At 44.3% G+C, this 137,119-nt stretch overlaps 4 protein-coding genes and 1 long non-coding RNA gene across 7 annotated transcripts; 2 read left to right on the top strand and 3 right to left on the bottom strand.

Moving 5' to 3' along the window:
- Nucleotides 1-2,355: 2,355 nt before the first annotated feature.
- LOC148821341 (uncharacterized) lies at nt 2,356-16,886 on the bottom strand. Its single transcript, XR_016094146.1, has 4 exons — nt 16,683-16,886; nt 14,587-14,683; nt 7,548-7,636; nt 2,356-3,808 (listed from the first exon to the last, which is right to left on the bottom strand). It is a non-coding gene; the product is annotated as an uncharacterized LOC148821341 (long non-coding RNA).
- A 2,439-nt stretch (nt 16,887-19,325) lies between these two features.
- myot (myotilin) lies at nt 19,326-48,196 on the top strand. The gene is made up of 17 exons (XM_088931893.1): nt 19,326-19,470; nt 26,455-26,507; nt 27,082-27,208; nt 28,640-28,705; nt 30,909-31,050; nt 31,295-31,318; nt 31,524-31,643; nt 32,610-32,775; nt 38,210-38,923; nt 39,135-39,282; nt 39,878-39,976; nt 40,392-40,435; nt 42,322-42,454; nt 43,215-43,422; nt 44,682-44,847; nt 45,954-46,087; nt 47,516-48,196. The coding sequence occupies exons 2-17, from the start codon at nt 26,500-26,502 to the stop codon at nt 47,650-47,652; spliced, it is 2,436 nt and encodes an 811-aa protein (XP_088788019.1). The 5' UTR covers nt 19,326-19,470; nt 26,455-26,499; the 3' UTR covers nt 47,653-48,196.
- A 420-nt stretch (nt 48,197-48,616) lies between these two features.
- On the bottom strand, nt 48,617-58,899 carry hdac3 (histone deacetylase 3). The gene is made up of 15 exons (XM_088931894.1): nt 58,671-58,899; nt 57,606-57,688; nt 56,989-57,131; nt 56,042-56,123; nt 55,468-55,524; nt 54,960-55,015; nt 53,389-53,522; nt 53,104-53,184; nt 52,736-52,809; nt 52,084-52,148; nt 51,390-51,479; nt 50,865-50,923; nt 50,474-50,553; nt 50,045-50,202; nt 48,617-49,329 (listed from the first exon to the last, which is right to left on the bottom strand). Exons 1-15 carry the CDS (start codon nt 58,723-58,725, stop codon nt 49,260-49,262), a joined length of 1,287 nt encoding a protein of 428 aa, XP_088788020.1. The 5' UTR covers nt 58,726-58,899; the 3' UTR covers nt 48,617-49,259.
- Nucleotides 58,900-60,038: 1,139 nt separating this feature from the next.
- rell2 (RELT like 2) lies at nt 60,039-77,414 on the top strand. 2 transcript variants are annotated; one of them, XM_088932416.1, is made up of 7 exons: nt 60,039-60,147; nt 60,899-61,013; nt 67,172-67,411; nt 69,100-69,168; nt 69,712-69,775; nt 71,615-71,794; nt 72,455-77,414. In XM_088932416.1, exons 3-7 carry the CDS (start codon nt 67,219-67,221, stop codon nt 73,143-73,145), a joined length of 1,197 nt encoding a protein of 398 aa, XP_088788542.1. In that variant the 5' UTR covers nt 60,039-60,147; nt 60,899-61,013; nt 67,172-67,218; the 3' UTR covers nt 73,146-77,414. The 2 variants fall into 2 exon arrangements, with proteins under 2 accessions (XP_088788542.1, XP_088788543.1); XM_088932417.1 differs by lacking the exon at nt 60,039-60,147 and having other exon boundaries at nt 60,844-61,013.
- A 798-nt stretch (nt 77,415-78,212) lies between these two features.
- On the bottom strand, nt 78,213-113,642 carry LOC148821345 (F-BAR and double SH3 domains protein 1-like). 2 transcript variants are annotated; one of them, XM_088932418.1, is made up of 20 exons: nt 113,506-113,640; nt 111,463-111,560; nt 104,452-104,497; nt 99,856-99,929; nt 98,645-98,789; nt 96,438-96,574; nt 95,228-95,291; nt 94,583-94,711; nt 92,020-92,142; nt 91,503-91,598; nt 90,804-90,923; nt 89,985-90,089; nt 88,086-88,247; nt 86,791-86,916; nt 85,962-86,045; nt 85,151-85,331; nt 83,670-83,878; nt 81,722-81,908; nt 81,146-81,201; nt 78,213-79,848 (listed from the first exon to the last, which is right to left on the bottom strand). In XM_088932418.1, the coding sequence occupies exons 1-20, from the start codon at nt 113,524-113,526 to the stop codon at nt 79,798-79,800; spliced, it is 2,214 nt and encodes a 737-aa protein (XP_088788544.1). In that variant the 5' UTR covers nt 113,527-113,640; the 3' UTR covers nt 78,213-79,797. The 2 variants fall into 2 exon arrangements, with proteins under 2 accessions (XP_088788544.1, XP_088788546.1); XM_088932420.1 differs by lacking the exon at nt 111,463-111,560 and having other exon boundaries at nt 78,222-79,848; nt 113,506-113,642.
- Between the last annotated feature and the right edge of the window lie 23,477 nt (nt 113,643-137,119).

Consider the following 137,119-nt stretch of genomic DNA (forward strand, 5'->3'; position numbering starts at 1 on the left):
CTTGGTATAATCCTCTGTCTCTGGAGCTCCTACCTCGCCGTTGTTATAGAGACGTTCTCTTTCGGATTGTTACTCGGGTCTTTAAATAATCTTCCTTCGTCCCTCGACTCCGACTACAGTCCCGCGATTTGGATATCTAGCCTTCGACCCCCTCTGACAGAAACCCTGGTCTTCGACATCCTACCTTCGTCCCTTGACTCCGACTTCAGCCCAGCGATTTGGAAAAGTAGCCAACGATCTCCTGAAACCCTCAGAACAGCGCACAGCGTCCTTCCTCTACCTCGTGGACACAGCATCCATGACAATGACCTTCCCCAGCTGTTGGGTACGACAGGCCAGTCAATGAGGAGTGGGGGTTGCTGGAGGACTCCTCTTGTGGTGATTGACAGCACCCTGAGTGCACTGCACTGCGCTTCGCTGATCAAGTCCTGGAACCTCACCTGCCACCCTTCCTGCTGGATGAGGGAAGTGGACCGGAAGTCGTTCCAGCAGAACTGCACGGGTCTTCATGCAGCTCCTGTGACAGTGACTCTCCTGCGAGATGATGATGTGAAAGCTGTGCCATCGTTGCTCACCAGATGCGAGCCCCAGTGATCATTCGTGGGGGTAGAGAACAGGCACAGGCTTTTACAGGCTTTACGAGAGTAAAGGGGGCAGAATCCCACAAAACGGCATCTGTAATCTGGTGCAACAAATGTGTCACAGATGTTCAGCAGGTATTGCTTCCCCATGGTGGCCACACACAGTACTAACCTGTGGCTTTCACAGTAAATGCCTTGTGGATCAAACCTGTTTGATAGCAAATTTTAATCCGCTTAATGGATTTTCTTACTGTATGTAATGTCTGTTCAATAAAACGACAGAGCACCTGCTCCAACCTTTTTTTTTTAGAATTTATGCATGATAAGTTCGTGAATTTGTTGCAGTTATAAGCATCACAGTATGTTTGTTTTGATGCCCAGTCATATCAATGTTCCAATTTAAGGTTAATTCTTCAAGATCCTAGCTTAATCATTTTGCATGTGAGTTAACATTATCCTCTAACTTTGTTGTTTTTTAACAAGGGTTGTGAAATTTCACAAATATTGTTTTCCTTTGGGTTTCTTGGAGTTCAGTTTATTAGAATGAAAAGTATTGAAATTGTAATTTAATCAACAGCAGCATATTTTCAAGATGTCTGAGTTGGCGTGCTGAATCCAGGAGGTTAAATACACGTTAAATACGTAACAAGTGCGGTGTGAATTGGATCAGGCAGTGTGGTGATGGTCACTCTCTAAAGTGGCTCTTTAGAGGTAGGAAATGTGAGAGGATTCAACCGTTACATTAAGCATTTAATCGTAAAAAAAATCCCTTGGGTTCTCGGACCAAATCTATTACACCCTCTGTATCGGAATGCCAGCCTTTTGGCCCAGTTGGTTGTGGAGTTTGGGGTTTTTACAGACGCCTGTCTGAGGTGGCAGTTCAATCACTAACACAAGCACAGCACACATCTCTATTGCAATGGCATGCACAACTTTCTCCAACGTGCTCAACACCTGCCTTCGGCTTTTAATCGCTTTTAAAATCTTACTTCCACAGGCAAGAGGTCAGATGTGTTATGCTGATCATCGTTGACGTACATCTAAGTGCTACCATGCAATATACTGGGATGTTAAAAGCAAAAGGTCACTGCGTTCAAAACTTCAAGTGTCAGATTAAGACATTCATTTCACCTCAAGCAGGTCCCAGATTCAAACAGCGATCACTCCCAAATGCAAACAATCCTTTATTGTCACCTGTAAGGTGTTTTTATGGTCTCAATAGATGAACCATTAAAACAAGAAATCAAATGTCAGCTTAAAGAATACTATTAAAAAATCCAAAGCAAATCATTATTAACCATTTGTATGCAGTCTTAGGCAATGATACAGGGCTCCTCTTGTGTTCTTTGAGCAGAAAAAGAAAAAAAGAAAAAGAAAACATGACCATTGTGACTTTTATAGCTATAGTACCTTCAAGCACTGAAGATCTTCTTCTAGTTTCTTCTGTTAAGTAAATCCAATTCAAAGAAAAAGAATGGAAATGGATCACTGGGGATGTGGGAGCACATGTAGATCTGAATCTTTTTTCTTTTATCTAATCTCAATATCATGTTGTCTTTATTAACAATAAGTGGCAATTTTATTTTGCTTTTACCTCCTTCTCAGTGTACCCCTGATCTATCAAAGCCAGACTCCAGGACATTACCTCAGATTTATGTTATGCATGGGGTATTGAAATCAGAACAGAATTACAACTGTCCATGATCATCTACAATAATAGAATTGCATTGTACGCAAGTGACAATCTGTGTTCAGTTCGGTGTATTGTAACATATTTTATTTCTTTGACACCAAACAAATTTTCATACAGTCAGACCTAGAGTCATGACAATTCCATTACCCCATTCCCTCCAGCTGTACAGATGAAACATTACCTGACAGAGCTGTGCAAATCCAGTTACCCTGACTCTTATACTGAGCCCCTGCAGAGAGAGCCATCGTGCAAGACCAAGAACATCATAACGTGCAAGTGATATAACATTTATTAACTCGGTCTTCTTTTCCGAGTGTGAGAAAAGTCAGCAGTCAACATTTATTTGTGGTTCAGTGCATTCTAGCTCCTCCAAGATGCAGCATGTTTTACTTCATGGCTCTAAAGTGGAAAATTATTTGTGTGTGTTTTAATGCTATCGGATGACATCACGATATTCGCTGCGAGAAGCGAAAGATGAATCAATGGCAGGCACTAACACCGTTGTAACTTTTATGCATGCAACAGATATTAGCTTGCTTTTGCATCATTTCTTTTAATACTTATCGTATCTCTCCTTAAATATTTCTATAAAAGTCATTCAGCCATGCAATAATAAAAACAATAAAACCCCGCTGATTTGAATTAGGGTCTCTCAGGTCCAGTTCTGTGGTTCTAACAACCTGGGTTTTTTGATCCAGTCACTGGGTTTTCAAACCCAAGGATGCTACAGTGCCTAGCACAGTGGCCCAAGTAAATAAACTATAGGAGGTTAACTGGAGGTTGCCTGTTCAGCACCTCTCTCTGACCCTAGCTCTCCTTGTTTTTACAATTATTATATAACCTCTTTGTGTTTGAGATTAAATAAAGGATGAGAAAATGAACAAGAGCATGTTAATAGTCTGTGTACATATAATATTGTTAATTAAGCTTTAAAAATGTATGATCTAGTTGGAGAACATTAGAGCACCTAAATAATCTTAATATACACCATCAGACATAAATTGAAAAATCTCAAATGATTTTTGTCCTTGAAGTACCAGTATGGAACTACACTATATACTGTAATTATAGACAGTAACTGCTAGTTTGTTTTAAGGTGCATTTTACTTGTAACACGTAAAAAGCAATAGATCCGGCCCCTTTAACCTGAAATGGCAAAAATATCGATGGTCATAGATAACATAACAACACCCATTTTTCCCATTTCCCCTCTTTTCTTTAAATGAACAGAACACTCAAACAGGTCAAAGGTGACTGAACTGCAAGCCCAAGGGCACATTCTTATTCACTCATGGTCTATTTGTGATACCGTTACAGAATGAGACATATGCTCACAATAGCCCAACCAAGAACAGATGAATTATCACAGGTCAATGCGGCTGGCTACTTATTGGCGACAGTCCCGATGGAACATAAGATGGCCTTGTTTCCTGCTGCATCACATGGTACAAATGGACCAGCTGTCCTCTTCAATCTCACTTCCATCAGTTGTCATTTATTTTCCGATTTGAAAGACACGAGTGATAGAGCACGACTAGGGAAGAGACAGGAAGGAAATGGGGAAAAGATGTCATTAAGTGTTTGTCCATTAAACACTTCCACAGCATTTGGCTTGGATGTGACTTTTTTTTAATGAAGCAGCTCTGATGAACTTCCGTATGATTGATCGTTACCCCACAACCCCAAAGTAGAGCTGGAGACTGGCGGGTTGAGCGCTTGTAACAACACTTTCAGCTCACAGTACATTTTGCATCTGACATGGGTTTGTCCTTTAAAAAAATATACTCTGGCCCCTTTTCAGCACACAGCGATTGCTCCATACTGTAGGTACTAGAGCCTAGGACAATGCTGTCTTTGGTGTGGTGTGCATTTGATGACTGCTAGTGGTCTACCTGCCTTTTCTGTGCAATATACTGGGATTTTTATGGGCGACCTCTGTCTGCCATTGCAGGAGAATGCTCATGGCAGATTGCATTTTGCCCTTGCAATGTGTGAGCCCATTCAATGATTGTGAACTTCTTGAGCACTACAGAGTTATCGTGGACTGAACCCTGCAAAAAAGACAGCTTTCCGAGGGCCGCTGTCATGCAGAGCCTGTGGCAGGAGCGGAAATGGCAAATCCCAGAAATTCAGATTGCTGTAAAGGAGAACAGCAGCACAGCAAGTTATCAAACCCGGTTCTTTGAATTAATACAACATGGATACGTTTTGAGTTCTGTCTACCTTGAATATACATTCTGTTTCAAAGCATGAAAATGTTAGCAGAGCAAAAAAATAGTTTTGAGGCATCCCTTGTAACTTGGCAGAAGCTGACTTTGAAGAAGGTTCTGTAAGACAAGTTGCTAAGCAACAGGGGGAGGGATGAGTAATAAGTCAGACCTTTTGTGTTTTAATGCAGCTCTTCTTGTCATTATGGAGTGTGAAATATGAAGGCTTTCTTTCAGATGGAGACCCAAAATTGCCATTGACATGACAATAAGTCTGCAGAAGATGTGCCAGCGAGGTTAAGTGCCCATGCCAACATGATCGACAGGTATAATTTTAAAATGCTGAGGCTTCTCTCTCTGCTGTGTAAAAGGAATGATCCTCTCACATCTCCAATGTACTGTAGTTAAATAGCAATAAAAAGTAAAGACTCCTGACATATTTAGTGAGCAACCCAGCATAAATAAATTGGATTTCTCCCCTCTATCCCTTAACATCCCCGAAATCCGTCCCTGTCGCTCCTGAGATCTGAGCATGCTCTCTATACAGTGGACGCCACACCAAAGACAGGGAGCAATGACATGGTGAGTTTTACACGGTCTAGTTTTCAGAGGGGGGTGACATATCTTCTGTAACTCGCTCAGAGCGCTGAGGCCTGCTACACGGCTCAGAGAAGCATACTTGTGACATTAATCACCCTCCCCACACATAAAATAGTGCAAATAACCAAACCTGACCACGTAAGGTAAACATTCTTAAATCCTAATTTGTTCCTGTATTTCAAATTCCCACAGTACCATTTTGTTTTCCATTTTGGATGAACTGGGTTTTATTTGTTGAGTTTTTTCACACACTGCACACAATTTTACAGCTTTCTTGTTTTTTGTCTCTATAAAACTAACCCGCTGGCCACCCCGTTTTATCGCACTAAAGAAAATTCTTGTAAAGAATATTTAATACTGATTTTAAAGCCACACTTGGTGAAACTGGACCTTCTCTCAGATGAGGGGCTGGTCTTTATGGAAAGAGTCTGTAATATCCCCTGCACAAGACGTAAGCACTTGTTACAAAACGTATTTTTCTATTTATTGAAGTAATACTCAGTCCAGAGGTTTATTGTTCCATTTATTCTATCGTAACAGTGGTCAAGTCTGCAGCGGAGAAGATACATGATCTACAAAATAGGACAGCACACTGGAGACAACTGACAGTGTGAAAAGAGCTCTGATACAATTATATTGTCCATAATAGGCGGTAGATAAGTGTGGCCTTGTCGAGTACAAATAAATTCAATAGCCAGTAGAGGCAAATAAGACCATTTCAATTTCATTAGCTCCGCAAACTTCACATCTTGTGTGCGTTTGTGCTGCCCCCTTTCATTAAGAAAATGAAGAATTAATACAAGTGATAACAATACTGATACTTGGTATTTAATAAGGAAATTAAATTTGAACCACATCTGAAAGGGGAATCCTATTGTGGACTGATCCAGACATCAGTTTTATTTTACTGCTGATTAACAACTAATTTGCTGTAGTTTTCTTTGTTGTAGTGATGGACGTCGTTAGAAATCTGTGTTCACAACAGGGTGAAAACTGCAGCCGAGAGGCACGTCCGATCGTCTGCCTGAAGAGATAAGGGGGTATAAAACACGCTCGGTGTCCGTTTCTCACAGAGCTCATTCTCCCCATAAATAAACCCCCCCAGGATTTATCTGGCCTGCTGCTCCCATAGCTCTCGTCGGGAATCTTGATTCTTAAAGCCAGCGACGAGGCAAGCTGCTCTGTAATCGCACAGCGCCAGGGGCGCGATATATAGACAAGCCGAAAGTGGCTGAGTATGCGAGGCATCCGCGCCAAATGACGGAGGAATGTCCTTCCTGTCCCGAATCGATAACAGACATTAGCAGAGGATTTAAGAAAATATATTTCACCTACTTAAGCTGAATAAGCACAGTTTGTTATGAGGAGGTTGAGTGGGGAAGGAGTCCCCCGCCTGGAGAAATCTTGACAGCCGAAACGTTTTTTTCTCTCTAAACTTTACTTGTCTCTATTATTTAATTATTTGATTTTAATGCTTGTTATTGCCCTTATGTTGCTTCCAAAATTATCTGTTGATGCTACAGCTCCCATCAGTACTGCAGTGTTCTCCCTGAGGCAAGTACAGTTTGTAGGCAGGAGTCGATAGACAGTAGGTTTATTACCGCTGACTTTGAACGATGCCTTTTGTTTGCACGTTTCTTTGTATGATTTTAGTAAATATTGCCCTTATGAATACAAAATCATATCTCAAAGCTAGCAGAGCAATGTGCACAGTGAGCCCTCCACACTTCCACACCTGTGTGACCTCTTCATCAATATGTCAGGTCCTGCACCAGACCAAACCATCAGATAGACACAGTTTCACTTTGTGCTCAGTGCACAGAAATACTAATTACTTCTCTCTCAGGGTCTCATGGGATAGAAGGATAAGGTAAACATTTCACTGAATCTGGTTTTTCTACCTTTTTTTTGTTCCTATTCCCTGCTATTCCTGCTTCAAAACCTCAGATTCAGGTCCTAAAACCATGTCGCATGTAAAATAAGTGTGCCCCACTTTCTAATCGAAGAAACAAGAAAAGCACTAACAGAAAAAAGTGTTATTTTTAGCCCATCCGCCTTCAGACGCCCTTGGTACGGTACTTCATCAATAATGTAGCCTTCAGAGCTTCAAAGGCGATGAACCACACAGACAGCTACTGTATTAACTTTCACAAGAACTCACAGGCAGCTGGAAGCTTCCCCAGCACTTGGTTTGGATTCTTGAAATCCTCAAAACTCATCCACATGTGAGCCAGCTATTACAATTGATCTGCACTCAGGTAGAAGCTCAGTCAACAGCAAAGTGTATGTGTGAGCCATTGTCCTCAAAGCTCCTCAGTCGCTATGGGAACAGACAGCTAAAGATGACATGAGAACAAAGTAATTGCAGGAAATGAAGTATCATTTACCATAGGCTCCACAGCATATGTTCAGATGGGCCACCTTAAACTCCTTCAACTCCTATTGAATAGATCCTACTGATCCTACCTTCAGAGGATCCGTGTCCTTATGGTACCAGTCATAAGCTTGTTCCTGCTCCAGTGAGAAGCCTCACTGTTGTCTGAAGTGACAGCAAACTGTTTAAAATGAAAGCTGTGGTCAGTGGCAGGCATTGAGTAGGCACAACAGAAATCCACAGTTCCAGTGACAATAAATATCGCATGACTTTTTAATCAGCTGTAAATCAGGGATAATTTTCATTATTAGTTGCAGGCATCAAATGAAGGACAGAGAATGAAAATAAATCATATCGAATAAAGTGCTGGATCTAATTCTCGACCATGTTTTGAAGGTTAGCTTGATGTGCAAGGCTATTAGTATTACATTTAGACCAGGTGTCGATTTATGTCTTCAGGAAGATTATGCATTGACTTTAAGGCAAATCCTTACCATTATTCAGTAATGATTTAGGACTGTATTGAATTCCCCTGGCTCATCATATTATAAGGAAGATCAATGATTGTGATCAATTTTTTTTTTAGTTTTTAAAATATCAGTCGCAATTTCCCACAATGCTGAAAAACAATCTTCTGGATTTGCTGTGTCCAGTTTCAAGATAAAGTAAAGAAAAAACATAATAAAAAAATTCAAACATTTAAAATATGTAAAATAAATATATATTAATAATACAATTAGTTATAAATGCACTATTTAAGAACACTATTTCATTGAATGGTATAAAAATACTAGGATGCATGAATGAAATGGATACACGGCACAGTCTTGATTTATTATAAATGATCTATTAATATATTCTTCTGTGACTCATGTGAACTGTAAAATCATGTTCCTGTGTCCTGCAGCCCACTAGTTTCTTTAAGCAATTGCCACCGCTGTCCTGTCGTGGACACTGCTCTTTCTCAGGCATAAAACAGCCAGAGTTGGCTGTCTGTTCATTAACAAAACATTGGACATCTGGGCGTCTGTGAATTGCATTTTTGCCCTTTTATTATGACAAGTATACAATGTTATTTATAGTCCCTTCTATGACATGAAAAGACACGAGAGCAGGGGAGAGAGGCAATGAGGGGGAGCACAGAATGCACACCCACTTAATGGTTAAGGTGTTGCCTTGGAAACATAAGCTATAGTCTCCCTTGCAAAACAGACTCAGGGTCAGGGTGGTAATATCAAAAGAAATAAAGCATTACAGCTACATACTTGAGTTGAAAGGCATAACTCACAGGATGGACTCGAAATTCATTATATTTATAATTAAAATGGTGCTCTTGACCATTCTGCCTACTGTTCAATAAACTTTGTTACTTCAATGGCAGCCGATTTTGTTTCAGATCTCCTGAATCGCTGTGAGATCTTTAAGTTCTAAATGAAATGAGATCAGAACTGACGAAAATCGCCTGCTCCCCTCATCTTTTCGGCTTTTTTCCTCAGATAGCTGAAGTAAACACTGCCGGAGTTTACTGCAAATCACACTGAGCACAATGGGTAATTGAGGCATGAAGCACACCTAGTTAAAATCCCCGAATACTGCTTTTCAAAAGTCACCAGTTAAAAAAGACACATCAGGTGTATCAGGAAATTGGATCATTTAGTGGAATACAGAGCTCATTTCTTTTGTGCATTCTTTTTAATAAGTGTATTGGAGGAATAGAAAGAAAAAGACGTGAATGAGATGGAAGTTTAGCTGTGGAAACTGCCAAGGCAAACTGCTGCTTATCAGTTATCCCATGTGGAAGAGTAATATGAATGAATATGTCCCGAGAGCACTTTATAGATCTATGCTCAAATATATAAAAATGGCCCAAAACACTAAAAAAAGCATTGAAAATATGTGCATGGATAAAATTTGCTCATCTATAAGTATATTTTTATTTATACAAATTTCACCGCATCATTGCGATCACTGCACTCCAACCAGCACAGTAAGCCTTTTAAAGATAACATTGTTCTGGGTTTTTCTGCACCAGGGAAATCGTCTTATTGCACTTAAAATGTATCTCTTGACTGAACTGGGAGTACCTCGAAGAAAGGATAATGGATGCAATCCAAGCTTATCCCAACACTTTTGTTTTAGAACTTATTTAAATTATTTCTTATTGTCTACCCACCCAATGTGGAGGTTTGGCGCTGACTGGAGGAGAGATGCACCCCTAACTGACACTACTGCATGCTCTCTGAGAGGACATGGAGGTGGCTACTTCATCGATCCGGGAGCGGATGGATCCCAGTCTTACCCCTGCCTACGCCTGGCCAATTGTGAACTGCCCCGTGGCACACTCCTGTTACAGTCAGCTAGTGACATGACCCAGGCTGGCATTCAAGACACCTGCAGTAGTTCATACTGTGCTCTCGTCTGTTGGTGATGGTTTGTGTTGTAACAGAAAAAATAAGTTCTGGATCCCGAGATGAAGTTAAACAGATGAGTTTTATTGCATGCAAGGAACAACAAAACCGAAGTATTGTTCAAAGTGCCGGTACAAAACTTCCAGTTTATATAGCCCTTTTCTGCCGCTTCTGACGTAGCTCATTACTATGGTAATATCCCTTTGCTGCCGCTTCTGACGTAGCTCATTACTATGGTAATGGGGGAGGTCACGGTGTTCGGACAGTGCAGACTTTGGCCAAATGGTCAGGGTTATGTTTCCGTCCCTGGGGGGTTTCCTATCTGACATCTGGAATCCTTATCAGTTATCCCCCTTTCTTGCCATAACTCTAGCCTGTTACTTAGAAGTCCAGTCCTCATGCAGAAAGGAATCAGTTAACCCCTTCTTCACATCTTGTGTCTTTCTTCATTTGCATAACCCAACACCATGAGAAAATCAATAGGCAACTGACTGCGGGTGGGAGCATCAGGTAGGCATTACAGCTTTCTGCACATCAGTGAAGAAACAATTGGTGAACATGGAAGCTAAGTATGCAGGTACAACTAAATGCATGTTAGATATTTCTAAATAATAAATATTTCTATCAGTGCATACTGTACCATGTACCAGCTGGTAAACCAAAACTGACTAGGCTGGAAACAATCTGATACTATCTTTTATTTTTCCCAGCGGCAGTAGAACAGTCAAGTGGAGAGTGTCTTGTAATTGCTTCATATTATTCTCAGTAGATCTTGAACAAAGCAATAAAATGGGCAGCTGATTTTAATTGAATTAGATTTAATGGAACAATTAGAGGTACTGTAGGAGATGCTTCAGAGGAGCAGTCCTCCTAACAGCACCAAAAAGGTCAGGCTGTACTGGCAGACGGCTTGTCTCGCCCCTCGTGGATTCAGGGCTTTTCAACAGCATCAGCACTTGTACAGTACCACCACAACATCCTTCCTCTTTCTTTCCAGCACTGCAGTGTAATCTTCCTCTGACAGCTCTAATAAAAAAGGGCAATTATCGCCGAGCACGAAAAAAAACCAACAAATCCCGTTGAGAATGGGCGAAGCTTATCTAGTGAAAGCTGGTGGTTTAGCGCTGCTGTAAAACAGGACTGTGGGTTTCCAGCAGGGATTTTATTTGTGTATGTTATCCTTGTATCAGACATCTCGGCTAAAGTAAAGGGGCCATGGAAAAAAAAGAAAGAAAACGAGTTGTTTTTTTTCCAGAACCTCAAAGGAGTAGAATGGGGGGAGTGACAGTAATTGTCAAAACATGCCTTAAGCTGACTCGGTAACCCCCCCTGCTGCTGGGGCTTCAAATAAGCAGGACTCTATTATCCATACATACAGTCTATCCAAGGCAAATGGTGGTCTAAATTGTATTAGGGTTTAATGTAATGCAGGAGCTCAGGAACAGTATCAAATTCTAGGATTTACTGATGCATTTGACTGATTTTAATCTAGGCTTTTTCTCATTATATGTGTGGGGTTTTTTTTTAAAAAAACCTTGAGTGCAAGGTGTAATATGAAGCTCATCACTTCGGCAAGCCAGACAGAGAAAGTGAGATAGAAGTGCAGCTGAAAGCAGTTTGTACGGCTGACATCACATTTTAAAAGAAGATAAATACGTTTACATAAAAACTCGATTATCTGTTGTAAGAGCTGTCTGGCTATACAGCATCAGAGTTCTTTTTATAGTGCTTCTTCATTTTTAAAATCTCGCTCATGTCAAGTGGGCTAAAAGGCCTCCTAGTCTTTTGAAGGAAGACAGGTAATAAAGAGACTTCAGGGCTGCAGGAAGAGAAGGCTGGCATTCACTGTCCATGTCGGAGGTGCTGTTGGAGCAAGGCAGAAGCAGCAAGGAGTGAAGTGCAAGATCAAAAAGAAATTTGTGGCCATTCAAACCTAAAGCAATCTATCTGAAAGCTCAAACCCCAGGGTGCGTCTTCAATTAGAGCCTCCAGAATTCAAACATCCATTTGCTTTATCCAATTTAAAGTCACGAGGGACCCAGAGGCTTATCCCCACAAGCAACAGGCACAAGGCAAGATATTCCAGGATGGGATGCCAGTCTCAGGGGACACAGGGCAGACACACACACACACACACACACACACACACACACACACACACACACACACACACACTTACACCAGGGCCTGTTTTCCAAGAAGTCAATTCACCTGCCAGCATGTCTTTGGACTGTGAGAGGAAACTGGAGCACCCAGAGGAAACTCACAAGAACTTGGGGAGAATATACAAACACCACACAGACAGCACCCCAGGTCTGAAATTGAACTTCATTAAATATCTGGGACAGTGATATTTAAGTTATATTTTTTCTGTGCCTTCTATAAACCATGATAAGCCGTACTCCTAGACTTGTTGATCTGAAGTATCACTAGTTACAGCTGAAAATAACATCCATTCTAACAATATCCAAGATTGATAATCTTCGTAGTCTACGATTAGTATGGATTGGGATCTGTGAATCTGCAGACAAGGTTTTTTCTCCTTTTGTAAAATAAATGCATTAAGCTTTGAAAATGGGCCCGAGGACTATTACGTTAGGGTTTCTGGGAATAGTGAAGTACAGAAATCACAGTTTAAAACTGGCTTTGTGTACACAGCGGTTAGCATTTTACACAATCTCACGATCGTCATCCCTCCTCTTAAGGGTGCTCCGACCCTTTCGTATTTTAGTTGATTACATGCACCTGCCCCTGTTTAGCCTGTTATTCCTCGCTCAGCATCGGAAGCCCGGAAGCCCGCGGGTCCAGGAGAGACCCGACGGCATCGGCTTCATCGCGGCGTCCTGACCGTCTGAGTCCGGGGCCGGGAGTGCCTGGTCTTGTTACCCTGGTTTTATCTTTTGGTTCCCTGTTCCTGATCCTGTTCCGGATTTTAACCTTGTCTGTCTTGGATGGTTCTCCCGGCACCTGGCCCCTGGACTGCGCCCCGGATTCCCCCTTTTGGACTGTTGGGACTTGTTCGCCTGTGCCACACCACCGGATCACCGCGGTCACACACCCCCCCTCCCCTCTCCCCCCGTCTGTCCTCCCGTCCTGATCTTCATTGTGTTTTCCCAGTTGTCCTTCTCCACTTATATTCCGGATTATACTGTCTGGATAGGGTCCTGAACTACACTTCACGTTACACTCTGATAATGGAGTATTGTACCTAATTATTAAAAAAATTGAAGAAACATACAGGAAGTACTCAGAACAGCCACCCCTGTTTAATCCCAATTCATTATTTAGCAAAGATTTTATTGGCAGCACAAAAAAGTACTTATTCACCTAAAATGACATCTCTACCCGGATTTTCCTTTAATGGAACTTGAAGTAAAACCACAAGCCTTGCTTTAAAAGTTTCCTTTTGTCTCCTCCATCAGTTATTTAGAAGTTGGATGTGTCAACTGAGTTAAACAGCACTGTTCTCTGTTCTGCCAGTCACTGAAAACTTAAGTTTCTAATCACTTTTATGGCAACAAAAAAAACCCATCAGCAGGCTCATTATATTGATTGCTTTCTTTGCTCTGTGCAGACAAGTTACTTAATATTGCTTAATTTGCAGGCATTTGCAAGAAGGGTTGATATGAATTGATTTCAAACTGCTTTCCTTTGCCCCTTGGGTAGAATTTAGAGCTTGTCTCTGAGTGTTTCCATCTGTTTTCTCCGTTGAAGGAGAATACATTAGAATTCTGTATGAACATCCAGCCGAAACTCTCAGAGCGTCTTGAGCCTGTCATCTGCTTAGAACCAATGTGATCATTATCTCAAAGTACAGTATAGTGTCTGTCTTTTAAATGCTGCTCAGCAAAATGAAAACTAAATAGGGTGCAAGTTAATCTATAAGACAATACCTGAAGTGTTGTGTTGAAAAGCAAGCATTCCTTTTTTGTCTAATTAAATCTTGTTGATTAAGGACCATTGTTGAACAGACTATGTGGCATGAATCACACATAGTTCATTAAAACTGTTTTCTGAATCAAAGACAAGCAATAACAGCATTAGTGGAATGAAAAAGTGTATTTTCAGTTTCCTATGTAATGTTTAGCTGGGAAAATAACCCATCTATCAATGCAGGCACATTCTGTTGCTGTGCACCATGACTCTGGCACTCTCATATTTCATATTACCTTGCTCAGTTTGTCTGTGTTTGTACCTGCATAAGTCTGTTGTACAGCACATTGGGATACACTTATGAAAGGCTCTGTATGATATCATAATAATTAATAATAATTCCTTACACTTATAGAGCGCTTTTCTGGACACTCCACTCAAAGCGCTTTACAGGTAATGGGGATCCCCTCCACCACCACCTGTGTGCAGCCCCACCTGGATGATGCCACGACAGCCATAGTGCACCAGAACGCTCCCCACACATCAGCTATCAGTGGGGAGGAGAGCAGAGTAATGAAGCCAATTCATAAATGGGGATTAATAGGAGGTCCTGACTGGTAAAGGCAAGAGGGAAATTTGGCCAGGACGCCAGGGCTACACCCCTACTCTTTTCAAGAAATGCCCTGGGATCTTTAATAACCATGGAGAGTTCAGTTTTATGTCTCATCTGAAGGACGGTGGTTTTGTTGCAGAATAGTGTTCCCATCACTACACTGGTGCATTATGACCCACATGGACCACAGGGTGAGCGCCCGCTACTGGCCCTACTAACACCTCTTCCAGCATCAACCTTGTTTTTCCCAGGAGGTCTCCCATCCAGGTACCAATCAGGTTCACAGCTGCTGTGCTTCAGTGGGCTGCCAGTTGTGAGTTGCAGGGTGATATAGCTGCTGGCAAATATAAACATTATTAACAGTATGAAAAGGATATTATGCATTCCAGCCACACTATCACCAGTTTCACATACTCTCATACATGGGCCAGCTGATCACTGGGCTGTCCAGTACACGCATCACACGCACAGCCCCTGTGTCAGGATGTGTTAGCAGTCTGCTTTGACAGATCGCACAGATGTGTCTGAATTTTCTCAGGAGGCAGTCAGGCAGAGAGCCAGAGCTGCTGTCTGAATGCTCGGAAAATCTGCTCGACAGGACAGAAGTCCACATGGTATAGGAATTGGCTGTCAGTTTCTTGAACTTTTTTCGAATTAGTTTGCAAAGCCCACCCTCCTGAGTTTCCAGAGACACCTGTGACTGATGAGGACCCTCTAATTTCATTCCACGTCTGGGGCATGTCCTGTTGGCCTTTTCGTCTATGTAGGTTTAAACGGGAGGTTCGCTCTGGAGGAATGACATTCAGCAAGTCTCTGTTGGCAAGATGCTGGTTGAGATGTATCACACGTTTTTTTTAAATGAGGGGAAATGAAAGGTCACAACCTATTGATGAAAAGCTATGCAGTGATCTTTCAGGAGGAGATTATGTTTTATTTCATCAGATAAATCTCCTAATATTACTGAGAGGACGATATGGTGCTGTGCCATGTGGCTGTACTGCAGTTTCTCTGGTAATGTTTTGCTAAAAGGCCACACAATATAACCTCAGGCCTCAAAAGCAGAAAATTAGTTGGATGTCTCTCTATCTAGAGAATTCTTTAGGAATTCAAGCTTGCTCCAAATTAGATGACATGACTCACTTGAATAATCTAGTTCACATAATTACTCTTCATTAAATATTTGTTTTTCCATGGGTGATGTTGGTTAGGGATAGACTGAACTAAAATGTCTTCTTCTTTTTCTTTGAAAGGCTCCAAAATACAGTCCTTTCATCCTTTTACTTAGTTGCTGTAAGTTCATTTTCAGACATTGTGCTCTTTTATCAAACACACAGTTTAGAGTGCATGGCTCTGTGCAGTCTTGGAGTTCTGCAGTGTAGACATCAGGAGGAAGGGATGAAACTAGTAGTTTCAGAGCCATTACCAGAAGTTTATGGGGAACTAAGGTTAGCATCGCTCCTTAACTCCACACACGATGATTAACTGGAGAGAAAACAGAGAATTTTTTCTACGTTGTGGTGTAAATTGGGAAAAAAAATACAACCTGTTGAGACACCTTCAGAGAGTCTTTCAAAGTGCTCAAAAAGTACACATTATCAACACCTTGATGCCAATAGAATTTCACTCTTACTATTTTTGTTCTAGAAATATGTGCGTACAAAATTCCCTATTTACAACCTATCTGTGTAATAACATTCCTGCATCATAAACTGATGCAGGCAGTGATTTGAACTTTTTCTGACTCTTTATTAAGGCAGCCCTCATCTTAGAAAGACATAAAACAGCAAAACTCACAGTCAGAAGGCTAAAAACGTACCTCACAGACAGCAGAGAAGAAGTCTATTAACCTCTTGCTGAACAACAATTTTCCAGTTATTTAGTTTGTTGTTAGGAAAATGATGTTATAATTGCTCTGCTCCTTTGGTATTTCATCTGTTTTAATTTCAAGCTGTGACAGAAACCTTTCATTCTGCTATGTGAAACAAGAGTGGAACAGATTTTCCTGTCCTTTTTTAATTAATTTGATGTGTATTCATGATTTTAGTCCTACAGTTTTTCTTGAAGCAGAAAGAAAATAATTCACACAGAAAAAAAAAAACAGACACAAATGAAAGCCATTGTTTTGAATCAGACTGCCAGGCCAAGGCTAGACTGCACAGTGTTTTCAATTCCAGTGGCAATACTATTAGCACACCTACAGGCATTAAGGTTTGTCTTGAATACTGTCTGCTGAAATAACATAATGTGGCAGTTAATATTAACTCCCTGGAGCAGAGACTGGAAATTCAAGAACTCTGCGCATTTACTTTCTTTTACAATTTGCTGACACTTGCCTCCTCGATTTCCCGAATTTTGTTCCTAGAACAGTATGGTGTTCTCTGTTTTGTAGACCTCTTTCTTCTTTCTGCACCTCATCTTTAGGCCAAGGCATGTCTTTCTCCATGTTCACAGCCTGGTCCTGTCTCCTCTCCTCGAAGTGATATTCTCTGCTGCTCCACACAAGCGTAAACGCACCGTTCTGGAACAGAGTGCAGGCGAACTGTACCAGAACGGCTTTGGAATGAGCCGGATGAGCATATGTAGCGTCCTGCCACAGAAGGAAAGCACTGAGTCACTGATACTGGACATGATTTATTATACCTCTCACCGTCAGCTACTGAGGAAGACAGGAGGAGCACAGAAGGTCACTGCATTGTAATCGTGATGCTTCAGAGAACCCCAGTGTGTCAGTGTGATGTTTTTTTTTTTGTTGTTGAAACACAGTTACAGAACCCTGCGGCTGGATTTTTTCTTGTTGGCTTTGTTTGCGTATTATCGAGGAAGGCAGATGGTGAAACGTTTGAGAGCCTCTAGCCGGTGTTTGATGAATGGAAAGGCGGAGGGGCAAGTTGCTGCCCCTGTCGCTGAGGCCGGGGGCAAACAGGTGAAATCGCTGGCTGGGCTCTCTGACGCTAGATCCCAGGACAGCTGCTCCTGCCCGGGCGGGGGGGGGGGGGGGGGGGTGCCAGGAATTCAGAGAAGCTGCATGCCAGCCAGCGAAACTTATACTCAGAGGCCTGCCACATTAGAGGGCTGTGACCTCTCGGAGCAACAGGGGCTGTTCAGAATCCCCATAGCATTTGTGCTATTTGGACAAGCAGCAATTAAGAAAACTGGGGAACACTAGTGAATCAGGTGGAGATGAGTGTTATATGTGATATATGCAGCTCTAAATTTATAAAGTCAGGTGGTGTCAGTGCAGTTCCTAGGAGTTCTTTGGGACTTTTGGATTTTAAATTTGCTACTGCTGACAAACTTTTAGCCCTTGTTTTAAAATAATTTCCTATGTGCTTTTTGGAAGATTCCAACCCACTATAAATCCAGCAGTGAAACAGCACACAGACTAGATTACCAACCTCACACAAAGACTAAGACAAGACTGACTACTACATCACGAGGGCCAGGTTAAATACCCCAAGCTCCACCCCCCAGCTCCACTTGATTGACAGGTCAGCCTCCATTTAAACCAGACAGGAGTTAGGATCTGTAACCTGATCCAGAAGGCGGGAGGGGGGACACATTCTGAGGATAAGGACAACACTGTGGATCTACAAAAGGCAGCACAGATACAGAAAACAATAGTTAATTTACCATAAGCAAAATATAAATAAAAAGATTATATATAAGAAATTTTGCCTTTCTTTCTTTCCCTAAATTAAAACAAAGAAGAAACAGGAAAGTGAATTATGGACATGGGAGTTAACGAAAGACCACGTCAGGGATCATGTGATGAGGGTGTGTCACAACCTTCATCATACATCCATTATCAGAACACTGCCCCCTGCAGGTGAGGGGGTACTGCAACCTGGAGCCCATCCTGGAAGATTACGACAGAAAGCAGAACTACACCCCGGACAAGTCACCGGTCCAGCAAGTTGTTAATATTTTAATTAAAACATCAACAGGAAGAAGACCCTTTCATTTATGTTGCTGCTTCAACTTCATTCTTCTCATGTAAAGAAAAAGATGAGACAGTGAAAAGGGTATCATGATGAAAGAGCTCCGATCCGAAGAGTTACAGTGAAAAGAAAACCAGTAGGTGGAGTCATGCCCCCCCCCAAAATAATTTTTACTAATCCATGCTTTTCCAAAATCCCACTTCCACTCAGTTAGAAAAACACTAAAAAACCAGTGCTAGAGTCCCAAGTGATGCCCATTAAGTAATTTGTTGCTGCCAGAATGATAGCTTTCATGTCCAGTCATGGCACGTAATTGCTAAACGCCATAATTATGTGTTCTTTCACTTCACTGTGTCATCAGGAGTGCCTATCTTTCGACTGGAGCCTCACAATCAGACCGGTGATGGTGGTGTGATGAAAGCTTGTACCTTGTCATAGCCGGAACATCCCAGGAAACAGGTTTCCAGTTCCGAGGCTGGAATGTCGTGACTCTGTTCGTGGAGAAAAAAAATGCTCAAATAAAAAACCAATAAGCTTGCATCGATTATGTCGAAGTGAAGTAAGACGCACCGGGCTGGGTCTCCACATAGGTTGATCGCTTTGTCAGAGCTGTGTGTGTGAGGTCTGGAACAGTAAGACAAATGTGCAGATGTACTGTACATGTGTTGCTCAGTAATGTCCAGTAGCTGGTTCTGGGTAAGAGGGTGGGTTTAAAATAGGGGAGGCTGTATGTGCATGCGTGAACAGCCCTATACACGTGTTTTTCTCATTTCACTGCTGAAGGATGAGTGAGGGATACTGGGTGGCTCGTTTGCATTTGAAGCCGGAGTGTTTGGTTTTCTGTTAAGTGTGGAGTCAGCTGTCCTGCAGGGAAGAGAGCGAGCGAGAGGCAGAAACCTGAGCCGGGCCTGAGCTCACTTCCTTGATTTACTTCACTTCAGATGCAAAATGTGACATCTGCAGCCCTGAGCCAGGGTTGTATGCAGCTATACCCCCCCCCCCTCAACAACCCCCCTCCTGCCCCCCACAGCAGATGACACCCAGACCTCGCAAGGAAAGACCCTTGCTGTTTGTCTGTACGGACACCCTGCACAATCCCCCAGCCGGCAGAACTTGAGGAAGGGTCGGCTCTTTCCCGTTTGCTGGAATGGTATCTGTTCATTAACTGTGGAGTGCCACACTGGTAAGGCTGAAGAATTTGCATGAAGTCGTTTTTCTATTTTCCCCATGGAACAGTTACTGGCATTGGGGGGGGGGGATTTGGGGAATCGAAATAAGATGATTTTCAAAGCTTCTGGCTGCGGTGTGAGATTTTCTAAATCCAGAAAGGTCTCAAGTAAGCACTCTCAAAACAATACTTGACAAAAATAAAACGTTCATGTCTGTATGTCAGCATTGTCCCTTAATCGTCTGTACATAGTCTTAGAAAAATTAGCTCCAAACCAAAAGGCTTTGAAAATCAGCCCTTGGTGATGTGTTTTTAAAGGGTGCTATAGTCATCCATGAGGAAATGCCATTGGTCTGATAATGGTTTAAGTGCGAGAAAGAACTTAACATGACAGGAAGCTGCTGTAACTTTGCTGACTTGTTTCTCTTTTTTTTTTAAGTAGGAAACAAAAAACTTTATTCTGGTGTTTTCAGCATGTAGAGATGAAACATTCTGTTTTTTCTTCCTTCTATCCACTTTTCTGCATGAAAAAACTGCTCCTGTAAACCGATGGTCACTTGCATGAAGAGCAATTTAGCAGAAATGCCAAACTGGCAGAAATCATATACTGAAAACAAAAAACATCATGAAAATCATATGATATCTGTGCGAACGTGTTCTAGAATTGCAGAAAAGAAATACTTTCACATTGTGGAAGTTCTGCAACAGTATTACAGGACTATTTCAGTAGCAGCGAGAGGTCCAGCCTGGGGAATTGATTAGTGAGGTGATGGAATACACAGCACAGTGCATGAGGCAATTCAGCATTCCAGGAGGTGGGTCTGGATAAGTTATTCTGCAGTTCTGACATACCAAGAGCTCAGGATGGCTGTGAGGGCTAGAGAGCTAACAATATTGTGAAAAACATCTTCAGCCCAGAGCAGCTACAACGCCTCAGGTATGCTTACAGTCACATGAGCCATTTGCTTTTCTTTGATCATGGGGAACGTCTGTAGGTACTATGGATCTCATCTCCTCCACTTCACTAAAGCCAGGCAGCTGTAAGACCTCAATGACCTTTCCTCTTGGCATTTGAGATGAGAATTCAAGTGTCTTCCTCTGCAAACCATGAACACATCACACTATGGCAGCGAGCCCCGGTGCTCCATTAGCTCGGAGGTGTGGATGATGCTTCTGTGCACTGAAAGGTGAAGGGCTTTCTATCTCAAGGTGCCTTGGAAAGGGTCTCGAGTAAGAAGAGCTGTGTGCATATTGAAGTGTACTTCACTGGCAAGCTTGAAAATAATTGAATATCGACTTTGACTAGTGATTGCAAAGGTTAGCTACAGTATTTGCAGAAGACATGGCCCTGTGTCATTTTCTTTATGTTTTCCTATATTTTTCTTAATTGATTTATAAACCATTTTGGGGGCACTGCTTTCTATCCTTGGATTTGCTTACTCTTAGGTTGAATTTGTCCTGTGTTTCAAGAAAATCTTTGAACTGTTACCATATATTATCTACTGAATCCATGTTTATCTTAGCCTTCTCTCTCTTAAACCCTTAGCCCTCTCTTGTGCTCTCTTTCCTAGGAAAGTTTACTTTGCCTACAATTTTAAAACTTTGCTTGTGATTCTAACCTTATAGATTCAAAACCATACTATAATATAATCACAGTTCCCTAATTGCTTTCTCTATTGCTTTCCTCGCTCTGCCTTGATAGTTTGAAAAGGCTGGTTCAATGTAAGCATTCCTTCTGCAAGAAACCGATGACATGTCTATCATTTCAACGGCTGGTAGAAGAAAATTCAAATTAAAAACTCCAATGATTGCCATCTTTCTTCCCTTGAACATATGGTAACTTCCCAGTTTCATGCTAAAAGAATGTATTGTAACTATATCCGAATTTGTATTGGTCTATAGCATACTCCTAACACTATTCCTTCTGGTCTATAACACATTATTAGGAAGGAAAGAATGGAGAATGTTTGTTGCAGGGCACATGCAGATATTTTAAATTCTTATTTTAGTTGCTATTCTGAGCAATGAAATTAGCCAATGTTGGGGACAATGAGAGTGTACTTTCACACTGTTGAGGATGTACTTTCAGTTCCATTTAGGAGGAATATGAAAAAGTGTATAAAACAGAGTTAGAAACAATAGGACTTCCAAACAAAAACAGGAATAAAAACGTGAATAAACAGGAATAAAACTTTTCCTGAGTGCATTAGTTGGTGTAAAGTTGATGTGAGAAATCAGGAATGTGCCTGTAAAAGAGGGAAGATTTGGAAAATGTCTAAACAGTATGGGATATTTTCACGAAGGGAGCTTGTTTCGTTTTCTTCATTTTTTTGGTTGCTTTCCTGCATCAGCTAGCTTAATTCCCATTTTAAAGGAGGCTGTATTGGTCTCCTGAAACGAGCCTGAGAGCCCAGTGCCGGATGATTGATACTGAGTAACCGTGTGTGTGCTCGTTCCAGCGAGGTGTGTAAAAAGCCTTTACACAAGCAGGGGCCTGGGCTGATGACGAGCTCGTCAATAAGCTATTTGCACTCCAGTCACACAGTACTAAAAACAGAAACTTCCCCAGCAGGAGAAAGATGGCAATCGGACACAGTTCCCTGCACTGGCAATCATCCCCTAGGGGGGATAGGAAACATCGGGATTCGTTTGTGTTTACAGCCGTCGCCTGTCCTCCGCGTGTTGGTCACTGGGACCACTGAGGCGCCCGACGTTCAGCGTGTAAGGTGTTGAGTGATGGGACGTGCAAAATGGGCTCTCTGGCCCATTTCCTCTGCTCCTCCCCCCAGGACTTACTTCGGACAGAGAGAGTTGATTTCCTGCAACATTTTAGAAGTGGCAGGAGCCGTACGTGTTTTCTGAAGAAGAAAAAAAGTGCGAAATGAAAAAAGCCTGATGTGGCCCAAACCCTAATGGATTTTTCAAAGCACTTTGCTGCAACCAGTGACAAACCGGGCAAGGGGAAAATTTATCTTCCACCATGTGATTCTAAATCCAGCGCAGAAAGAGCAGATATAATTAGAGTGAGCACAGCTCATGTTTCTCGGAGTCCAGATATTCCTTTCTATCCCACTTGGCGCTTAAAGCTGTTAACTGCTGAAGAACTGAAGACACAACATTGTATAAACATACCAGAACCTCAAGACCTGTGGTTTAATGTACTTTGCACACAAAAACAGAAATTAGTCATTTCAGGTTAGCGAGCAGATTGTACAGGAGATAAAATTCAGAGCTATCGTCCAGGGGCAAAATTCAACAACAATATTCAGCATTCCCACCAATAACCAATAATTGTTGACATCAAAACCTGGCAGTAGCGTTTCTGTATGAAGTCTTTGCACTTTTTTAAAAAAACCTGCTGCATTTCTGTATTTTCTTGCCAGTTTCTAAAACAAAACCCAAAAATATCCCCATGCGGATGGTAGCTGTATATCCTGTTTTGAATACAGTCAATACAATTAATTAATTTGGCTACTGCGTTAACCCCATTAATACAGCTCAGCATTTTACTGGAGCATTTGAGTGAAGTAGAGCCTTAACCACTGCTCCACACTGCTGCTGTCACACCCTCTACAGCTAGAGGGCGCTCCTACTCGTCCCTGTCCCTAGTTTCCTGTGCTTTGCTTGTCCTTCCGGTGTGTCTCTCTCTGGGGCTATATATTTCCGGGTCACCCTTTCCTCCTCGCTCAGCACTGAGGTTTGGATGTCCTGAGACCCGCCTAGCACCAGGTCGCCCCACGTCAATGGCCTGAGTGCATAGGTTTCTATACGACTCCTGAACAGCTGAGCCCGGGCTAACCCCCGTCCTGCCACTATGGATAGGGTCTTTTTTTGCTCTCCTGCCAGTCCACATTTCATCCCTTCCAACATCTGTGACAGCTGCTTGAGCCAAAAAGCAATTACTTTGCTAATTTTGGGCATTTTTCATTTAGGAGACATTGCTTTGCATCAATATTATGTTCTTGGGATTTTCTACACGCACCAAAATAACAAATGCAGAAGCAGATGGTGCTTGTAATGCTTGCACTTGGGCAATAAGGTCAATTGTGGTATGTCACCCTTCTGACTGACTGAAGCATCTTTCTCAGCTTCAGGCCAGCTAGCAAGTTGCAACTAGTTGAGGTGTTTACAACTGATGGTGGTTTCCTGTTTTGCTTCGAAAGACATTTTAATACAAAATTTTAATATTTCTGGTGTTACATGTATTGTCTATAGCCAGCCAGAGCGTATTCGATAATTGCTAAGCTATCCATGGAGAAAAGACAATTACAAATTGAATTGTGACTCCATGCAGCCTCAGACAGCCACAGAACCAGACAGGCCAGTTTGCTTGGAACCTGCCAAGAGACATACTATTTGATCTAAAACAATTAACACCGATTTCTTGAAAAGCAGAGCATTTGCAAATATAAAAATAAATATAAGGAACATTATACTTCTGTGAATTTATCCTGTGATTATCCTGGAGCTGTGATTAAGAGAAAACTGCATTCCGCATGGAAGCATGGACAGTTCCACTAAAATCACCAATGTTGCAGTATTTACCTGCCACACTTCATAGAGAATGTGCCTTCACCACATGGTCGATACACACAGGAAATACCATGCTCTGTACCATTGTATGTATAAACAAATATTAATAGAAACATAAATATAAATAGTGTGGAAGGACAGATCTTGGGATGTTCCTCTTCAGATTGCCCACCCTCTTTCCAGAGAGTTCCCCCTCGCTTTGTTCTGGTGTCATTTTGCCTTATAATTCGGACGTGTCTTAGACCCTCTGGAATCTCTGTCTGCTGTCTGGCTCTTTAAGGACAGCCCCCCTAGCAAAGTGTTGTCATTTCCAGCATTTCAAGGTGTTGGGTTGCTGTGGAGTTTGGAAAGCCCAGTCTAAATCTGTCTCAAGGCAGAGCGTTTGGGTGTTTGGCAGGGAGGGATCAGAAGTTGAGTCCAAGCACTTCAAGTGTTTGTTTTTTTTTTACTGATCAATTCCAGGGACTCGCCACCGAATGGGTTGTTTGAAAGAGAAGTTTGGGGGGAAGCCAGACTAATCTCGCTCTCTTCTGCTGTCCCATACAATGAGCAGAATCAGTTTGGAACTTGTAAGGCCTGAGTGAATTTGAAGAGTTACAGTGTTTTAGGAGTGTCTTGTGCAGAGCTGTGAATGCAGAATTGGTTTTTCAATTGTGAGAATTGGAACAGCGGGGTCTAGTGATGTGGGTTGTAGTTTAGGTGTTTATTTTTCCTTTTTTGGAGGGATGACTTTGTTAATAGTGGTGGGAGGATGTTATGTATTATTTGCCATGATTCTTTATCATTTGTCAATGAAGTCTCATTAAGACTCAAAGCTCCCTTACACACAACTATCTCACCTCCTGAGCACCACTTTGCTCTTCTCTCTCACACTCCTCCCTCCACCCCACCTTCACTCCTGTCGCAGCTCCCTGGCTCATTCCTCCTGAAGAGGGGGTGTGTCCTGTCAGCCTTGTCCTCAAGGGTAGGTTGCCAATCTCTCAGCCTGGAGAGTTAGACCGCATAAACCCTTGACACGTTTCAATCTTTCTGTACTCTTTATCTCTCCATCACATTAATTAGGCAAGGGGCAAATTACTGAAATGGCAAACATCTGCTGAGGCCTTTCTCTCTTTGCTATGTCTGAATCGTAAGAGGGATATATTTTCTAATGATCAGATTAGATATATATAAAATAAAATATAATTATTATATTTTAAGATTGCCAGCCTTATCAGGAATGTCCAGAAAGTTGAGATCTGTTTAGGAACAAGTGAAGCAAAGCAATACCAATGACCAAGGCCCTCATAATTAATAATGAGGCAGTGGATTCAGGGTCCAGTCTGTGCCGTAGTTAGTGCTCTCCATTTCCTCTTTGCTGTTTGTCGCAAGTTGGAGAGTATTTGAAAGACACTTTTATTGGCTCCTATCTATGCTACCACACAAGGAAATTCTCACACACACAGAGACAGACGAGGGTGAGCAGTTCTGACGAAGACTTACCATTCGTATGAAGTAACAGCAAGTACAGTAAAACCAGCCCACCCCTCCAATAGTTCAAAGTTTATCAATCAAATGCACATCAATACAAAGTACAGCAGTAATTGCTGGCCACGCACCTTGGAGAATCTAGATCAGACAGAATGCTGATGTACAACAAAGCGCAGGAGTGTGGTGGGAAAACTAAACTAGCTGTATTCAGCTGTGTTCTGGGTTCATTGTGAAAATGGAAGGACTGGTCTCTCAGAGCCTCAGTCCCTCTTGTTCACAGTAAACAGCCGCCATTCCCTGCCTTCCAGCGGGTCTCCCTGAGGACTGGCATTAAAGTCAGTCTATTTATACAAGCAGGGGGATCCTACTGGCACCTGGGAGATTGCTGGAACAAACTGACCCGCCTCTACTGTCAACGTGCTGGCCAGTCTCATGTCCGCACAAACACAAACACAAACAAACAACCTCGATTCCAAAGTACATCTTTAAATATACTGTATGCTGTCTCCTCAGGTTTCAGGGGGCTGGACCTTAGTTCCCCAAAACTTTGTCAAAAGGTGAATTCCTTGTTTAGTTCTGAGGGAGTGCAATTCATATTTATTTGTTTTTACTGTTGTAGATTTAGAAGATGAAAAATGGTTCCTCTTAAAAAGTACAAAACAGTAAAGACACATTTTACAGCCGAGCTCTGAGGCCTTACTGTATTTACTGTAAGAAAAAAAGAGAGAAAGATTTCCCAGACCATAGTGTTACGAAAGGATGAAATCCAAAGGATAACATGTTCTGTTATCTGGGTTTCCTTATCTAGCACTGATGCATGATTCAGTGATCTTGAAAATAAAAATAAAGAGCCAACACTTCATCTTCCAAACCGCAGGAGGCCCTGTCATTATGAATGAACAGCGACTGAATAAGAAAAGCTTTGCAATCTGAAGGTGCCTGTATCTCTGCGAGGCTTCACCTCCTGGCTTCATTTTTGTTCTTTCCCATGTTTAGAACTGAACCTCCTGGACGCTGACACACCTGGGCGCCTCCTGTAACATGACACAGTGAGTGTGAGAATGCTCTGTGGTCAGTATGCATTATACCAATTGCTGTGGTCACACTTCTCGATGAGGACCACAGGTACTCTTTCAATTGCTGCTGTTTAGCTTAACAGTTTCTCTTGAGTAATCATCATTCCCACTGTGCAGCTGGAAACCGCTGCTGCTCTTAATCCTAAGCAAGGTGTACCATCAGCTGTCTTGCTCAAGCACAGTAATGTAGACTAGTCTATGCAGTGTATTGCAGAACAATACTGAGAGCCTATGTTTTGTTTTCTTAAGGATCTTTAACAACAGTGCTGCCCAAAGGACTTTTAGAATTCTTAATTTTCAGACTTGGTCTGATCTTACCACCTGCAAAGTCAACAACAGATTCCAAAGGGTTTAAGAATTGGGCAAAGCAAAAGGGTGGCTGATATACGTACATAAGATGGGGCCCATCTGTCATGCATAGTGGTCCCTAGGGTCACTATAATTGGCAATACAATTATATTTCATAGTTTTGGGTACATATATTGTAGACTGTAGACTAAGAAGACTCCCTCCTCAAGACTCTTCCACACTGTGTTTTCCCCTCCAGTTTCCAGAAGAAGACAACCACAATGTCCCTCACCATCTCCTCCTGCTCCCGGGAGTCTTCCTCGGGCACAGGGCTCCAGCAGAGACACTCCAGCCTGGTCCAGCCGCTCCGTATCAGCTCCCCGAGGGTACGAGCTCCCCAGATTCCTGTTCCCCTGCCTGGCTCTAGCTGCTTCTAGATGCAGGGTGTCCCCATCCAGATCTTACTGGCCATGGTGCTGCTCACTCCATCTTGAACAGCTCTACAGACTACTCTGGCTGCAAATAGCAGGGTCTGCTATTGTCTTTTATTCTCCCTCAGTACTTACTAGAACTAAAAACCTAATTAGCTAATTAAACTATCTATTTATATGCAGGACCTGGGCAGCTGTTAAGTGAATGATGTGCATAAAAGCCCAATTGATCTAGACCCTCAAGAATTGGAGTTGTCTGTCCTTGGACTATTGAATCTCTTGTATCTCCCTCTGTGTGCAGTCATACACATTGAAAATAAATGAGAAGACGCACTTGGCTCAAGTTACAAAATGCTCTGAGAGCTGGCACGCAATATTAAGAAGGTATGAAATAAATACAACAATGAAGGATATAAGTGGTCCGTTATAAAGTAAGTTAGGAGATGTTGAGATGTTCTGTGCACTGAGCCTGACAGCTCTGCTTTAGAGTCATTCTCTGTTTTGGTCTGTTACCGCAGAAAGGTGGGTAACGGCTTCAAGCCCATGGCTTTTTTTTCTTCTTTTTTTTTAACAGATAAACACTATTTTAGTGCACTTCAGGCCTCATCATGAATTATATTTAAAAGTGCCTCATTTCTCTGGAGAACAAAACGTTCTCTGTGCTCTCCTAACTCTGCCTTTTCTCCGTTGATCTTTCTTAAGTTTTTGTTTCTATTATAAGTACTGAGGCAGAACAAAAGTAATAAGAGCTTGTTTTGTAGGATGTGGTGATTCCTTTTGTCGTTCAGGTATAATATACAAGATTAACAAAGCCAGTCACTCTTGTTTCTTTGACAGCTGAGTAAACATCAGAATTTTATTACAGTTTTCATTTCAATCAAATTATACTTGTAGTAGGTCTAACTAATGATTTCCTTTTCCTTGGTTTATGCTGCTTTCCAGTGGCAGAATGTAAACAAATAAAAAACCTGTAGGTTTATGGTCTCTGCTTGATCACCCCTATTATAATCCAGCAACGGGCACAAGGCAGGGTACACCCTGGATGGGACGCTACTCCCAGATACACAACAGGGCCAGTTTCCTAGAAGCTAATTAACCTGCAAGTATGTTTTTGCTCTGTGGGAGGAAACTGGAGCACCCAGAGGAAACCCATGCGAACACAAGGAGAACATACAGTACAAACTCCAGACAGCACTCTGGGTGGAATCAAACCCAGAGCCCCATCACTGCAAGGCAGCAATATTAACCACTGCTCCACCGAGACTCATTTTATCTTAAGCTAATCCTTTCAAGAGTGTGGTAAGACTGTATTGTTGTAAACATTATAGCACAAATCTTTATGTTTTGTTTTATTTTGTTTTCATTTTATTTCTGCTTGATTTTCAGATGCAGAGTCCATCCTACAGCCAGCACTCTTCAGGAAATGGGGGAGTCGCCCCATCGTTCGTAAAGGTGAGAGTTTCCCTTTGCCATTGACTTTGTGAGGTAAGATACCATGACTGTGGCAAAGAAGTTTACTGTATTTTCAAGGGCAGTACAGCAGCTGTGAATCCAGGTTAATCTGGAATAGGGGGTGTTCAGAAATCACGCCGTCCTGATATCATACTCTTGTGTGTTTCTCCATAGGGGATATAAATAATAAAATGAAGAAAATCAGACTCATAATAGTAAAAGTACTCTGTCACCTGCTAATATGACAAAGGAGTGTGGCATATGGGCAACAGACTCTTCATAGAAAATAATTACTTTTTACCATCTAAAAATACTACAGAAAAATCCACTAGAAATTACTGTTCTTGGTTTTGTCTTTAAAGAGTTCCGTATATTATCCTGAATGTCATCTGATAAAGCTTTTTTATTTTTACTGCTGCGATTTTTACATTACAAACTGTATTTAAAAAATGACTAGCGCAGGTTTACCAATCACATTTTCTTCTAATGAGAATTTTTTAAAAAGCGGCACTTCTAGTTTGTCCAGATGCTAACCCAAGAGACTTTCTTTTTCTTAATGACTTTGTGATTTTGCAACCTTAGGGAGCTTTTCTCCTGTGTTCAAGGAACAGTAAATTGCCCTGTCACTGCTATTTTTGGCCTCATTTGTTCTAAATCAAAAACACAATCACTCTCTGGGGAAAATGGACCAAGGAAAATTGACACAGTGGGAGAAAACACAAATTGCTTAGGGCAGGGGTGTCCCATCCTGATCCTGGAGTGTCTGTGAAAATCGAGGTTTTGCAATGAAGATGCGGGTTCTCATTCTACCTCAGCTGCTAATAGTCTAAATCAGATAGCCAGTGGCTAAATGGGACCAATTCAACAGCTTGCCTTAGCTCTTCATGTGTTTCATGTGTTTTGGAGTGACCTGGAAACCCTGCAGATACCTGCCCACTATGAGATCGGACTCCCCTGGCATAGGGGTACCATTAGCGAGTCCACCCTTCTGTGCTAGATCATGGCATGAGGAGACTCACGTTTACATCCTAGTACCACTTAATCTGGAACACGTTTTCAGAGGACACAACTGATCGATCACCAATTAAAACCACAGCGTCTTTTACAATGCACAATGGTGAAAAGAAAGCAGTAAATTTCCAGTACACTTTGAAATCCTGATTAATCCGGGGGGCTGTTTGTGACGGTGCCACGATGCAACATGGTGTTTTTTTTAAACCAAATGAAACACATAAGGATATTTTCTTTTGATTTGGATGTCAGGGAGAGACATTTCACTCTTTGTTGTCTGATGCCCTGGTTCTCAGCCGAAATCTGGATTCACACAAAGACCAGCTTGGGCTTACCTGAAAAACATGTCACTCTCTTATTCCTGCTTCGTTGCTGTTGAGGTATTTAAAGTGAAAGCCCAGGAGACTGCAATGTGATTCCTGCGCAGAGCTGAAGGAGCAACTTCAAACCTTTACCACCATCTGCTGTTGCACGTTCTCACTGCAGCTCATCTCCTGCAGCTCAGTGTGCATTTTCTTCAGGTCCGAGAGACCTCTTTATGATTTAGGCTACATAAAGTCCTTTATTGAATAATTTAACTAGACTTTATTTCAGAACTGCTTTCAGCATCAAAACAACGAGACGGAGTTGGGAATTGTCCACCGGCCTACTCAATCCTAGGTTTCTAACCTCATTTAAGTGTCCAGCATCTAAACAGTTTCTGCACATTCTTAATACAGTGTCATTCCCACCTGTAATTTGTTCACTATTATTTTTTAGTCTGATTATTTTTTTTCCCATTGGGAAAAACAAGTAATGGTCTTGATTTCAGACTGAAGAGAGCTCTGTTTTTTTTTTTTAATTTCTTGGCCCCAATGCAACATGGTGTTTTTTTAAACCAAAAACCAAGTGCACATCAAAACAGCTGTGTAAAGAGTCCTGTCTTGGTGTGCTGGGAATAATGGGGGGCTGTTTGTGTCAGTGAAAGATTGGGGTGTTGAGAGTAATGGGGAATGTTTGTGACAGTGAGAGATTGGGGTGTTGAGAGTAATGGGGAATGTTTGTGACAGTGAGAGATTGGGGTGTTGAGAGTAATGGGGACTGTTTGGACAGTGAGAGATTGGGGTGTTGAGAGTAATGGGGACTGTTTGTGACAGTAAGAGATCGTTCCTCACTTTTGAGATGTGGGTGTCTCCCTGTTTCTCGGTCTCAGTGTCTCCATGATGTCAGCACAGTGAAAGGCCAGCTGGTGGTCCTGGAGTGTCGAGTCCGAGGGACACCGCCGCTGCAGGTGCTGTGGTACCGGGAAGATGAGCAGATAGTGGACTCGGCTGACTTTCGGATCCTCAAGAAGAGTAAGTGGGATCACTGAACCTGATTGTGCCCTCCGAAACAGAGGCTGGCTGACTAGTTGGTTGGTTGGCTGGCTGGCTGGCTGGTTGGTTAGCTAGTTGTGAGGTTGAACAAGCAATTACTATTTCCAATGTGTTAAAATATCCAAATGAAATTATTCTTATCAGTTGTGAAAGCCCCTCAATCAGAGCTTTGTGCCAAAGATGGTTTGGTATTAAACACAGTGACCTCTCTCCTCTTTTTCAGAAGCCAGTTCTGTATCGGTACCTGGTGAGTGAGCATCACAATTTTTTCTTAATCAAAAATATTGAGGGAAACAAAATGGGGAATATGATCCAATCAGCTGGTGATTTGACACCTTGAGGTGTTTATGATGAGGTCTTGGATAAAATCAACATTTTTTTTAAGTTGTACATTAGCATTGTGCTAAAAGCATTATGCATCCAGCTCATAGCGTCTCTGTTTCTGTCCCCAGAGGAGGTCTGCACTCTGGTTATTACAGAGGCTTTCCCAGAGGACTCTGGGATGTTTAAGTGTGTGGCAGGCAATCAGTATGGCACAGTGTCCTGCAGTGCGCTGCTGGATGTCTATTCAGGTAAATACAGGCCCTCTCTGCTCATTGGTATTGAACTGCTAACTCCTCTGTGTGAAGTCATGTCAGCAGCTCTTTCCAGCTTTTTCCAGTATAAGAAAAATATGTTAAACTTCCAAATATTATAACCTATCTTTTTCTAAGGGATCAAAAACATCCAAGACTTGCTGCCTTAGATATTAACAAATCCATCCTTCTCGTGCAATTAGAGTCTACTATATACATCTGTTGTGTGTGTTTAGAGTGTACTGTACATATCGTTACTGAAATCACATTTGCTTACAACATAAGAGCAGGAAATATTATACTGGAAATATCTACTGTTTATGCTCATTTAAATAATTATCCGAACACATGCTTACATAGTTATCTGGCTGTTGTCCCTGATTGGTGTGGAAAAGTTTCCAGCTCGTCCAAGATGTTTGGCATGGGGTTTTGTTTTATTTGGAATGCAGTTACAAGTTCTTTCATCATATACACTAATTTTTGCTCATTAAATACATTTCTCTAGCATATCGCAGCACATAAATCACACTAGTGAATCAAAACTAGAACTGTAATATATATATATACTGTATGTATGTCTTACTTCATACTTTACAAAATGCTGGCAAAAGGTTTTGATGAGTGGATGATGTTGATATTTATAGTTTAAGCTTTGTGTTAGTGTTGTAGGATAGGGGTTATAGGTTAGCATTGGAGCCTCTGTTCCATGTACTATTAATTGGATCAGCCTAACTTGCTTTGTACTGACTGACACCCTCTCTCTCAGGACAGCAGTGCTATTGACCAAGAATCTCTGCTTTCCAGGGCTATTTGAGTCTCTTTTACATGAAAAGCCCACATTAAATTACTATCAGTGTCTGAAAAACGATTATGAAGGGCTTTGAGTGCGTGTGAGTTTAACTCGTGTCGCGGTGAGGAAAGAGCCCTGCTGCGCTCCAGACCTGTCTGTGTGATCGCCCACAGGCCTGGAGGAGGTGCTGGCCCACGAGGAGACCACGAGCCCCCCTGCGGGGCCTCTCCCCGACGACCCCCCCTCCTTCCTGCACGGCGCAGTGGAGATCCCACCCCCAGAGTGGCCAGACAGCCCCGAGGAGGACAGCGAGCCCTGTCCGGACCCCTGCTCGGAAGGGTGAGACCACCGGCCTGATTCCCCGCGGCGCGCGCTGGTACCACTGCAGGGGAGCTGGGTGTCTCCTCCGTACAGTACAGAATTCCAGATGTAACCCTGGCCCTCGTCCTGTCCTCAGCAGCGACCACAGAGTCAGCTGCTCCGGGAGCATTGTTCTGTTGCAATCAGAAGACCCGAGCTGTGAATTTGGGATTACTCAGGAGCACCAAGCCAGCTCTCCCCAACAACCACAGCGGCTGAGCCAACACAGAGCACAGAGCCACATGAGATAGTAAATTTAAAGGCTGCTTCTATAAATGGCCCATAAAAGTCTTAACGGACAGCAAGGTGAAAGACATGTTGTGTATGATGATGAGCCACCGGCTGGCAAATTGTCCTTCGCTCAACATAGCAGCAACCCGGACAGTGTTTCATGCCTCGCTGAGAGAGTGCTAGTAGTGCTCGTGACACACACAGAAGACAAAGTGCAGAAGCAGCTAGCCGTGTGAATGCCATGTTCGCGCTGTGGGCTACTGTGATGTAATCCTTTTGTTCATTTGTCAGGAAGTGTTTTCGGTGTTTTCATTTCGACAAGCTCTGCAGCAGGCTGTGTGTCTGGCTGTCTTTGGGTGCTGCAGAGAAGCAGAAATACTTACCTTACAGGAGAGACACTGCACCCTCACTGTACCCTTCTGGCCAGGTCTCAGGAGCTAAGCAAAACCAGACCTGGCAGATATATATTATAAATATTATTTTATTTTGTTATTGTTATATTATTATTGTTAGGGGTGTCCTGGCTAAATTTCCCCCTGGCCTTTGCCAGTCATGGCCTCCTAACAATCCCCATCTATGCTCTGCTCTCCTCCCTGGTGTTACCCTGGTGTGTGGGGAGCGTTCTGTGCACTATAGCTGCTGTCGCATCATCCAGGTGGAGCTGCACACGGGTGGTGGTGGTGGAGGGCGGTCCCCATTACCTGTTAAGCGCTTTGAATGGAATGCTCAAAAAATATTATTATTATTATTATTATTATTGTTATACATTAGAAGGAGAACCAAGTTTCTACAGTAAGTGATGTTGATGGACCAATAGATGGCGCTCTTTCCTTTGGAACAGGATGTCCCGACCAGTGCGCCAGTGTATTGCCAGGGGACATGGTGCTGCAGGCGGTGCCTCCTTTGTAAAGAGAATTTAAATGGAGGTCCTGACTATTTGGTGATGAATGCACAGTTTGTTAGAGTAGGGTTATTAACTCCAGTGTCCTGGTTCAATTGAATGCTGGGATCAGGTGCCTCCTCAATCCAGTTGGTAACGCAAATTCTCGTTTCTTCACGGGGTTCTGGTCTGCACTGGGGCTGCTGGTGCGGAGAGGTTCCGGCCCGCGGTTCTGTAGTGGATGAAATTGTCTCTTTGGAATGAAGGACGCTGTTTACCTGCGAGGAATTACGTGTTTACCGGATCGGCCCGTAGTTTTGTAGTGTTGCCTGAAGAGGGCGCCACTAAAACACATCTGAAGAGTGAAATTACTTTCTGCGAGAGATTTAGCAATCGGTTTCCCTGGTACAGCTCATGTCAGGAATAGAACACCCACCTATTTTCAGTCCACTTTTCCTGGTGAGGTTTTCGTACAAATTAAAAATGCAAAACTCTATAACCGTTTATTGTTGTTGAATTCAATTCAATTCAATATAAAGTAACGAACTTCCACTGATGTGAACATAGAAAGAGGCAAGACTTTGCCTCTTGACCTCGTTTTAAAAATACATTAAGTAAATTTTAAAATAGGTCATTCTAATTTTAATACTTGTCTAAGGTTTTCTTGTATTCTGTCTGTATTGAAAATGAGCTACAGTCACAACTAATGTGTTAAATACAAAGGAAAGAAAATGGTTAAAGCAAATTATTAAGGGTGTCTTATCAGCAAAAATCTTTATGCCTCGTGTACTTCATACCACAGTGTACACATAATGATGTAAAAATTGTAGTGGAGTTTTATTTGAAAATTTCCCTATTTTTCCCACAATCACTTTCTGTTTGAAGAACTGAAAGCGTAGTTAGGAATTAACCTGGAACTGATCCCAGAGAAACCACCTTTATGGTTTCAGCAGAAAGGCGAAATATCTGTCTTGTCTTGGTATCGGTTTGTCTGAGAGAGAGTGCTCACTGTTTGGATTTGAAATGACGGCCAGAGGAATAACTAACACATTGAACAGGCATGTGCGCAACAATGTTGGGAAAATGAAAAGCTGTTTTTGATTTAAATTACGAAACTTAACAAGCAGGTCAGGACCTAATATTATTAATAAGAGTACTAGTATTTTATTACTGTTAAGTACTAGTACTATTCGTAATGAAGGTAACGGCGCAGCTAGGCTAGCCTAGGTTTTAGACTAACCTAAAATGCAGCGAAACAACTTGGTTGTTTTTTTTATCTGACTGATTATTTCTAAAAGCAATTAAGAGGGGGTGCGGGTAGCGACCTGTTGGGTGATGTTGCAAAGTAAACGATATACGTATAAATAGATCATCCACATTGAGCTGACGGCGTGCGAAGACGCCTCCTGAGCTCAGAAAACTGAAGAACGACGTGGGTATCAGCGGGTGTCCCCCCCTCCTACGTCACCACCCGAGCTGCAGCGAATAAGAGGAGCAGAGTCGGGGCTGTCCGACCGCCTACCCACCCAGCCGCTGTGAGCTCGTCCGAGCCGCAGCGCCGCATGCTTTGTCCGTCCGGACGCGATAGCTGATAGAGTATCCGCGGAGGTGAGCTCAGGTAAGCCGGTGTGTTGGTTCTTCAACCATTGCGCTCACAGAGGGAGGGATAAGCGGATCGCTGGAGAGCAGGCTGTAGTGTTTTCTGCGTGAACAGGTGGTCTTGGATTGCTCTCTGTTCTCTTCGGATACTTGCGGGGGAAAAGTGAACAAGTTCACCGACTGAATGGTGGGTCCATTGTTTGCAATGTTTATGCGCGAATTACGCACGAGTGGGGTTTTGAGGCTTGAAGGTGTTCAGTGTCGGCTTTCTGAGTATTTTCGGAACTGTTTTGAAACTTGTTTTGAAACAAGTGTTGAGCACCTCAAGGACCTTCTTGGGGAAAGTAATGCTGCCTTTTTTGAAAAATCGAATCCATTATCGGCTTTCACTGTGATAATGGGATGGTGGATACACTTTCGCGAGTCGCGCCAAGTTACGAGAGATGTTCAGGCTTCACAGTTAAGTGGACCGGGCGATGTTTTTTTTTTGGTCTTCTGAAAATTCATACCGTGAGGTTTAAACAATTCTCGAGTATTTTTTTTAAGCAATTGGATTCGAAATCGTTCAAAATGATAAATAAGGATTAATAAAAAAGGCACCGGTCTATTCCGGGAGCGTCTTCTATTTAACACTGTCAAGTTTGCACAGCGGTCAGTGAGTGTGATTGGCCTCGCAGCTAATAGGTGCTAGCAGCGCTCTGGAATGCATGATGTCATGGAACTGTGTGTCTTCCAGTCTTTTCATTCCCCTAGCGCAGTTCCCAGAACAGAACTGGACCTTTTATTTCCTAGGTATTTGATACAGTCATTGTTATAAGCTCCCGCTAGACAGGGGTTCTCGGATTTCCTCGTGTGTTGATTTTTTGTACTTGTACTGTAGCTAGTAAATCCCGAAACCCTGGTTCAAACTGAAGGGCAACACACTCTTATTGTCATTCCTGCACATCGGGTAGGCCTGGGAGAGTCCGAGTCAGGTCTGTGCTAAGGGCAGTGGACTCTACTCTTTGAAATAAAGGCACATGCAGAGGCTACTACTAGTTACTACCGAGAATTAAACTTTGGTGTGGCGTTTCTCTGGATGCTGCAGTCTTCTGAGAGCTCCGAGTCTGTGCCATCTCTCCAGTCGTGCTGCTGTATATAGAACCTGTCTTGGCTAGACTCCTGTCGCTGTGGTCACTGGTCAGAGAACAGAAGCTACAGGTCCTTTCCCTGGCTAGGGGATTTCATCTTGGGGCTCCGACGCTGCGTGATTATGGTCGGTTTGTTTTTGTCACAAGAGAAAGGTGAAGGGAGTGTGTGTGTCTGGAGAGGGGGCTGGGTGGGTTTCCTGGGAGAGAACGGGGTAGATCCTAGGGAGTAGCTGCAAGGAATACCAGCAGTAGCTCAGTCTCTTTCAATAGAGCCAGTGTCTGTGTTCTGTGCTCTCTATTTCCCAGGCATTCTCTGCTCCAGTTGCGTAAATGGGTACACGGGGTTTGTGTGAGACAGCAGGAGCTCCTGCTATTCTGTTGGGACCTTTTGTGTCGGCTGGGATAAAGACCTTGTGTTTTTTTCCCTGGCCTGTTTCAGAGTCTTTGTTCAGTTTTAATTGATAAGACGAGAGGCCTGCTGCCTTTTTGGTTGTGTGTAAACTCTGGTTGGACCAACTAAAGATCCATAGCATTTAACCCTTAAATGCATAAAGATGTTTTTGTTTTCTTGATTCTATCCTGTGTCATGTTAAACGCTTCAGAATTCAGCGTTAAGGGCACATGACAAACACTGTGCACTGTAACTTACAAGCTCCCATCTCATCGTGTCTTTCAGCACGCAGGCGTATTAAGTTTAGTGATGTAACTGAAATGCACAGGGATTTAAGAAACATTTGTCCCCCCGGGTTGGCTTAGGCTACAATTACAGGTTAGATGCAAGGGGATCAAAGTGTGTAGTTTGCTTTTACCCACAATCCCCCGGTGTCAGAGCAGTGTGCGTCATACAGGACCACTGAGATGGTCTGCACCTGCTGGGCACTGTCAGATGCCTTTCCTGGCTCCATTAAAGTGCCACAGGCTCTAAAAAGGGATATGAACATTTCTTTCCGTTCCTGTTGCTTTTTTTTCCCCCTCCCATTACACACTCATTGTTTCGTGCCCATGAGATAAAGGGGATATTTATGAGCTGCAGCCAACATAACCCGCTGATAGATTAGAGTCTTAATTACTTGAGATTTTTCTGTTTTCAAATCCCAGATATCCTATACATGTCCTGCACCCCCGGTGCAGAAATTCTAATACGAGACTTTTTTTTCTAAATCTATGTTGTAGAGAATGGCCGTGTCTGACACAAGATTAAGCTCTGTAGATTCCAAAGGTTCCCAAAGTACTCCTTTTGTAACAGGAGACCAATGCCATCTTCCAGTGGAGTGCAGCACCCACCTGGATAATAGATTAGCTATTTTGCACCAGCATCCCCACTGCACAGTAGATCAGGGGGAAGCCAATTGAATTAAGGGGAAACTCTAGGGAGTACAGGTCAGGTTAAGGTGTATCTAGGATACCAGAGTTAACAGCCCTTGTGAACATACTGTAAATGATGGGGTGCTGGTTGAAGCACAATCTAGACTGGTTTGGGGAATAGAAGTCCCACATACTGTCTTCCAGTTTTCAGTCACAGATGTGTGCTGTAATTGCCTGTGAAAGAATTGTGGGATTGCTGTCTCCACAGGTGTACAGAGCAGTGGCAGTGCACTGGTACCCTAGCAGAAGAGCAGCACCGCCCTGCCCTCGGTGAAAGTAGGGTACCTCTGCCAGCCTGCAGGCTATCCTCACAGCGGGCCGAGGAGCCAGCCAGCCCCCGCCACCCCAGCAGCCAGCGAGACCCTCCGGGCGACATGAGCATGGCCGACTTCCCCTCGTTCTCCCCCACATCCTACCCGCCCAGCGCCTTCAACTACGAACGGCCGCGCCACTTCATCCAGGCCCAGCCGCGGTTCCAGGCCCCGTCCTACGAGAGCCTGCAGCCCCGCCCCCACCAAGCCTCCGCCGCCTTCCCCAATGGGCACAGGGCCTCCCCCTCGTCCTCCACTCTCAGCTCTCCCGTCTCCACGCCGTCCTCCTCCCTCGGCTCTCCCCGAGAGCCCCCCGCGCCCCGGCCGGCATCCCCGTCTCGTGGCCCCATGAAGTCCAGCATCACCCTGGTGCCCAGAGTCTGCGCTGGTGCCCCCTCTCAGTCTCCAGCTGCCTTCATCAGCTCTGTCCTGCCTTGTCCGGCAGCTTCCCAGTCCATGCCAGCCTCCGTCCCCCCACCGAGACCCCCTTCCCCTGTGTACTCTCCGCGCTCTCCCACTCCCCCAAGACTCTCCCCTCCTGTACCCAAGAGTGCCTCTGCCCAGCCTGTGTCCTTGCCCGCTAATCACAGACCAGCTCCAGCAGCGGAAACGTAAGTAGTGCCTCTCCTCTCCTTCTGTCCCTGTTCTGTGATTTTTAAACTGTCTGCCACTCCCGATCCGGAAGTCCGACGGGGTTTGCTGCGGGGGTGTGCTTATCTGGGTTTCAGAACTTCTCTGTGGACTTGACCTAGAGGTGATATGGTTGTCCCTTCGCTCACTGGTAACCTCTGGCCTGTCCCTCCCCCCCATCCCTCCATATAGCTTCCCAAGACAGATCCTGAAGAAGAAGAGCCCCCGGCCTGCCTCCCACACTACGGACGAGGAGATCCAGGGTTCCAAGGATGCCCTGATCCAGGACCTGGAGAAGAAACTGCGCTGCAAGGAGGCGCGGAGAAGGAACGGCAGCCAGGTGGGTCCTCTCCCTGCCCACCAAACGCCCCTCCTCGCTCTTCCCCGTCTTCCCACGCAAGTGGGTCATTTTCCGGTGCTTTTCCCGAGTGCCCACTATCCCACACCCTACGCAAAGCGTTGATGTTCTCAAGCTGGTCAAATTAATCGTTTCTGTACAAAAAAACAATGTGGTTTTGCTAGTATTCAATTTAGCAGTTTTCCTCATTGAAATTCATCTTTAAACATTTTGGGGGAGTATATTTTTGGTGGACTGACTCTTACTTTGCTTTCGGTACTGATATTTAGTGAAAGCGTACAACCCACAATCATCAGTACCAGCTCGGCAAAGAGCGAACTACAAGATGTCTCTGAAATCTGATCTCCCAAACCCTGTCCTTGTTGTGCTAAGTGGCCTCCAGCTGACTTGGCAGTGCTCTTGAGTGCTTTCACGTTTTCCTGGTTTCTCTGTTGTGGAGTTGAATGGCAGTGAGAGTAACCTAGGCTGTAGAGCAGCCGAATGACCTTTTCGGCAGCTGTCCTTGCCTCCCACCGGTCAGCGGGTCAAGGGGGATATCCGTGCAGGCCCTGACCCGGTCTTCGCTGTCCCCTGACAGAAGCTGACCTATGAGGAACGGATGGCGCGCAGGCTGCTGGGTCCGGACAACGCTGCCTCCGTGTTTGACATCGAGGGCTCCCAGGACTCGCAGTCGGAGGTAGGGAGATGTCCCTCCTGCCGGCAGTGGTCTGGTCAGAAGGAATCGCAGAAGAATTTGACGACAGTCTTGACAGGTTTTACAGGATTGTTGAGAGACTGGACTGCAATACTTCAAATACTGTGTGTTTTCAGGCTCAGTGTGGGTAGAGGCCCCTTCTGGTTAAATATATGCCATAAAGAATAGTAAGATAAGATCATTTTTTATTGTCCCTCAGCATGAAGATTTTTATGGACACTCTTTGCTTCTGTACTTCTGAATGCATCAATAAGGTTATTGGGCTGTCTTTATCTCTTAGAATCCGGTCAGGTAAAATTGCTACTTTTGCTCAGTAGCTGGGTAGGGAGTTCACATACGATGGTGCTTTGCATGCATCCAGCTGACTTTTATACCTTTTCTCACTCTGTTTTTACAGCAAAATTCACCAGACAGAAAACACACCAGCCAAGGACAACAGCGGTAAATGTTTACCTGTTTATTACTTGCCTCATAATTGCAAAAGGGGCGATTTTTTTTTTATCTGTATCCAATTCAGGGTAATTTGTTCTTGACAATGATGCCAACAGTTTTTTATTAAAAATAATTGTAAGTCGAGGCACATTTTTGCAGGACAACTTTTTTTTTTTGTATCAAGCCAAGTGGAGCAAGAAATACAATTCCCATTGCACAGCGGTTTGGCTCAGAGTACGGGCTATGCAGTGATCTTCACTTCACGTCCAGAGGGCCACAGTCTACCAGATTTTATAAGAAACCTGTAGAAAAGTAAAGAGCTGGATGCGTTGGCAATACAGGCAAAGTTTAGTGAACAGTGAGGTTTTTAAAAACCCTTCTGGTCCGGGACTGTTGCCACCTTCTGCTTGTCTTGTGCATGTTGTACCTAATCGAGTGGGGGGGGGGGAATGACAAAAAATTCAAGTTAAAACTATATAACTATCGAGGAGTAACTACTCCAACTACTCCACATGTGACCATAAGCCTGAAATACCCAGAGCTTGCTGCTGGCATTGACATATACAGTAGGCCTCCGAACACTCCGCAGCTCTCCGCAAGCACTAGAGGTGGATCCGATACACTGCAGGACTGTAATCCTCTCCTGCTTCTGGAGCGCCGAAGCCCTAAAGGCTTTATGGGGAACTCGGGCTCCTCAAAGGTTAAAAACTTGGGATGCCAAGCCAGAACACCCTGCAGCTCTCCAGGACTGGGGGTGAGAGTCACGGCTATAGGGCCTTTTCCCCCCTCCCCACACATCTAAAGGTGTAATGCGCTGATCCTCTTCTCCAGTTGCAAGCTGGGCACCTCTCCACAGCTGGCGGTACTGCAGCCCTATTGCGCTGCTGCCATTGGACGTCACTGGCTCCATTCCCTGAGCAGAGATGTAACCTCGACGATTATAGAACAGTAAAATGACCCACTGTCACCTCTCTAGTCTCACTGTAAGACACTTGAGAAGTTGTCAATAACACTTGATAAACAGTGTCCCTCCCGTTTGCTGCGTGCAGGAGGGTTTTCTTGAACTGTGCCTGCCATGCTGTCAGTATCCAAAAACCTTTTCTTTTATTAGTGCTAAAATAGTTTGCACTTATTCTGCCCAGTTTATTTGTACGACTGCAAACCGTGTTATACAACATGTCGTGAGGTTTTCGGGCTTTCACAGTGTGCCCAACTAAGGTTTACAAGGAAACAAGTAAAGTAGAGGCTAATTGCACTCTGAAAAGCCGATGCAGACTGCTGAGCCCTCACCTTTAGGTGTGCAAAAGAGAAAAGCAGATTAATGTACATTCATGCTCATCATCCATTTACCCTTCAACAGCAGCAGTCAGACGGTCTTAAAACCTGATTTAGAAGAGGGACTAATGTCAGCTAGTTTAGTAATACAGGAGTTGGGGTGAAACCTGGGTGACCCCTGTTAAAACTCCCGGTGTGGGCCAGATGGGTTCTTCCAGAGGCCTGTCGTGATCCTGCTGCACAATCAACACATTCACCTGTGTTACTCAGTACCTGTTTTCACTAGTGCAGCAGGACAGGGGAACCATTTGTGAAGAGAAGGGTCTCAAACTCTGTTTCTCAAGAATCTAGTCTTTTTTTTTTCTTTTTTTTTTCCCTGAGCAGTCAATTAACCCGATTATACATCTATAGAAAATATAGGATTTTTTGGCAAGTTCTTTTACGGGTGTTTACTTGAAACATTCATATCCATTACATGTACAGCTACCTGTAAAATGCCTCTTGGTGTTGGAAGTAAAGAGTTGGACTATCTACTGTATGGAAGGAAGGCTTGAATTGAAGGTTAGGCCCCGTGGCCATGGTTGGACGCCCCTGCTCTAAGCTCCTTCTTCCTGGCACAGGAACATGCCCGAGTCGGGGTCGGAGGACCCCGAGACTGCCTCCATCCAGGAGAAGTGCTATGCGCCCCGCTTCCTGCAGGTGCCCCAGGACCTCACTGTGGAGGAGGGTCGCTTCTGCAGAATCGATTTCAAGGTAGGCCCGGCCCGCTGCCTTCATGTGAAATTTCTCTGTGTTTTGCCGTGAAGTGTTGAAGGGTGTGAGGCACCAAGCGGCGCCAAGCATGTTGAAATGGGTGCCCTGCGTGAGGAAGCGTTTTCATCTTCAATGTTTGAAGATGCTCTTCATGCATTTCTTCTATTCAATACCTGATCTGCAACCAGTCCTTCCTCCATCTGCCGTTATCTCTGTCCGTCCGCTGACGGCCAATCGCCCCAAATCTGCAGCCGACTTCTGTGGTGTGTGGAAAGAGCAGTAAAGAATCAACTTTGGAAGGGCTTCCTAGAACAAAAGATCAGGAGAGAGGAGAAATGCTTACAGAACAGAATGAAGTGAGTGCATGCTTTGTGAGAAGCAGAATTTTCTAATGTATTAGATTTGCCAAAAGAAATCTGCAGGGGACGTTGGCTGTGTCATTGTAAGGGAACAACTAGGGCAGTGGTTCCCGATCCTGGCCTGGCCTGACCCACACTCCTGCTGGTTTTCATTCCAGCCCACCTTCATCAGAGCATTGAAGCCTTAATTCAGCCAGCGGGTTGTCTGAATATTTGTAAGTTTGGCATTTCATGTTTCTTGTGAAATCTAATTGTTAAAGACCACCCCCAACATGTTGAACAGAAACCAGCAGGAGTGTGGACCTCCAGGAAATTCATCAGGAAGCCCCGCAGTAGAGACGGCACCCCCTCCTGGACCAGCACTGGGAAGCGCTGGTCTCACAGTGGTGGTTTGTTTGCAGGTGGGGGGGTTGCCCACCCCAGACGTGTCCTGGTATTTAAACGGGAAGCTCATTGGTCCTGACGACTACCACAAGATGCTGGTGTGCGAGAAGGGCGTGCACTCCTTCATCATCGAGATCGTGACCGTGCACCACGCCGGCGAGTACGAGTGTGTGGCCCGAAACCGCGCTGGGGAGAGCCACTTCACTCTGCACCTCAGCGTCATCGGTGAGCCGCTCGCTGGGGTCCGTCGTCCACATCCTCGACCCGTACAGCACCGCCTTTGTACTCTCATTCTAGTGATGGGGGTATGCTCTAGTAGACCCTGCAATATGAAATATCATACCACCTTACACCTTTCACTTCTGTGTGTTTTAAGCTTGTTTGTATTTGTAGTATAGTTAGGGTCTTTATTTTTTCCTCCCATGACATTCCTTTGGCCATTTCAGATTCCTGTTAAAGTGCTCTTAATTACAAAGAGTTGAGGCCTGAGCTGCTTCTTTCTTTACATCACAGCTACTGACCGTTTTGCTTCATCAGTTAAACATCCAGGAGATGTTGGTCACAGAGCCTGTTCACGTTGCATTTCAGTCCTGCTGTATACCGATGTACTGTACGTGGGGCATTGCTTGTCCTGTGCTGTATTCTGACAATATTGTTTTCACCAGAACACAGCTGGTATACGCCTGTGTTTCTACATAGGGAGCTAGTGAGGACGCGGCGTGTGTTGATTGTATTTTAATGGGATAATGTAAATACAGAAGATTCTGTAATCAAGAGAAATCACGTGAAAGCAGCGTGCAAAAGATTCAGCCTATTTAGCATGAAATGTATTTCCAGGCAGAATTAATCATAGATTTTTCGACGTGTGCTTTTTTGGGGGGATGGGGGGGGGAGGAGGATTAGATTGTGTGCTATTCGCCTTAATCTCATTTCAGTAGGTTGACCAACCGTAGTGAATCATGTAGCCACTCGCAGAGTAATCCCCGTGTTTTAAAAACCTCGGCCACAGTTTGTCCTGCTAAATCGGCGGTGTTTGTCCGGGGTTAGTGGAGCGTGGCACTGCCACTCTGAAAGACAAAGCAAACCAGTTGAACAGTTCACGGAGATCTGCTCTCCGAGAGGCTTGTCGAAGGCTGTTGCCATTCCACCGGCTGACGGGGATGCTGGGAAATGAGGTTGGCCCGATCCTTAAAGGAAACCGTGACGTGAGAGAGCTGTCCCGGCCCTGTGCTAGCCATCGGCTATAGCAGTAACAATTTACTGCTGCTGCGTGAACAGAAACGTTAAAAAGGTCTTTAGCAATTGGTTGACGTCTGATCTGGTTCCAGAACCATCCCCTGTGAATTGGGAGCTCTCGTTTCCGTCATCTTCCAGCCTGCGGCCGTTAACTTCCCCGTCACAGGGGCAGTCTTTTCTGGAGTAGAGCTTCGCCCGGGCCCCGCGACGCCCCTCTGACGTTGCCGCGGGTCTGTCTTTGCCCCCAGCCCAGGAGCTGCAGCGCCCCCCGGTGTTCGTCCGGAGGATGCCGAACTCGCGGGCTCTGGAGGGGGACTCCGTGAGGCTGGAGTGCCAGGTCTCGGCTTCCCCGCCACCCCAGCTCTACTGGAAGAAGGACAAGGAGATGCTGCGCGTGGACCCTGGCAGAATGAGGTCGGTGAGGACACCCCAGTCCCGATGAGCCGCCACACTTTCATACACCAGCCCTGCTTAGAGGACGCAGCTGCATTCGCTGCAGGCTCTCGCTTTGTAGAGGCACAGCCTTCCCACTCCATACTGTGGAAGTGCTCTGCCTCATCAGGAGTCTTTAACTACAAGTGTCCAAAGCATGTTCTCAGTCTTAAGCCTCTTTTAACACTTTGAGCACACGGAGCCCCCCAGTCAGATTGTTTTAACACTTTCAATAACAAAGGATTGCACTGACGCAATCCTAGATATCGTTTTGTCATCAACTACAGCGTTCAGGACAAGACAAATTCCGATTCCGTTGATCTAATGAAATTTTAATTGTCGCGTGACTGACATTTTACCTGGAAGGGTGTCTGCACAGGACGACTGCAGGCAGCGAACAGGCTCAATTTGGAAACATTTGTAAAAGCAGTCCAAGAAATGCATCCCCATCATCAGCATTGAATTTGACTTCTGGATTTGAAAGCACCAGTCTGACAGTGGCCCAGAAGCTTCTAGTGGCCGAAGTAACAGAATTGCTCTTTGGAGCCCCGTCTTCATGCGGATTCTAATTTACAGCGTGAATGTAACGTCTTGCTTCTCTTTATTAGCAGGAGCCCAACACAAAGAGACATGTTAACGATATGAAGCCTTTATTAATGGTGTAAAGCACCATTCGCATAATGGGAGGGCAGGGCAGGGGAACGCTTTCTTAGTGCAAAAACATTAAGACAAGCGCCTGCAGTAGTCTGCAAGGCTGCCACCAATGGTACAGTACACCATGAAAGCAGCTTCTTTCCTTTCGCAGTCTTGGTAGAGCGATGAACCTATTACTGCAGATGGGGCACGAGTTGGCCACACTGCAGTTGATGGAGCACACGAGATCTCTCTTTTGCTTAACGGGGGATTTGAGGGATGGAAGACTAGTGGTGGTTGTGACCCTCCTTTCAAAGATCAAGCGGTAAAGTTAAAAAAAAAAGAGGAAAGGAAGAGTTTTTGCTTGTGCAGGGTGGCTTGGGAAAGGTGCGTGCCTGGCTGAAAAGGGTGGAGAAATGAACATTTCTGGATCTGTGCCCGGCTGTGTGTTGCAGCTTGTATCAGGATGACGCCGGGCGCCTCTGCTTGCTGATCGACCGCGTGGAGAAGGCCGACGCAGGCTGGTACACCGTGTCGGCCATCAACGAGGCCGGCATGTCTACCTGCAATGCCAGACTGGATGTGGGGAGTAAGTATAGCACAGCTGCTCCTTTACGTGCCCGGAGTGACCTAAGACCTGGAAGGGCGGTTGGGCTTCAGCTGTTTTATGTGCAGCTCAGTCTTGCTGACATCTGAGGGGGGTCACCCGAAAAAAGGGTGGGAGAAATGTTTTGATCCAGTGTCTCCAGTCAGTCAAGACGGATCTTTTCTGTAACGCTTTTCCCCCTCCCCACCGATGCATGCGAAAAGCATCCTCAGACCTGCCTGTCTTGCCTGTAAATGCCTACCTTTGTAAATCGCAGCATCAGCGACTGTGAAGAATTATACAGCACCTGATCGGAGATGAGGGGTATCGTACAACAGAGTGCTGATGGCTCTGCTGGTTTTAACAATTAAAAACACTGACGAGGCAGACTCTCCTCCTAATTTGTAGAGTATGTAAATAAAAGGGTCGTTTAGCCTTCCATTTGCTCCTGGCTCGGGCTGGTGTTATTGCTAGATTAAATTGGTATAGTGAGCCAAAGCAGACGCCAGAGAGCATGACTACTGCTGGGAAAAATGTGCTGTATAGTGCTGGGCAAGAGATTGACAACGATTCAGTTCCTTCTGTGATCAGGTGTCAACCTTCCAGACGTACTTGCAGTAGTTACTTTTAACGTGGTCTCTGCTGACTTAATCAGAATGATAATTTCAATGCCTGAAGTAGACAAAAAAATTGGGCGTTTCAAGGAATGTTTTTCTTTGGAAATCTATAACCCCTTCTTATTCCTGCCAAGGATCCTTTTGGCTTTGTAACTGAGGGTGTTGTTTCAAACAGGACTCTGGTAAAAATCTGGACTTGCACTCTGAGCACAAGGAAGGATTGCCTTCCCAACCAGCAGGGTTTAAGGTGTAACTGGAGCCGTGCTCAATGTAGCAGCCTCTTTGGCTTGGGAATAGAGGAGTGACCACACATGCCTGTCTAGCAGCACATGAAACCTTATGCGATCGGCTCCGTTGTGGCGTCAGACTGGTTATAAATCTGCTCTGGATCAGGGCATCCCACCTTAAAGGACGGATTGTGAACGGCCAAGTAGTGAAGAGACTCCAATGTTTGTCTACTGGACTGCTTAGTCCAGCCATGGGGACGAGCCAGTAGCGTTATTACAAAGCACTGGATCTTTCTCACTGAAGCACGTAGACGTGTGTGAATGGATCCAGCCCTGACCAATCTTGCTGTGGTTCCTGACCCAGTTAAAGTCAGCATTTTTAGGGAGGATTGTTGTGCTTCTGTTGATTTAAAGCACTTGCCCCTGAAACGCTTTCTATGCCCCCCCCCCCCCATCTGTCTACCGGGGCAGCTCTGTACGTGGAGGCGTCGGGAGTCCTCCATTTCTGCCTTGTCGACTGTGCCCTCCCGTCGTACCCCTGTGGTTACTGGCGGTTCTGACGTGCTGTGTTCTGTTTCGTTCTCCAGCTCGCTTGACCAAGGCCGCCCCCGTCGCCAAGTCCCTGAAAGTGCGCCCCACGTTCAGCCAGTGCCCAGCGCTGGCCGGGCAGGGGGCTGGCGGACCGCAGCAGCAGGCTCCCCTGTGCGAGAGCGAGGAGCTGTAAAGACGACACTAGATGCTAGAGTCACGCCAGTGTCGCGGGGCTTGGATTTGTAGGTTCGTGGGTGTGCTGGGGAGGGATCCTGGGAGTGGCTCCCTCCAGGAGGTGTACACCGATGGCCCGTCTCTCTGCCCTATTGCCACTGATCGACCCGCTATCAAAACACAAATGAGTTCTCCACCCCCCCTCCCCTCCACCACTGGGAACTGAGAAATGTTTTAAATTTCTCCCTTTACAAAGTGTTTCGCAAGACAGAACTTAATAATGGCTAGAAATTAGAGAGCTGTCTTGTATGTATGTTTTGAGTCATGTTTTTATTATACAGAGCCAGATTTATTTCTATCAAAATAATTTTAAAAATTCTAATATAAGCTATTTAATAGGAAACTGGTACTGGAATATTTAGTAACATCTCTCAGAAAGCCTTCTTTACTTAAAAGGGTTGTCTTTCTTTCTGCCACTAAAAATGTGAAGCCACAGACTTGGAAACACGCACTTGAATTGTATCTGTAAGAGTTTAAAACCTAAGCAATAAAGTTTTCTTGAATACTTGCGTTTCCTACTCGCAATTGTACAAGGTGGGGTAGACAATATGGATCATAAAGGATTTTGACTTAAGAAATAATGAATTTGTTGAAATTTTACTGTCCAGAAATCAGCCAGGTGTGTTTCACATCTAACAAGTGTCAAAACCTCTTCACAAGTACCTGAAAACAGAAGAGCTATTAGCTGCATGTTTAGTGCTATTGCTGTCCACTTGAAAGTGGTTTTTGAGTGGTTTGCACGTTAGAAAAATCATTTTACGAATGGTTAGAAAGAACTGAATCTGACTTCTGCCAGTCGACATTTCATTAAAAGGTAAAATTGCTTTTCTATTGTGTGGATTTAGCAAAATAAACATCATTACCTCGTGGTTTCAAACAGCCTAAGCTTTGTGCGGCAGTAAAATATCAATCACAGAAGAGACTAATGTATTTAAAAGAGCCTATAAGGGTTGATTTATTCGATTTTCATTTGCACTTGCTTACAAAACTCGTCCTGTTCCTAAAAAAAAAAAAAGCACAAGGTTTTCAGAACATTGAATACGTATACTTTGTCCAAAACCCAATGTAAACTGTTCTCACTCTCATCTTAGGGGATCACATTTTGGGGTCAACCCCAGCATCACCTGGGAGACAGCTGCTCCCCTCTTAAAACACGCAATGGCTATTTCACCTTTCCTTTTTAAACACTCTGTGCTGGGCAACGCAAAGCTTCCAACACAATAATCGACACAGAATGCTCTGCAATGGCTCCTGCTTTTTTAAAAGCCCTAGCTTCTTGATGCTGCTGTTGCACGGCTGAGAACGTAGCTAGGCAAAGGGCAGCATCCAAGGAAAAAAAAACAGGTTCTTTGCTGTGCCATGGGAGTTATTTTTAAGGTGAGTGAATCTGGAATAGGGTTACAAAAATGCATGTTCTGGTCAGCATAAATCCTAATTCATGTCACAGGATGGAGGATGGTGGCAGCTCTGTCATCGCAGCCTGTGTCCTGTATGTGCAGTGATGGCTGCTGCATGACAGCTTCCCAGGCTGCCCAGTTACTCCGCCTCTTCCGCACAGCTGACCAATCAGATTTCAACGTCGCTTTCTTTGTCGTTGTCATGGTCACCATCATAGAATTCATTGGATGCTTCTGGCCTGTTAATAAAAGAAAACATGCACTTTTAAAAGGTTTGTCTTAATATGCTATTTATAGAAATCTCATCTGGAACACCTAAGGTTTTGATCAATTATAAAAAATGAATTTGTGGTGATGTGATGGAAAAAAAATGCCATTTTTAATGGCCATACACCAGTTAAAAATGGTGGCAATTACCATATTGTCCTGGTGACTGACAAGGCAAACTGATTATTTCTATTAACAATGTGATTCCTTCATTAAAACAGTTATAAGAGAGATCTGACAGCAATCATTAATTGCATCATCAGACAAAAAGTCAATTTCAATTTCATCTGCCCAGATGCATAAAGCACATTTTGGTGTACACTGGATACTAATTAAACAAGTTTTAATGATTTTAGTTTGATCTACAATCAATACATCAGCATTATTACCACGCCAAACAAAATAAAATTAACAGCCTTGAAAATATTTAAGAAATAATGCCTACAAAGAGGAGTATGTCGTGACTCATGCAGGGCCTGCCACAGAAACGTAGGCAGATGTTTATACCACACGGGGAGGCACTGGGGAAAAAAACAATGATCTGTGTTTTAATGGCGAGCTTCGTGCTACGCCCTGCCCAAGGAGAATTTAGAGGTTCTCCAGTTGCTCGTCTGGGACTCTGCTGAAGGCTGTGGAGGTCCAGGAAAAGTTACTAAAAGGCTGAGTATTATGAGGAAGAAGCAGCACCGTGAATAGTTCTCCTCAGAGCCTCTCTCGTCGGGGTCTCCCTCGTCGGTCCGCTCGTAGCTCAGCAGGTCCGAGGGCACGTCGTGGATCTGCACGCTGGGCGCGTGGTTCAGCATCTTCAGGTTCTCGAACACCGTCTGCCGGATCTGCTCCAGGTACTGCAGCGCAGGAAGAGACACACGAGTTCAGCTCCTTCAACAGGTCCCTGCGCCCACGGGCTGGAGGGCCCGAACACGCTGGGTCTTGAAGTCAGACGACGGTTGTGTTGGCGTATGGGGATGCAGTGTTGCTGATGGAGTCATCACTCAATCATCCTCAAGAGCATTGCCACTAAAACTTTAAAAAGGCATTTCAGAAGGATCTGAAGGCAGGGAGAGCCAGGCTCTCGCCGTGCGACAATCTCAGGTTCTGGTGTCCACAAGCACGCACCTGTCTGGAGTTCTGGTTTTCTATCCTGGTGCTGACATCTGGGTGCAACGTGAAATCGGGAGCAAAATATTCAAAGTACTCTGAGGGAGGGAAGCGGAGGGATTTAGGGGAGATTCAACTAGAAACAAAGCAGAGAAAATGCAGGCACTTCATCCACTGAAAAGGGCCATTGCATGAAAGTTCAACACAAAGACGAGCACTTTTGTCTTAAAGCCTGGTTTCATTAATGTGCATAAGGTGGTGCAAACCAAGCCCTGCAGTGAGCACAATACAATACTGTAAAAGAACACAGTGAACTGCTTATTCAATTAAATAGCACCTGGTACTACAAAAGAACATAAACACACTGAATAGTTGAAAGAAAAGTCACTTTTGTAAGATGCTTATTTACCGCTGTAAGGCAGTTCATCACTGATCGACTCTTCGACTAACAGGGAAGTCTCATAGGTCCTGAAAGGCAAAGAGATTTGAAAATGTTTAGACGCAACAGTGACAGGACGTAGTACCGGTCAAGTACGGCCCGATTCTAAATGACGAGAGCGCGCACTGCGGCCTGATCCTGGCCCGGTGGGACTGGCCCTCCTGCAGCGTTTCCAGGCCTCTCTAGGCCTTTTCAAAGGTGGCGGGGCTCTGGAACAACTACGCCGACACCCGATAGCGGCCTCGTCTCGCTTGTAGCCTTGCCGGCGCTCTTTAAGGCAGCAGCAGCTGAAGAGATCGGACAGGCTGTGAAAACCGGCCCCGTCAGGCCAACAGTGAGCCGATCCAGGCTGCCACGAGCCCAGCTGCACTGAATACCAGCAGACCGGGGAGCCCCAATACAGACGTGTCAGCGATTCTCCAGACGCACGGTTATTTCCTGCGTGAATGTGTGCGACGAACAGCTCTGGGACACGGCGGATCCACAAACACCCACCAGCAGCGCGCCACGTTGCGGACCGTGTATCCTCCACCGCCCAGGACCAGCAGCGGGATTTTGAAGCTCTTCACGAACTCCACACACTCCCTACGGACGGAGAAAACCGTCAGCTCGGGGCCGGGTTCGGAAGAGGTTTTACAAGCAATGAGGGTCCAAGACACCCGACCCGCACAGCTGAAGCTGGGGCTGCTCACCCTTCATCACCCACAGTTATCATCCCCACAACCTGCCAGCTGCGTCACAGGGGCTGCGCTCCTCATTCAACCCCAAGATTAAGGACGTTAGTGCAGCCGCTGGACGTGATGGGGAACTACATACCAGGAGCTCAGTACAGGACTGCCCAGGGGGTTGCAGACACAAAGGGAAATATGGCCAGCAGTGGGCAAAATCAGCCTCGCTCTCTGTGGTGCGATCAGTTTACCTGCTGCTCTACTTCTCAAGTTTTAAAAACCAGAAGGACCATTATTTGTAATTCAAATAATTTCATTTTGATGGCACGCCTTCATGAGGGCCGGTCTTTATCGAGGGGGCTCTCATGAGAACGAGGCTGAAAGCCCATCATATCGTGATGTCACCTCTGCTCCAGCTCAACACCAGGAGATGGCAGTGTTAGCTAGGAAAGAGGGAATCTTGCCCTGCAGTTCTTCCCATGACTTCATGCTCTCTTCGTGATTGATGTGATCGCACTTACCCGTGACCTCTTATGCTGAGGTTAAAACAGCCCAGTCTATCACAGCCCAGAGAGTCAGCCCCACACTGCAACCAAACCACACTCAATGTCAATTATCCGAACAAAACTGTGACTCAGCTATAAAGACTTTGTTCACCTTGCTTTCATTTACTTGATGTTTGCTCATCATCAACTGATCACCCAGTATGAGAAACTTTCCCAAGAGCCTTGTAAATACAAAGAAAATACCCCCATCGTTACCGAACAATGTCATGAATTAAAACTCGTAAAAACTCAATCTTTGTGAATTCTACTTTCGTGATTTTACCGATTTCCTCATTTGCGGACCAAAGTCACCTGTTCGTGGGCGGCACGGTAGGAGTACGAATGCTGGCTCTAACTAGCGCGTTTTCATCTCACAGACGTACTCATCTCAGTGGTAAAGGCATAGCTTGGTTAACAAAGAGATAACATGTCTATGCAGCAGTGAATCATGGGTTATTCAGTTCCCTTCAGGAAAGCATTAGATGCACAGTGTGGAGACCTATTATCACTGCCTGCCTGTGAGTATTGTGCTGTGAAATAAAAAACATTAAATAAAAAAACTTCCTGGTTATAGGTTAACATTCTCCACAGAGCTCTGAGGTTCTGCCCTGGTCCACAGACCCCTTACCTGAAGAACAATACAGGTTGGCTGATAAAAGTCCACCACCTGCTTGATGACCGGCTGGAACAACTGCCTGTAGCCTGAAAAATACATCATTCATTGGCCGGATTAAAAACAAATTAAAAGCACGCCGCTGGCTCGACATGGACAAGTCTCTGTTATTGTCTGTTCACAAACGTCAATGAAACACAGGCAGATATAGTTTACTATCCTCGGAATAGTAAACTAGAAATGTGCATTAGATAGTTCCTGTCCCATTTAAAAGTGACAATGCCCTGATCGATGTTCCATTAGCTAAGGACGGCAACCATAAAGACGCACTCCAGCTCTGGCTTCCAGTCAGGTTAATGAAGCACTGGGAATAGCGGACTCACTCTGGTCATCAATCCCGTCTCGGAGGGGGACGTTCAAGCAGTAATATCGCCCACTTTCGGCTCCCACTTCATACATGTCTCCTGGGAAAGAGTAACACAGCATGTGTCCGGTATGCAGTGTGTACGATCAAGCATGCTCACTCAAGTGTTCATTACACTCTGCCACCAAACGCGCTTCTTTGCCATGTTTTTTTTTTTTTTTTTACACCAGAAGGGAGTAACCAAGCTCCTAGTCACGCACATTCAGAAAAGGGAAAAAAAAAAAGTTTTCTCGGTTGGCCATACCTGTCCCGGGAAAAAAGTAGTTCCCGTACTTGTGGAAGGATACGGTCATGACCCGGTCGGTGAGGTAAAAGGCCTCCTGCACGCCGTCGCCATGGTGAATGTCGATGTCAATGTAGAGCACACGGGGATGGTACCTGCAGGGGGCACACATCTCCCGTTTAGGGAATGCACTGTCCCCCACACAATTTGTAAATCTCCCTTCTGTATACCACTCTCTCTCTCGTGATCCCAGGCTCATGGGTAATAGTCATGGTATAAACCTGCCCACGTGTTATAGTCATGGTGTAAACTTTGAAAAAGGTACAACTGCACGTGTTCCATTGCAAGATTTCAACCTCGTGCTCAGTATGAGTTTTTGCCAGTAGGTGGCAGGATAAGCTCAATTAGTACAGAACCTCTTTGCTGGTGTAAATTCTACCACATGATGAATTAATTAATTAATTGCTTACACTTATATAGCGCTTTTCTGGACACTCCACTCAAAGCGCTTTAAAGGTAATGGGGATCCCCTCCACCACCACCAGTGTGCAGCCCCACCTGGATGATGCGACGGCAGCCATAGTGCGCCAGAACACTCACCACACATCAGCTATTAGTGGGGAGGAGAGCAGAGTGATGAAGCCAGTTCAGAGATTAGGGGATTATTAGGAGGCCATGATTGGTAAGGCCCAATGGGAAATTTGGCCAGGACGCCGGGGTTACACCCCTACTCTTTTCAAGAAACGCCCTGGGATTTTTTTAATCAGCACAGAGACTCAGGACCTCGGTTTTACGCTTCTTCCGAAGGACGGCGCCCAGTGTAGTGTCCCCGTCACTATATGGAGATTCAGTAACAACAGAAATATCCCGTGTAGGACTAACACTGAACGTTAACTTCAGAAGGGGAAATATTGCAGTTCTGGCACTCACACAATCATTTAAATCACCTAGAGGCGAGCCCAAACAGCAGAGGCTAGCGGAGAAAATCCTTCCGTCTCTTACAGATTAAACATCAGTCTCCAGGCTCCGTTTTCCAAGAATCTCAGTGCAGTATTACCATTAATAAACTTTCTGTGTCCAAGGTTAAAATATGACACATCACATTTGTCACCATTCAGAGAACCAATCCTTTAAGAACAAAAAGCTACGGTACGAACATCAAATACTAAGGACCACAAAAATGACTTACAACAACCAGCTTCTAATCCAAATGGCAGTTTCAAATATCTTGGCATAAAACAATCAGTAAGGCTGCTACATTAACATAATAGACGTTACAAGTCCATGAATACTGAAGACGAACAAATCAGGCACTAATACTTCCTTGCCAGTTAAACACATCCGCTGTTTCAGCATAATATTCACAGTGTAAAAAAAGAGGTTATATTATCGCAATTTCCAAATAGATTCTCACAATTTATTTTTGAAACATGTATTTTTTGACTAAAACAAGACATTTTCATCACCACATTAATACGCTGACATTATTCCTTCAAACAGCTCGCAGCACCAAGTTCACTCTGACCAAAACATAACTTGCTGTGTTTCATGTGAGGTTTGTCGAATGCTCACCACAGTGAAAGTCAACATACTTTAGCAGCTCCAGAATGCTGATGACAATGTCATTCACGTAGCAAAATCCAGACGCCTGCATAAAATTGAGAAACAAAGATGGGGATGAGAGAAACGCAGACATCAGTTACAATATCGAATAAACACAGCATGTTCAACTGGCACTTATTACAGTTAAATAAATAACACTCTCTGAACACTGCATCATTTAAATCTGCAGCACCATATAAAGCTTATTAATCAAATAAGCTCAGAAACTGATGGTTCTGTGCACTGGAAGCAAACTGTCCAGGTAATTAATTTACTGTGGAGTGTTTAATTTGTTCACAGACAAAACTCAGAACAACAGGCAGAAAATTAGAAAAAGAAAATACTTTAAAGGAAAAAACATACCATGCACCTAAACAGAAAGTTATCAGCAATGTCAACACAGCATAAACTCTATTCATTGTTCCAGCCAACACATAAGTGTTAAGTTTTCTTACCGCTATGGCTACAAAGATCCTTTTCAAATTACAAAAAGGTTACCTCAAATTTTTTGGCATGGTGCAGGCCTCCAGCCCAGTTGATGGCAATATCACAGATCTGATAGGAAATAAAAGCACTATCAGATCATTTTCTTGGTCGGCCTGATACCATTTGATGTTGACACACACACGTTCTTTCATGGACTACAGTACCAAACTACTAGTATAATGCAAAGAACATGCAAAGCAGACAGGAAAAGAGCCAGAGATGTCAGGAATGACTCTACACAAGCCATATAAATCTAAAATCAGGGGTCACAATGTTGTCAAATTCACTTCAACGTCGCCCAGTGCCCTAGGAGGAGGATACTCCTGAAATCAACAGAAAGAGACCTCTATCTCTGAAATGCGAACAATCCAGCCTATTTAACAAGGGAAATGAAGTGAACGACAGCCTGACTTGCACAATGGCCATGGAAAGAGCTCGCGCCTTGAAACAAGTACTCAGTTGTGAGCAAATCCAGATGAGATGCACGTTCCCTCGTTGAAACCACCACAGCACCGAGCGGACCTTCCTGCTCCTCTCCTGGCTGGGTGCACAGCTAACAAGAGCATTTTGTGTGGGCAGACAGTACCTTGTGGTTTAACTGCGTTGCTCCCTGCAGAGAGGCTCCTGTGTAGCGTGAGCAGAACTCAAACAGGCCAGGAAACACAGGACTGGGCAATGACAGGAGACAAGAGCATTAACTCACACATACTGGAGTACTGGGAATGACTCCACCACTCATAATCATGATTATAATCATCGCAAGGGATCCTAAAGCACTTTGGACAGACGAGTGCTGCCCTAATTTGAGTGACACACAGCAACTATTCTGCACCAGCAGCCCCAGGACAAAGCAGGCCTCTTCCTTCCACAACGATGTCTTCTTTTTAAAATTTCTATAGGCTTGCTTCCATGTGAAAAGGCAAAACCAGATTCAGCGAACCTACTGTAAGCCATGCGTGTTCAACTGAAAGAAACGTTCTGGACCAGAAGGCAGTTTTCTGTAGCTCAAGAACAAGGTTGTGAAACATGAGACATCAACCCATAACCTACAGCCAAGTGCAGACAAAAGCCTAATCAAGCAAGCAGATCCATTCAGGACAGCCTCTTCTTTCCACAAAGATGTCTTCTTTTTAAATGTCATCATATTTCTATAGGCTTGATTCCATCTGTCTATTTTCTAACTGCTTCTTCCACTTGCAAGGCAGGACACACCCTGGTCGGGACACTAGTCCACCGCTGGGGCAGACAGACTCAGAGGCCCACTCACACAGGGGGTCAACTTTCCCAGAAGCCAATGTACTTCCCACTATGCTTTTGGACTGCGGGAGGAAACTGTACACATGTGCACACGGGGAGAACATGCAAACTCCACACAGACAGCACGCCAGATTCAGAATTGAACCCAGAACCCCAGCTCTGCGAGTCAGCAACTCTATCCACTGCGCCCACCGTGCTGCCTGCAGGCTTGCTATCATATTTTCTTATTTGAAAAGAAAAATATGTCCAAAGACAGAATAACACTCCTGTACTTACCAGTCATCCCCAACGTTGAAGGTGTTGAGACTTTTGGTGAAGCCCTGCATGTTGTTGGGACTGACCTTTTGCAGGAAGTCGATGTAATCTTCCGAGTGAAAGCGGCACATGTCATGTTGGGAGGCTTTGTATGGCTTGAACACCTGAGACAGACAAAGACTTCAAGGGCACTGTATACTGTACAAAGAGTACAAACACAGCCGGTGTGCAATGGTACCAAGGGGTCTGGATGCACATATATACAACCAAGGGTTGTATATACAGATCATTACCTGTAAATCCTCTGGATTTAAAAAAAGGCCCAACAATGCAAATACATATACATATTTATATAGATTCTTCTTTGAACATTAGCGGTTGCAGGCCCCTGACCTACACTGCCCTCCACATCTGCGCAGGCAACAGCCTACATTTCTACTCCAACTCCGTGTCAAACTCTGCCTCATGTGCAAACACTTCTGTAATTCCACACATTTTTTAGATCGTGTGGGCCAAAAACGCCTAAGGCATAAATTCATAACACACAAAATGTACACATCATTAAAACCCCTTTCTTCAAATGAGATGGAACTCCTCACTGCCAAAATTAATCTTCTCTTTGGGGAAAAAAAACATACCATCATCTTTTTGTAGAGCCCATAGTGCAGAACAAGACTGTGGGTGAGAGAGAGTCGATGGGGTTTCATTGGGTGTCCAGCACCTTAAAAAGGGCACAATCAAAATGAAAGAATTATTCATTGGTATTGTAGGGGAAGTCAAACCAGAAGCGTAAACGTACAGAGAGTGGGAGAATGTGATGCGTTTGTCAATGAGAGAAAACTGCACATCGCCTGTCCTGGGAGACAACAATGTCCTTGGGTTTTCCTGTCCTGGATTCAATGTTATTCCCAAGGCAAGATGTTGGTTCCAGGTGCCCTTGTTTTCTCCTACAGCTCAATCTCAGGCTTACACATTAACTGGCATTTCTACGATTCCCCCTGAGATGGACTGGAAATCCCTCATCAGTTCACCATGAAGCAATACTGCACTGAGCAGCTACTGTACATGAATGAACAAATGAGCTGTTTAAGGGGGATAAAAATGAAAGGGTTTGTCATCTTGTCAAAACTGATTATTAAAACCTTTCTTATTCAGCCTGTCGGGCCCAATACATACCTTAATAAGGATGTCAAAAGTAAAAGCAACACAACAATATATCCCTCGGTAATTTCTACCACAAGCTCTGCAGCCTCGTGACGGCACGAAAAGCTGTCTTTCTTTAATTTGCCGTGTTTTATTTTTTTTGTTTGTTTGCTATGCGGAGGTACCGAAATACAAATCGACGATCCGGCCGTCCGGATGTTAAAATGAAAACGAGGCGCCTGTGCACTTCAGAACTGCACATGTCAATATGAAAGGAGCAGACATATTCTAAAATGAAAATGGTCACTGGAAATAATATTTATTGAAGGAGAGGAGCTGTCTGAATGGATTTGAACTTCATAAAGGCTTCTGCAACTACAGCTGTAAATTAGTATAATCACCTGCAAAGTTCAGAAGGGAGATATCGATCATCACTCGTATAAAAGTTCAGGACCGCTGATAAATTATTTCACGTAGTAAGTAAGACGGTGGAAAGCTGGGGCTAAGATCGGAAATTTAATGCAAACGATAAAATAACAGTAGCCACAAGCCCATCTTACCGTAATGAAAGTTCCCCACGTCTGGGTCGTAAAAATACGCCGTCCTGTTCGTCATCACAGCGGAAAACGAACAGAGAGTGTCGTCCAGACAGCAGTGTAGGCAGTTCTTCTTTTTTGTACTTGAATTTTCAAGCAGGATTTCTAATTCACTCAGACTTCTTTTTAATTTACCAAATCGCCGCCATAGTAAAACACGGGAGACCTGTGCGGGACGTCATCAGAAACAGCAGATGGTGTACTACGTCACGAACATGCGTACGTATGTTTATGTGACGTAGACGTCGAAAGAGGCGGGGTCTCGTATTAAGGAACTTTCATTTCTGTTCATGTTTAAAATTGCGATTAAGCGTTTAAACATCTTTGCCTCGATTACCGAATATAGAATAAAAATAATTTCTGATATCGGAAATATTTCAAATCGTATTCTTATCAGTATTTTATTTTTTTAATGAGAAATTCAGTTTTTATCGTTGCGCGTCAATATGTCAATATTTGATATCAAATATTGATATCCGCGTATTAAAACATATTGAAATCAAAATCTGGATATCAAAAGGCACTGGTGATGATGAGTTCATATAGAAACACCAAACCCAAATATGTTCACACGGCAGATCTGAAGAAAGTTTTAATCGCACCAACAAATCTACTAATATAAGAAATCGAATTTTTGACATCGATAAGCGAGTATTACATTTTATAATGACGTGCAATGTGAAATGAGTATAAAGGGAATTCATATGAATCTTCAATCATATCAGACCATACTATCTTCTACATTTGTTCCCCACCCCCACGACCCTTGGTGCAAAGGCATGCCTGCCGTGTCACGGTTTTAGCTGCTTTGCCACGTCGTTTTCACTCGTATCCCCCGATTCGTGTTTCACTGTTCATTGTGAAGAAATGTTTAGGTTGACTTTTTCCAGCTCCTTTCACGATTTCGAGTACTACTAGTGTCGGGTCCTCCTGTATTCCTGTATGTTTCAGAACGTGTTGTTCAAGTCTCTCTAGAATATTATACTATACAGTATATGCTAACAAATTCTGAAACAGGACTTCGCTTACTGGTTGTATTTACAGAACTTTTAAAGAACCAGGCAGCCCATCACTTCCCTGAATCTGACAAAGTTTAAATTCCGAGTTTAAAAACGCACAGCTTAAAAAAGACACAGGTCCTGCGTCCCCCCCTGTTCGAAGTCATTCTGAGGATAATAACTGTTAGGGGAGTCTCGTGAAGAATTTTGTTTTGCTCCTTATAATCTAGAACCTGTTATCTTGGTGTAGTAGGGTTTAAAATAAGCGAAACCACCCAGATTTCACATAGCTGCAGCTACAGTACCATTACCAATTCAGTCTTGCACAGCAACTACAGTGCTGATAATAAACCACACAGCTGCTGCCCTGAGAATGACAGCTGGAGAGACTATCCTGTCGGAGGCATAATTACTGTACTGTTCCAGTGAAATACGCCTTTATGGTAAGGGGTTTTAAACTTCCAGGTGTGAATGAAACTGCCTTCTCTATCGATATATTTCTATGCTGTTATAATGTTTTCAAGTCGTCTTAAAGCTCTCCCTTATAGAGCTGGTCTGTGTATCGTCTACTCAGGGCGAAAGTGCCTCTACGTTTCCCATCGGGCGTATGACATTTAACGAGTATTGTTTTGTGTATGTGTGTGTATTTATGAGCAAGCAAAATATTTATGGAAAAATGAAAATGAAATGGTGAAAGGGAAAGAAACAGCTGTGGAGCCTTCTGTCTTCAGGTGTCAAAATATTTATGGTTCATTCCTTAACCCTAAAAAAAACTACTTTTTAGACCACGCTGGATGTACACTTTCAGTGTCAGAGTGAGTCCGTCCCCCTTTTTCATATAACGCAGTAAAAAAAAAAACATTAACTTGAAATGCTATCTTTTTCTTTACATGAATAAACTCTTTTAAACACGGAGTAATACCGATGTAGTCAATACATTCCAAAAAGGGCAGTTTTTCGTTTCAGAAGGAGACTGATCTCAGTGCACGCTGAGGTTCATTTTACAGCGAAACGGTAAAGCGAGACCAAAGCACAATATATGATGACGGATACGATCGGGGATGAAATCCTTTCTGAAGTGAGGGGGTTTGCATATCACAGAAATTGAAAGAGGAGCAGCTGGCCGTGTGTCTCCTTCCACGCGCAGCACTCCCATCCAAAGCTTTGAGGTTTTTCCCTTTAAATAACTTGCAGGAGATTCTCTCCCTCCCTCGGTGCGCCTTCAGAGCAGCGCTCGTCCGGATCTCAGGAGCACCGCGCCGCTCGATGGTCCTGCACAGGAGCAGCGCCGTCCAGTTGTAAGCACCCGGTAAGCGCAAGTTCCTCCTCTCTTAATCTGCCATTAAGACGGAAGGGGCGACTAGAGGGCTTCAATGAACAGGAGCCGCTTGATCAGCGAGGCTAGCGGGCGTGCGGGGAAGGTGGGCGGGCGAGAGAGCTGGGTGCATTGGCTAGTGTTTGTGATGCGGGGCTGCAGGAGCAGGGAGAGACGGCTGTGTTCGTGAAGCAGAGGGCTCGTCTTGCAGTTCCGTCTCATCTCATCTTCGGTGCAGCTAACGACCATTAAGCATACTGTACTGCCTTTCCCATGCCGTTCTTACGCCCCTCAGACTGAGATTTTTTTAAAAATATATATTTATAGGATTGTTTATTTTGAGTGGGAATGGAGGATGCTAGTAATATTGAATTATACCCCCCCGCCCCACACACACACACAAACAAACCATCCCACACTTCGCAGAGATAAAAAGAAACATGTTGAAACGGGCTTATTGGTGAGACATTGTGCCCGTATTTGTGTGTCTTGCGACGGTGTTAGACGGCGTCCAGCAGCGCGCTACTGATGCAGCCCATCAGTGTCCCCGGAGTCTGACTCTAAGCCCAAGGGCAGGTGTGTCACCGGCCGCGCTGGGCCCACCAGATCATTATCAGGGATCAGAAACTTGGAAAAGATGCAGGCAGCAGTCTGCATCTCTCTAGACCCGCGCACGGTGTTGTTTTTCCTTCTCTTCCCACCCCTGGAGTCTCTCTCTCTCTTTCTTTTTTTGTCATGGCGACGCGAGGTATTGGAAAGCAGTTAAGTGACAGGAAAGAATTCAGCAATCTTTTTCTTTTTAAATAAATAGACATTAAACCCCATTTTCGTGTGAAATCAGGGCGCGGAAATTAGGAGCGTGTCAGTGTGTGTGTGGGGGGGCGGTGTATGTGAAACATTTAACAAACAAGGGTGGTTTTAGTGCGGAAGGGAGAAAGTTAACCCTTTAGATTTAATCTTCATTGCAAAGCAACGAAGCTAGATTCTCCGTATCTCGTGACTCCTGTAGCAAACAAAACATGCATTTGTACATAAAGATTTACGGTAATATTGTTTAAAATTAAACTGCCTGTTAATTTTATTATTAATAATAATAATAATGAATGACACCTTGTAGTATTTATTATTTTCCAGTTGCATAACTCACAACTCAACTCTAGAATGAAGTTATTTCTCGCATTAGGGATTGATGGAATTTTTCCACAGCTGGCCACTGTGGTTGTCATGTGAATACCGTATTAAATCAAGGAACCAGACAAATTCTCATTTCCCAGGAATCCCTGACCGCTACAGTCCTCACATGAGAAAAAGTACAGAGTCAACGGGCTGCTGACCCCAGTCCATTCAAGGATTTTGAATTGCTGCCTGCGTGTCGTTTTTTATATACTGATTTCAACTTTGCGTCTTAATGTTCACAAGGGGTGGAGGGTGTGGTTACAGCTGACTCTAATTTGTACCTGCTTAGCCGCCTCCGTCTAAACCATCCAGGACGTGATTTGAGGATATAATCTTCCTTATCCGTTTTGTTTGTGATTTGGTATACGACCAGCATCAGTACGCCAAACACGTCGTTTTTTACCCTAGGGTGGTTGTTTAGCTAAAAAAAACAAACAAATAATGTCGAAAATATGTTTTACAAGGGCGGTGGGTTCATTTGGAAAAAAAATGCTGTTGCGCTCCAGGTACAGTACAGACGGTTAGCCCCGCCAGGCAATATAACACTTAAAACCCAAGGTCACCATTACTGGCACAACAACACGTGCAAGTGTGCTTGATCGAAGGCCTGCGAAGATGTTTACTGGAGAAGCACTCTAATGCATCTGTAGCTTTTGCATGGGCAGGGAGCTACTGTAACTTTGCTTGGTTACAGTGCTTACTGTCACAGAGTTCTAGTGCTCCAGCTGTGTAGAATCTTACATGAGGACGAGGCACAGTCACAGGGAGCTCAAATGCTTACCATTTACCCTACAGTTGCTTAGACACCTCTGCACATTATGAAGCATTAATTAGCAGACTTCAGTGTTTCACTGCAACAGTGATTATTGTCGAGCCAGGACAGACAAGGGCAAACAGTGCTACCCCGAGGCCAGGCTGTGAAAGCTGAGCCCTGAAGGACAGACGCAGCTAAATCAGTTCATTAGAGATAAGAAGAACTGCTGTACATGCTGGGCAGTACTTAGCAAGACTTCATAATTAGCTCACTTACTGCTGGATATTTTATATTTTCGAATATAGGTGTAAAAAACAGTTTTCTGTTTTTAACCTTGGCTATAGAGGATGATGTTGCAATCTAACCTCTTGCTATGGCAGTAATAATATCACCGTGATCACCCTCATCATCGGCATCATGAGCGTGTTTATTCTAGGCAACGTTAGGGACACACTGTTTCTGTGTCGGACAAAATGTGTTGAACATGCAATCATTTCAGAACGGTAAGGGTTTTCTGTGTCTTTTTACAAGCAACTCTTTCCAAAAACGTTTTGTTCCCTGAAAGGTGCAGAACCCCACAGGGTGGCACAGTGTGGTGACAGGTCACGTGCTCTGTGCTGTCTTACTCACAGCTGGGAGCTGTTTCAGCGAGGAGCAAGCTGGCGCGGTGCGTGCCGCAGATGTTTGTGTGCGTGAGTGTTTTGAAGGCCCGGGCTGCTCCCTCTCGCTGTTTCAGGGAAACAAGGCTGTTTTTCTTCCTACAGGTCAGACAGGGATCAAAGGGTGGAGAGGGGAGGGGGGAGAAGGCAGTGGCGTTGGGGGGGGGCCTTTCTCTTCTCCGCGGTGTCGCAATCAGCGTATCACTCATATCACTCGCTCCTAGCGCGTGCGATTGCAGAGCGGCTGGGTGCACTTACAGCCAGTGGAGCCAGCTGCATCATCTATCTGCTCACACAGCCCTGAATAACTCCCCAGCGGTGCAGGATTCATGCCCGACGCGAGTCTGCTGTTTGAGCCCGCTTGCGCCTTGGCTGCGATGCTCGTTTCGTGACACTACCTGCTCACCAGCCAATGGATTGCCAGCCTCCGAGTCAGACGAACAGAGTCTCTCAGCAGTGGGCACAGCGCACAAGACAACACTTCCACCACCTGTCCTGTCCACCACATGCAGAGCAGCCCAGCATCCCAGCGTGCTCAACAGAGCCTCGAGTCGACGCAGTCCTGCTGGAAGAAGGGGTGGGATTGGGCTGCAGATAGTTCAAAACCTTCTGAATTCAACCTTCAAACCATCACATGTTCCAGAAGATTGGAATAATGTAAACGAATACTGGATCATAGTTTCAGACCTCTGGGACTCCTTCAAAACTGTCATATACTTAAAAGGAATTTTTATCCATCCATTTTCTAACTACTTAATCCAATTTAGGGTTGGGGGAGGGGGCAGAGCCTGTCCTGGCAAGCAACGGGCACAAGGCGGGGTACATCCTGGACAGGATCCCAGTCCATCACAGGACACACGACACGCACACACCCCCACCAGAGCCGATTTTCCCAGAAGCCATTTAACCTCCCAGTATGTCTCTGGCCCCTGGGAGGAAATCAGAGCACGCAGAGGAAACCCACGCCAACCCAGTGAGAACATACAAGTTCCACACAGACAACACCCCAGGTCCGGAATTGAACCCAGGGCCCCATTGCTGCAAGGCAATCACTGTGTCACCAAGCCACCCAGCAAGTTTTATAATTACACTGGATAGAAGTTACGTACGATATAGTATCTAACAGACTGAAGATGCCCTTTGTAAGGGGAGTACTCTCCAGGTGCTGCAGTTGTTGGCTGTAAAATGATTCCCATCTTAGTTCACTTGACAAAAGAGTAACTGGTAAGATCTGGCGTCGGGCGGGTGCTGGTGTGTTTTTCGCCGTGTGCGGTACTGTATATCCGTGTGCGTCAGTCGAGTCCCACGAGCCCTCGATTTCCTCCCACCTCAGCTGAGTTGACTCCCAGGAATGCAGTTTCTTCAGATTCGAGAGAAGTGTGTTTGTTCCACCTCTGTTGAGTTTGTTCTGGTCACTGAAGAGCCTGCAGAGTTCAAGAAAGACAATGCTAATGCTTTGTGTAAATAAACGGGGGGGAAATGAGCTCATTTGTTTGTTGACCGTCAACACAAACGTGCTCCCTGTCCACAATTCTGTGTGAGAACTGAAGTTATCGTCATGCTCTGTTGGTCCTACAGCAGGCTGAGGCTGCCTTTGTCCGAACACCAGGTTTGTGCGGGAAAACAACAGATTTTTGTTCTTGCCATGAGCATGCCACAGTGCCCACCAAGGAGACAGAGGTGTCTGTGTGAGAGCAAGAGAAAATGTAGAATTTGCAGCGGAGTGGGATAAACAAGATAAAAGGGGCAAGGGGAGTGAGAGGTCTAAGTTTTTCTTTTTCTGGCTTTTTCGGTCTGAAAACTAAAAACGGTCCCTAGTGTCTCAGTAAAATATCTCCATTATTTATGTAAGATCAGTACAGGATGAAGGGTCACTGGATCTTCACTCTAGACTCAGGAAATGTCATGTCGTTGGTTGCCAGAAAAACATCCTAGGTCTTTGAAAGTGTTTCAAGAAATAAAACATTTCCAGCTCTGAAAAAGATGGGATGTTACACAGCTTGATATCCATGTTAAGAGTAGCTTTCTATCGGTGAAAGTTCCAGAGCCAGGCTGTTATATGGAATATTAGTTAAAGGAAATGCTGGTTTAATAGAGTTAAATGTAGGTGTTCAAATTGTGGTCTTCTTTTAGGTCCGTACGTGAGTAACAGAAGTGTAGAACAACAATCACATCACTTTTCCCCCCGTTTGTCCTTTTTGTGTTTTATTGAGGTGGCAGGAGAGTAAACTGTTATGAACCATTCACTGTAAATGATATATTGGGAATGTGCTTTTACCATTTTACTGCATAAACACTGAAATACTGTTAGAATTTAGAGTTTGTAACAATGTCTTTTTTCAGTGCTTGGGGAAAAAAAATAAGCTTTAAGCTGCTTTACTTTGTCTCCCATATTGATAGTGTCTTATATTTAGATTTTCTTGTGATTTCTTGTACCGTGTTTGTAAGATACCCCTTGCAAAGGTAGTGAATCCAGAGTAAAGTGTACTGAGGCACAGTGAAATCGTGATAAAAGCATGGCTCAGATGGAAAGTGAAACAAAATGAAATCCATTGGAGACCCAAGAAAAGCAAAGCTTTTCAGGAAGGAAACATCATGCTTAGCTCTAGGGAGGCTTCATTGTCTTCTGATTGTGACACCATCTGGATTCCTCGTTAGCTGCTGCTGTAGGTGGCGTTGGTGGACCAATAGGTGGTGCTCTCCCCTCTGAACCACAGTTCATCCGTTTCATTTCATTGTGATCCCCAGTTCGGTGTCCAGGGACACTGTGCAAAAGGAGGTGCGGTCCTTTCAATGAGATGTCATTAAAGGACCCACAACACTGTTTGTAAGAGTGCTAACCCCAGTGCTCTGTCTTAATTCCATGTGGATTTGCCAGTCTGGTCAATCGGTATTTTCCCTTAGTTCAAATGATGAAGTGATTTTTGTTGCTCAGCCTTGTCTGCTGGGTAGTGGGGCTGCAGGCTTTGTTGTGGCTGCTGCCGGCTGTCTCCTCCACAGGGGCTGCGCTTCACTGCAGGATGCAGTGCATGATATGTAGAGCACATCGAGATCCACTTCTTGCTTATTATGTTGTACTTTAACAGCATCAATGGTAAACAAAAAAAAATCTGAAAATGTGAGTTTGTGCAGCTCGCCGAATGAACAGGTTTAACGCAGTTACTGAGAGCTAAGCGGAGTCAAATCAGTGAGTTGACTTTCACTGATGGGGTGGCATTCGAACGACCCCTTGAGCAGTAGAATCTGCTGTTCTGTTCTCATGGTGAAAAACAACTGTGGGTGTGGGTGAACCCCTGGCACAGGAGCTCGGAGACGCTCCCCCAGAAGCCCAGCTGGAGGGGGAGATAAAACCGTCTGCTTAATCTCCTGCTGTACAGGATCATGGGTTGGGTGGGTTATCTGCCCAACGCAAGAAGCTTCAGTCCAGGACACGCCAGCGGGACAGAGGGAACTCCTGGCGTTCTGTCGTGGATGTGACGTCAAGGGCTGACGTCACTCGCGAACGGGCCTGGATAAATGACAGACACGCTCACACGCGCTGACACGCGCCTCTGCTGTTTCAGGACCTCGCTCCGGCTCCGGCTCCGGCTCCGACTCTGGGGAGACAGGGATGGCGGACCAGGAGACCCCGCCTGGGGGGGAAGCCCCTCCCAACTACATGATCTTCATCCTGGTCCTCTTCTTCTTCCTCACGGGCCTGTTGGGCTTCCTGATCTGCCACGTGCTGAAGAAGAAGGGATACCGCTGCCGCACAGGAGAGCCAGAGGAGGAGTGCGAGGACAAGCTGGCCGTGGGCACAGGAGGTGGGCAAGGGAGCTCGGAGACGACGGGCCAGCATTTTACTACTGCTAAAAATACTACTATTGCTGCTAACACAGTAATAATACTACTACTACTGCTGCTACCACAACTAATAATAATACTACTACTGCTACCACAGTAATAATACTACTACTGCTGCTACCACAACTAATACTACTACTACTGCTGCTACCACACTAATAATACTACTACTACTGCTACCACAACTAATAGTACTACTACTACTGCTGCTACCACACTAATAGTACTACTACTATTGCTGCTAACACAACTAATAATAATACTACTACTGCTGCTAACACAACTTATAATAATACTACTACTGCTGCTACCACACTACTACTACTACTACTACTACTACTACTACTGATAATAATACTTGCAAGTTACATTTCTATATGTTACACAGTGCTATTGCTAGAAAAAGACTGCAGATTATTGGTTTGTTTAGATATACATGGGAATATTAGCATTTCTGTCTTATTCTAACCCCCTGCTGTAACCATCTGCGTCCGTTGCATTGAAAGACACGAAAAGGTCAGATTTAAATATGGGATTGTGATTCAGCCAGTGATGGCGAGAAAACAAGGGCCCACAAGCAACAGGCAAAGCCACCATGTCTAGGCAGGGAGGTACTTTATTAATCTCATGCGGGAAATTCTAGTGCTACAGCAGCCAGGCACAATCAGCACAGAACAGTACAAATATAGTCATATGATAAATAAAAATTGAATACTAACAAACGAAACAGAAAAAGCACACACACACACAAAAGTATGAATGTACAGAACACAAGGAAGATGTAACACACAGTATAGATATTGCACACTCCCAAGCATATTGCACAGAGTAGGTAACTAGTGCAACTATCGCACAGTTGTGAATAATCAATAAATTGCCCATGTCAGTTCCACGTATTGCACATATACACCAGATGTAGACAGAACACCAGTAAAACAGAGCACCAGTTGTTACAGAGGTATATATTTATTTGGTCAGTAAAGTTATATGCTTTTTTGACTGTGTTTCTCAAAAGATGAGACAGAAATACAGTATGCCTGAACAGGATTGCGTGAGGTTTGTGACTGTTAAAGATCTGGATAAAGTGCCACATTCTGGCTTACATGACAGTCAGTAAACCAATTACAATCAATATGGTAAAACTGGCAATACAGTAAATTACCCATTTATTATATTGATTGCATGTAAGTGTCAGCCTCTCTGAACAGTAATAAAAATCAGTGAAGCCACTAATAAGCTATAAAGCTCCTTGTTTCATGAAGGCTGGAATCGGATTTTTGGAAAGGCATGGTTACATTTTGCACTGGCAGTTTGTTCCTTTGTGGGTATTTCAGCAGTGCAATGATGTATTTAGAACACTCTTCTTACTTAGCCAGATGTGTCTTTAGCAATTTAACCTATATTTATTCTTCCTTAATTGTTCCCAGCAGGATGGCGTTAAGAGAGCTTGTTTTCAAGAGTGTCCTTGTCATGACCTGTCAAGCGCAGTTCTCAGCTGAAACACCTGTTCAAAGCCTTTAATTGTCAAAGTAACCACATGGCCTTTAAAACACCCTCTCAGTTTCCATGACTGAAGAGAATATGAATAGACTTGTTACTGACTGATTCACTTTTTCTGAGGCCCTTCGTTCTCCCCCTTGTCTTTCAGAGGAGGAAGCGGAAGATCCTAACCAGGACACAGTGGAGCAGATCTTGAAGTGCATCATTGAAAACGAAGGCAAGTGAACAGGCAATATTCCGGCTGTGCAGCGCACTTCTGTGGAAAACCACTGCGTTGTTATCTGCTACCAGACATTAGACACATATCACTAATGTTGCCTAATTGTTATGTTGTTTTTAAAAGCTATTTTTCGCTCTGGCTATTTACATGTTTATTCAATTAATCACAGAATCTTTGCATCTGAATTATTTTCTTCGAGCGTGGGTGTTTTCTTAGCCCTTAGAGTTGACTTTTACGGGAGGGGTGTTGTTAAATAAATGTAGCTGTTGTTTTTTCAGTTTTGATGAGTTTGTGAGACTTTCCCCTACTTCCTGCAGGTGCAGGAGACAAAACAAACTCCTCTGCCTTAGGCACATCACCCCTTAGGGACCTCATGTTTTTGAAGGAGTTTTGAAACGTTAGGGTATCATGGTTGTGGTGATGATAGAGCTCCAGGGTTCAAGGTCCCATTCCAGGCTGGGTTGCCTGTCTGTGTGGAGTTTGCATGTCTCCATGATTTGTGTGTGAGATTGTTAACATCATTATTGTCTCTCCTTGTAGCAAATGTAGAAGCCCTGAAGGAGATGTTGGTAAACCAGAATGTACCAGATCCCGTGGACCAAAGGTACAAATTAAAGTTGTTTGCGTGCGTATGAACATAAGCATGTGTGTTTTAAAGGTCCATCTAATAACTGACCCCCTTGAACATTTTTTACTCAGTATGTTTCTTGTGCCAGTAATGTTGCAGAAGTTTCAAACAGTGCCACAATAGTTCTGAGGGTGCAGAGTTGCTGCTCAAAAGTATAGCAGATAAACGTTATAAGCTTCTAATTTAAGTTAGAACAGACAAATTCTCTCTGAGCTCCTAGAACTGATTATTTATGTAATCATTGTCAGGGATGACATTTTATATAAATGTAACCACTCACAGATTTGATACATTTATGTTTGTGAGCCCAGGTAATATATTGTCTGGGAATTCTAGCCTGTTCCACTTCTGTTTTCCATCATCTGGCACAGACCTGGCCAACAAACCTCTGCACGTGCTTCATGTCGATTGCACTGTGAGATCAGACACTATTTAAGGCAGCGGAACCAAATCCAGTTAGTCTTATAGGACTGCTGTTTCTGTAGATTGGCAACACCTATTAAGATATTGATGAACCAAGACAGTCACCTGATCAGTTAAGAGAGGGCTAAAGAGCAATTGGATCCGAGGTGTCCAGCCCTGGTCACGGAGAGCCCCAGTCCAGTTGGCCTTGTGGGTCGCCTGCTTCCAAGGACTGTCAGTCCCTGGTGGGCTCCCTACAAAGCTCAGCAAGGGTGTCCTTGCAGAGGCAGGTAACTGGACCCCCAGTGAGATGCTAAGATGTCCTTCTGAAGGTTTCTCAGCAGAAGATATTAACTGTGTGAAACCTCTGTAGTTCCAGAAACAAAACAACAGATACGTAGGTGTCCTGCGACCAGACTGTTTCATCTGGACATTATTGTTGTGACGGTCATTTTCAGTATTTGCAATTTATCTTGGGAGAGTACCACTCATGTCCTCTGTCACTGCTGACACGCAGCTGTTAAAGCACTCTGGGAGTTTTCTTGGTTCCTCACACCAGGGCAGCTCTGGGCATGGGTTGTTTTTTTTTAAGCCAAACGTGCGATTGAATTGATTGAGTACAACAGAGCTCAGCCTGCCCATTGACATTCTGCCTGCATATGCCCTGGCTCATATCTGCGGCGTCTTCAGCGGCCTGCTCCGGGAGACAGAGCCCTGACACAAAGCTAGAGAGAAGGAGAGGGAGGGTGTAGAGGAAAATGTACAGCCGGGATCATCCATCGCCGATTCTGTTTCTCACTTTCATGGTTCTCAGTCAGGTCCTGTCTTACTGCCAGAGTCCGACGCAGTATCATTGATTCATTTTTTTTTTCTGTAATGTCAGGGGCTGCCATTGAAATTTATGCAGTACGGAGCTGGAGGCAAGGAATTGAGCAGATTACAAAAAGGCACCAGTCTCAGCCAAGAGCAGGCTTTAGTTTACCAGCTGCTGTGGAACAGAAGGGTATGTCTCTCAGGCCTAGTGTACAGCTTTCTAGGACTTCAACATGGGACATAATCTTAAGACATTGATAACGATAGTCTGCTGTTTTCTCCTGACATGTAAAAATGACAGAGAATTGATGGTGAGCCTCATGGTGCTAAGTCAACAGCAATGATGAGCCGCCTGCACTGCTCATACACGGTGGGACTCTCTGAGGCACTGTGGGATACGGCAACCATAACCGGCATCAGATTTGTTAAAAAACACATACAGCGTTTTCTTGTGGTACCAGCTTTCAGTCGCCATTAAAGGGGAATTTATTTCGTGACGGGGAATGAATAACCTGCCTGAGAAACTGGGACTGCAGGTCCCCCCCCGAAACAGGGCGCGCGTTTGACCCATGTGCTCCTGTGTGTCCTGCTCCCGAACAGACTGCCGCGCAAGGAGAGCGCCGGAACCCTGCCGCCCCACCACCACACCGTGCACTCGGGCAGCGACCGCAATGCCTGCCTCCACTGCGTCCAGGGCCGCACCAGGAAGGCCCGCGGCCGGAGCCGGGTGGCCAGGAGCAAGGCCCGGCCCGGAGAGCACACGGTCTTCTCAGTGGGGAGGTGAGGTCTGCTGCACTGGCCGCTGGCCAACCGGGGCCTGCAGTTCTGCGCAGGGGCGTAGCCACCCTGATTGATCCTAGGCCTACCCAATCGGTCCAAAGTTTCGTTAAATGATTTACTTTTTAATTTTACGTGTTTGATTTTTTCTTCGTATGTGATTTGCTATTGGCTCGCTGTATATTTTGTGACCAATAAGAAGACTCCTTTGCAGATGGAGTCACACTTCGCTAATTTGTTAAGCTACCCAAACAGCTTTGAAAATGTCTGAAAATGTCATGACCCAAATCTAAACTCAAAGAACAGTAAAAAACCATGGAACACCATCACATCTGTTTCCAGTGCCATCCTGTTCGACTTCCAGCTAGAAGTTTGCATTTTAACAATTTGACTTTGGGTCATAGATGGGAAGAAAGGGTTTGCCTTGGTGTTTTAAAAAGTGCTCCAAGGTGGCGTCTGTCCTCCAGATGAGTGAGCCCCATCATGTTCTGCAGTGCTGAGTGGAGCCCTTTGTTATCATCTGAAACTGAGGAAATGCATAGCCTGGCTGTTTTTCAGTGGGTTGACACAACTAGCCTTCTCCTGGACACCACGGTTTCATCAACGTGCATAGGCTATTGCCTGGAGTCCAGTTTTCCTAACAATCCTGTCTCTTTTCTTCAGGTTCAGAGTCACCTACATTGGTAAGAAGAACAGCATTACAGAAACCACCAACCCACCCACCACAGAGCAACAGCCCGCTGACCAGTCAGAGAGCACCGACCATCACAGCCCCCAGGCAGAGGGGGAGCCCGACCCGTCACAGCGCAAGGGGCAAGAGGCATACAATCTGAGGAGCATGTTCAAAGACGTCAGCCCAGAGGTGAACGACGGCGTGGCTCAGACCGGAGCCCAGCAGGTGGAAGACGTGGCCAAGAAGACTCAAGCTCAGTCAGAGACGGGGGGCACTGACAGCTGCGCACCTGCCTCACCTCCAGAGAAGAGCCCCGCCGCTCGAGAAGACGGCGTTGTCGAGGTGACCACCATCAGAGAAGGTACTCTCAACGGCACCTGCCCAGTCCCGGGCATTCACTCCAGCCCAGGGCCGATGGAGGACATCGTTCTCCTGAGTGCAGCGCCGGGCCGGCGGAGGGAATACGCCGTCCTCCAGATGGAGGACTTCGGGGACGACACGGCGCAAATGGAGGACGGGAAGGACGACATGGTGGAAATGGAGGACATCAAGGACTGCAGGGTGAGCCGGGAGCTGGAAGGGGAGGAGGTCTTGCGCGGCCTGAGAGCCGCGGGGCACGGGGCTCAGTCTGGGGAGGGCAAGAGGAGGTCGATCGTGGTGCACACGCAGCACAAGTGGTAAAGAAGAACGTGATGCCAGGAGGGGCGTGAGAGCAGCCAAGAAAGGCAGTGGATCAGCGACACCCGGGTCACCCGGACTGCACTGGGTCATTGGCAGCCTCACTGGGGCTGAAGCCGTGATCCAGTGTCAGATTTTACTGTCAGGAATACATCGGCCAAGAAATACTGATCCAGCATTATCTCTCCTGTGGTTCAGCGAGGCGTTCGGTTGAACCAGCACTTGCATAAAGCTTAGTGACCACTGGTTAAAATGTTACCTTGATGATCGCAGATAAAGAGCTGTTTGCCTTGGGCCACCACTCCTTGGGCTACCAGCTAGAGGGTAATAGGAGATCTCACAACTAGACCAGTGTTTAATCCTCATGGCTCTTTCTGACAAGATGGTACAAGAGCCTCCTTTTCCTCATTAAATAGTTGCCCTGCCCTGTAAGGGATTGTTAGCTCAGATATTTCAGTCTGTCTCTAGCCTCTTACACTTTCATTGCCACACAGCGTGTTATCCTAACAATGCCTTCTGAGGACTACAAACAAAATCAAGGAGAAGGAACTTGATTATTTTAAACTGCTTCTGAAAATAACTTTTGAAATCTGAGGCCAATAATTATGCGACACTCTGGATACCTTATGCATTACTTACTGCACTTCTGTCTGAGATAGGCTGTAAAAAAAGACAAGAAAGTTACAGATATTATTTTTCATTTTACAGATGAAGCCAAACTTAAATACGTAACCACACAACTGGCAGCACTGTTTTAGGGGCCCAGTTCTAAGCACATTGGAGAGAATTGGCTCCTCTCTGTAGCGCAATATTATATGTAGCATGCAAGACAGCACTGCTGCAACTAGAATTTCATTAGCAGAATAATCTTGTTTGCACTGCAGCTAACATCTCTACTGCAGCCCAACAGAAAGACCACTTTCTCCTCCCCAGCTGGTCCTGATGTGCTGTTTCTCCCACACACACAAAAATCCCTTGACTCAGTAGGAATTGATTTTGTTTCTCTGTTGCCACTGTCCATATACTACAAATTAGTTTGTGGAGGTGGAGGCAGTGGGGGGGGGGGGTTGAGAAAAAAAAAGCTGTCCGTTGGGTTCAAGACCCACTGCAGACAATCCTCTGCACACAATGAGCGCACGTTCAGGAGCAGCCGAACGGGAGATTAGGATTTCATTACAGTTACAGTTCGTAATCCCCTCCTGCCCCTTCACCGCCTTAATCAGAGGGGTGGGCTCTGTACATCAGTACATTGATGCCGCCTTCCTTTTCAGTGCCAAGTGTCATATAACTAATGAAGACAATCCCTTAAACAGCGTGACCAAAAGATGCAGCCAGTGTACGCCAGAGCAAGGACATGAGGAGCACACCATGCAGGACCACAGAAAACATGTTCTCAAAGTCGCCAGCAGGAGCTCTCCTGTATACATTACATTATTCAAAGATAACCCATGTGTTTATGTGTAATAGAATATCATTGTAAATCTACATTTTTAAGCAAGTCTTTTCTGGAAACAAAATAGCTCAATTTCCAATGCCTCTTCACAGGTCATTTCTTACACCTGGGAGATGCAAATTAACACTATGTGGAGGGGGAAGGGGCAGTAGGTTAAACAGTCTGACTTTTCCAATGTCCTGCTCGGAGCATCTTAGTTCCAGAACAGACGGATGTCTCTTTTAAATTCTTTAAAATGATTTGACAGCTGTCCCGGCTCTTCTGTATCTCTAGACTTTTACGTCGGGCATTAAATCTCAGTGTTGAACTTGGCTCATTTCCATTCTGAGCACACAGTAATGGCCACCCATACAGATTTTGCGGCAGCTACACCTGCAGCCTCACAGAACGTTGGCCCTGGATTATCATCTTCTGGGTGCCAGATGAAACTGAGAGACCAATAAGTTAATTTACTTGTGGTTCAACAAGTTGGTCTCAGCACCTTCTAGACGAACCCTTACAACCTTCTGCTACAACAATTCTGCTGGTAATCTCTAGGATCTTCCTACATTGCAGAAGTAGCATAATGCAACCCTACGTCCGATTTCTTCAACCAAATAAGAATGTTTGATACCCTGAAAATTGATCTGCGACAAAGACATCACTCAGCTTTGAGTCAGTGAGCACATGAGATTTAAGTTTTATTCTATTTTATCACTTTGTAAGAAAGTATTAATATATAATATTTTCTATTTTTAATAATGGTTGTAGGCTGTTTTGTTGTCAGCAATTTGTGTAAAGGGAAAGGTTTGCATAGCTGAACATTTTCCGTACAAAAACACACTTTGATGCAACGCACTTAGCTCTGATGAGCGACAAAATCACGATAATAAAAAATAAATGGTGAAAAGATAAGGTCAGATTTCTTCTTGTTGGAAATGTGCTGACTGCTTTGAGCATTAAAGCCCCCTGGTGGACAAAATCATGAATACACCTATAGGTAGTCAGGGGAAGTTACTGGCTAAGGGGGTCAGAAATTTTAGAGCCGCTCCTGACAGAATTTCTGCTGATCTCGGCTGAAAGAAATATCCCAGGACATCTCTGCTCACTATACACGATACAGTCACAGGCGTCACGAACCATTGCAGTGGGAATTGAGCAGTAAGTGAAGTAGTTTTAGCACAAAAGGAATAATGGGTAAGACTCCCTCACCCAGAAAAATATTGTAACGCAACGGGGTCTCAGGCGGGCGCCCTTGCCGCATTAGGTCGGCCCCCCACCGTCCGGGGCTCGAACCCGGGACTCCCGCGTCACTCAGCAGGGACCCAGCCCAGTGAGCTAAAGAGAGATCTCTCCACAGCCCAGGGGCTGTGGTCCTGCTATCACTGGGAAGGGCGGTGACGTCACCTGCTCTGGTACGCCGGCTCTTACACAGTACCTGTCGGCCGTAAGCGTTACAATATTTTGCACAAATCCTTACCATCAGCAGTGCTCACTATTAATATCCTACATAGAAATATCTGAGACTGATTTCAACAATAAATAGGTAAGGGTTAGCTTTAGGGGCCAAGGTCTCAAGAGCTATTAACTTATTCCAGAAAAAAGACTTCTCAGGATGCCCTTTCATAATCTGCATTGCCTTTCAGTAATCCTGGCATTAACATTGGAAATCCTCAATAAGACAAAAATTGTGTCTGGCGCATTTAAGAGTTTAGATTTATCCATTTCGTTCAGTAACATATCAAAGCTTTTTAGAGAAATAGTTTTAAAACTAATGAGCCTTTTTAACTTATAAGGAAGCAAATCTGAATGTTAAAATTGTAAAATTCGCTCTCGGCTTTCTGAAATAAGCTGTACAATTTTCAAGGTTCAGATTTATCAGGAGGCAGCATAGATATATAAAGTAGAGAATTTTATTTTTTCATACACTTTTAGAGTTTAAAGATTGACTATAGGTGAAAAGTTAAACAGCCACAGAGAATTTTGTGTAGGAGTAAACAGCTTGAAAGTTGCTCCAGGTATGTACAGTAGATTACAGTACGAGAGGCCACTAACTGGCCATAATTGTAAAATACAATTAAAAGGTATTCCTTCAAACAATTAATGAACCCGTTAATAATATTACTTATATCCGATTACGGGGTTCGATTTTGAGGGAGTGTACTTTAAAGGTCAGTATTTTTTGGAGTTTACTAAATTAAATTTAAAAAAAAACAAACAAACCTTTTGTACAATGATCGCACATCCACAAGCGTGTCACCAGCAGACTGAGTATATGCACGTGTGAAACAAGCCCACTGTGGAGTACGGTTCCGCCATGAACCACGCCTGTTGTTGTAGAAAACGGTAGTTCTGGGGATCAAGAGTCTGTCTTAAAGAGAGGTGACAGGCTCCACCAATCGGAAGGCGTCCTTCACTGGGTCAAAGGTGCTACTAAATTCGAGTATCCATCACCTAGACTGAATACCCAGTGCCGACCATGACAGCTTCATCACAGGAGCGACACCAGAGTCCGTCTCTCACAAGCAACCTGTCACTTTCGTCAAGTGTAACAACAGCAACAAAACATATATGTATGTGTGTGTGTGTATAGTGGCCTTAACAAGTAACAATGGTATATACTGCATGCATCTACATTGGAAAAATCAATCTAGAAATACCTGTAGCAAAAAAAAACAACGTATTTGTACAGTATATATTATATATGCTGGGTTAATGAAAGTAGAAATAATATTCAAGCCTTGAACTTGGAAATGCAATCAATACAAATTCTGTACTGTAAATGAAATTGTACTCTGCAGTTTTAAATTAAATAAAAAATCAAAACTATGCATTTTTAACAATGGGTGAGCCGGTGCATCTTCTTTTAGAATTGTAGCTGAAGTGTAAATATGGCTGATTTCAAATCCTTTCCCTTTGCCATTTTAAAATACACATTCCTATTATTGTCTTTTCACTATTAACTGACTGCTTCACCTCAGGTAGCTGGCCAGGACGATGTTCATTCTGCCGACTCCTACAAAGCCTCCAGCAACACTCCAAAGCCTGATTAAATAGCAGTTGAACAGCCACAGGAATCATATATCCACACTGACCAGTTTTGCCGTGATTCGCTTTTCGTGTGACCTATCACTTGTACACCTCTGTCACGTTTTGCTCCTCATAAAAAGAAGAAAGATGTTTCTAAGTTTTGCAGTAGTTCACACTAAGGAGGAGACGTCCTGTTAGAGCTGATTGCAGTTGCATGCTAACTACTGTACTCACACAGCTCTTTGCCAGAGGACACAAGAGGAAACTACATGGAAGTGGGTTTTCAAACAAGAACAGGAGACGCTTCTTTACCCAGAGGGTTGTGGGTGTATGGAACAAGCTAACCAGCCATGCTGTTGAAGCCTATGCCCCAGCTTCTTTCAATGGCTGGATGACATTCTTGGATCAATTAACTACTAATTAAGAAAAATGAAAAGAAAAACCTTCTGATGTTCTATTGCGTCTTCAAGCTATATAGTTTTTCCCCTCCTCAGAAACCATGTATTAATGGCCTCTAGGTGATGTCCATGATCCCCGCCAACAGCAACTGCAGGTGTAGCCCGCTGTCGACAGGCTGGAGAGAGGAACTGGCACACAGACCACGGTACCACGCTCAAACTAGTGTTATTTTTTATTTGTGCAGCAATACATATACAAATGACAGCCTTGCATAGTTGAAACAAACTGCTATTTTTCACATTACTAAGGGCATTAAAAGAAACCTTGCTGCATCACTCTGGTCACAGAGTAGACTGCATCTGCCCCTCACAACAGATGCAAACTAACAAAAACCGAAAACAATCCACTTGCCCATTCCAATTCTAAGACGGTAAAATAACAAAACGTACACTGAGCAGGACTCCAATACAGCTGGGAAATTCTTCTACTTAAGAGCACCAAAGTCAGGTCGCTCTAAGTAGGTTTTTCTCTTATCAAGAGATGTAATTAAATATTGTTAAATGAATTTGATCTAATATCTTTCTCTTCCAGCAATGTACAAGACTGTAATACTGTAACATTTGCGTTATGCTCCCATGAATAAAGATATTCCAGTTTTAGCCTTTTACTTACTTTCTGTCCTTTGAAGGCCAAAGAAGCCTTAATACAGTATCTATGGAAAATCTCCCAGATCTGTCGCTGAGCAGAATATTTCAGCCGTCTCACATGAATTAAGAAAGAGCCAAGCTGTGCAAACAATTGTTCTCAAACACCACTGTATAATTTACATTCTAAGTAGCAGCGAGAGTTTGAAATGAAAGGAAAATATTTGAAATGAATAACAAAATATATTACATATAAAAGTAATTAAAATTAAATAGTTTTGCTATAAAGAATTTAATAAATAAAAATAACAACACAGAGACCGAGTTAAGCTGGAGCATCTCTAAACCTTTAGGATTGCGAGCGATGCTTCACCGAGGCATAAGTTGGGACCAAGAGTATTGAAGCGCAGACAGCTCTCGGATTTAGGTTGAAAATTTAGAAACGGCAATAAAATACACACATAATGCTGATGAAACGTGCTCACATAACATCGGAAAGGGACTAGCTTTCTTCAGTGGAAATCTGGCTCAAGGTGCCCAATTAAATTCTCAGATCTCACAGCATCATGAACAAAACAATGGGAAGAAAGCACGCTTCAGCAAATATTTTAGAAATGGGCTTTGTTTGACAAATGATAGTTTGCCACCTGACACGGACAGAGAACAGCTGATCAAAACTGTTTGCTGTCCTTCAAATCCCTGATTTGACTGACTGGAGTACAAGTGTCTCACCCTCCTGTTATAAAAAACGTTACTGTGACACACTACAATTGCCCATAGATACACATGGAAGAAGTGAGTTTAACTAAAGACTAAAGACCTTTAGACCCAAGATGCTGATGCAGAACACGGATTCTTTATAGAAAACGGTGAGGATACAATGGAGTGGGAACGGCCACCCCACCATGTTTCTGAACAGCACTTCTGTTGGGCTGTGGTAGTTCCCCCGTGCCACAGACAGCCACCAGGGGGCAGCACTGTTGCTGAAGAGTGCAGTCAAGTGTCCGGGGCGTGTCGGCTGGAGGTGGTGCCTGGTCCCGTTATGCTGTCAGGCTGACAGGTCGCGGATCAAACAGCAGAAGGAGAGACCGAGGCCTCCCAGCCCTCCGCCTGGTCTCTGCTCGTCTCCCTCTTCATCCCCTCGTCTCCTTTAGGGCGCCGGGGAGCGTCTGTGTGCTGGGGGCAGGGGGGGGGCGCGCATCTGTAGCAACCAGACAGCAGCTCGTAAAACCCCCCGTACCCCTGGAGGGACACACGGCTGAGCCCGGCGGCCGCTGTCACGCAGTCGCGGCTGAGCGTTCAAGCCGATGGGACTAGAAATCCATTAAGGTCTCCTTGCGCGGGTTCGAATCCTGCACACTACTACTGCAGCAGCACCTTCTACTGCTGGTGCGAGACCCCAAGAGGAAACGACATGGAATCTTTTATCTCTACAGACACTGCGCGTCGCAAGTCTTCCCTGGATCTTCAGCAGTCACATTATTAAAAATGAACTGCATGAAGCCCAAGTGTAATAATCTGAAAAGCTCAGACTGCAGGATTTGGCTCCCCTACCCAACATACATGAACTCTTTTTCCGAAAGCAACACTTTCCTTGAACCTAGTTGGTTTTGAGAAAGAATTCGCTTAAATAAAAATAATTTCCCATTAATTAAAGGAAACTAAGATATTTTATGTTAACTATAAAGTACTGTATAATACTATATGTAATAATAAGGAACAGTTAACGGGTTTATTCCCTGCTGAAAGAAAAGGAAGGAAACACAATGTTTCGGCTGTGGAGTCTTCTTCCTCACAGCTAAACATTGCGTTTCCTTCCTTCTCTTTTCAGCAGGGAATAAACCTTTACCTGTTCCTTCGCAGCCTACGCCTGCTGACGCCGCTCCCTACTCGAACCATATGTAATAATGTTTATTACACATGCGAGTATTTATTACAACCAAACACAACGAGTTGAAATAATGTAAAAAAGGGGGACAAAAAGATAAAATGATTAGGTGCTATTCACTTGCTGGTCTATTTTACATCTTGATATGAGACCACTATTGACTTGAGATACAACACATAACAGTACGTTAAACGCTGTATGTTTTAGAAAGGCAGATACACGGACACTAACCCTAACCCACCCTGTCTGTGTGTCTGTGTGTCTCATGGAGAGCAGGTTGGGGTATGCGAAAAGACAAATTCCTAATGCAAGAAACTGTATCTGGCCAATAAAGTGATCTTATCTATCTTATCTTATCTGATGACAGATCAGTGATTACACTGGTTTAGGCCACAATTAGAGATCGTGACAGAACTTGTTTTGGGGGAGCAGAACCTAAATCAGTGAAAATAAAACATCATATTAGCATTTCCGATCCCTCCTGCAGGGCTGGTGAGTGTAAACCTACAATAAAGCTTGAGAGGTCTATTGAGCCAGCGAACGTGAAAATAAACTACAAGCTCTGGGACATGCAGAAGAAACTCCATTCCAGGTATGGCACAACACCTACCGGGCGAATCCTGCGCGCTGAGACGTCCGGGGAGCTGTGAGCACTGCTTCCGCTCTCTGGAGAAGGACAGAACAGGAGAGAGCTCAGGCCCCATGGGCGCAAATAAATCGTATTTTTCAGAATTTACCCCCTTCCCCCCATCCCGCATTTCACTTTACAACTCGCACAATTCATGTAGAAATCTCAAGTCTTTCTGGATTCACACAGTTATCCTTGAGGAATTCCTTATCTCTGTCCTGCAGGATCTTCACAGGAACACCTTGATCCAGAAATCCTGCAGCGTATTTAGCTTTGGAGGGGGGAAGAAACACCCCCAGTCATGTGCAATTCAAATGTATCCAACTGAATACCAAAGAAGTACTTTGAACAGCTAGATGAAAATCAACTGCTAGAATTTGGCCTTTGTGAGTCACTATGATAAGTGACTCTCATATCAAAGGTGTGACAGCTTCTTCCACAATTAGCAAGGGCAGGTCAGTTGAACTATAACAGGGATTCTTTGGAAGTACAGTACTGCAGGTTCTGAAGGTCACAGCTCAAGAGGATACTGTCTATCAGAGTGCTCTTCATCCTTGCCTGCTCCCCTGTCCGGCGGTCTCAGAACATCTTGAGGCACTGCCTGCAGTCGCTCTTCTGGGCCTCTAGGTGGCTCGCTGTGTGCTGACCAGGTCCCTGGACTTGGGGAGGAGCACTGTGGTACAGGAGAGGCTCCAAGGACGGGGACCAGTGGGGAGAAAGGAGGAGGAGTAGGGGAGGAAAGACCCTGTAAGTCAAAACAGAGATCCAGAATTGGAGCTAATTTGTTTTTAGAAGAGTCATTACCAGCCGTGACTGTTTGTAAGACGAGTGTTTGCATCAGCAAAAAGTCACTGCCTTGAATATACTCATCCACCTAGACTTAAGGCTCACGTTTTTCACTCCATATTGGTAGTCAGTCTCTTTGTTTGCATTTAACATGGTATCTAAAGCTAGGAGCTAGATACGTTGGGCCTTTCAGAACAATGGCTCCCCCTTCCTCCTCAGAACGGGAGTCAGAACCTGTTCCCTGTTCCTAGCAAAACAGCTTTCTAATGAGCGTACTCTGGGATTTCAGTACAGCTTCCAGGACCCTGGTCAGTTACTGTTGCCCTTATGGATTAACTATGCAACCAAAGGTCAGGAAACCTGTCCTGCCATGAGAAACAGTCAACATGGTCAAAGTTCACACTCAGCACAATGTAACACTGAGAGAGGAGCTGTCAAACCGTTCCACAGTATAGACATGTCAAGCAATAACACTACTCTCTCTTCTTTTCCATTACTGACAATAAAGCTGGAGCTGTTCTGCTTGACGGTGGTGGTAATGGAGTGGCTAGGGTTGATGGGGGAAATTGGGGTTATACATTATCTTAGGCTATTAGGGTCTGGTGAACAATGCATGATCACATTTATGCTAGTTTACAAAAGACATATTTAATAGGCTTATTAAAATAATAAATAAAATTTTTGCACATAGTCAATGCTATGTACTTGAATCACGTACACAGAAAATAAATCATCATGTTTACAAAAAAGCAAAGCCACATAGAGTATTTCTTATTTCCTTAATCTTGCACCTGCCTGGCAAAGAACAGCTGCAGCATTATTCTGAACATGGCTCCGACAGAAGATCTGAGGACATGGAAGTTCATTAAGACTAGGAATGGGTGCTGTTTTTAAGTACAGGGGTATCAACCCCGACGTTTTGGGTAAATTCCACTCTGCGCTTGAACAGTCTGGCCTCCTCAAACTTCCCTTATTTCAACCCCTGAAATAATTTTCCAGTTCTCGGTCTGATTTGCTGCATTGTGGTGCTGCTGGCCCATAAACATGACAAAGTTTCAACCAGTAGGGCCATTATTATTGTTGCTGTTACTGACAGTAATAATAACAGCAGTTAACCATAAGGTGGCACTAAAACAAAAGAAAAAAAACCCTATTTCACTTTAGAGCAGTTTGTTCTCCCTTCGGTTCTGTTCATTTGTTTATGGAGGAGTTCCCTTGTATTGTTCTGTGAATCATAAAGACACTGTGTACTTGCAAACATCATCAAAGCAGTTTAAGGGTTAATTCAACTCAGTTCAAGCTTTAGAATCCTCTGGGAGACAGCCGAATACAACAATGCAATAAAGAAGACAAACCTGACCAGCAGAGAAGGCAGTACAACAGTGTGACAGGGGACAGGAGAGTTAATTTACGCTGTGTGAGAGTGAGATTACAGAAGAGATGAAAGATGTTCCTCACTCTTCTCTCCTTTTTACCCTGGGGACACGGAGGCGTCTCCCACATGGGTGTAAATTCACTACGGAGGGGTGACACACACGCTCTGTAATGCCCTGGAGTTTCTGGACGATAGAGGATATCTAAGTTGATTTGCCCCAATTACTTTGCGGCTCATCTTCACTAATTTCCCCCTAACTATGACAATTCACGGTACGGATGTTGCCAAACCATGAAGCGAGACAGTATGGCAAGAAGCTTTGTCCCCCTGCAGTCCAGTGCTCACCTCTTCCTCGTCCTCCTCTTCGTCGCCCTCCCCCAGCAGCTCCACCACCAGCGAGGGGAAGACCCCCACCTGGCCGTCCAGCTCGCCCTCCCAGAATCCGTCGTCCACCTCGCCGTCTCCGCAGCGCAGCAGGCGGATCAGCGCCCCCTCGGGGAAGGACAGCTCCTCCGCGCTCTGCCCGCGGTACTCGTACAGCGCCCGCGCCCGCCCTGCGGGGCACAGCGGGGGTCAGCGGGCGCCCTGCCTGGACCCTGCGCTGCGCGACCCGCGCTCGGCTCCGGCGTGCCGACACTGTCCCCCAGCATGGGGCTGGGACGCGAGATCTCAAATCTCGGCCCTGACTGTCCGCGGGGGGTCGCGGTAGAAATCGGACTCGGGCCTGGAGTCGCTGCTCCTGCCCTGGCTTGAGGGAGCCTTAAACAAGACACCTGCTGGTGTACGTGGCACCTCAGCATCAGCTGAAAGGCGAGACGACATCAGGAATAGCCACAAGGCTATCAAAGGAATGCGCACTCATAATCCCCCATTCCTGGTTTTAAAATGGGGTGAACAGGGCTGGACCCAGACTATAAGACTCTCTGTCACACTGTTGTTATTCAGGGCACTCTGGGAAATGCACCTTGTGTGCGTCTCCTTCAGTGTTCTCCGGAAGTGGCCATTTTCCTTACAATTAAACTCGCCTCAAAACTTGCATCACTCCTTGCATCCCTATACCACCTAATGACACCTGTGAGCTGTTTTCATCAAGTGCTCTTCGATGTCTCAGATCCAGTCATCTGTTAATGATGATCTATGGAACAACCTCCAGAAGGATACAAGAGACAGCCAGAAGACTGACAACACATTCAAATCAAAACTTTTAGACCTTAGCATTTACTGAACAACCCATTAACACTGGTGTCATTTTACAAGGTCAATATCATGTACTGTTGAGTGTGTTGTGTCACCACTTCATCTTTGCTATTGTGACTTTTAACTTTTCTTTTATCTTGTTAAGCACTCTGAAATGTTCCAAATGTACAAATCACAGCATAAAACAGATTTGACTAGCTATATAACACAAAAAAACTAGTTATACCAGTATTTCAAGGGATATTTCAGGGTAATGTTCCCTGTTAACCTGTGATTCAAACTGCTCAATGCCGAATGTAAGAAAAAATCTAATTGCACCCGAAATCAGTGCAGAACAGGAGGTGCATGCAATTTTTAGTGATGTATATGTATTGCAAAAACAAATATTGCAATCCTTATGGATTGAGAAAGACCTTCATAAATCAAAGGCACTCTTACTGTGCACATTAGTTATTGAGTGAAATTTAATGCGCAAGTGTGCTTAGCAATTGATTGAACAATTCTGGATCATATCTGTACACTTTCTCCTATCAGTTCAATAGTTCATTCCAATAGCTGTATAAGGATACAAGATGACGGAACTGTGCACAGTGACAAAATCTGTTCTCCTCGGAAGTTGGAGAGCTTACTTGCGTTCGGTGTGGAATGTTCTCTCCCCTGTATCCCAGCTGAACTCCCAGAGGCAGTGGAACCCCCATCAGGCTGGGGGCTTCCCGGGACTGTCTGTAATGCTGCGCCCCCTGCAGACGGCTTCAGGAACTGCAGGTACCTCTCAGGCACATAGCCCTGCTGGCCTACAGCGTTGCGTGCCTACACCAGGAGACAGACCACACTGAGTGCCCTCTTGAAATCCAGTCACACATCTGACTCAGCCCCAGACACAGTCGCCACCACACACTGGGGAACGTGTTGGTCCGCTAGCAAAGGTTTCAGCCTCCTCAGGGCTATATCAGCACCAGAAATCAAAACCTCTGTGCTGGGTTTCCTACAAAGCTCGGCCAAAACATATAAAAGAGAAAGTGGAATGCTGCTATATGTGGTCTGGAAAGAAGGCTTGCATGCAGTCAAGGGCTATAACCTCTGAACCGAGAGTCTGCAGATCCCTGTACTGCGGAGAAAGGGTTAACCACAGACGAGCTCAGCTGACAGGGTGCCTCCATACTAGCAGCTTTTAGCTTATTACCAGCCAAATTGTCTTACAATTACTCCTCCACTGCCGAGAAGGTAAACCTGTAGCACAGCTGTATCCTTAGAGGGAGGCTGCAGACATATCTGCTTCATTTAGCTCCACTCTTAGAAGCACAGCCCTCATCCAGTGCAATGAGTAACCGAGGTTCTGAAATAGTCAGTGCTAAACAGGAAGGAGGGTAACAGCCGCGGTTGTTAAACAGAAAAAGAAGAACTGAAAGGTCAGTTTGGTGTTGCTGGGTCGATCCAGACCTTCAGCCAGTCCTCCATGTCTCCGTCTTCGATCACCTCGAGCTCCTCCCCCTCAGTAATTGAGAGCTCATCTGCCTGGCAAGCCTGCAAAGATCAGATCAGAACACTCCACTCAAAGCTCTTTCACAGGAAACATGGACTCCCCTCCACCACCAGTGTGCAGCCCCACCTGGAGGATGCACCAGTACTCTCCCCACACACCAGCTCTCAGTGGGGAGGAGAGCAGAGTGATGGAGCCAGTTCAGAGAGGGGGATTACTAGGAGGCCGTGATAGATAAAGGCCAGGGGGAAATCTGACTAGGACACCAGGGTAACACCCCTACTCTTTTTGAGAAACGCTCAGGGATTTTTAATGACCACAGAAAGTCAGGACCTCAGTTTTACGTCCCATCACTATACTGAGGCATTAGGACCCACACAGACTGCAGGGTGAGCGCCCCCTGCTGGCCCCACTAACACCTCTTCCGGCAGAAGCCTTAGCTTTCCCAGGAGGTCTCCGCTCCAGGTACAGACCAGGCTCACACCTGCTGAGCTCCAGTGCCAGTGGTGAGGTACAGGGTGATAGAGCTGCTGGGATGAGGGATCTACCCAAAATGGGTAAATACAAAGCAAGAATGGAGATACCAAAGCAGGGAAATGATAAAATACTTAGGGAATACTCTTGAAAAAATACTATTGCTGCTAGGCACTCTGAAGACACAGTCTTCGATTAAGGTGGGTGGGAAACTGAAAAAGTTCACACTACAGAGGCCTTGTCACATGTTTGCTTGGAATTTCCTTTGTGGGTGTCTGACATGCACGTGTGTCTTCAGGGGTAGCCAGGCCTCACCTGGTAGCTATAAAGGACCCTGCAGGGCAGGGGGTACCCACGGGGGCAGGGGTCCAAGGACGACTCGGTGAACGTATCGCCGTTTTCATCAAATTCTTCAAAATCGGTGAACTCAAACTCATCCCCCTCCAAAAAAAGGAAGCACAAAGATGTCCACATTAGAATAAAAAACAAGAAAAAAAACAGCACGCAGTCAATGCTGTGTCCAGATACACGTACACAGAAAGCCGTGGCAAGGAAGTTAATTTAAAGCCCAGATCAAATCCTGCTGAGAAAGGCTGAAGGAAATATTATATCATTCGCATCAACAATAATGTATTTTGTGCCAGTGAATGCATTTACTCTGCCAAAACATTAACCTCTCTTAACGGGGCAGGCCCTGAAAGATTTCCAGTCTGACAAGACTTTATAAATGGAAATTAAACAGTCCCAGGGATCAAATATTCACTGAAAAGATTCAGCAAAACGGTATGTGGAATAAAATACAAACAAAAAGGAGACTGAGAAAAAGATAGGATAGTTCTCCAAACTGTTTTTTTTTTTGCCGACTGTTAAAGGGGAACTGCAACGCTATTCTTATACTTCAAGAAAGAGCCAGCATTGATGAGTACATTTCAAACCGCAATAAAAGTTAAATGTATAGAGTAACGTGTAAAACCTCCGATGTGTATCACAAAATAGATTAAACTTCCAGGTGCGCGCAGCTCCATATTCTGCGCTTCAAAAAGAGGAAACAAAACGTCCAGTGAAATGAAGCGGCCCTTTGACACCGTAAACAAGCGGACTTGTGAACAGAAGTATTGCTCACAACTCCCAAGATGGTTTTGCCGACAAACACTACGCATTACCTCCGCAGGCCGCTCGCGCAGGAACATTTCTGCTTTACAACCTGGACTTATTCCCTCGTACGTCACACGACAGCAGTCATGACGGGCACTAGCGAGCGGGAAGGGCCGCCGCCTTCCGTCACAAATTCGTGGGGACTCGCGCCCTCGCCCGTGGCGAGACCAGGGGTTTGCGACCACAGGGCGACTCGCGGCCATTTCACAAAGTTCGCGATTTCGTGCTTAATTCGGAACCTGTCATTTTTTTCTGTACGGCGAATGAATTTAATTTGTGACCAAGATTTAATTTAACCGCACTGAGAAACTGGGACTGCAGCTCCCCTTTAAGGTCACCGTGTCGCGCGTTGTTATGACAATTATTTTGTGTGTGGGAAGCGAACGGCAGAGGCACAGCGTACAGGGACAACTTTGGGCCGGGACCCCGGGGTCAGCGCCAGGGGGCGCACTCACCAGGGGCGAGAGCTCGCCGTTGGACAGGCGCGCCTCGCTCAGGCGCCGCTCGCGCTCCAGCTCCTCGTCGGCCTGGCTCATGGCGCTGGACACCCAGGAGTCCACGTCCACGTCGCAGGAGCGCAGCAGGGCCAGCCGCGCCTCGGCCTTCACTCGGCTCACCTGGGCGGAGCACAGGAGCGCAGCCGCCTGAGGCTCCTCGACCAGCCCCAGGCGGCCGCAAGCTCCACCGGCAGCTCCTTCCAAAGCCACACCGGCAGGAGACCCAGAAACCGAGCTCACGCAGATCAGCAGCTCAGCTGGAGCTCTGCGAACAGGAGCCACGTGCTTCTCCGGTAAGCGAATATCACGGGTTAGACTGCCGGGAACAAACTGATACTGCACTGCTTCAACACCGAGGCAGGGGCGGCAAAACAGGCTGCTGTAAATGACCGCAGACCAGTACTAGGGCACCGTTTTCTTCCATCAGTTCCACTGATCCGAAAGATCACAGCGACTTGGCTGTAGAAGGGGGGTGAGGTTTTCACCACTTTGGGAATTTAATCAATAAGAATCAGGTTTAGAAGCTTTTTAAATGTTTTTTCAAAAGAAGCATAAGAAACACTGATTTTACTTTAGTCATTGATTGATGCTCTTGATATGCGACCTGCCATACACGTGCCAGGACCCTGATTAAGGATAAACAAAAGCAATCAAAGTGGTAAGCCTGAGTGGGAGATCTATTGGCAACACGCACTCATGGACTGGCAAGAGAAGCTCTTTGTCTTGTCAAAGTTTTCCAATATTCTTTCTTGTCACCTCATTTGTGTTTATTCCTCTGATGTGGGCAGGAAACAATGACTCACTGCTTTACATAACAAGCGCGTGTCTGCATGAGCACATCAATAAATGAGACAGCTTTAGTTTTAAACACACCAGTAGAGGAATCATAACTCACTCCAAGTGTAAGAGCCCAGTAAAACTACCAGTGTCTCTCTTCTCTCCAATCAAAAACTGGTCATGGCGTTCATACAGCCTGACTAGTCTTAGAACACTTAGAACATACAGTAGTGTAACTACATTACTGCTCAACTCCAGCCCACAAGACAGTGGAGCTGAAGACCATGTTTGCCAACCCAATCCATTTCAGAACCTCCACCAAGCTCAACTGGTTTTTCATTCTTTCCATGTTGGCTGATCCCTCAGGGTAATTATGATATTTAAGCTGGTTATTTATGACCAGTTTACTATGTCTATATAGTAATAATGTTATTTAAGCTTAATACCTATGAAGACAAGAAAACCTCTGACAGCTTAAGGGACAGCTTCTCTAAAGGCTTACTGTGGTGTACCAGGGTAAAAGTGTAGTAAATCCCAGTGAAGATGTGGCAAATTCATGGTAGCCCAAACGGAAACAGAAATGAAGCTGTTTCCATTTCACGTTCCTGGTCACGCTGTCCGATTCAGACCCTTTTCTCCGCACACATTAGTGTTACTGAAACAATAGATGGAAAGTCGATGGAAGAGGCAGGGAAAGTCACCTCAGAAACAAGGCATTGCTGAGAAACAGAGTTTCTGTTATGCTGCTGCCATGTTATGTTGCATTTAAATAGGAGAAGAGCTGGAAATCCCCTCAAACTAGCTTCCGTCTCCCTTTGCAAGCTTCTGCTGATACACAGACCTATCCGACTCAAATGGTCGCCCACAAACTACCCATACTGCTCCTGTGCTTGTGGTAGATATATTAGTCATCTGAACCAGGTCCTGCAGGGTACACATGGCCGCGCTACCAGAAATGAGTGTGTTTGTGTCTGCTCCGTCTTGGGCCTGGCGTTTCGTCGCGGGCGTGCTCAGTCCCTGCTCAGGCTGCTTGCGACCATATCGCAGAGCTCGCGGGAGACACGGGGGCGCCGGGAGTACCTGCGCCTTCCTCACGCTCTCCTTCACTTCTTCCGCCCTGTGCTCCACCCCGGGCCGGTCGTCCACCGGCCCCAGCCTCCCGCGGGTCTCCAGGGCCTGCAGCGCCTGAGGGGAAGACACACAGCTCCCAGCGTCTATTTTTCTCACTCGAGTCCCTGTAGTCTCTGACCGGGTCTGAGGAGGGCTGCAGCTGGCGCCACGTTCCCCCCCACGCCTCTTCATCTTCTAGGTGGTCAAAGACAAAGCCCTCATGGACTCCATAACAGGCCAAAGTCTAAGACAAAGTCCATAATTCCATATTTTCACGAGGCAGTCAGAACCACCTCCTGAGCCCCAGGGAGAAGCCTAATCCCCTCCCTGAGCCGAAGGCCCTGGTGGTCCACCAGGCCCTCGACTCGGGTGTCATCGCAGCCAATGACCGATGGCTTTGCTCTGTGTGGCCGAGAATGTGTGCAGCCCCTTCCCTGTGGACAGTAAGAGCTATTCTCACCTACTAGCTAATGCCTCAACTTTCATCAGCGGCAAATCTCTACATAAATCCGAGCTGCAAAGTCCTTCTTTTCCCGTCGTCTCACAGATCTGGCGTCTTCATCAGTGAAGCCAACTATGAAAGCTCACGTGCCAGAACTGTTACAGCTCTGTGCTGCAATCACAGTCACTTGCGCCATCATCCGTTGTCATCCATTTTCAGGAGGAAGCGCTGGGAAGAAACGGCACGTGCTCTTAACTGTGCAGAGACTGAGAGGCCCTCCCCTCGCCCGGAGGACCACCTCCATTCAGCTGCCCGCGAGCCGATGCCACAGAGGCAGGTGGACTCACCCTCTCCCCGTGGGCGATGATTTTGTAGTCTTTGGCCGTCTTGGTGGCACACTTCCGCGCCTCCTTGTCCAGGCAGCTCTCCCCCTCGTGGGCGCCGCTCCACTGCATCACGGTGCTCACCTGGGACGGGACCGAGACGCGTGGTCTGAGATGCGGCCGACCCAATCCACAGACGGGCCGTCCCGCGGCTCTGAGCGCACTGTGGCTCGGAGCGGCTTCTCTCTGCCGTGTGTCTTTCTGGGATCGGCATATTCACGCTCATCTGCAAAGCGCTGCCGCCTTTTTACTGATATTATCTACACGTTGTAGGGTTTTAATGCAAGTATAATTTTTATGAATACAGTACATTATATTATATTAGGGAGACATCAGTATATTTGAGGGCTGGTAGCTCTTCTGGATTTCATTCCACTCCAAGAGCTTTAGTCACTTAACGGCACTTATTATCAATCATCACCACCATCAACAGGCCGAAAACTTTATCCAAGACACGATTTTAAAGCTTATCACACACTCTTACAATCCAAGTAGCTTAATGTCATAGACTGCTGTATAGCTGAATATTAAGTGCATTGCTCTAAAAGAGCAGATAGCTGTAAATATTCTTTAATATCCCTTTCTCCAGGTTTCCTCATGCTTTTTGAGACTTACTTAACTGGCTACATTAGAGCCCCGTTTACACCAGGCTGCTGTTGATACCTTGTCATTGGCCGCTGCCTGAAAGTGAAACACCAAGGCCCTGGTGAAGGCCGGGCTTTCCTGAAGGAAGAGCTGCAGGTCACACTCCCTGGACACCTGCAGGCAGACACAGCACACCGACCTGACTCGAAAACACTGGCGCAGAAGACAGAGGGGCTGACCGCTGCCGGGCGCGGATGGGGTTGTATCGCCTGGTCGCAGGCTCAGGGAGATCGACCTGATCTGCACATCTACAGAATTCCTGAAAAGATCTCCGCCGCGTGTGGGATGGTTAAGACGTGAAATGGTCATTCAGGAGAAAACTGCATTAGGTTGATCCCAGATGCAGAAAAAAATATTATACAGTAGATCTTTAAGTCGTCCCCTAAAAAACCGAGTGTCAAATACATTTTAAAAATGCGTAATACACAAAAGAGTAATAAAGAGAAACTACAACCTCAGTTTTTTCTTTTAAGTAGCTCTTTTGCAATCCACACACACTACGAAAAGTGAGTAATGAGTGCAGGCGCTGGCGTACCTGGCTGGAGGTGTCCTGGATCCTGCAGAATGCGATCTGTGTTGACTGACAGGTGTCAATCTCCGTCCCGCACAGCAGAGTGAACTGTTCACGGAGCTGGCTGTACAGGTCCCCGTCCATGTCCTGGGGAAGCAGAGGAGGCCTTCAGTCACGTGGTACTGGATGAAAACGTTCAGCATTACGGTGCACTTAAGATTCTGTGCAGTCTTTCACATTCAGAAGCATCCATTTAGAGGATTCACAAATGAAAACATTCAGTAACACAGATATTAAGAACACAAACACCCAGTCTCAAGGCCTCCTCCTGGGGGATACTGAAGAAGCTACGGGAATCATACTGGAGAACACAAATACTCTAAGTGAGATTCAGACTGCAGTCTGAAATTGTGCATATGTTGGGACTTTGAAGGTTTGTGAGTCTGGGTTGGCAGTCAGTTCTGACACCCAAGAAAACAGACGGCCACAACGTGTGAACTGTCACTCGTAGGCCAGTTAGGTGATGATCTTTCTTTTCTGGACCAAACATTTTTGGATCAATCGTTCCAAGTGATTCAGAGAGAGTGTTACAATGAGTTTTATAAGGTCCTATCTTTCAGACGGGACAAGAAATGGAGGACCTATCCATGCTATGGACATTAAAAACCTCACGTTGGTGTCAATGTTGTGGCCAACTCCAAAATTTACGGCCTCAATTCGAGTTAAAGACGGACAGAAAAACATTCTATCTCCAGGCCTGTGTTACAAAATCTTAATCTAAGCAGTACTTCCTGAAAAATAAAGTTTGGAAAAAAACAAAATAAGTGGCAAAACCGGAACTTTGGATTCATTATCCTTCCTGACTGTTTGCTTTCTGCTCAGTGGGATTCCTACTGGTTTGATGAGTGTTGCGACTGAGGTCAGAGAACTGCACACACTCCGTTGTTTGCCTTAAACCTGGCTCACACACATATCAAAGAAAGCTGGAAATGTGGCCAAAGGAAGGGAAGGATTTAGCAGGGGGATGCTAGAAAGGATGCTGGGATAGCAGTAATGTCTAGAAGATGAGTCTTAAGAGCACTGGAGTGTGTGTATTTATGTTGGCTAGGACGACCAACGTTGTGCACACCAATGCACTGTTCTTTCTTGCAGACAGAGCACACAAACAGACTTCAATTTAGAGGAAAATCCTCCAAACATTTTTTAAATTGCTTCTCTAACCACAACGCAAACTGAGTCTGACGATCACACAACAGAACATTCTACCTGAACCCTCTGCCTTTAATGACATTTACAAACTCAGTGGTTAAGCATGTTTAAAAAGCTTGTAAGTTTATGTGGAGATTCTAAATACTACCATCACAGACAGATAAATGCTCTTAATGCCCCTCTGCATTAGTCTTTTGCAGTTTTATAGTTTCTCACAGACTCATTTCCACTGATTCCAGTGATGCCTTCTTTCAAGAGGAGGCCACAGTTGTGGTTTTATGGTTTAGGGCTTTTGAAGTAAGAAAAAATGTTTGAGCAGCAGGAAAGCAAATGCTGGCAGAAGTGATCGAGTCATCGACTGCGGCGTGAGCATGACTCATTAAGGAAGAGACAGCTAGAGATGTCGACATCACTGGCTTCCTCACTGACACCTCTGGTCAAAAGAAAAACACTTCAGCCCGGAAACAATGTGTTCTCTCACAGCTAATTTAAAATACCGTGTGCGGTGTGGGAAAAGCACATAATCTTTCTGTCGAATCTCAATAACAGCTTGTTAAAGGTCCTCCAGAAGACAGCAAAGCAGAACGCCAGGAGCCACGATCCACTTCAACCAGGCGGCGGTGTGACTGAGCCGAGCCCAGGGTGGTGGGGGGCTGTCACTGCTACAATTTTTAGGTTGGTCGATCGGTTTCCACTAGGCTCACAAGACCTTTTACATGCATGACCTTCTCTAAAGTCTGCTTTAACACGAAAGCTTCTGGATGAAGACAGCAAGAGGCAGCCAACAGAAAAATCTGCTACAGTCTGAGACCAAGCAGCAACAGAAAATAGGGTGACAAAACCAGAATATCCTGTTTGTTTTACATTGTGTATTTACTGTAGGTTTCGGAGAGATGACAGCGCAGGCCTGAGAATAACTGAGGGTACAAGGTCCTCATCAAATTAACGCATATTCCAGCAACCGGAAGGCCATGATGCGCCTCTGCAGGAAGCTGCTGGGATCCTGCACAATCCTATTTGCCCACCAAATTTTGGACTCTGCACTTTGGAATTCAGCCCTGAACAGTAGGCTGTCAGGACAACTCATGTCAAACTACCCAGTGCTACTCTCTTGAGATCTGCTGGCAGCAGGAAGAACCCACTGTCTTAGTGCTTGCAATACACACGGAATTGCATTTGACGAAAAGCATTCTGTATTATGCAGAAAGACTTGCATCTTTTGCTTTTATTTAGGTGTACGCAAGGCACTGGGGATGATCAAACTGCTACCGTTAATACCAAAGACTTATGCAGTCTGCTCAAAAAGTCGCAATTTTCTGTGAACAGCCGGCCTCCACTTGACATCGGTCCCACCCTCGTGGGGTCAGCACGGCGGTACCTGCATGAGGCCGGGCAGAGCCGAGCAGCGGTAGTGCTCGTGGTGCGCGTTGATGGCCGCCAGGGCCAGCAGGTACTCGTTTCGTGCCTCGGTCAGGCGCTGGTCACACTCGCTCAGCCGGGCGCTCAGCTGAAGGGCGGGGAGAGAGGGACATTCGCAAGTGAGGCTGGGGGAAGCAAAACATAAAAGCCACCGTGCGCCCCTTGACCACGGCAGCAAGGACAGATGTGTGCCGCCCTTCCCCCTGATTACGTTTTGCGTTACTGAGGTTGTGTACGTCTGTCTGCATGTGCATGTGTCTGCACGGCGGTTCCCCTTCTGCTTTTCCATCTTTCATTTGTAACGAAAATGTAAGAAGAGGTGTTCTTTGCAACAGAGAGGCCATTTAAAGGCTTGGGAAAATTAAAGAGAAGGCAAATATGCTGGCCTGTGATTGGTGCACTCTTACTACATATACAGCACAATTATGTGTATGCATTTCAACATGTCTCACATGCCAAGGCAGCTGTTGATATGTTGCACAGTGCACTGATGCACAAATTCTACATACAGGGTAATCCCACAGAGCTTTATCAACACTACAAAAAGCAGTCATGCAAACCTGCAGAGGTGTGCGCTGCATAGCTTACAAATACACAAGCTTACCTTCACACTTAGCTTCTGCATACTTGTTCTAAAGCGTAAAATCCCATGGTCATTCTTTTTGGACCTGAAGAGAGGCAAGCAGTTAGCAACATGCAATCCAAAGTAATTTACAAAATGAGCAAAGCACAGAGGGAGGACAGAGTCAAGTTGCAGTAGTGCCCTATGGCAGTACAATAAGCATTAAAGGCTCTCGACATAGGTCCCGCCTCACCCTCTGCTAACCTTCCAATTGAATTATGCTGAATTGGTATTTATGGGTTTTAGGAACATCTGTACATGCCAGTGCTTGTCTAAAATAAAGGAAGAAGTTTCTTTGCTTGCACATCAAAGACACAGGGAACACAGGTCTCCTCCGAGCAGTTCACACTGCTAGACAGCCTGTTGAACAACAGATCCCTGCCTTATGAAAATGAGCACAAACGAGCAGCCTGTATACAGTGGCAATATGTGTTAACTCTGAAGTGCGACAACTCAAAAAAAAACAGAATGGAGAAGATGTCACCACATCTGCCATTATCGTCCACGTGCAGAAGCACTATGCAGTTTGATGCAGTTTCTCCATTTTATAGATTTACGGGAAGTATAACAGAGCTCTGCATTTTCAAACACGGGCTTCCTGTTAAACCCAGACAGGGGTCTTCTATTTTTGTTGGGCCTGCAATTTGCCAACTTGAGATGCCAACCCCAAGAAATAGTCTATGGGGGTCTGTGATCTCTGGGAAATTCAGGGTTATGCTAACACACATCTCGCGGAAGGATAAATCCCAGCGTCCCTGCCTATGCTGGATGAAAGGAAGTGTCACACAATCTCTGAAGGGCTTTAGCGTTGTCGTCTCCTCCTGGACTAGACCCCTGGAGCACCCCCAGCGCTGGCTGCTGCAGCCCCTGTCTGCCCAGATTCTTCAGCCGCCTCAGGTCTGGGCCCCAGACACTTGTGAGTTGTTTGTTGCTCCCCATAAATTAAGACAGAACTCCAGGATCAGGAGAGGCAGAATCGATGGGGGAGAGACGTTCCTACACTGCACTCACAAAGCAAAGGGAAGAACTGGGCATGATTCTGGTTGTTAAAGGCGCGAGGACCTTCTGGCGTCTGGCTTGGCCATGTTGCCCATTTTGGTTGATTTGGGGTTGATTTTTTAGGGGTCTACACAACCGGCAGGGGTTGGGGCCCCCGAAGACAAGGCTCTGGGGCCCCAGCAGCCTGACTCACTTGGCCTGGGCGTCCGCGGCCTTCTCCCTGGCGACCCCAGCGATGTGCTCCAGCTGGCTGTACCTCTTCTTCGCCTTGTTCAGCTCCCGCGCCACCTCCACCAGCTCCCCCTGCACTCGCTGCAGCTGCTCCAGGCCCTGCAGGAGAGCGCCCGTCAGCACCAGCGCACAGAGGACACGCTGCACAGCCTCAGACTCATTTCTTACAGTACCCCAGAGCTCTGCGCTATTGATCTCTGCACGCACACTTTCAAAAACGCATGGTCTCAGTGGAGGATTTCTGGCTGTCTTTTTTTGCACTGTCATCCTAGGGTCAGATTTTAAAAAGTAAATACACAGTTGATCACTGCTGAGAACTTTCTGAAATCATTCTCTTGAAATGCAAATTTCCATCAAGATGCAAAAAATGATGGACAGAAAGATTCCAACTCTGATCCGGGGTTTGAAATATAGCGAGCAAACCTCTAATTCTCCCTTCAAACAGCGCTCCCAATAACGTTATTTCCGAATTACTTCTTTAAAACATCTGGGCATCATTCAAAACATAAGACAATAAAGATCTAACCTTATAGCTCAACATGTCAAAATGAGCAGTGGAGCATTCTAAGAAACTGGCACATCTCTGTATTTACTACCCGACTTGCTTCCAACAACAGATTCAGTCAGACAGAAAATAAAGAAATACAGGGCCTTCAGATAAATAAATCAGCCAGCTTTTTACCACCGAATGGCACACCTAATCATTGACTTGGTGGCTTCACGTTAGCTGGGAAAAAGCCAAATCTGTGTTTATATTGACATTTTTTAGGGTTTCTGCAGTAGAAATCTTTCTACTTTACTTTGACAGACCACTGAGGCACTACACAGATCTGTACTTTGAAAGCAGGGGTTCACTAACATCATCAGGTGGTTTATTTTCTTCAAAAATCAAAACAGAGATGACTGATCTAATATCTGTTTAATAGATTGTTCTGTCTATTAAACAATCAGTACAGTAAAATGTCAGTAACTGGTACTGGTTTCAGGTTTACCGGAGTTTGATTTTACACAACCAAAAAGATAACACAAACAAAAAAAGACAAGAGGGATTCACATTTGCAAAATGTGAATATGCTGTAAACAGAAGTAAAATAGCACATAATGAATGTTACAGGCAAGGCAGCTGAAAATAAGAGGAAACAGAATACTGAACCAGGTGTTTTAAAGATTGTAGCATATCAGCAGTTCCTTAATTTTTCCACAGTCAAGTTCCTGTTTGTAGTGCTTTGTTAAACTGACTACAAACGGAGGATGTTTCATTCTGGCAACATTGTGGTCACGTATCCCAATACAACAACATACTGATCTGCACAGAAATCCCCCAGATAATCTGGCCAAAACACTCACGCTCTTGTGTTTATTGAGGGTTCAACCCTGTGTAGTAAATGTTTATAATTAGGATTTTCAGACTTGCTGGTATTTTGTCAGCAAAGTCTCTCCGGCGCTCAAATGGCAAACCTTCACTATGTAAACAGAATATGTGTCATTCTGATTCAGTATTTTTTTTAGAAATGTACCAGACAATAATGAACCATCACTACCAAACTAAGTTTTAAATCTTAAATGTCTTTATCTGTCTTCTGAGTGCCAAGTCTAACATGTAGCCTCTTCTTCATTTTCTAAACCTATGCACTTGAGTTCCTGAGGTACAAATTGAGGCAAAAAATGGCTACTAAATGGCCAAAGGAATCTCCATGCAGCTCATCACTGAACACGATCCTACATTCACCAGCCACAGTATGACATAAGTTCTGTTAGAGGTGGGACGCCCGTCCACAGAGGTGGGACGCCTGTCCACAGAGGTGGGACGCCTGTCAAGCTGATCACTGCAGCCTTAGCTGTAACTGTCAGCTCGAAGAGCTGGTGCTGAAGCCACCTCTAACTCTTCATTCACAATGTAAGATACTGTAGATCTTACACCACCCCTATCTAACATGTTGTTTTGCACACTGTGTTTTGAAAATCACAGTGACCGCCCACATTCTGAACATAGTGAGACAAGAACTGCTATCAAATTCACGATAATGTCATTGGCTGGATGGTTCTGATTATTGGCAGGCCCATTATACATCTACTGAAAGAATTGGGCCTTTCCCGGTATTTTTGTCTAAAGATGATTGGATAATGACTTTGATAAATGCTACAACAGAACAGCCCTGCCCAACTCACCCTCTTCATCCGCTGCTCTTTGGCAGTCCGCAGGTTCTTCAGGGCTTCAGCCGTCAGAGAGCGATAGGCCTCTGCTGCAGTGAGCCGAGAGAGACCACTCTGGACAGTGGCTTCAACCAGAGACCTCCACACTGCAAGAGCACTCCTGCAGAGAGGGTGAGAGAGATCATACCAAAGGTTACAAACGAGAGACCGTCTCGCCTGTCTAGTCTCCTGGGTAGTTTAATAGCTCATCGATCCAGGGATCTGGAACCACTGTGCCACAGAACCACCCTATAGAGTCTGGTTGTGACTGGAACACAAATCAGCATTCAAGATAAATCACTGTTCTCATCGATGTGGCATGGCTTCCCAGAAACCTATTCCAGTACCCTGTTGAAAATAATATGGTTCAGATCCATTCATTTGGATACTTGCTGCGCATATGCTATGTATATAGTTAGAGATTTTAAATATTTAGGTCCCTGTGGTGTATTAGACTTCTGAAAAACGCTGAGGGTGAGATTTTAGTTTTAATAATGATATGATCAAAACGCTTCCTGTATTTGAGCTGAGAGCAGAGCTTCTGGGGTTTATTCTCAATAAACTTTACAACACCTTGCCGTTTCAGTACTAATGAATTTTATCACCAGCACTTAATGAGTTGCTGTTATTATTACTCAAATGAGAAACAAGATAATTCAAGTCATGGTCTGAAACAGTGGCACCTGAAGACAGCTCCTGAGGCTGTGCCTGAATAACTCTGTGTGGATTAGGCTTTTAAATGTCATAGAAATAAGCCCACCCTACTGATTGCAACAAAACCTAGGAGTTCAAAGGCAAAGACCAAAAGGGATTTGGGGCTGAAGGAAGTAAAAATTGAACAATATTGTCCTTATGCCAGTTCCTTTAACCCTGGAGTCTCCAATCCTGGAACTGGAGGGCTTGATTTTACTGAACTAATTCTGCTCATTACTGCCGCAACTGGACAAATGTAAACTCTTCTAGCGTTTCAGGTACACAGCCTCTGACATCTAAAGAGACCCCCAAAAACACCAGCCTACCAGGACCAGGACTGGGCGGTCCTTCTCTAGATCAATGATGGTCACCACATTTTTGCACATTAGCAGCCAAACACAACACAACAGGAGCGACAGGAAAGTTTCTCAAATATTTCAAAACCAATGACTGTTCCCAGCTTTGGGACACGAGCTGCCCTCCCAGGGACATACCTGGTATCTGGGACTTCCCCCTTCCCCCGGTGCCAGTCTCTCTTCAGGTACTGTGTGCCCAGTCTGTGCAGAGCCTGTGACAAGACAGGGGGAGGGCGGGCAGGCAGTCAGACACCAGGCTCACACTGGCATGACTGCCTCAGGCTTGGGTTTCACGAAGAGATCCCATGCAAGTTGAAAACCAAGATAAAACCAAACCCACAACAAAACAGAACAGGCTGAGTGTTGACCACCTTAATTTCTGTGGCTTTCCTGGCCAAAGCATGCAGCTTGTACACAGCCTGTACCGCATTAAGGCTAGTAGCCTGTAAAAAAAGCACAAAATAAGTGTCTAGAAGCTTGGTCTTGTGCATCATGCAAGCTGGATGCTGTAAGTCATGCAGAAAACCAATATTAACACGACAGCTGCAGGGTGCCGTGGGATTACTGAGCAAGGTCACTGATTCTATATGCTTATTTTAATATCAGAGGGCTTTATACATGGTTATAAAAGTTGCAAATGCACTAGAAAGCATGGCTGCAACATGTTAACTGTTCATTAGTGATCCCTCAGGCTAGGTTTGCAATGCTAGACTACTAGGAGACCCGACGCATGTATTTCAAATCCTCACAGTCAAGCCAGCGGACTTCTTCAGAGTGAACACAAGCGGAAACAAAGGGGAAGGGCATTTCATTTCACACTGTGAGCAGCAGGCACTGTCTTAACGAAAGGGTTGTGGGAGACAGGAACAAGCCACCCAGCCATGTTGCTGAAGCCGGTGTTCTGACCTCTCTCAGGAAACGGCTGAGGGAGATCTGTGGAAAGCAAACATGCCTGATGGGCCGAAAGGCCTCCTCTTGCTCGCAAACATTCCTACGCTTTTACATGTTTACGGGTCTTCGCTTCACACCGGTCCCCTACATTGCAGAGCAGCCTGGTCGCAGCATCGGCACAACCGGCCGCAGTGGAACAGAGTGTCCTGTGTTCTCCAGCGTGGGCCGGTCTCCGTCTCTGGGAGCTGCCCCGGCCCCTCCTCATTGTGTCATTCCCCCGCTACATTCCACAGAGCTGCAGCCCCAGGTGCGCAAACACTCTCCGCTGGCTCGCACGTGTGTGAGGAAGAGACCACTGGAACAGGAGTCAAGTGTCAAGCCCAGCGTCCAGGCTAAATTCCACTCTGGGCTCCCTGAGCCCCCCCTCACTCCTCGAATTCAAACAGACCAAGTTTTCACTTCCGCACTTCGTCTGCTGCGTAGGGGGGCTGCTCTTCAGTGGAAGATGAACGGGTTCCTTCTTAAATGCAAAGCACTTTAATGAGGAAGAGCACTCAATTTTCTTATTCTACAACCAGAAATGCAGAGGACGTCCACTGGAAGAAGTAGGATTTGGGCCTAAGAAGCCAGCTAGCCAACATAGCTCCTTTGATTTCTGTTAGTTTTCTCCCTTTCTTTTCAATCCTTCTTTAACCGAGATCTTTCACAACATTTAACAGCTATATTTTTACCTTTTTTTCATAAGGGTGAACAGAAGTGTAAGAAAGGGTTGTTGTTTTTTTCTTTAAACTTTTGCAGGAGTGTTCTTTGGCACCGAACTTTCCATCATTTATTCCCTCTGTTCTTGTTTCCGTGGTGACAGCCTCTGGTGAGGCTCATTGTGAGGCAATGTTTTTTTAGCTATGGGCTTTTTTGGAATCTGATCAGAATAATTCCACCCGTTGGGTACTAATCATCAGAGACATGAGCGGACACATTCAGCACCTACGGACACAGGAACACTGACAACAGGGAGAAGCACTGGAGATCTGGACTTTATCCCAGCAAACAGAATAACTACAGCGAGGCAGGACGAAGACCTGCATTAGAGTCTCTGCCAGCTCCACTCATAACAAAGCACAGCCAAACCCATCTGGGACAGCAGGCAGACAATTACCTGCTTTAAAAACCACTGCCACAGGCCTTTAAATGCTTAAAAAGTAGCTTAAGGAGATAACATTCATGTTTTTATTTTTTTTTGTTATGACATCTCGGTTAAGTTGGAGACCGGGCTCGTGTTCAGAAGCAGAACAGGGTTTCATCTGCTCAACGGGTGTGTTTGGTTATAGATGTCCAGCAGGAGTGGCTGATGGGAACACAGATGTCAGGCCAGCAGGCAGAGCTTCCTGACATTCCCAAAGGTCATTCCCAAAGAAGATACCTCAACACTTAACTCTCCAGGGTACTGCCCAGAAAACAGAACCAGCCTAAAGTTTAAAGTCTATGTGGGTGAATCACTTCTGTTGATAAGTCAAATTTTCATTAGAACCACAGAAGCCCTGCTGTTTTAATTTGGGCACCTCTTAGACAACTCAGGACTATGAAACATTTCCACAGCATTTCTCCACCAGTGATATAAATAGCTGTTTTCTTCAGGAGTGTCCACATTGGGTGCTGTATACCTTACAAAGCCAGGCAGATAGAGATACTGCGGTATTTGTGTCAACCATGTTTTATGCATGGTGTTGTTTTCTCTAATGCCCTTTTTGTAAATTTACAGGGGTCAATCCATTTTAACAGAGTTTTAGGCTTCAAGGTATGGCGTTATTTTTTAAGTCTTAAAATAAAGGCTACAAATTCTGTGAGTGGCCATTTTGAAAGTCTGCATAACTGCACACAAAATTCAAATGATTTGCATCTCTCATTGTATTTGCATTCATTTAACAGATACGGTGCCCACAGCTAACTGGTGAGATCGTTGGAATTTCAGAGACATTTAGAGACCTGTGACATGCACTGGTATCAAGTAGGACCTCATATGACTGCTTTAGCTCAGGGTGTTGATCTTGTGATGCAGAGCCCTAACATACTAAAGAGGACACTACCACCACAATTCCTCAAACAAAAAAAAAAAAGTCATTGTCCACTTTTTTTTCCCATGATGCTTCTAAGCAAGGCCAAGCTACCAGGTCCACATGTGGTTGTGTCAACACTAATTTGTGCTTTGTGAAAGTTGCGGGGGCACTTTCTCCAGGACAAGGCCGCTGGTTTTAATCCGTCAAGGCTGAGTGGAAACATGTGGCTTCCTACAGTAAGGGAGGAGGGGGGATTGATGTTTAAAAAACTCTTAAAAGCATTTCTTTTTCAAAAGTGACTTCCCAGAAGGCTATCTAGTACCCCACATAATGAAGCACATGCATTATATATTAACAGCACAGCACGATCCTTCCCTCAATCTGCTGGCAATGCAGCGAAGACAACACTGACAACACGACATCTGCAGAACTTGTTCAGATCCACTGGAGTTCTACAGAACCGATGCTCAAGCCAGCAGTGGGTGGATGAGACAAACTGTTACTGACATGTTTCACGGCCTGACACCTACTGGAAAGGGGTGCTGTTGGGCCCCAGGCATGTGAACACTGCTTCTGCACATTTCTGAGCGCAGCAGGAAGTTCACTGACAGCCTTATTTGTAACCTGTGTTCAGCTATTTATTGGAGCCTTATGCCACTGAACAGCTTGTCTTGGAATATACATGCTTAATTGCAAATCCTGTTCTTATAAATGACATCCTGTGTACTAGATATGCACAAGGCTAAGTTCAGACAAAAGAATGGGAAAGAATTCAGTAACTCAGTCTGGAGTAAGTCGACTGTGCTTGTGTTGTACAGCTCCCTCGAAACAGAAGCAGACAACGTGTGTTGGAAAAGGAAGACATGGAAAAAACATGGAAGAGCTCAGGGCGAAGCTTCTCTTGGTGCCTCTTCCTCAGCAGGGGCGCTCGCTCATGGCCAAAGCCTTATCTGCCGGGAGAGATGACTCCCGCTGCCCGGGGGCTGACTGCCAGACGCAAGACTAAAATGACCTGCGTCACAGAACCGCAGGAATGACGAACAGTGTAGCACAGAACAGTCTAGTAAAACACATTTGCTAATGACCTCATAGTAAAGGTAGGAATGAAGAGCAGAGATGTTGATGCCCACCACAAGAGACGATTTGAAAAAACACAGTAAACACAATTGAGTAAGCATGGGCAAAATGCTAAACCCACCTGGCAAACCCTCGCAGAGGAAACCACTCTGAAAGCAAGGAGCTACATGAAACCAGCCAGCTCCTGTTTTTGTTCTTTTTTTGGTATTGACGTTGTCTATTTTGTAATTCTCCCTGGGTAAAAGCATCTGCTAAACAAATGATCATGTTCCTATCGTATGAAAACATGTAGTACACTTAGCCTTCTTTTGCTGGGTTTAAGATGTCCAACACTGCTGCAGAGTATTCATGAATATAGGATTCATTCTGGTGCCAGGAAGGTGATTGCCTGTTAAGATTGTTTAAAAAAACTGTAGCAGTCATGCATTTCTAGTTCCTAAGCAGCGTCTCCAGCTACAGATGCAGCAGATTTTTTGGCTGCCTAAATGTCAATGACATTTACATGACATGAAGTGAACAAGAGGAAATGGCAGCTGTAGCCTCTCCTCTGCACCATACACACCTGGGAGAAGCAAGAACTGAGAAAGAGGAAGCAGGGAGCAGAACCTGAAAGCCTCAGCACAGTGCAGGAACTAGCAGCTGGGGCTCAGCACCCATGTTGTTAAACACCATCGTCCTGCCAGGTGTCCTTCCAATAAGACCATGTACCAACCTGACCATACTCTCTTTCAATGGCCGCTCTCTGTTTACTGAAGGACCTGGGGAGGGAAAAACAAAGGAGAAAGAAGAGAAGGTGGCGTCAGAAAGGAGACCCACACACGGCGCTCAGGGGAGGAGGCCTGAGTCTAGACGTCAGCATAGAGAGATCATCATTTTTAAGCAGTGCGTCAACACAAAAGAGACAGCTAACACTCCAAAGTACTGTGCACCGAAATGCCTTATTCTTTACAAGACATAAACTCAATGTCATGAATAAGGGGATAAAAGTTTTTGTGCATTACGCTGAGTGATGCTAAATCACAATAGGATTGAAGGTCCTTCTTCTTGCATTCCCTTGCTCTGCTACCTTTGCTTTGAGAAAACAAACTGCTCCCGCCTTTTCTTCAATATCCTTAAAGACTGGAAGAGCCGGACTCTTTAATGAAAAGATCGCGGGTTGCAGCCCCCCTGTGAAAACTGCTGGAATAAGGAGCTCCTGTCTGGTGCTTGCAGGTACCATAAATGGGCACCATTCATTCAAGATTAAACAGGAATCCTCTCCACATACCTCAAGATTCGCAGCACAGAATCTTGAATAAGCCTTGGACTAAATTTAAAACACATGGGATTTTTGAGGGACTTTCCCAAAATTCTTGCTTCTGAGTGTTTTGGTCATTAAACATTCCCAAGGCACTGCTCACAAGAGTAGGTGTGTCAAACCCAGCGTCCAGGCTAATTTCTACAATGGCTCACACAATTGGGCTCATCGGACCTCCCCCCTTATTTTAACTGGTCACTTCTCTCTCCTTCACTGGCGATTTCTGGGGCAGAATGGCATCGCCGCGCCACCCAGGTGGGAGCTGCAAGGCAGAGGTAGATAAAGTGGGGCCCCTTTCTATATGCAAAGTGCTTCAGGTTTTTTGTGGAGAGAAAAACAGTGTATACATGCATTTCCTTCTTAATCAAAATTTTATTGCCTGGCATGCTCTACCTAATACAAATGAGGCCTCTTTAAAGACAAGTTCATTTCATTACAACAGGATGGCTGTCCTCTAGATGGGATTTGAGAGGTTTTGATTTTGACGAGCATTGTTGGGATGCTGTGGAAATGTGCTACATAAAAAAAAAAGATCAAGCTGACTGATCGATGCCTGTTTTCTCCTGCCGCGGGCTGTTCTCTCAGCCGGTGCTGGAGCAGACCTGGCTGATAAAATATTCACAGCGCCATGAGGCTCCGACAGGCGCAAGCAGAGCAAGGGGAGGGCCTGGCTGAAGGAGCAAGTGGTGGGGCTGTTTTGTTATCTTTTACTCAGAGAAGGAAGGTGGGGAGAGCCTTAATCGACCCACTGTGAAAATCTCCCAAAGGTCTCAAAGAGTTTCAAGGTAGGATCAGCCTACCTTAAAGGCTGATGTCCACTTTAAAAATCCGGGGTTTTTCCTTGGGGGTTTTTGTTATTTGTAATTATAGTCAGCTTCTAAGAAATTACCTTCTTGTGCAAACCCGAGATCAAGCAACACGTTTAGCTTTTCCTATACACAACTGCTGAATCATTCTTAAATTCTAAGGAAAGTGCTACTCGGTTTAGTAAACTTGTTTTACTTGGGCAGTGCACAGTCGGAAACGCTGGGATAAAGAAAAGCACAAACATAGCTTTTTTTTAATTTAAAGCATACATTTAAAATTGCAAGTTCTGGTGTAAAACCAAATCTGAGCTGGAAAGAGCAGAAAGATCTGAAGAATAGATCATAGATTAAATCATTCTTCATATCAAAGCTAAGAAAACCGTGGAAGTCGGCTAGATTGACTGTACCGGTCTTCACATCTGCCCTGAAATATCGATCTCAACACGATCGTTACAAGAGTGACTACAGAACTACAAATCAGATGTACGGCCATCCCACCCACACATCCTAACATTTTATCTTTTCAGTTACAACTTCCTCACATCTGAAAGCAAGCCACGTGTTTTAACAAAAAAAACACCTAAATTAAAGTAGCTGTTTCTCCAGAAAACAAAACCAGATACGGTTCTTATCAGTTGTCTTTGGCGATGTACTCACAAACCCCCATGTTCAGAAAACAAATGCAGAAATGTGGAAAAAAGGTAGATATGTCCCCAAAGGGGATTTTCTTTATAATGAATTAGCAGAGCTCCTTTGATTAAGGACATTTCCACTTCCTTATGTTAAAAACCTTAAGATATATTTTCTTATAATATTTACTCTCTTCCACATATCTATAGACAATGAATACAGTGGAAAAGAAGTATGACTCAAACTCTGGACTGTCGAGTTCAAGGAGTTAAACATTTCTTGGACTACAAAGACTAAACAACTCTACTTAACATTTCTTGGGCTACAAAGACTTAAACATCTCTACTTAAAAACACCTGATCTGCTCAAACAAATTTGGGAATCTTAAAGGTTACTTCTCAAGAACATCCTTGAACATCTGTTCTTAAAAACATTTTGGAACTTAAAACTCCTGTGTCTGCCAATGTAAGGGGCAAAATTGTAATCTGATTTTTTTAAAGGGTTTGCATAAATGGCACAGAAAGTACCCTCAAATGAGTGTGTTGTTTTGCAGATTGACATACAGGACAGTCTAACTGAAGAGCTAGGACATCAAGGTGATTTTTTTTTGTACTCTGTGAAGCACAGTTGATCAGCATGTGAAATAACCACATATCAATTTTATGGGGCCAAATTTTAGGAAATCATATTCAATAATCTGGCCCGGCCATTTGTATCAGACACCTGTCACTCTTTGTAGAAAGACATGCCTCTGCTTTCAGTCCTAAAAATCACTGGTCTTGATGAGTCTGTGGGTGGTTGTTTCATTGTTGGGTTTAATGTAGTCCATGGTTTGACTGTTGACATTAACACCTTTGAGGATACTGCATGCGTGAACTCTCCTCCATGCACCACTAAAGAAACTTACATATCCATTAGGATATCTAAGTATCCACCTAAAGGCTTTGGCACATTATGGCTTCAATACGAGCTCACAAGCACTTCTGCTAAGAACACAAGCAAAGCCACACCTCCAGTAAAGAAATCGTTCTAGCCTAGAGAAACCTGTAGAATTGATCCTGATTATTCCTTCAAGAACAGACATGGCTGTTTTTACACAGAAACTAGCTAGAGATGCCAATTGCCAGATCTTAGTTTGGGACTTGAGGGCTTTCTTGCCCTTCCACTCCATCCCTCAGTACTAAGGCGGAGGCTGAGACTCCAGGCGGCTAACAGATCAAACATTAAAGTTCCCAAGACACAGGATGACAAGGGCAAAGTAAAGAACCAGACTTGGAGAAGACGATGGGGGCCAGACCCTACTGGGACTTGTTCAGAAACCAATCACAAATGAATTATTAAGCAGCAGGCTCATTATATGAGGTGCCCAGTCACTTGAGATCGATTTGTTTTTTCAATATTCTTTTTGTTAGTGGTTTCCAAACTGTAAACGCATCTAGAAGGCAATGCTGGTTTGCCAGTCAGTGGCATCTTACAGAACGGCAATTAACCTCAATTAACCTTGCAAACAGGAATATGTTCGCAAAAAGACTTTTCCCTCTACTTCCCTGAAGCTTTAGCTGTGAAACAAAAGACTTGAGAATATGGAAACCCAGACTGAGATGTTATTTGCATCTTAATTGCTTCAATAATGCTTCTGCTTAAGACAGCTTTTTAAGTGCTTTAAGTGGGATGATGTGTAAACGTGAGAGGACCAAGGCTTTTAGAAAGAGTTGAAGGCATTTCCTTGGTGCCTGCAAGTGTTGGGCTACAGAGGAGCCAAGTATAGGTCTGACTAGTCAGTTGCTTTCTAAGGTTATGATAAAAAAGCGGAGGAATTTCCTGTTATAGATTCATAATAAAAAACAAAACCACTCTTAAAAAAATAGAAAACTTCCTATATATGAAGGTCAGAGCTGACCAAAACCTTTCAGGACTGGGATTTTTTTTACATGATGAAGCCTGCAAATGAGGTCACACATCCATCTAGATCATGTGGTTGCTAGTAGGAATCTTTTCAATGATATAAAACGTCCTACTGGACCACCTAACCCCTTCTGTTAAATCACACCGTGGTTTGTTTCTGCATATAAGGAAAAAAAGATATTGAAAACAGTGTTGACAAAGTCAGGTGGACAGAGTTTGAGCTATCTCCAAAGCCACACCAGCCTCTTGGATCAAAGATCAAAGACAAAAGAAAGGATGAAACTGATCAATTTGCGTTAAAGTATGCAGGAGTGGTATCAGGATCAAGGAGTCTCAACTGGTGAAAACACAAACCTTCATCACAATGGGGGTTTACAGTGCACGCTGAACTCCATATGCATCATGTTTATATATTTACCCTTTAGCAAGACATAATATGGATCACACCAGTCCAAGCCAAGATGTCTGGTACATTTTATTTGAATTATCTCCATGTTATGCCTGCTCGTTTTAGCACAGCAAAGCTGCATGCTGACCAAGTCACTGAAGAATACTGCGGCTTTAATGATGCCAGACCCATCCTCAATCTGTGGTTTTAAGTATTTCCTTTGTAATGTCTGTGCAGCTATTTGGGAAATGAAAAACGTGCCAAATCCTTTTCCAGAAAAACAAAACACCCCCTCCCCCAATTCTTTCATCATTAGTCACTAGAGGCCCAAGCATATTCCAGGTCAGCCAGAATAAAGGGCAGAACAAGTTTATTGCTAAAAATAAAAGTCAATCTGTACCATAAGATGCAACAGTGAAATTCTTAAAAGCTTATTTCAATTCCTGTCGTAAGTGAAAGTATTCTGAAACAAGGAAAAAGTGTTTTAAAAATTGTCCAGCTTCACTTTTATCTAGTTTTCAGTGGCTCTTCTTCTGAAGTACAGTCCTGCCAGACTCTTCTACATAACCCAGAGTAGAAATGCCACGTTTTTCCAGGACGTTATCAGATGTCTGCCTGTGTCCTCTCCATTTTGCACTTGGTTCAGCGTGCTGATACGATATTACCTCTTTGCAGTAAACCTGACTTTGATGAAAATGCTCCTGTCCTTGACAGCAGGACACCCAGCTCAAGAAACACCATCATAAGACAAACAATGGCAGAGAGCTGTGGATGTCTGAAACAAACTAAGCAGTCATTCTGTTCATGCATATTCCCTGGGATCCTTGAGAATAAGCAAGCGGATAGATCCTAAAGAGCTTTCTCTGACTTGTAACCTGGCTTGTCCTCCTGTCTATTTTCTGTAGAACAGAGGGGCAGGATTCTGCCACTGTGCAATATTGTCTGATGGGCTTCAGTATGTACATTACTGACGGGCAGCCCCAGGCTCGTAAGGTACTCTGGTTTTCATCACAATCCTGATCCTCTAATTAACTGAACTAACTGAACTTGGGTAAGAAGTCAGATCACCTGATTTAAAGGTCATAATCAACGCCCATCTGTAAAGCACCTCTTAGACCTACAGAAATCCAGCCCTCTAGGACAGAGGTTCCCAAATTAGGTCCTGGATGCCCACAGCACCCCTGGTTTATGTTCCAGCCGAGCCCTCAGTTAGAAAATGAAATCTGTAAACTGAACTTTTAACAGAACCATTAAATACTTTAGTTTCAACTCCATTAGAAGTTGCCTTTTGATGATAACGTTTCACTGCTGAAAACTCTCCATGTTCTCAGGAAGGAACTGTCCAATTCAGTCACTTTTAATTAAGAGTCCTCATCCAGCAGGTACCCTGTCTCTTTTAATTATCAGAAGCTTAGGTCCTATGTAAAGACATCACAATAGTCAAATTTATTCCCAACTTAACCTCCTTCTCGGATTTGAAAGCCTGATGGGTTCTGATTCTGAAGGCCCCAGAGTGGAGCCGATTGATGCAGACCACTGCAGTACTTCAATACAACCAGCTCCTTAATTGCTACATTAATCCTTCTAATTAGCACATAAATATTTAAGGAGCTGCTTGTGCCAACATTCAGTAATGGAGTTCACTGGCAGGGCTACAGTGCGAGCAGCACAGGTATATACAAAGTCATGGTGATTCATGCTGTAAGACAGAGAGTCAAATGACACCCCCTGGCTCCCAGTTTCTAGATGTGGACCTTTGTGTTGTTTCTCTCCTGGACTGATCATGTGATCAGGCAGCGGGCTGTTCTAGGTCAGGTACTGGACAATCCTATCTGTGCTCTGAGGAGCTGTAGGCCCCAACTGGGACCCTCTGCGCAGCAATCCTCAAGACAAAAAAACAAACTGGGTGATCTTCTACCGCACCACAAGCTACAGCCTCCCGAGCTAAATATGTGAAGCAGGCAGTCTTCGTTTACAGCCCACGAGAGCACAGCCAGTCCGCTATGGCAAAAAAAAAGCTTGGCGTTTATAGCCCAGAGCCCAGTGTTGTGCGAAAGCCACAGGAGTGAAGTTATTTCTATTTTTAGGCAGGTGCTAACGTGGATAAGCAGCATGTGTTCTATTTTATTCATAACCACCAAATATTTTTTTTATGATATATGTGACAAGGGACCCGCCATGGCCTTAGTATCTCGAAACACAGCCGTAATCACTGCTCCCACAAAGGGGAGCAAACCTGTCGTTTGTCACTCAGCGTTGGATCACAGACATCAGCACCAGCCCGCAGCTGCAGGGGCGGCCAGAGGGGGCGCTATTCCCGTGGGAGCCCGAGAGAGCACTGGACGACTGGTCCCACCCAATCCCTCTTGAGCTTGAAACATCAAGGATCACATCGGCATCTGACTCTGCGGACCGGGCAGCCCTGCCGTGCACACGGACTGACGGGAAAGCTGGCGGGGTGCATTGGCAAGTAGTGATGTTCTCTTTGAGCGCAGGGTAATCAGGCCATGAAGACAGAGCAGCGGGGCTGGGAAAACACTGGGACGCAGCAGGAAGCTGAAGTTTCCGAAAACCTCAAGAGGAATCGCAGGCTGGGGCGTTTGGTGTCTGTGCTTGGCTGAGGAGCCAACGAAGGTGCGAAGCTGCCATCTGTGGGATTAGGACCGAACGCCTCCAAGCCCGAATCCCCCCTCCTACCTGATCTCTTCCAGCAGCTCGCTCTCCTGCTGGTGCTTGCTCTGCAGCTGGGCCACCTGCTCTGCAAAAACCACCTTCACCTCCTGGGTCTCCTTCACCTGCAACACACAGCACACGGAGTCCTGTTCCTGGTTCTGTTCTCCTGACGTTCATCACTGCCCCGGGGCCAGGTGAGAGTCGGTTTCGCTCAGATGTGTTGGAATAAACAGACTCGTGGTGGGGCTTTATTCTTCTGTTTCCATGAGCAATTAACCGCTTTTCTATGGACTAAAGAACTGTCGGTGTTCTACAGCAGTTGAATCCCTACAGTTACATTGTCGGTGACATGCAATCATGTGTTAGAGAAATTCAAAAGGAACCCCTAAAGAGCATCATAATCCTTTTCAACATCCTTTCACATTTCCACCTTAAGGCCGCAGGAGGAATGGTGCAATACCACTATCTGCAGTGTTCAAGCTAGATGCACAGAGTGTAGAACCAAATGAATGCCAAGAAGCATCGTAGAAGCAGAGCTGTGAAACTGATAGTCCACAGTTTGGGAATGGCTGGGGAATCATTAAGAAGCAGTCAGAGATCGATGCAGACAGGATCAACTCCGTCAGCTCAGAGCGTCTGACCACAACCTGATTAACAATTTTCCACACCGACAGCCTAATGCGCTGCAGGGAGAATGAGCACGCTGTGGCAAATGGGAAGCACAGATAACCACATGAGATACATGACCTTTGCAATCAACCCAACGTGAGTGGCTAAACAAAGGTTTACTTTTGTTTTACTCCACTACCAAAAATATTTCAGGATATTCAATCCTGCAGTTCACATAGAAATGTGTTTGACTTGTTCAACTCTATTGTATGTTGTCACCCTGTACAAAATTCCCACTGAAAAAAAGCACACAGAACATCAAGATGTAAGAAAAAGAGACCTTTTTCTAGGTCTACAAATCATATGCAACTTTGTTATTTGTGGAATAAGCCTTCAGAATCTTCTTTAATGTTGCACAGCCTAAATTTCTTGAGACACCCAGTCACGGGTACCTAATTAAAGTGCTTTACATGTTCTATTAGTTACCTGGACAAGTAAAAGAAATTTATCCATACATCAAGTATGACAATTGTCACTTTTTTTATTTAAGATATTTGGGGTTCCTGTGTGTACTGAACACTATTTGCATTCATTTATTTTCAATGTAACCTCAAAACACAGAACTCCAGGACTGTTTAAGATGGGCCAGAAATTATGGGAGTAATTACCCATCCATTATTATTCTGGTAAGGAAGAGGCCAGATAGCAGTATTCCCTGCACAGCGTGTGGTACAGAACACACTCACATGGGCACCACTGAGAGACGCCTAACAATCCATTCAGCCTTTGGGAGGTGGGAGAAAACCAAACCAGCCAAACTTGCAAACTCCACACAGATGGCAGTGCAGTCCACAATCAAACCCAGGATCCAAGAGTTGTGGAGAAAGTGCTTGTTTAACCACGTTTTTTTTACTATTTAAAGTTATTGATCCACGTGGGATCTTCCCAATGTTTATAACTGGAGTGATGGTGTCTAGCCTTCTAACTGTGCCTGATTTCCTGGTGTGAGTATTTATTCGCAGAAATGTGTAGAAAGAGACAGCAGAACTAAAACTTCACGCCTCTGCACGGATGTATGGACTTCGAAACACTCCGTGCGCAAAACGCATAATTCCTAACGATCATGACTAAAAAAAAAACATATACAGTATATATGCTCATATACAGCACAATCACATACCGTAACTTTGACATAAACATGTGCATGAAGATTCTTAACCTGTACGTTAACACATTAGCTTTTGAAACGTAATTCCTTTAGCTGTATCCAAAGAAGTATCATGCAAAACTTCACAAGGGTTAGACTGACAACAGATGTTTAAGAAAAACGCACGAAAGTTCACATTTTGCAGGAACTCAACGTCTGTTAGGCGAATGCGACAGCGGTACCCCCTGTTACGTCTTAGTTTGACGATACTTCAATATTCTCCTATAGTTTTGTACTTCAAAGCTTTTTACCTTTCGGGGAGGAGGCTGCATTTTCCGTTTCTTTTGTTTCCTCGGCTGCGCTCAATCCGGTTTCTCTTACCCTCACTTTTTTTTTCGTGATGATTTGAGTAATACTTCCTCCGGTTCCGAGCCTTCCTCTCACCCATTCTGCCCGCCTCTCCGACACGGCAAACAGCCGACTCTGAAGGAGGAGGGGTCTCTCGGACACACCTGCAGTTTTGCCACCTACTGCACACCACCGCCACCGAGCGGATATTTCCAAAACTGCAGCCAGTGGGCACTGGGAACGCAGCTTTTCAGTGGGAGTTTCAAACGACGCTTCCATGTCATTCGATATTTTCACAAGCTGAAAAAACGAGTGACCAAATATGAGTTTTTACTTCTTATGCTTTCCTTTGAGCAAACCGACTTTATGTATATGTCGCTTGCCTTGTAAACACCATCCACGCCGCGCCTCAATCAAAACATTAATTGAACAGCAAAACACAAGTACTAATATGCATACTTATCTGTACTTCTTAGACTAGATTATTGTGCAAACACAGGAACCTTTTCAGACCACAGTGAGATGATGGAAGTAGAAATTTGCTTTATGACTCAGTGATCAAAATATAGCTGTTTTTAAAAACCAATACAGCACAATGTTATTTTTGATGTGTAAAACGCAGACCATTCACATAATAAAACTCAACGGTAGTTTCCTGTAATGATAACAAAAAAGGATGAATAAAAATAAGCTTTATTTTAAACAGTGCCTTTAAAAGCGCTTTAAAAGACAGACGATGAAAGAAGACAGCAGAATTGCACAGTTACAATGAGGGCTTGGAATACAGTAGGAAAGCCAAGAGGCAGTTAAAAGTCTTCTAAAAAAGACTTGCATAAGAAATTTGCCCATTTGCGCACGACGAACAAAATCCAGATGCGAAGCAATAAAAGATCAACAGAGTTTATATGGTTATGCCTGTTTAAAGGTACTACCAAAAAGCTTTTTTGTGGGGTAGTCATCCCTTTATCGAGACTCTCTTTTTAGTCCTCTGGATAGCAAAAAAAAAAGGGGGTTTATTTGCAGATGCGGTTAAACCTTTAATTAAAATACGTTGACTGCGCTGTGACACCATATAAAGCCTCTTCCTCGTCTAACTACCAACTGCAATAAAATATGTGTCAACCAGGCTGTCCAAAGCGCATGAACCCTAGAAAAGTTCAATTTCAGACTTTTTAATCCTGCATGATTCTACAAACGGGCCATCCTGCCCTTTCATCTATTTTGGTGGCTGTTAGCTGATCGATGTGAAGAGCCCACCCGTTTTCTAACCACTTGATCCAGCTCAGGGTCGTGCCTATTCCAGCAGGCCACAGGTGCGAGGCAGGGTGCACACGAGACACCTATCCATTTCAGGGCACACACAGCCCCTCACACACTCACTCCTACGGCCAGGTTTGACAGAGGATAATTGACCTACCAGTATGGGGACAACATGCAAACTCCACACAAATATCACTCCAGCAGCTGAACCCAGGGCCCCGACTCAGTATGTTATTCATCCCCTCACCTAAACTGAGGACTGCGGACGCATGATCATTCCCATGCTATGCACCATCATAGCAAACATCAGGAATTCTCTTTTTTCATTATTATCATTACACTTCTAGTTAGGAAAAATGTGTGAACGCACGGGTGTTAGTGATTATCAAAAAAGCAACCTTCCATTGCATATTGATTGAAAGACAATTTGTTTAACACTTATCTCAAATAGGCCAGATCTAGCAGAACAATCGTACATGAAATGTGTCAGTGTAATGGAGTAAAAGCACTCTGACTTGGTAAGATTATAGCAATGCACAGCCTGAAAAGAAAACAATGCAGACTAAGATGAAAGATAGGTAAGGCCTCTGTCACTTTAGGGATTTCCCATCCCTTGATGAGTGACCTATTTATTATTTTTCTGGTGCTCTTGATGTGTTGTGATACAAGTCTTTAAAGAGTTAAGAACAAAAACTGCATTCATGACTCAAATAAAATCGATCCGCTATGTGAGAGCTGCACTTTCAGCTGTAGGCTGCCTGCAGCCCTCACCTGATTGTCAACATGATAACTGAACAGATAAACATCAGCTAAAAAAAGTTCCACTGCTATAAGAAGCAAGTCTATTTTTGCCCCATATTGAAATGCGTAGCCCTTTGCAATATGCAGACTCAGGAGAAATTACGGAAAACTGCAAAGACTCACTTTCTGCAGCTTAAACGTGTTGGGAAGCAATTAAAATTGAAATACTGATCGTTGACTGCATGCATTTTCAGGTCACATATTTGCTTCATATATTCATTTGTTTAGAACTTGATTGATTGCCAACATTTACAGAGTGGGATTTTAGATTTCCTTAGCCTTCAGAATAAAAAATGTGCTCAACCATTCTGAAATTAACTGGAAGTTAAAGGACAAACCACATAAACACACTGCACCTTTATCACTAATTCTGCAATGCACACAAGCCAGCTCTCACACACACACTTCCATGTCGTTCCCACAGTGTTCGTGATCCGGAGCTGATTCCGAAGAGTTCTGCGACCTTGAGGATCACTCATAGTCTTCTCTATTCAAGACGTTTACACATGACAGTGATTTTGTAATATGGATCCCTTTAATAATAATAATAATAATAATAATAATAATAATAATTACTTACACTTATATAGCTCTTTTCTGGACACTCCACTCAAATGACCTTTCAGGTGATAGGGATCCCCTCCACCACCACCAGTGTGCAGCCCCACCTGGAGGATGCACCAGTCTGCTCCCCACACACCATGCCATGATTGGTAAGGGCCAATGGGAAATTTGGCCAGGATGCCGGGGTTACACCCCTACTCTTTTTGGGAAACAACCTGGGATTTTTAATGACCACAGAGTGAGGACCTCGGTTTTACATCTCATCCTAAGGACAGCACCTTTTTCCAGTATAGTGTCCCCATCAGTATACTGGGGCATTAGGACCCACATACACCGCAGGGTGAGCGCCCCCTACTGGCCCCACTAACACCTTTTCCAGCAGCAGCCTTAGTTTTTCCCAGGAGGTCTCCATCCAGGTACTGGCCAGGCTCACACCTGCTGAGCTTCAGTGGGCTGGCCAGTTATGAGTTGCAGAGTGACATGGCTTTGACTTTGTTTTGAATAAAAAACAAAATTAAAAAGCTGTTTGGTAATTAATGTATTTATTGGTGCATCAATATTTTAAAGAGTAAAAATAAATTAGAATAAATTACAAATATATAAATAATAACATATAAAATATGATAAATAACATAAATAACATTGCACTGATAAGAATCAGTCTGAGTTATTGAATTGCTGAAACACTTGTTCCAAAAGTCCTAGAAATGTTGCTGGTGATATAACATGCTCGCAATTCGTCATGTGTCCAAGATTATCCTATAAAGAGAAAGACAGCAATTAATTCAGCATTATTATTATTGCAGTTGTTCATGTGCAACAACTTTTTCACAAGCAATCTATATTTTAAAAACAATTGTTTTACACAAAACAATCATTTATAATTATGCATTTATAGAAAGTATTACAAAGTGACTGTATGTAGTGTGATAATAATTTGAGTATTCTGTTTAAAAAATACATAACAATACCTAGCAAACCAATAAGGTTTAAGGAGGTGTACTGCATGTAATAAATCAGACCCAGCACCAGTCTGTGTAGGAGGTGTTAGGTCAAGTGTATGAAGTTGGAGGTGTCGAATGAGCATGATGAAATCAGCTGTGAATTCTCTAAGGAGAAGACCCAATTATAAATGTATCCCTTTTTGGGTACATCCAATTAAATAAACTGGTTCTTTCAAACTCATTTTACATCATTTTGTCTGCCAGTGCATCTTATGGCACACGGCACATAGGAGAGTAAGAGTAAGAGTCAAGAGACCTTCGACTGCTTACCTGGCACCCTGCTATATGTAGACTGCGCACAGCTCTCCAAAGCTTTGAGATGTAAAGACCGGAAGTATTCTTAAGGGTACTAAGGTTCTTAAGGTGTTCCAGTCCTTTTCTAAAGTATTCCAGAGAACAGGTTTTCTCTTCTGCGTCTGTTTTGTTTTCCTGTACAAGAAGAAAATTAAGAGAAATCACAATGTACACGCTGTCCTGGAGCTGACATTTCACTGATGCTTTTTAAGACTTTAATTGGAAATGTAAACAGGAATACTGAATACAGGATCTCACTGGCAAAACCAGGTTTTTTGTTACCAGTTAAACCAATTTAAAAAACTGAAAATATCAGATTCCAGGCATAGAGCCTAAAGCAAAACAACACTTTGGAACCTATAGTCTGCACACACCTGGGACTGGTACATTATTTTTTGTTCAAAGACAAACAAAAAATCACAAAACACAATTCCATCACATGTACAGTGTTGTGCCACACAGCAACAAACTGTATTCTCGAAAGAGATGAGCCAAATCCTAGAGCTATTTCAATTCCAGATTAAGTGGTTATAACTGGGGTCCTTAAACTGTATCTGTGGATATTTTCCTGGTCTTCCCAGTCCCGGGATATATCCATCTCAATAGACAGCAGGACCACCACTCCCAGAGAGGAACTAGTCTAAGTATTCATCAGTCCTCAAGGGCCAGAGTTATTTTAATTGAACAAATGACTTGTTTGAATAAGCAGTAACTGACGGGTGTCTCCAGGCTTCAGAAACAGGGGACCTATAACACTTAATAGACCGGTACTATCCAGGACCAGGGCTAGAGACCTCTGAATGAGAGGATATAACAAATCTACTGTTTATTATGGCCAAGCTAATAAATTAGTCATATTTGTAGATGATGCCACAACTGGGGGATTAGAAAAACAGCTAACACCTGGCAGGTGATGTTTAATATAGACAAATTGAGGGCTTGGCTTGCAGGTAGTAAAAACATAAACTACAAATACAAAATGGGAAACAATGAGCTAAAAGAGGCTGTTTATGAAAAAGACTTGAGTATTTATGTTAACACATTATTTACATCTTCTAGACAATGTGAGGAAATAATCAAAAAGACAAAGGTTTCAGATAGTTAAAGCACAGAATATAATCAAGGGATGTTATGTTAAAATTGTACAAATCACTTGCAAGGCCTGATTAAGAATATTTGGTCAACACGTTATACAAAAGATACTGCTGCTCTGCAATCAGTCCGGAGAAGAGCAACCAGAGACATTCTGGGGCTCATGAGAATGTCCAACACTGACGGGCTACAGAAACTGAGCCTTTCAAGCTTCGATCACAGAACACTACAAGGGGACCCGATTCATCCACTCAAAAGCGTCAAAGGCACTGAGAGACAACCGAGCTAACTTATTCAGGATCCACAGTGAAACAGGAACCAGAGGACACAAGTGGCAAATGGAAATATAGTTTAATTAAATTCAAGAAACGCAGGCATTTTATATGAAATAATGCGGGCATAAGGAACAAGCAACCCAGCCTTGTTACTGAAGCCATTACTCCAACTGTATACCATAGTTCTGTTCCATACAGGTGCTACTTTTTTACATCTTACAGTGCTGGGAGATTCATGCCTCTAGGCCCCTGTATGCATTGTCATGCACAAGCACTGAATAGAGAGCTGTTCAATGACCCTTGTTCAAGAAAGTCCCTTGAAGAAGAAGGACAGATCAGAGTTTTTTTTCCTTACCTTGACAGTGACATTTATGTGGATACACTGGCATTCTGTTTGCTGGGAAAGAGAAAATGTCACATTGTTTTGTAAATTCACACTTGTTATTTCAATGAACAGTCACAAATATCAGATTTTAAATATGTCACCAAGAAGTGAAAAAGAAGAAAATCCCAGTTAAATGCAGGTTTTGTTCCTTGTACTTTGTGAGGTAGGGTTGTTCTTTTTCCGTTTTGTTGTAACTTATCATAGAACCAAGTCAAGGTGATATCTCAAATTAAATAAAGTATTCCAAACAAACTGACACTGTTTAAATTTTCTCCAAACTCATTTGTGAAAAGGACTCTTTGATTAATTATAGACCCAAAGCCCCTACAATTAAATTCTATCTCAGCTTGTGCATTTGTTTGTCATGTACTGTATAAAAACATCAATAGTATTTATTGAAAAGATGTGAGATAACTATCAAGTCATGACAACAGCATAAGAAAGAAGAAAATAAATATTTTTCAAAACTTAAATTTATCATTTAAGACCTTTACATTTAAAATATAGGGCTGTTTTTACCTATGGCACATAATGTACCGTACTGATATGTATCAAAGATATGAACATATTTTTCTCTGAGTATATATTGCATGGGCATTTAAAAAATACAGTGAGTAAATTCTGGACTGTTTTAGTTCCTTGATGATGTGTATCATACATTTTGTATCTACGGTTTGTCATGACAAGATCGTGGGCACCACGCTTTTGAATTCACAAATAACCTTCTGCATACTGCTGGGTCCCACTACCCTGCAATACTGAGCACGGAGCTCGCTATCAACAGAGTTCAACAAAAAACAAATCTTAAGAAGGTCTGAGGCACAGCTTAAAAAAAAGGAACTAAAACAGACCGAATATAACTAGAAGCACAGAGTAAAACAAGATTGATTTTCCACGAGCAACTATCGGTGATTAAAAGCCAATGTTTTGCAGGTATGTCAAAACCGTGAGTGCAGTTTAAACAATTTGGCATCAGACTAGCCCAGTCTGGTAGTCTCGGAAAGAGACTTCTTCGACTTAGCAAAGGAAGGAAGTTACAAAAATGTGCTTGATAAAAGCACTGAAAATTACAGATGAAGATAAACTGATTTTCTAGACTATCTTTGAATATAATGTACATTACAGAAAGGAATGCAGTAAACTGAAAGAAATAATGTAACAGGGAACCCACAATCTAGGGGCTTTAGAGATTTTAAATGTAATTTTCATTGATGATGTTGAAAAACCTGTGGCAAGACCCTGCAAAAACCTTTAAGAGTATTTTACTTACAGAGCCAAGAAATGTCATAGAGAAGTATACATTTTTCCATATAGTGTTCAGACAGTATATAGAAGTATACAGTTCTCCAGACTAAGAAGTAAGCTTCAACAGCCATCTAAACCATGGAAATGTCACAATTTAAAATTGATTAACTATATTTAACAACTAAATACAATTTGTTAATGAACATAATGAAATTACAGAAATGACAATACGTGCACGTGCGCTATTTTCATCCTAGGAAGCCAGACAGTTAATGTGCATTGTCATCATTAGAATATGTAATCCATACTTTTCAAGTCATCCTCTGAAGTTTAGTCCTGGCCAAAACGTTATTTTGAAGCTGCCTAAACCAGAGTTGCGCTAGACCTAATCCCGGAGTGAGTGATACTGTCCGTGAGTAGCCATCACAGATCAGACTATATTTAAGAAGTGATCTTAGAGAGAAAAAGGCATTCACTGACTGAAAGAAACTCTTCTTTGTGGAAAACAGACAGAGCTGCGAGCAAAAAAAAGGTGGATTCACGAAGAGCAAGAGAACAGCTGAAAACTCACCGTTGCTTCTTGGCAGCTATTAGGACAACTCTGTAAAAAAATTAAAGAATGCAAATATAAATATACCTAATATTACAATAAACATAAATAATATAACAAATAAAATCTGGAAATTATTATTCATCTTCTGTTTGGCAATGAAGCACGATGGGTCGTGCTTCCCGAGAGGTGGAAAGCGCAGAGAACATACAACTCACCTTTGTACTGTTCATGGCCTTCTTGATGTTCGTCATGGATTCTACAGACTTGCAGCTTGACTTGAATCCGCTGCTTGAATCCGCCTGCATCACTGCCATCAAGAACAGGAAGAACAGCGCTGTGGGTTTGTTCATTTCTTCTCTCTTGGGCTATAGGATGCTGAGAGACCAGAGCGAGGTATTCTCTGAGTGCAGAACTGGCTGTGAGTCCTCTCCGGCTGGTCTCCTCTTTAATAAGAAAATTCCAGGCACAGAGGGAAATCCCTGCCACCGATACCACGACAGGTAAGGACCTACACCGCATTTTTTTCATAAAATCCCACTCCCACACAGAAAGAGAAGGCAGCATCTGTGTTCCTCAAACTATTACTAGAAAGAATTTGAAAGGGGGCGCGCCGCCAGATCAGTCAGCACAGTTTCTTCCACTTTCCGTGAGATGAAGAGATCTTGAAGACACTTTCACACACACACACACTGGTCCCCTCCCGCCCTTGAGCTTTTGTTAACTGATAAATGTGGCCCATCTCACCAACCACTGTTCCCACCCCTTGCTGCGTTTTGTCATGCTTTTACAATGATTTGTTTTCTTCACTTAAACACCGAGCTGTAGTACTCAGGCTGGCCTGAGCAGCCCTTTCTTACTACCAATGAGACTGAGTTTTCGTTTTTCTATCAAGCATTGCTCATTCATATAGTGGCTTCATATCTTTGGCACTGCAAGAGCTGTCACTCCGAGGTGAATTGCGAGTGTAATCCTGCCCCTTTGTGTTGCATCACAGAAGACTAACTACGGAAAAACATCAAACTGCGACTGCTGTTAGTAACCGCTGGTATCTAAGAACCGATCGAGGCTGGGGGAAATTCAGGCAGACCAGATTTTCCTTGCTTTACGAAATGCAATTAATTTCCACACCCCAGTCAACCTCCAGATCCATTTTTCCTCTTAATCGGTTCGTTGAAAGAAAAAAAAATGCCCCCATTTTGGGTTGCAAGCAGGAAACTCTGCTGCTATAGATACATCAGCCTTTTGGGAATGTCTGACTGACTCTATAACATAATGCATACTAGGGTAAAATCCCTCACTTTTAAGCTTTAGTCCATTAATCATTCTAGATGCATGGCCTGTGCTTTTCTAGCTACTACCTAAATATTTCATTAATAAGGTATATGGATAGTTTTAAGCATGTAACACAAATAAGTAATGAAAAAGGTTAATAAACATACACTTTTTCCAACTCTAGTTCCAGGCTACAGTGTACAACCTCTGACTTGATCCATCCAGTGAATGGGATCTGTAGAAAACCAACTATCGGAGTTTTAAAAGCACTAAAGTATAATAATTCTATTAAAAACTCCTGCACTGTTGCCTCTGCCATTTATTATGATGCAGTATATATTTTTTCTGATTTGAAAATGTGGACTTAGGTGCCTGTAAGTGAGAGAAAAACAAGCCAGGTGCTCCTGTGCCAGGGGTGCTAGGCAAGAGCGTGGCTGGTTGTGCAGTGTCCTGGCCAAACAGGATCAGCTGGTACAGCTACAGAAGAGATGGACGACTGGTTGTTCATAAAGAGCACGTGCTTGGGGGAAGGCAATGAGCAAAGAGCTGAAAGAACTAGGGCTGAATGATTGAGAAACTCAGAGTGAGTGAATTTAGGACCCTCCAGTACCTGCTTAGGTTAGTGAACGGTGATCAGTGAAGATTTTCGGCTAATGGAAGATCTGGGTGAGTGAGTAAAACCCCAATTAGAGAGCAATTAGAGGCAGGGGGCTGTGCCAATGTCCCCAAGAGGGGAACAGCAATAAGATTGAGGAAACCAGGGGGTTTCTGTCCACAAGAATGAATGACAGGCCACTTTAAAAAAGCAAGGTGATGCTTAGGGTGGGGAATGAGCTGGTGTGGCCACAGTACCCAGGGAACATTATTCCACGCTGGAGAGCATATGGGTGTGTTTCTACATGTGCCTGACAGAAATGTCTGGGTGTCTTTGATGAAAGTTAGGGTGAACACATAACATGCAGACAAGGCTTGATGATTTGTTCAGTTCAGTCAAAAATGAATTCACATACTGTACATGACTTAGCTGAAAGACCAAAGTTCCTGGTAACCTCCAGGACCAGCGCTGTCTGATCTAAAAATAAGTAAAAAATAGGAGGTCTTCCGAGCTTTCCAAGGACAGGTTGTCACGATCGCTACTCTTCCTATTAAGGGCGCTCCAGCCCTTCCTCGTTCTTTCCCATTACCTGCACCTGTTCCCTATTTCCGTTCCACCTTAAAAGCCAGACACAGTCGTCACTCCTGGTTCCTCATTGAATTCTGCTTCGTGAGAGCCCGGGGTCCGGCTGCGTCTGGCTCCGTTATGGTTTTAACTTTCTGTTCCTGCTCCCCTGCCCCGCCGGTCCCGACCCGGCTCATGGTTTTATTCTCTGGATGGATCCCCCGGCCTTGGACTTCTGACCTTCTGTCTTGGATTACCTGTTTGGATTTCTTCATGGATTGTTCGCCCCGGACTCACTCCCCCTGGACACCTGCACCCCTTGGACACGCCCCCCTGTCTCCATACCCATCTCCTGCATGACTGTCTCCCCCATGTTTCCTCACTAATCCGGATCATGTCGTCTGCATAGGGCCCGGAAAGAACTGGTCATGCCACAGGTGTCCCCATTCCGGGTCTGGGATGCGCACACACCTCCTTTATTGACTTATTCGAGCTTAATTGACCTGCTTAATTGGAGCAATTTGAACAGTTTGACTGTTGTAAGTTCTTTCACATGTGAGAGATCACCTTTAATCTGTGGCATTTCGTAAACAAATCAAATCCAGAACATTTGAATGGATTACAACTATTCCAATGAAGTAACTTGTTAGTTCAATTAAGGTTTCGAATAAGTACTATAAGCTTGGCTGGAATTCAAAACCAGCAGCTGTGTGCTCCTCCTGGAACAAGACTGGAAGCCTCCGTCACGAGGACACGCTGCTGTCATTGCTCATATTATTGACCGAAGAAAACATTAACTGTTCCATATAAAAAGCTGGCAGAGGCCATTTTTATGCTTTCTGTTCAAGTTCAAGAAAAGGCCAGCTTTCACAGAAAATCCCAATGATGAGAATAATATGCACTGAACTTTGCATAGCCTAAAGTTAGCTGGAACCTAATCCTTAATCCTAACCATTAACTCTTAAAGCTTGACCCCAGTCTAAAATTGAAACAAAATAGATTCTAATCCCACTGCTTTATAGACAAAAATAGTCCATGTTGTAAAAATGTGGTTTCAAAGCAGTAAAGTGAAACTTGTTTATGAGAACCTGGCCGGAGCTTCTGTAAACTGCTCTAGCTGCCTTTAGGACATTGGGATCTGAGTGCTCTTGTGACCTGTCACAAACAGACGCGCTCCGGCAGTGTCCTTTGCTTGCTGTTAAGTGCTCTCAGGCGCCCCACATGCTGCCGAACAATGGCTTCTGTTCGAACCAGCTGTGCCAGGAAGATGCAGGGGCTGGATTCGGGGAGGGCGAGCCACAGTGCTTGGCGAGAGTCCACCCGCGAAGACGCTCGTGGCCGCGGATCTTCCCACACGTCTGCGTCTCCGCGGGAGTCGGGGCATCGACATGGGGCTGTGCTCCGGCAAGTCCGCAGTCACCCTGGTGCCCAGGGCGGACGCGCTCGGTGCCGAAGAGGGCAGTCGGACGACCGCGGGCAGCAGGGAGAGAACGCTGGAGTGGGAGGAGAGCTCAGCGATGGCACATGCCGCCAAGACCCAGGCCGAGGCCCCGGCCCAGGGTGGCCCCAACCCCACGGTCAAGGGCTACCTGGAGCTGGGGGGCAAAGGGGAAGGGGACCCGGCCCAGCTCCCCCGCGTGGCAGAGGAAGAGGAGGACACGGAGGCGGACGAGCTGGAGGAGCTGCTCCGCTTCTCGGACAGCGAGGGCAGCCTAAAGAGCGAGTTCCTGGACTGACAGCCCCCCCGCACCCCCACGCTCACAAGCTGCGAACGTCTCTGCTGGTGTCAAGAGGGGAAACACCTTATCTCCTTCCTCAGTGTGGCAGACCCAGAACGGCTCTTTGGGGATTCTGGGGGAATCTGCAGCACAAGGGAAAACTGGGAGTTATTGGCATGAGTTCCTCATTAAGAAGAAAGCTGGGACTGGGATCAGATGAAAAGAAATCTCATCCTGCTCATTCTAATGCCACACATTCAAGGCATTCTTGCTGTGTTGGGTGATACTGCTCTCTATTGTGTGATAAATGTACCACACAGGCTTTACTACATTAGTGGTGTAAATTAACATTTACAATAAGAAACAGAAACTTATTATAGAAGGTAAGGTATATCAGCATTTACAGTGATATTTCAAAGCTAAAATAAGTTTATGTTTGTTTTTTGGTTGTTTACTTAATCCAAACCATTCTATCATACAGTCTATATCACAATATATTCGTTGTTTTTGTGTTCTGCTGTTCAGCTTTTTTGTTGTATGAGCCTTAGATTGATCAATTTCTCCAGCTAGCACAAGACGCTTAGTTACAGGAGAAGTGTCGTGAGGTGAAGATTCACCACGTGGCCTGATGGAGGGAGAGAGAGTGAGAATGTGAGCAACATTTGTGAACATTTGGACACCTGGAAATGTTATTCCCCCGGAACACCTTACAGATGGAGACCTTCCTGATACAAAGGGTCTTTGAGACATCAAATTTTATTCCTGTTTTATTACAAAAGTCCTATTGTCAAAGTTGTTCCCCTTGGACATTCCTTGAGTGTTTCAACACAAATGGTTTGTGTTGAAACACAAACCATCTGCTCGCAAAACGAAGAGGATCAATCTAGTATTTATTTTCACGACATCTCCTGTTCATAAACTGGCTTGACAGCCTTCACCTTTCACACAGCCCCCTTAGTGCTTTCCTCTAGGTGCACACATATGTCCTCTGTTGTTCTTTTGACACGTCTGTGGGATCGAGTGCCCCTTAAGGTGTTTGCATCAGGTTTTAAGTTACGAGTCCTTTAAGTCCTTCTGTATAAAGGGATCTGATTTGGAATGGAAACAAGGTGCAAGGCCGAGGTTAGGGAGAGACTTCTCTGTCTCTTCTTTCAGTTATCTGCCTTAAGCAACATATCGAAATAAAATACTAATAAAGCAACACTATAGATATGCAGGTTTCGTATTGTATATTCTATTCTAGATGCACAGTAGCTCACTTACCATAAACTATTGCTCTACCAGCTCTCAAACTCCACATTGAAAAGAACAAGCAGCTAATTGCCCGGACTGCCGGCTGGCTCATCCCAGGTTCTCACACAGCCCTCGGATCCGTTGGTTGAGTCTGCGAAATCTGCCTGCAGTCTTCCCAAGAGGGAAGAATCACAGTAAAAAAAAAAATCATTCAAAATTGTTTTCAAAATGAGCTGTAAATTATTGCATGAGCCAGTGAGGTTTATTTTTGCTTGTGGATTAGATTGATTAAAATCAGCATAATTCCAACCACCATTTACACAGCACTTTTCATCTCAAAGTTGGGATACCAAAGTAGTTCAGATTGTAAGCCAGGGTTAGCGGTCAAGCTCCAAGCTGTGTCTGCTCTCGTGCCATAGAGGCTGTGTCTATGGATGAAATTCTGACACTGTCATCCACGTACTGACTCTTTACTCCACAGGTTATAGAGTCTGTAACACGGTGCGTGCTCTAGGGTTTAAGGTGTGTGTTCCCTTGATAGTTTCAACTGGTTTCAAATCGCGCTGTATGTGTAGTTTTGTTTCTTAATCAAGAAGTTGTTGTTTTCCATGGTACTGGTGTTTCCACACAGTATATTTCTGTAAAGCACACAGGTGGCAACTTCAACCCAAAACAAAAAGCCGCATCTTTATTTTTGCGAGATAATCATCTTTTATTTGTCCGTTGTATGTTTTTGGGTTATTTGCAATTCTATTTTGAATTGATTGAAGTGATTGTTTTTTTTCTTTGCTGCGCAGCCAAAACATAGTTACCATTGAGCCTGATGGCATAGGAAACATATTGAAATAAACACAGCAGATGATTTACTCTCTTTCCATTACTATCCATTGTTGCTCACCAAGGTACACCGAGCAGAAAAATAACCCAAATCATTGAGGTCTCATATTAACAAAAAGAAACGTTCAGATATCAGACTGGGAAAAGCAATGCAAACAAGCAAATGTGGGAAAATGACCCCTGACCCCTGACTTTAGTCTTTCCAGTATCTGTATGCTTCTCAATCACAACAAACTTCTCAACTCTTTGGCTCTCACCACAGGTAACATATTATTCACAAACATAGTTGACCAAACTGCTAAATCCATCTGCAAAATCTCCTCAACATCTCATAAAGGTGTGTTGGAAATATCTGAGGGCTCTTTAGGGGCCAAATAATCTGTGGCCTCAGGTAAAAACTTTAAGAGGAGCATAAATCTGCTTTCAAAATATGTTGTTTGGTAAATGCATAATATAACCAACCTTATTTCATAAATCAGCTTTCATGAAACAAAAACCTAGCTCAATGAAGTGATCAATAAAATGATGTCACAAAAGACAAAAAAAGAACCAAACAAAACACATCAATATACAATATCACCTTAGACCTCGGGGCGATGGAATTAGGGGGAGTACTACAAAGATCTGATGAGGATCTTCCTCATTTATACCAGTGATTTAGATTTTGGTATATTTGGCAAAGTCACAGGTCATACAAAAAGAAGAGGGTTAGAAAACACTGTAGAAGCTGAAAAGGGAATTTCAAAAGATTTTGTTAGAATTCCAGAACGGGCAAACACCTGCCAGATGACATCTCATGTAGATATTTGCAGGGTGTTACATGCAGGCAGCAAAAACATAAAATGGGAAAGCACTGTGCTTGAAGAACCTACCAATGAAAACAGCTTAAAATGTTTCTGCTGACATGCTGTTTTCATGTCACAGACAATGAACGGTCTCAATAAATAAGGCAAACAGACTTTTTAGGTATGTACTTGAACATGCAGAATTTAATTTTAGAATGCACTAGTAAGATCTCATTTGGAATATTGTGCACCACATGATGACCAACAGGAAAGAAAGATACAGCAATTCCTATCCAGTCAACAGAAGAGTGACCAGATACCTTCCTAGTGTTACAGGAATTCCTTCCCCTGACAGGCTTAAAGAACTGAACCTGCTGCAGTCTGGAACGGAGAAGACTACAAAGGGGACCTGATTCAAGTAAGGGCGCCGGCAAAGTCAACCCAGCTGACTTCTACAGAATCAGTGGTGAAACACCAGCCAGGCGAGGGACATTTCAAACTGAAATCAGAAGCTAGAGAAAACAGGAAGCACCATTTTACAAAAAGGGCTGTGCGGATCTGGAACAGGCTGATTCTCTTTCAAGACTCGGCTGCATGAGACCCTCACCTCTCTTATGTACAACCAGCCGAAGGGGGCAGGTGGTCCTGGTGCCCCCCTCTTGCCTGGAACACTCTTATGTTCTCATGTCTTCTTGAGGGTACAAACTGAAGCCCAACAACCTCATAACATGACCAGAAATACCTGATAATTAGGTCAGACCTATAAGAGACAGAGACATTTCCTTCGAGATCTTAAAAGCCATGAGAAATATCTTGAAGTGAAGTGACTTGTCGGGACAAGGCACGTTTGGAACCCCAGCTGCTAATTTAATATACTTAATAATAATATACTTCTGTAAGGTTTTTTTTGGCAACCTAGGAACTAGGACATTGCAGTGGCTAAGTCAGAATCAAACTAAACCAAATTAGAACTTTTTGCCAAATTAGAACTTAACTGAGCAATGGTGCTAGGGCATTTCTCGAAAACAGTAGGGCTGTTACCAAAATTTCCCAAATTTTCCATTGACCTTTACCAATCATGACTTCCTAATAATCCCCATCTCTGAACTGGCTCCATCGCTCTGCTCTCCTCCCCACTGAGAGCTGGTGTGTGGGGAGCGGACTGGAGCATCATCCAGGTGGGGCTGCACACTGGTGGGGGTTGAGGAGAATCCCATTTCTTTTTCATTTACCCATTCTTATTCAACAGGAAGGGTACAAACAGGTTAAATCAGTCCAGAACCTGTGTTTCTTATTAAGCAAAGAGCTCAGGTAGGTTCAAAAGACACAGGGCTCCCAAATTGTGTGATTAAATATCTTTCAACAGCTATCTCATCCTGCCAATAGCCTTCTGTTTGCTTTTGTGGTTATGGGTTTTATAAATGATTAAGATGTGGTTTCTCTGTTAAAGGCCGAAATGACATCTGGAGGAATAAAAGAAGCCAGAGATTTTTTTCTCCCCCAGAAACATGTTGTCAGCGTAGGTATCAGTTACCACATCGCTTGCTGTTCACAACAAATAGCAAGAATGCAAGTTTTATTTTTACAAAAAAAAATAATTATGTGACTGTATCAGCCCACATGTTACTCAGTGGAATGGCCATTGAGGTTAAAAAGACTTGTGTTGTTAATGTGGTGTAAATATGCAAGATATTTTATCACTGGACCACAATCAGTGCTGATCAATCTGGAGGAACTGAATCATTACACTGCTAAATTATAAGTTGGTATCAGGGCTGTTATCTTTAAATCCCAAGCTTTGTTGACATTTTAAAATTATTTCTAAAACATAATGCACTTTTTAATAGAACCAGGAAATTAAGAACAAGTTGATGCACCTTACCCAAGGAAGGTCACAACAGCAACATCCCCCCTGGGATATGAACCTTCAAACCTGCAGTACAGAGACCCTTTCTGCTGATCCACACCACAGCCTTGAAGGTAGCATGATCACACCTCATCAAGACAGAACACTTCCCAGTATTCACTGACTCCATAGGAATAGCTGACACTCCAAGGAGTTTTTAATATTACAGGTAACGGGGACTCCCCCCATCGCTACTAATGTGCAGCCCCACCTGGATGATGCTCCAGTCCGCTCCCCACACTCCAGCTATCAGTGGGGAGGAGAGCAGAGCGATGAAGCCAGTTCAGAGATGCGGCTTATTAGGAGGCCATGATTGGTAAAGGCCAGGGAAAAATTTGACCAGGACACCAGGGTAACACCCCTACTGTTTTTGAGAAGTGCTCGGAGATCTTTAATGACTACAGAGAGTCAGGACCTCAGTTGTATGCCCAAAGGACAGCACCTGTTTTACAATGTAGTGCTCCCATCACTATACTGGGGCATTAGGACTCACACAGACCACGGGATGAGCGCCTCCTGCTGGCCCCACTAACACCTCTTCCAGCAGCAACCTTAGCTTTCCCAGGAGGTCTCTCATCGGGGCACTGACCAGGCTCACACCTGCTGACCTTCAGTGGGTTTTTAACTTTATAAAAGAACATGGGACACTCTGAACCAACATTTCACCTTCCCTTTTGACCCTTCAAAACAAACGCCATTGGTTGTTTCACTTTCTGTGACAGCAGACCCACGGAACAAAGCTGCAGGCACTATATTAGGTCAGCATGAGGGATCACAGGCAACACCCTTATTTTTTCAGCCGTTTCTGGGATAAACTTGAAAATACGTTGTCCTGTCGGATTTTTCCAGCCAGTTTGTGGGGAAAAAGAAGGAGCTACTTTGTCTAGTCTTTGCTGTCATCTGTTATGTTGGCTCTAATGTACAGCACCTATTTCAGCCAACACCTAAACAAAACTGACCGCCGACGTTTGCAGCTTTTGAGAGCTGTATCCCACAGAGAAGTTTCCTGGCGCTGGCGCTACCACTGAGGGTATTTCTCTGTTTCGTTGTCAGTCGGCCTCCACAAAGCTGACTTACAGAAACCTTTCGGCGTTTCGGTTTTTTTTTTTCTTTGACAACGGTGAGGACTTGTAACTGGGGTTGGCAAACATTATCAAAAAACAGGTACTTTCATATTTATTAAGCTTATTACCATTTTCCATTGTTTGAAGGAACTCCCACGCTGTGATGCTATCAACCCCCATAGTCATCTTCATCAAAATTGTTAGGTTCCTTTATCTGATCGGGGCGCTCGCAGTTTTTTCCGTAAATGGATTTTCACAGTGGGACGCTGCGCCGCTTTCCAGTCTCGCACTTAGCTGCCGGTGCGTCCCTTGCGTGAATTTTCACGGAGGTTCCCTACATACCTTTCTCTGTACTTATTCACCCACAAGCGGCTGGAACAGCGGGAACTGGATCTGAACGAGAGACACTTCAATACTGTGATGACAAGGCCACGGGTTTTTTTTTGATAGACCGTGCTTTTTTTTTTTATTTTCTTCCCTTTTTCTGTTTTATGCTGGTGCAGCGGGGCCGTATCAAGAGCCTATTTCCCTGTCTACGCGGCGATCTGGCTTCATGGAGCCTTTTAGGTCTTCCGTCTGCGACTTCCTCATTTCACTTTAGTGTTTGCACACACTAGAGAATCACAAAAATATGCCAGCAACAAACGCTAGCACGCCGGTGCCTGGGGCGTCTTCTTTCCTGTCTACCAGATAAGTGTTTCTCTTTGTGAAGCAGGCAATGTTAAACAACCTCCTTCTAACTTTTCACTGAGGCACTCTAGGGCCTGCTGTTCCCCGAGAGCCACATTCGTGCTTAAAAACCTGGAAAATGATAAGTAAGAATACGGTCAAAGATCACAAAATCCCGTGGCTCTCCAGGTCAGGATATGGGGAATAGCGCTTTTCTCTGGGGTCATGTACGGTATACATTTAAGTCATCAGGATTAATACAATGTTGTCAAGTTTGCTGTTAAAAAAGAAGAGGAAAACCTTTCCTGTCAGGCAATATGTCCACCTAAAAAAAACAGCAGTTATTTAAAACAATTGAGTTAGTTATACATAAAGAAGAAAGCTATAAAGCTTGTACTAGCTACTAGCTACTCAATACAACAATATTAATAAAAACAAAAGGGCAAGAGCTATGATTAATAATGAAAACTGTTCTGAAAACATTTTCTTAGGTGGAATTGAGACTAATGAGGAGAGCTAAATTTATCACGTACACACATTTCCAAGAAACTTTAATTATCATTACTAATGTAAAGCACTTTCTTGTGTATGTTTTCATAATTCAAAGGGGCTCTTTTGGATTGTTTGAGAACTATGAAGAAGAGGTTTTCTTCAGAAGTACAGTAACGGCCTCTGTTCCCTGCAGACACTTCAAGGAGGAGAGAGAACTGCATAGTGGGAAGACCAATCACCTTTTGAACCCAGCTGACTTGAATCCACGGTCAGTATGGGTCGGCAGTGTGTGTTCATACCATTCTGGTTTAATTTTGCCTGGGAGATTCAGCGCAGAGGATGACTTGAGTTATTTCATACTGCAAGGGTCCACACACCCAGTCCCAGGCCCAACTTCCGGGCTGACAGAAAAGAATGTGAATGATTATCTATCGATTAGCCCATTGTCAATAAACGTAGGGAAATGGATGGGTCAAGTATGGAAGATAGTGCTTGCCTCAGCGTGAATCAAGCTATTGCCTGGGCCACACTGAGCTACCAGCCTGCTGTAGCTACAGAGGGCTTCCACTGTGTCTTATCAGGTATCTAAGTGCCACAGCCACATAGTGACTCAATGGATAATTACAAAAAAACACACAAGTAAGAACAAGTGAAAGCTGTGTCACCACACTGATAGCATCACTCAGTCAGTTCCTCCGTCGTGTTTTTCGCAAAAAAACAAACACACAAGCACCATTTCCATGACAACCTGTCGGACAGCACCATAAAACAGACCTTCTTCCCAACATTTATACACCAATTAAAAGATAACTGGACAAACGGCCAACACGCACAGAAATAAATAAGAAAATCGATGGATTTGTGTGCCTCAATGTTAAGCCTACCAAAAGCATATTGCTGTTCTGGAATTATTCTGGAGAAAAGCAGCCAGATACATTCCCAGATGCAGAGATATATTCCCAGGCTCTTTGTCATACTGAGAAAGCCACAAAATGAATTATTTCTTACATTAATTAATTCCGGTGGGTAGCTGCGTCAGCATGCGCAGGCTGCAAGGGAACAAGTAATAGGTTTATTCCCTGCTGAAAAGAGAAGAAAGGAAACACAACATTTCGGCTGTGGAGCCTTCTTCAGGTGTCTTCTTGACACCCGAAGAAGGCTCCACAGCCTAAATGTTGTGTTTTCTTTCTTCTCTTTTCAGCACTGAATAAACCTTTTACTTGTCTATTAATTCCTACCAGTTTTAAAACAAACCAAGCAGTGTCTTCAAGTGTCTCGGTGAACATGCAATCATCTGGTCTCCCTATTTCTACAATTAAAATGTCAGGAAATACTACACTGCCATTAAAGCTGTGAAAATGTCCCCTTTCACAACCCTGGAATTGCTCCACATGAAGGTGCAAGATGCGCTCTCGCGTGCAGATTACTTTTGTTTTTCTGCTTACTAGGCTGCAGGAGGCCTCCCATATGGCTAGTCGGTCTGCCTGTTTCAAGTGTGAGACAGGAGCCAAGGTCCAGACAGCAGCAAGGTGGCCGATGGTGACCTGCGAGGTGTCTGTCAGCCTGCAGGGCTGTCAGTGCAGAAGCCCTGTCTCTGGGTCACAGCATCATTTATACGGACAGCTCGTGTGCCATACGTGCCCAGAGGAAAGCTCCGTTTTCTATGATAGTCATGGGAATGATTCTGGTGGCAGTTCAGGATTTTGACATTGCAAAACTATTAGGGATTAAAAGGAATTGACGATTTTTGGCTTGGTTTTTATGTAATATGTAAAAGAATACTAAGTTAGCCCAAACCCATATTTTCCAGTCATGCAATGTTCCAGTTCTGGAAGGAGTCAGGCTTTTCATGCTTGTTCCATGCACTTGCTAAATCTGAAACAGAACGAGACAGGGAAAATTCATTTGTTTAATGGCATGTATCGCAAATCCCACACAACCACATCACATCGAATGTTGTACACTGCGATGGAGCTCTTAGTGACCAGACTGGATTTTTTCTTTCAGTTCTCGGCAAAATCAAAAACTTATTCTCAGTAAAAAATAATTTCCCCAATTACAACATAATCATCCACACATTCCTGGGTGTTAATAACATCAGCATGTTTTCTGTCCACCAAAAAAAAGTTAATGTCAGACTGGTTTTTCCACAGGGGTCATATCTGTCACCTCTGATACTGGGAAGGTCCAATGATCTCTAGAAGATAAGGTGTGAGGGCTTGTCATTCAGCAAGTTTCCTTCGTCACCACTGGATGAGAAGGTCCCTTTCTGGGGACCATAGAAAGGCCCACAGCTTCTCTCTCGCTTATGATAACGGGATTCCTTAGACAGCAAAGAGCCGTGCTGTCTTACAGGGGAATCCCAGTTCCAGAGAGATCAAACAGCTACCCCATGGGTGACCTGCAAGGGCTCAGACACAGCAATAGGAAAGGACCTTTACACTGAGGGGTTTTTGCACCCTGAGGGCTCCTCCACAGATTCCACCACCAGCTCTCCTCTCCCCCTGCAGGCAGGGCGGGTTTCCAGGTAAAGTGCTGCCGCCACACAGAAACACGAAAAGGAGATGCAACCGCTTGATAATAGGGCAGCCTGACGCCTTTTCCTTTCCCCACCTTTGCAGAGTGAGTGGATCTCCGCAGCTGCCCATGTTCAGGCTTCATGGGGCTTTCCTGCCTGTGAGCGATTTCAGTGAATGGGCCGGTTCTGAGAGCCGAGAACGCAGATGTTATCGGCGCGATTGCTCTACACTCTTTAGTCACAGACAAATCCCCAGCATGTGAACACACAGCCTTTCAGAGGTTTTCCGTCTCTGGTGTCTGAACACCGGCCTTCCGCAAAGTAGTGAGCTATTCCTTTTTGTTTGTTTGTGAATGCGGATCTGTTTTTAGGCACTGAAGAAAATCGGGCATGCATCGCCGTTTCGCTATGTTAACTGGTCAGGCTGATGTTTCTGAGCTGCAGTCAGACCCGAACAGCAACATATTCACAACAATTTAACACAAGAAACCCACATTCAGTACCTTCTCACCAGCCAGTCCTATTCAGAACTGAATTTGCATTTATAAAATATGCAGGAACACAGGACAGCTGGGGTTTCATAAAGAGATGACAGAACCAAATAATTATATAAGTGACAACAAAACAAGGAACCAAGCACTGGTTTATATTAGTTATTTATTGAGCAGACTGAATTACTAAAACACAGCTATCACACCCGCTGCTGTGGGCTGTGGACTGTGTATGCATGCGCTGTGTTCAGTTGATGTGTTGTGAAACTGATGCAATATTACTGGTGGCCAACTGAAAATGAATGAAATTTGTGAATGAGGAATACAGTGTATAGGTGTATTGCTCTCTTTACCAACATAGGTGCTCAGCAACATGGGTTATACAGTTAAGTATCAAACACTGGAGCTTCTATGTTTATCATCACCGGACTACTTTGAATTCAAAGTTAAAATTATTTTTAAAATAATTCATATTGAGGCGTTTCATATTGAATCACGTTCATGCGGAGCTTTGAAATCCAACCGCAGGTGAAGTTTTTTTTAACAATATATTTATTGCTCTTTCAATATTAAATATAAGACAATCATATATAACAAAATATAACAATCATAGAAATGTGATAGAAAATCCATTTCCAACTAGCATATTCATTGGCAGAAGGTACAAATTGTACAGGTGTTCATTTTTCTTTCCCATAAATATATTGTATACAAAGCTTAAATGTATTACACCTCATAAAGCAGTTCCCTGAATTTACACTTCTGACTCTCTAGAAAATTCAGGAATGTATCCATTATTCTTTCTAAATTCCCCTATTTTTGATTTTAGGAAATAAGTACTCAAGAATGCATGAAATCATCCACTTTTAACCTTTGTGGCACACAAGGACTTTCCTCCTGTTTCCAAGTACAGACTATCACTCATTTTACCTCTAAAAAGCAGAGTGTTACCAACGCTTGGGGTTAAGAGGCAGTTTCTTATCAATAATCTGTGAAACTATATGCATAGGCAAAACACAACAGCCTCCTGCAGGAAACTGCAGGAGTCATTTTTGTTGTGATTGGCAGATTAGAGTAGCATTTAGTTATGCATGTAAGGAAACACCCATTCATAACTGGATACTGCTCTGTTCTGGTACTCTCATCACATACATGGTTAATTCCAGAAATGCAGCTTCCATTTCTTATTGATTTTTGTTATAGTGACCCCTCGGTTTATGTACTGTATGTGAGCATCCCCTTTGTACCAAGTCAGCTCAAGTAGAAAGACAGCGAAGATCTGCACGCTGTAAACACCGTTCAACGTGGAATATAGTTTCAAGATCTTTTTACTACTTTCCAAAAGCTGGTATGTGTGTGTTTTAGCTAGAAGAAGATTTTGTTCTGCATCGTTGTTTCTCAAAACAATTAACAAGGCATGAAAGACACCCCACAGAGCACAGATGTGAGGGCAGGAGATAACCAGACACCAGACATGGGAAAGCAACGTACCAAAACCTCAAAGGTGTCTGCAGAGCATGAAAAACAAGAAATAAACAAGAGGTCGCAAGAACAGCACAACACAGAATTGCACTTGTAAGCCACGCATGTGAAAATCAGAAAGGACTTAGGCCAAAGGAGCAATCTGCAAGCATTACAAGCATATCCTGTTATCTGCCATTGAGCACGGAGATAACTGCGGTCGCAGAATTTGTGCACGAAACCCAGAGGAAACAAAAAACATACTATTCATTTCCACTTGCCCTTAGTTAATGTTGCTCTTGTGCCAGTCCGTTGAGGTGTTCATGCCTGCGACGTGAGGTGCAGATCTGGCCTGGGGTCTGCTCTGGCTCCACACACGCTGGAAGGATGAAATGGGACCCAAAGTACAGTAAAGCTCACTGCCTGTGTATCTCTTCTTCTGGCCTCAGAAGCCGTACTGGCTATGCGTTACAATCAAAACCACTTGCGTATATTAATA

The sequence above is a fragment of the Atractosteus spatula genome, chromosome 14, assembly GCF_055471065.1.
Source record: "Atractosteus spatula isolate fAtrSpa1 chromosome 14, fAtrSpa1.hap1, whole genome shotgun sequence".
Classification (NCBI taxonomy): Eukaryota; Metazoa; Chordata; class Actinopteri; order Semionotiformes; family Lepisosteidae; genus Atractosteus; species Atractosteus spatula.

Excerpts from the sequence above, each read along its gene's own strand:
- myot (XM_088931893.1), top strand. Across the intron at positions 27,209-28,639 it reads TCCGTATCAGCTCCCCGAGG|ATGCAGAGTCCATCCTACAG; the intron begins GTACGAGCTCCC and ends CTTGATTTTCAG. Across the intron at positions 46,088-47,515 it reads TGCCAGACTGGATGTGGGGA|CTCGCTTGACCAAGGCCGCC; the intron begins GTAAGTATAGCA and ends TTCGTTCTCCAG.
- hdac3 (XM_088931894.1), bottom strand. The coding sequence starts at position 58,725 with ATGACGAACAGGACGGCGTATTTTTACGACCCAGACGTGGGGAACTTT. Across the intron at positions 56,124-56,988 it reads TTCAACGTTGGGGATGACTG|TCCTGTGTTTCCTGGCCTGT; the intron begins GTAAGTACAGGA and ends GTCATTGCCCAG. Across the intron at positions 50,554-50,864 it reads TGATGAACTGCCTTACAGCG|AGTACTTTGAATATTTTGCT; the intron begins GTAAATAAGCAT and ends TCCCTCCCTCAG.
- rell2 (XM_088932416.1), top strand. The coding sequence starts at position 67,219 with ATGGCGGACCAGGAGACCCCGCCTGGGGGGGAAGCCCCTCCCAACTAC. Across the intron at positions 67,412-69,099 it reads GCTGGCCGTGGGCACAGGAG|AGGAGGAAGCGGAAGATCCT; the intron begins GTGGGCAAGGGA and ends CTTGTCTTTCAG. Across the intron at positions 71,795-72,454 it reads ACGGTCTTCTCAGTGGGGAG|GTTCAGAGTCACCTACATTG; the intron begins GTGAGGTCTGCT and ends TCTTTTCTTCAG.
- LOC148821345 (XM_088932420.1), bottom strand. The coding sequence starts at position 113,642 with ATGGGTGAGAGGAAGGCTCGGAACCGGAGGAAGTATTACTCAAATCAT. Across the intron at positions 86,046-86,790 it reads GGGTCCTTTATAGCTACCAG|GCTTGCCAGGCAGATGAGCT; the intron begins GTGAGGCCTGGC and ends TGATCTTTGCAG. Across the intron at positions 85,332-85,961 it reads ACATGGAGGACTGGCTGAAG|GCACGCAACGCTGTAGGCCA; the intron begins GTCTGGATCGAC and ends CTCCTGGTGTAG.